This window comes from Gracilinanus agilis, chromosome 6 (assembly GCF_016433145.1).
Source record: "Gracilinanus agilis isolate LMUSP501 chromosome 6, AgileGrace, whole genome shotgun sequence".
NCBI classification, from domain to species: Eukaryota; Metazoa; Chordata; class Mammalia; order Didelphimorphia; family Didelphidae; genus Gracilinanus; species Gracilinanus agilis.
The window spans coordinates 212614932-212759110 of NC_058135.1; the positions used below are offsets into that span (position 1 = coordinate 212614932).

General features: G+C 35.6%; 1 protein-coding gene across 2 annotated transcripts; it reads right to left on the minus strand.

Annotated features, from left to right (window-relative positions):
• Positions 1–10297: 10297 nt before the first annotated feature.
• JAKMIP1 (janus kinase and microtubule interacting protein 1) lies at positions 10298–77569 on the minus strand. 2 transcript variants are annotated; one of them, XM_044680163.1, is made up of 12 exons: positions 77441–77569; positions 61826–62320; positions 50769–50978; positions 49542–49661; positions 37796–37942; positions 36240–36380; positions 34217–34273; positions 20727–20855; positions 19126–19254; positions 15465–15548; positions 13833–13895; positions 10298–10471 (listed from the first exon to the last, which is right to left on the minus strand). In XM_044680163.1, exons 1-12 carry the CDS (start codon positions 77567–77569, stop codon positions 10298–10300), a joined length of 1878 nt encoding a protein of 625 aa, XP_044536098.1. The 2 variants fall into 2 exon arrangements, with proteins under 2 accessions (XP_044536098.1, XP_044536099.1); XM_044680164.1 differs by lacking the exon at positions 61826–62320.
• Between the last annotated feature and the right edge of the window lie 66610 nt (positions 77570–144179).

Consider the following 144179-nt stretch of genomic DNA (forward strand, 5'->3'; position numbering starts at 1 on the left):
ATAAAAAAGGTCTTTGTAAAATTTAAAATGCCATGTAAGTACTAGATGTCATCATCCTCATCCTCATCATGTTGAACTCTGTCCAGTTTGTTTGTTAAAATGAGGACAACAACATTTGCACTTCCTATTTTAGAAGGCTTTGGGGAGAAAATGCTTTGTAAGCCTAAAAGCCACATGACCGTTAAATTATTATCATCCTTGATATATTGTGGCTGCCTCGCTTATAGTTTTGCAAGGAATAGAAGAATCAAGCTGACCATAGTCAGCAAGAATACAAGGCAGGCCAGAAAGAGCCAGGATATGCTCTTCTGCTTATTTTAGAGAACCACATTTTGGATGTGTCTGCAAAAATAAATCCACAGATGTTTATTGTAAGATATGTCCCTTCTCTGGAAAGACTAACAGTCAAGAACTTAATAAACATTAGGTAAATGGGAGTCAACCTTTAGTTATTTCAGCTTCAATTATTTAACGTAGGAGATCTTAATGTAGTAGTGCACTTGAAATTTATTAAAATATATTTTGATGATCATTATTTCAATGCAATTGATTTCTTCTGTAATCCTACGTATTTTGCTTTTGCATTTAAAAAACTCATTTTGATAGGAGTTCATTAAACCTTCATCATAGGCTTCATCAAAGTTCCATAGGAGTCCATAACACAAAAACATTTTTGAACTCCTAGTTTTAAAGATCCATTGATTCCATTGGTTATGGGCATTCTCTACACTTTCCTAGTCCTCAAACTCATTATCAGAATATAATTGCCACCAAAAAAAAAGTCGTCATAGGACCTAGAGCTTGAAAGAACCACAATCATCACCTTGTCCAACTTCCTGTTTTGTAGAAGAAGAGTCTGAGTTCCAGATAAGTGATATGTTCAAACTCATATAGCCAATAATAAGAAGAATATCATCATTTGAACTCAGGTTCTCTGTCTCCAACTCCAATACGTTTTCAACAATATTCTACTGCCTTTTCCTGGTGGCCCACTTTCTGGTGAGGAACCTCTTCACACCTAGCTATACCCATTCCAGGATAAGTAAATAAATTATGTGACTCGTCTTCTATCTATGTTCTTCCAGGCTTGGTAAAGCCTACCCAAAATGGTACTTCACTAACAGAACTTTCAGGAGCCCAGGATCACTTCCATAGTTCAATGAGAGATTAGAGAAGGTATTTAGTGAAGGCATTGCCTCACATCCCTCCCATACTATTTGTTTTCTCAACAAAGGAATGAATAAAGATCTGAAAAACTGAATAATTGTCACTTCTCACCTAGTAGTGACTTCAGATAAAAGACTTACCAATAAAACAAGGTGAAACTGATTTAAATAAGTATTTGTGCACAGTATTTTCTGAAACTTTTTGCCAAAAGAAGGAAGGGAAAGCAAAACAGCACTTTGAAGATCCATTCATTGTTTTGCACATATAAAAATAATCAATTAACTATCACTTATTAAGCCCTTTCTATGCACCTGGCACTGTGCTAAGGCAGGGTATAGAAAGGCAGAAATGAAATGACCCATCCTTCATAATGCAATTCCATTCATTAAAAGATATTTACACTATCTCAATAGATGCTCAAAAAGCCTTTGACAAAATACAGCGTCCATTCCTATTGAAAACACTGAAAAGTATAGGAATAGAAGGACCTTTCCTAAAAATAATAAATAGTATATACCGAAAACCATCAACAAGCATTATATCCAATGGGGATAAATTAGAAGCCTTCCCAATAAGATCAGGAGTAAAACAAGGATGCCCATTATCACCTCTATTATTCAACATAGTACTAGAAACACTAGCAGTAGCACTTAGAGAAGAAAAAGAAATTGAAGGTATCAAAATAGGCAAGGAGGAGACTAAGCTATCACTCCTTGCAGATGATATATGATGGTATACTTAAAAAATCCTAGAGAATCAACTAAGAAGCTTGTAGAAATAATCAACAACTTTAGCAAAGTTGCAGGATACAAAATAAATGCACATAAATCATTAGCATTTCTATACATTTCCAACACATTAGAGCAGCAAGAGGTAGAAAGAGAATCACCATTTAAAATCACCCTAGACAATATAAAATACTTGGGAATCAATCTAACAAAACAAACATAGCAATTATACGAAAACAACTACAAAACATTTTCCAAACAAATAAAACTGGATCTAAATAATTGGAAAGCCATTGATTGCTCATGGGTAGGACGAGCTAACATAATAAAAATGACAATTCTACCCAAATTAATTTACCTATTTAGCACCATACCTATCAAGCTACCAAAAAACTTCTTTACTGAATTAGAAAAAACTATAACAAATTTCATTTGGAATAACAAAAGATCAAGAATATCAAGGGAAATAATGAAAAAAAATGTGAAGGAAGGGGGCCTAGCAGTACCAGATATTAAACTATACTATAAAGCAGCAGTCATCAAAACAATATGGTACTGGCTAAGAGACAGAAGGGAGGATTAGTGGAATAGACTTGGGGTAAATGACATCAGCAAGACAGGGAATGATAAACCCAAAGAGCCCAACTTTTGGGACATGAATGAATCCACTATTTGACAAAAACTGCTGGGAAATTTAGAAAACAATATGGGAGAGATTAGGTTTAGATCAACATCTCATACCCTACACCAAGATAAATTCAGAATGGGTGAACGACTTGAATACAAAGAGGGAAACTATAAATAAGTTAAGTGAACACAGAATAATATACTTGTCAGATCTCTGGGAAAGGAAAGATTTTAAAACCAAGCAAAAGTTAGAGAAAATTACAAAATGTAAATTAAATGGTTTTGATTATATTAAACTAAAAAGCTTTTGTACAAACAAAAACAATGTAGTCAAAATCAGAAAGGAAACAACAGATTGGGAAAAAATCTTTATAACAAAAAACTCTGACAGGGGTCTAATTACTCAAATATACAAGGAGTTAAAGCAATTGTATAAAAAAATCAAGCCATTCCCCAATTGATAAATGGGCAAGAGACATGAATAGGCAATTTTCAGGTAAAGAAATCAAAAATATCAATAAGCACATGAGAAAGTGTTCTAAATCTCTAATAATTAGAGAAATGCAAATCAAAACAAATCTGAGGTATCACCTCACACCTAGCAGATTGGCTAAAATGAAAGAAGGGGAGAGTAATGAATGCTGGAGGGGATGTGGCAAAATTGGGACATTGATGCATTGCTGGTGGAGTTGTGAAATGATCCAACCATTCTGGCTGGCAATTTGGAACTATGCTCAAAGGGTTATAAAAGAATGCCTGCCCTTTGATCCAGCCATACCATTGTTGGGTTTGTACCCCAAAGAGATCATAGATAAACAGCTTTGTATGAAGTATTTATAGTTGCACTTTTTGTGGTGGCAAAAAACTGGAAAATGAGGGGATGTCCTTCAATTGGGGAATGGCTGAACAAATTGTGGTATATGCTGGTGATGGAATACTATTGTGCTCAAAGGAATAATAAACTGGAGGAGTTCCAGGTGAACTGGAAAGACCTCCAGGAACTGATGCAGAGCGAAAGGAGCAGAGCCAGAAGAACAGTACACAGAGACTGATATACTATGGTAAAATCGAATGTAATGGACTTCTGTACCAGCAGCAATGCAATGACACAGGACAGTTCTGAGGGATTTATGGTAAAGAACGCTGCCCACATCCAGAGGAAGGACTGCAGGAGAGGAAACATAGAAGATAAACAACTGCTTGAAAGCATGGGCTGAGGAGGACATGATTGAGGATGTGGACTCGAAACTACCACACCAATGCAACTATCAACAATTTGGAAATAGGTCTTGATCAAGGACACATGATAAAATCAGTGGAAATGTGCGTCGGCATGGTTGGGGGGAGAGCAGGGGATGAAGGGGAAAGTAGGAGCATGAATCATGTAACTATGTTAAAAACGAATATTAATAAATGTTTAAAAAAAGTTATTTACACTGACAAATTGGTAGGAAATATAATTCCCATTTCTCATAAACTTACACTTTACAAAGTACTTTCCTTGCAATTCAATTATGATTATTATTGCATTGTCTTTCAACAAAATGATAAGCAAGAAGATAGGTCATATTTGGAAAGAGGTAATAAAGATCTATAATTGAACATTTACATAAAATGCTTTGTAACAATATGTATCTCTCTACATATGGCATAATTAATCAAGTGCTTTCCTTACTAAAATTTTCCTTACTGAAAAAGCCTAAAAAGGTTTACAGAGGGACATGGGCAGGTAACAAACCCATGGGTATGAGTAGATAGGGATGAGTTATGATCAACATCACTGGATGGGTCAGTGAGATCATGGATCTAGAGCAAGATTTTCATATTATAGCAAATTGGCCAGAGGGATTCTTCATAGGTATTCGTAGAAAGGTACAGATGATATTGTTTTAAAAACTAGTTATGTTTTAATTCTATTCAACAACCATATATTTAGCACCTACTATGTGCAAGGTACTAACACCGATTAACATAGTTTCCATTTTGCAAATCATCCAAAACACTCAGGAAAGAATCCAGTGACATTATGATGAGGACCTGAAACAAGATGGTTTGAAGCTACGTATCACTAAAATCAAAAAAAGAAAATATATGCATGCACATGCCCATAGAGACAGAACAACAGAACTGCATGCTCTCGAAATGAACAAAAATACAAACTCAATGTAGAGTTTCTTGTATGGTACTGTGAAAGCTTGATGGATAGATGGACAAAAATTTGATTGAATTCTACCTTTTCACACAGAGAAAGGACAGTTCCAGCTTGGATTATTGCAACCTGTTCTTCATTTCTCAAATTCTAAAACACAAAAATGGGCAATCACATTTTACACTGGATTCCAGATCCATACGCACACAGTTATTGTTAAACAAGCAAAAAAGGATCTCATCAGGCTGCATCATGAAACATATTTCTCTAAGTATTTTAACAATTCAAAAACTAATTCAGAACAAATTGCTGAAATAGTAGTCCCAAAGTTTTGAATATTTACTTTGTGCTTATCAAGACTCTTACTTAATGAAGCCTCTCTCAAGGCAAATATATATGTTTAATATGTATTTAAAGTGCAAAACAACCAAAACATATACATAAGCAAAAGATATAGTATATTTTGGGACAGATTAGTGGAGCCCAGAAATTCTGTGATTCCTGGGTATTCATTTGTATTTCTAGTTTTCCTATTTCTTTTAAAAAACAAAAGAATGGCAAAGCTGAAACTTATCCTTCCTGAATTTAAGGATGAATGTTGTCATGGCAGGCTATTCAGAGACATGGCCATACAAAAGTCTTACATTGTGTATATTAAACTAGTTCTAATAGGAAAATAAACCACATCAGACACCCTGTTTAAAACAAGAATACAAAACCAAAAAGGGATCATTCATAGTTACCCCATTATCTCCAAGGATATCTAATCTCTTCATAAGATCAGAAATATTCACATCCTAGAAAAGATTTCCAACATACATATTTTGTGAGCTACATAGCATATATCAAGACTAAGTTTATGAGCCATATACTTTCACTTTTCAGTGGAACTCCCAAATGACAAAAAACAAGTCAATTAAGCTTTTATACATGTTATCATGCCTTAGAGATCCCTGCTTGTCGAAAATTTGATATTTACTTCCCCCCCCACAACATCAATCACTTTTTATTGCATGTGTTAGTTTAGATATTCCAATTAATGTTTGAATATGGTATATAGTTAAAAGCTCACAGGCATACATTAAAGAGATGAAAGGGAAATTCAGAGTCATTTAATACAACTCCACTTCATCTGACAAATAAAATATTTAGATGCAAAGAGGCAAAGGGATTTATTAAAGACCACATCAGTAGAGTTTTTGTACCCAACACTGTACCCTCTTCCGCATATCAAATGTAGGTTTAATCATACTTGTGTTTCCCTTTTAGATCATTCTGGAATGATATTGGGTTAGACAGTCCCCAAAGAGGGAAATCTCTCTACCAATGCCCATTGGCAACTGTTCTGCAATTCAGGGACATGGGACACTAAGAAGGTTAGGTGAGAATTTAAGTCCAAGTGGTTCAGGCTCTTGAGACTAGCTCTGTACTACAAATATCTAGAAGAAAACGTACTAAATGATTAAATTATTTCTAAGTCATATGGAGAATCCCAGCTGTATCCTTTATTTAAAAAAGTGAAATGCTATCATTCAAGAGAGTAAGAATGAATAGTCAATCCTATTATTAGAACAAAAATTTAGCATCACATAATAGCTGGAGACCAAGATGTTAAGTATATATAGTAGGAGGAAAAGAAAACCTTTCCTTGGTCCCTGGGATTTTATTTGCCAAGGTGAGCAACCAGGAGTAATGTGCATAGTATACCACTGGTTCATCCACACTGAATTGGTATCATAGAAGAGGTTCATAGGATTTCTAATTAGAAGAGACCACTTCACATGGGACAAGACAGCTAAGGCATGGATAATTTAAGATTTGCCAGGAGCGGAGGCATGTTTGAGAACTCCAAATCCACTGTTCTCTCCACTTCCCCAAACTAGCTGGATTATAAAAGTGAGAGGCACAAGTACATATGGGAAAAAATGATAGATAACTATTTTTTAACCCTTACCTTCTGTCTTTGAATCAGTACTGTATATTGGTTCCAAGGCAGAAAAGTGGTAAGGACTAGGCATTGGGGGTGAAGTGACTTGCCTGGGGTCTCACAATAAAGAAGTATCTGAGGCCACATTTGAACCCATTTCCAGATCTGCCTCTTTCTATCCACTGAAGTCACCTAGCTGCCCTGATACAAGTAACTTCTAATGTAATCCCTGTAGGATTGCATGTTGTCTTCTTGAAAGGCTGAAAATATCATTGTTATTCCAGCATATTAAAATGCACTTCAAATGTTGTTAAATAAGCTAAGTGCATTCTGTTTACATTGGTACCTACATTATAAAGGAAGCATGTAATGATAATAATAACAGTAACAACAGCTAGCATTAGATAACACTTTGAGGGCTGCAAAGCACTTTCCATTTGTTATCTCATTTGATTCTCACAACAACCCTATGAAGTAGGAGTCATCATCTCCTTTTCAGAGATGGAAACTAAGAATAAAAGATTTAGTGACTTGCCAAGAAAGACTTTGTTGGGAAGAGCTGCTCTGTCTAGAGAACCACTACACTGACATCAGAATCATGGCATCAACAAATATTGTAGCATTGGAGGAATGTAAGGTCTTTGGTAAGAGACTCTATACTTTTTTTTTCCTTATAAACGAAAATCAGAAAATTTAAAATGGGAAGGGAAGTTAGAAATCATCTAGTCCAGTCCTCTCACTTTACAAAGGAAGAAATTAAAATCTAAGGAGGGGCAGAACCTTGATTGTGACAACATTAAGGAAAAAAAGTGAGGGAGAAGAAATTTGAATCAGTACTTCCGACTCTTTCTGCTTTATCCCAAAATATAATTTAAGGACTATAACTTTTCCCATTAGAATCCTCCTAGGATCACTAATTCTCTTAAAACCTCAGAGAAGGACTTAATATTTTAACCAATCTCATTGCCTTCATACCATCAGATGAACCAAAAAAGTCACATCTACCTTTATTCCTTCTTGGTGACAGAACAGCTGAAGGGCACTTCCATTGTTTTCCGGGAAGGTGGTTATGTGAAGATTAAATGCCGGCGACCTTCGTTCTCTCTCCTGGGAAAAAGATTTTGTTTAAAAACAACTTTATTTGATTATGGATTGTTTTCCATTTTTTGACATTCACTTAAAATAAAAGCCATGAATTCTAGTCGGTGAAGAGTCTACCAAAAGCAAACACATTCATACTGTTGCATCCTTGTCCCTTAAAAACCATGGTGTTTTCATGCCTCTCCAATCCATTAAATGTTCTTTTGAAAATTTATTCACCTCTCAAGTGCCTCCAGTTTCACCCATTTAACTAGGAAGAAATAGTAATCATAATATTAAATACTAATCATTGATTAAATATTACTCATTGACACTTTAAAATTTGTTGTTATATTGTTTTTAATGTAAGGTCCTTATAGTCAGGGACTGTGTCTTATTTATCTTTGTACTTCTCCCAATGCCTGGTTCATTGCTCAATACATAGTAGGTGCTTTATAAATGGTTGATGAATGAATGGATGGATGATGAAAACATCAGGAAATACTACTCAGTTCACTTTCAATGACATTTTTAACCACACTGCCATAAATAAACCTGTTGCTAACAACACAATAGTGGCATAACTACATTTTGTTAAGTTTGGAAATTCAGAACTTATACCCCAAGAAGTGCTTTTCAATCCTACATACAAGTGGTGGAAGGTAAAAAAACAAAAATAAGCAAACAAAAGGCAGGATCAGATTAGAGCATTAGTTGTTGAGGTTAAATTATGCTATCTGATCACCTCAGGGAAAATACTTGGCACTTTGTATGACTGCATTTGATATCATCATCATAGGTGGATCTGAGGAATGTGATATTAAAGTCAGCATCAACAAAGACAAGTTTTTAAAGTCGCCTTGAAAACAAGTGTTGATTAATGGAAGAATAATATTCTAATGTTAGAATTATTGCTTTTGTCCTCTACATTCGAATCAAGAAATCAGTGGAAAACCTTCAGAAATCTGGCAAATGAATAAATTTATCCAGAACAAATCATACATTTGGAGGTGAAGTTCAAAAACCTGTGATAGCTTAGAAAGAAGCATCATTATTTCATTTTAAAGAAGTCCAAAATGGATCAATCTGAAGTTTAACATCTAACTAAGAGGGGACAAGGAATGTCCCTGTTACCATGAAGAACAAAGACTTTTGACTCTTCCATTCTCATCTGACATCCCACTGAAATGATCAACTATAGAGAAAAACAGTATGACAAAAGAATGAACACATTTTGTACAAACAAACTTAAAAAGTAATTTGGACCAGCTTCCAAAAACTTTAAAAGACAGAAGGGAAAGATAAAAACCTGGATACTCATAGGTTTTATAACCATAGTTATTGAGGTGTATTTTTTAAGCTTGGGAAATAATCTCCAAGTATACCTTTTTATGAATAGTTGCTTAGCAATTGTACAAGTATTAAATGTTATCCTGTTTTGATTTTTCAGTGGAGGTTTTCTTAAATTAAGTGCATAATTTAATCTATGTCCAAAGTAGCCAAGTGACACATTAAAATTTGATACTCAGCAATAAGATTGGGACACATTCCATGGCCACAAAAAATAAAAGATGTTAAAGGATAGAAAAAACCATAATTGCAACAGGAATCAAAGCTATAGAGTGGAAGCAGGAAGAATGATAAGATGACAACCACTAATATGGTAGACAATAGATAGAAAGGAAGGGTTTGATTGAAAGATGTTAGAGAAGAGTCCATGAGACAGCATCACTATGAGTATTTTAGAAAATATGCAGACATATAGAAATGGTACTAGAGATGAAATGGTGTTTTCAGAGAGAAAAAAGGGATCATTCCAGCTAATTTTCGTGAGCATCGATGAAAGCTGGTGAACATGAATGTGCCAATGTACCACAAAGCAACACAGCCTGAGGGAACATCCAGATAGAATTCAACAGAAAGGGCACTTATTGCACTGGATAAAACAAACATTGTTTCTCAAGGCTGTTGGGAAAATCTAGGAGAAACATGGCTTCCATGCTTAAGTATTCTGCACATTCCATCCCTCTCCACTTGTATGAGCACGTGTGTAGCTTTGGATGTAACCAACAATTTTTAATCCATCAAGGTCCCTATTTGCTTGACTAAAGCAGCAGCAATTTGGAAGAACTAACTATGCAAATCAGCCCTTTTTAATGCATCTCTACTTACCTTGCATTAGTGATGACAAAAAGAAAACTGGCTGTAATTGATATTAAACACAGTATAGATTCAGGTGCTGGCTGGTGTCATAGTCTAACACTGCAAAATGTGATATTCGCTGCATGCAAGATCACTTCCAAAAGTGTGTTATTAATTGAAAAAGTAGTACTCTCCAACTCTGTAGTTTGCATACCAGGTGATCATACATGCAGGAAAGGAGTAGTTATGGAAATGAAACACAAATAAAAAAGGCAAAATATTGCAAAAACAAATTATTTTATTAAGTGCAAAACAAGCTATACGCAATAAATAGATTAGCTCTTTTACATCCTCAGATACTTCTATGAGCATTCTCTCCAAAACATATTAAGGCAGTGAAATTATTCTGAACATACAGAGGAAAGAAAAAAAAGTATACCATTTCCCCTTTACACATGCTTTAGACAGCAGAGAATTTTACATGAATTTCAGTTTGGGTTCAAACAGAATTTCTGCTCCGTTTGAGAGTTTACAACAGATAGAATCTCTTACTTCCAGTTCTAGTACTCTGAATTCTAACAGCTCATTCTGGTCTTTTGCATCCTGCATCTCATTCTTCAGCTGACTCGTCTCCATTTCCATCCTGTAAATCTGAAGGAAAATATGAGATGTTAGTTTTAATGAGCATCACGGTCAGTGAAGCACACTGAGTATCTTCTCCCTTGAGATCCATTGAAAGCCCGAGGTAATAATAATTGCTGATAAAATGGGTCCAGGCCACAGATGGGAAGCATTAGTTAGTTCACTACCTTTGTTAAGTTGGGAAATTGGAGATGTAGAGAATCAAATAAGGCAGAAAAGGAAAGTCAACATAACTGAGATGGAAAGCTCCAAGATAAACCATAGGAGTTTAGGGATTCTTCAAGCTTTGATGAGGGAAATTATTGCCACTAAGAAAGCTCAAATGTGCTTCTGCCTAATTTGTGGAAAATAATGTTCGTGTGTATGCGCAAGAAGAGAAGGTAGTATATAGGGAGAGCAACTCACACTGGTTGGACCATAGGATCCAGCCCGAGAAACACCTTTTGGTACAAAGAATACTGAATTTGGAGTCTGGTGACTTGGTTTCAAATCCCATCTCTGTCACTGTTATCTGTTTTGTTTTGGACAAGTCATTGACTTTTGGGGCCATAATTTCATCATTTGTGACATGACGGGGTTAGACTATATAACTTTCCAAATTAAAATGTAAAAAATCTACAATCTTATAATCATCTAAGTCAAAACCCTCAATATAGGGGGCAGCTGGGTAGCTCAGTGGATTGAGAGCCAGACCTAGAGATGGGAGGTCCTAGGTTCAAATCTGGTCTCAGACACTTCCCAGCTGTGTGATCCTGGGCAAGTCACTTGACCCCCATTGCCCACCCTTACCACTCTTCTGCCTTGGAGCCAATGCTCAGTATTGACTCCAAGACGGAAGGTAAGGGTTTTAAAAAAAACCCTCAATATATGCTGAAGAGAAGGAAATAATAAAAAGGAATTAACATTCATCTAATACCTACTATGTGCCAGGGACTTTGTTAAGCAGTTCATAAATATTGTCTCATTTTATCTTCAAAATAAAACTGGGATAAAGGAGTATATTATTATTATTATTATTATTATTATTATTATTATTATTCCCTTATGCCATGTTTTAACCTTTTACCAATGAAAGCAGATGAATAGTTGGTAAAGCCTGTAACTGAAATAGATTTTCCCCTCTATTAGTTTTGAGTAGGATGTGTTCAAAACTATATACTCAAAGACCAACTTACTTAATTCCTAGCTTTCTTTTTTGTTTTATTTATGACTCGTTTTATAATCTGGAATTAAAAAGATGAAGACATTACTATGTGTCCATTGGCCAGGGACTTGTCTAAATGTAGTAAGTCTCATCACCAGAGGGTTGGGCACTTAATGATGACTTTGGCAGGGGAATAGGATGGGGGTAACAACTATTCAAAAATGCTTTTTACTCCAGAGGATCTGAGAATTGTGGTAGTAGAGAAAACACAACAAAATGAAGCCACTGAAATAGAAGCACCCACATATCTACATAAATACAGGAAGATTTGTTATAAATCCTTCATCCTCAATGAAAACCATCTTTTAAAAAATTATTAAATTTCCAAATCATCTTTTCTCTGTATCCTTTAGGGAATCCTAGTCATGTTCATTGTGGCTCTAATTGAGCATCCTGGTTTATTTATGAGATTAAACACTACTCTGTAAAAAGTTGCAAGGTCGTGTTATTTCATATGTGGCATAAAGACTAAAGCTTTCTTTTCTAAAACTTAAGCGATTACCCAAAAATAAGTTAGGAAGGGGCAGCTAGGTGTTTCAGTGGAGAGAGAGCCAGGCCTAGAGATGGGAAGTCTTGGGTTCAATTTGACCCCATCCATTTCCAATTTAAGTCAAGCCTCTTAGTCTTCATTGTCTAGCCCTTATTACTCTTCTTTCTGCCCTAGAACCAATACTTAGTATTGATTATAAGATGGAAAGTAAGGGTTTTTTTAAAGAGTAAATTATAAGCTATAGATACTATATGCTTCTTCAAGGACATTATTGATCTGTATTAAATAGGGTCACCTCAAACAGCTTCTCCACTTCACTCCTTTTCTCACTTCAGGCCACTCCAGAGAAAACTGAGTTTGCCATTTGCAGAAAAAAAATTATTTTTCATCAGTTTAAGGGAGGAAGAAAATACATTTTCAGATGTAGAATGAAGGAGTTGAACTAGAAGATTTTAAGGCAATCCACATCCCTCTCTAAATTGTATCTTTTGCTGGCCTCAATTTCATCCCTGCTTTCTCTATGATTGTAGAACCACAGACCTTCTGAGGTTCACTTAACAACATGTATCTGAATGAAAATCTCTATTACATCATCCCCTACAGGTGACCAATCAGATTATTGGTCTGAGATGATCTTTGATAACATTTGATCAATAACTATGATTCACTGAAGATCCTCAGGCATGGGGTAGCTCCCAAGCCAACACCTTCCAGTTTGGGAAAGTTCTAATTGTTAGAAAAGTTTTCTGTAATTTAAAAGTAAACTCTTCTTTTCTGTAACTTTAATTCATAGTGTCTACTTCTGCCTTCTGGGGTCAAGCAGAATAAGCTTAAATTTTCTCTCATAGTCTTTCACATACTTTAAGACTGATCTATCTTGTTCCCTCTGAGTCTTCTCTTCTCTGTGCTAAACATTTCCATGTTCCTTCAAATGACTGACATACAATGCACATTTTAGTCCCCTTTCAGTCCCCAATTTCACCTGGCTGTTTGCACTCTTTTGGAGGCATTCCAGTTCATCAACAGCTTAAGTATAATTGAGGGGGAAATCATTCCTAAGGAGTAACCAATGATAACTGTAGGACTTAGCATAGTGACAGGCACAGAGTAAGTGTTTAGTAAATGTGAGTTGACTAGGAGCAGAGTTAGCAACAATCTGCCAGATTAAAGAACAAAGAAGGAGCTAAGCAGGCTGGGGGTCTTTGGCTTTGATGTTGTTTGTTTTTAAACCCTTATCTTCTGTTTTAGAATCTGTACTAATCATGACCTCCCATCTCCTCCCAGCTCTCTCCACTGAGCCACCTAGCTGCCCCTGGCTGAGGGTCTTTGGAAAGGAAGACAGGCATAAGTTTATAAACCTGTAGAATTTAGATCTTAGAGATACCATCCTGGTCACCTAACTCTACCCATCATTTTAGAAATGAGGAAACTGTGATCCATAGAGAGGAAATGAATTGACCAACTAGAATAAGGAGCAGAGCCAGAAAACAGCAAGCAGGTATTTTGAATCCCAGCTCAGTACTCCTTTCCCAACTGTAGAATTATGCCCAAGGATTCCTTCCCTCCCTTGCATTTCTCTATACTTCTGTTGTGTTTCCTTAGTTACTATAGATCAGAAATAAACCATTTATAAATAATAGAGCTGATTCAATGGACTTAGGATTCTGAAAATATACCTTTTCTAATAAATCTTGGTTTGTCCTGATTAGCAGTTGCTTTTCTTCAACCCATTTTGAATCCTAAAAGGGAAAAATGATTAAATATATTCACACTTGTTTAAACAAACTATTGAAATGTCATTATATTTTCCAGGGAGAACAGTAAAAGACAATAGGACATAATAGTTTCTGAGATAGCCTCAGTGTAGGGAAGAGTAAAGTTCAAGTGTTAATTCTGATGTAATGATTATGTAACTATGGGCAAGACCACTTAACGTCTCAATGCACCAGAAACATTTTTAAGACAAGAAGTAACAGAGGAGGTGCTAACCTGCTTTTGTAAAGGGAGTTTCCTCTTTCAGGGGTCTATACAATAATGAAATCAAATGTATGCACCAAAATACAAACTGATAAATAGAAGAGCAACTAAAGGGGGTTCAAGTCCCCAAAGTCCTATATAAAGGAAAGTCTACTTTGATGGCCTTTCTTTCCTCTCTTTGCTCATCTCGTAGCTTTGGCACATCTATGATCCAACAGTGTAGGCACTCACTCTTTTGCATATATAAATTGCCACCCATTCATATCTTCTGTCTCATAAGATTATGATCTACAGCCTTTCACTGAAGAACTATCCCAGCTGTGTGAAAGCCTTCTGGCTCACAAACAGCACTCACACTGTCCTTCTAGCATCCCTCATTCTTGCCTTATGACTGGCTCACTACCTTTCCTGTTAAACACTTGTGATTTGTTTTTTCAACCAGTTTGGGTTCCAATAAGCTGTCAGATTATCTAGCCTTCCATCTTGTTCTTAGAACTATATGAGAATTTTTTTTTCAAATTCTTTGCTTTAAAAAATTACACTGCACAAATGCACAGTACCTTTACCATGGTTTGGCCCAGACTATCACTAGACTTTCTCTCAAATGATTTAGAAAGGGGACAAGTTGCAGGTAAATTTGAGCAGGGATTTGGAGTGAGAGGATTAAAAACGGCAAGAACTATGGAAGATAGATGATGATTAGAAGATGGCAAATATGGATAAAGGATGAATTAAAATCTTGGATCACTCATTAGTTGTCCCAGTTTATCCAGACTTGCCTCTTATTCCCTAGTTGCCTACAGCCTATTACAACAAAATCTTTTACCTGAGAACTGAGATTACATTTCCTCTTATCCTACATTTTTCCAAAGGAAAAAAATACTTACCCGACCAATGTCCTATTCCCTCAGGATCCTTTTTTCGTTTAGGTGAAAACTGGATATTAATCCCTACCCATTTCTTGACACATCTCTGATAGCCTGTGTTTTAAAGGTGATCTTTAGGAATAAGCTTTGATCAAAAGCAATAATTTTCAAGATAGCAATTTGAGATATCACATCTGGCCATAGGATGAGCTCTGGAGCACAACCCAACTATCATAGTTCTTAAAATTATTCCACATATTTAGACAGCTATTTATCAAGGATTTGATCAGATAATTGCTATGATCCCTTCCAATTTTCAAATTCTGTGTGATTCTGTATATTAAACTATCAATATCAAACTGCATCAGTGATATTATTCTATCAGGAAGTTATGAGTATTTTTTAGACATAAGAGAAAAATAAAAACAGAGAAAACACACAAACACACACATACACAAATTTTACCTGTCCTTTTTCAATTAATGACTTCTCCAAATCTTCGATTTTGGCTTGGCACCTAATTAGATCAGCTTGTAGCTGCTCACGAGTCTGGAGTAATGAAAGAGATCATGAGTAATTCTATTAACATGAAACAAAGTAAAGTAGGAAGACTGCATACAAAAATAAGAATGCTGTGATGGTTTTTCTAAATGTAGTTATGACTTTAAAAATATTGTTACAAATCGATTCATTAATAGGCTATGTTTATATCTTTGCCAGTATTTAACATTTCCTTTTGTCCTCCATTCTGAATCACTCAACTAAGAGAGTGAAGTTCACATCTTAGGGCATAAAAGAAACCAAATAATTCTTACAAATGAGTGTCATACTTTTGTACTCCCACAATGATGATTAAAGTTCAAATGGTGCTCTTTAATGCCTCCTGGCTCATTTTCTTTTCTGTTTGTTATATATCTATTATTCATCTTCACACATATGTAAGATCATTTTGCTGTGCATTTTTAAATAGCCTCCCACCTGTGGGTCCCCTCATTCTGACAATAACATTTCACCCCTATCTTGAAGGGTGGCTCAAGTCCTTCGCTGAAGTTCCTAGCACGGCTCCATATTCCTACACACATACACACCCACGATAAACCCTCTCTTCTCTCATCCTTGTTCATCCTCCCTTGATGTATATTTTTCTTCTCCTTTTAGAATGTAAACTCTGAGCACAGGGGCACGTATTTAGATTCCTAGGACTTAGCACAGTTTTAGAAAGCACTTAATAATGAGTCTCTATTTAACTTTCAACTTTCTGCTGGGGGTTAATCTCTATGTAGGATGATGGTGACTAATTAACAGAATGTATATGAAATCTGTTCAATCATCTGGTGAAAGCACCCCTTAAATGCACTAATCTTGGAATACTTTAAATGAGAAATGTCTGTTAGTGTCTTCCTCCTGTTACGCTACAAGTTCTATGAGGGCAGAACTGTCCCAAACTTATCAGGAATATTGTAAAAGAGATTCCTAGTCTCATACAGGCTAGACTTGATGATGTTTGGAGGTCTCTATGCTATGAAAATCTTCACATATACTTGATTGAATGAAGCCTGGATTTTCAAGTCATATTAATAAAGACTTCTCTATCGAACCATATGAAAATGGAAAGAGTTCAATATGAATCAGATCCATCTCAAACTCCATTAGAAGAGATTTCATGACCAAGGGGGCAAAATCTTTAAATATATAAGGCTGTGACATAGCAAAGTTTCACATGGCAATGTTAGCCAAAGGCTTACAGGTACATTAAATATGGTTAAAGAACACATGATCTTAAGCAGGAAGAAAATTACCAGTCAGCCTATATATAGATGAATAATTCTTTTCAATTTTTGCCAATTCCAAATGCTTTTTTGCTTTTTAGCTTAAACACCCATGGGCATGGAGACTTTAATTCTATTCTTGACTCTATGGCTTTTGGACACATCACAAACTCTCAGCTTCAATTACCTCATCTCGAAAATGGAGAGGATGCTATCTGCAATATTTATGTACTAAAGACATTTCCAGAAATATGTTTTGTAAAAAAAAGTAAAGTATTACTTTGAAGCATCCCAGATCCTTCATGAAGATAATTCATTAATTACTAGACCATAAATTCCATTAAGAAAGGGACTGCCTCGATGTTGAACTTGGATTCAGGACAACCAAAATTGAAATCCTGCTTAGGACACTTAGTAGTTCTGTGGCCATATGACACTCCCATCCCCCAAAAGTCACTTAAGTTCTCTGAACCTCAGTCTTATTATATAAAAAATGGGGAAAATAATAATAGCTAACATTCATGTGTTTTAAGTTTTCATGAAGCACACTGTATACAACAGAGTTGTAAGAGTCAAATGACTTGTTTTAAATGATTTGCAGACTTTAAGTAGCTATTAAATACCAGATATTATCACTATTATCATAATCTTTTCATCTCATGACTTCTCCTTATTCTTTATAAAATAGGTATATGATAATGATAACAACAACTAACATATATATATATGGCTATGTGCCAGTCACCAAGTTAAGCATTTAACAGATATTATCTCATTTGAACTTCACAACAACTCTAGCATGCGCAGACTATTATTATCTCCATTTTACAGCTGAGAAAACTGAATCAAACAGAAGCTAAGTAACTTTCCTAAGTCATACAGCTATTAAGTGGCTGAGGCAGGATTTGAATTCAGGATGCACTCTATCCATTGATCAAACTTGGTTTTGGGGAAAAAAATACATCTACATTTTCACTAACCTCTAACTGAAATTCAACATTTTTTCAATTATCTTACAAGAGTTCCACAGACTTCCAAAGGGGTCTATTACACATAAGGAATTGTGGTCTGGGTGATCTCTATGTCTTTGGCAGTCTGCTGTATGCAGATTTGGAAAGCCAAGTAATTATTAAAGGCTCCACATTAAAAGGAATGCTGATAAATTAGAATATGTCCAGATAAGGTTCAAGAGGATGAAGAAGGATATGAAAAACAGGGCATATGAAGAACTGAGGCAATTTGTTCTATAAGAAAAAAAGTGTTTGGGGGACATGTGATATCTGATGGCACCTCAGATATATGAAGGATCCATTGGAGGGAGTAGACTTGATTTTGGTTGTTTTTGAGAATAGACCTGGGATTGATGGATGGAAGTGACTTGGAGATTAAGTGGGTACCAATATCAAGAAGAACTTTCAACAATTATACTTAATCATTATTGAAATGAAATGAATCATTGAATAACAGAATGTGCTATGTAGCCAAATCCCATGACTTAAGACACTCAATCAGAGGGTCAATGAACATCTTTCAAGAATATTATAGAAAGCGTTTTTAAATTGGATAGTTTAGACTAGATGTGCTGTAATGTCCCTTTCAACACTAAGATTTCACTTTATTTTCATGTGACCAGGTTTTTTTTTCAATTCTGGACCTTGTTTTTTAACAAATAAACATCATGTGGGGATTCCCACATATAATAAGCATCTAAAAGATCAATTTTTATTTGCCAGTTAGATCCATATAGATTATTTTGTTACTCTCTCTGGTAGGGACATTTTTCAATCTGTTCTGTATATTCTCAATTATTTCTTGGTTAAGTGATGATAGTAAAAAAACAATAGCTAGCATTTATACAATGCTTTAAGATTTGCAAAGCACTTGAGATGAATTATAGGTTAAAGTCTATCTTGTGAAATGGGTCTTCTGGTAGAAGGAATACTAGTTCTGAAGTTTAAATACCTAATGCTGAATACAACATCAATTGCTTTTACAGATCAAGATCTCTTTCAAGTCACTTATCCCTGGACTTTAGTTTCTTCATCTGTAAAATGAGATGATCTTTAAGGGACCCCAGTTTTAAAATGCTAAAACCTTTCATGTCTTCTTTCTAACCACCATCCCAGATAATGAAGTTGTTAGAATTTAAATTCCATTAGAACTGGGTCTATGTTTTATTTAAACGTTACCACCACCCATAATTCAACACAATGCTTTGCACCAAATGTTTTTTTTCAAATACTTGTTGAGTGACTATTGAAAGCCACTGATGGCAGGGCATCCTCCTCATCCCAAATCCCTATTTGCCTTCATGTATTTATTCATGATCCAGCTGTCACAAAACATTTCTCACTTACCCTGGCTTCTCTCTCTGCATCCAGTGTTCCACCCACTTGTTCTTGAAGCAGAGCATAGGCTCTCTGCAAAGCTTGGTATTCTCTAGTCAGCTGACAAAATCTTAAGTCTGCTTCTTCTCTTGTTGTTGTCTTAAAATAAAATAAAAAGGGAAAGGAGGAGGAAAGTGTTATTTGATATTAATGTCTCAGATATGACTCAACAACAACAATAATAATAATAATTGTGGTTGTTGTTATTAAGCTCATAACTCTTTTGTGGATAATGGACTCTCAAATCTTTAAAGCACTGGAGAATGATGAATTATTACTATTTGTCAATGATTGTAGTTATTGTGTCAGAATTGGGGAAGGAGGTGATTATTTTAATGTTAAATACCAAAATAAAAGTGAAAACTGAAAATGAAGAGGAAAATTCAATTTGATCTCCTATAGCTTCTAAAAATTTTGGAAATAAATGTAATTCATGAATCATAAGTCAAAGATATTCCTTTATATTTTCTTTTATAAAGACTAGTCTCTCTATCTCATCCAGGCTAGAAATTAAGTTGATGGTCCTGGGGTCCAGTGATGCTGCTGATCAGCATGAAAGCTTTAACTTGTTACGTCTTTCTGACCTGCACTAGTTCACCCCTCTTTAGGCAGCCTGGCAGATATATATCATAACTGATATTATATTATGTAATGTTATATTCAGTATTATATATTATCGTTATGTTGTATTAATTTTTTTAGACCCTTAACTTCGGTGTATTGTCTTCGGTGGAAGAGTGGTAAGGGTAGGCAATGGGGGTCAAGTGACTTGCCCAGGGTCACACAGCTGGGAAGTGGCTGAGGCCAGGTTTGAACCTAGGACCTCCTGTCTCTAGGCCTGACTCTCACTCCACTGAGCTACCCAGCTGCCCCCTGTTGTATTAATTATACATATTATGATGTTCTATTAGATTATATTTACATCATATTATACTATAAAATATATTAGATATTATATTATATCATATGATATTATATCATATTAAAAAGTGTAAGGGTTATAACATTCATTCCCAGGGATGAAACTGATCCTAGACTAAATGTGGACTACATCTCAGAATTCCCAAAACAGCCTTAGCCTCCTCAACAGCATATATTATTGGCATAAGCTACTACACCAAAATAAATATTCTACACTCTCCAGACATTGCCCTCACTGCAAAAATGATCTGGGTTCTTTAATAGTCCACAATATGGAAATGCTTTATTTTTAAAGTATTAAGTGTTTGGTGTTTTTTTAAATCATCCTCAATAAGCAATGAGAATTTTTCAATAAAGTAAATTGGAAGCTAGCTGTTGCATATTTATTTCAGCAGTAAATGACATCTTCTTTGCAATGCCAACAATAAGAAATGGGAATGAGTCATTCCTCTGCTTGAATAGCATGAATGGGGAGAGGGAGAGAGAGGGGGGTGGATAGGGGGGAAATGGACACAGAGAGAGAGAGAGAGAGAGAGAGAGAGAGAGAGAGAGAGAGAGAGAGAGAGAGAGAAAGAGAGAGAGAGAGAGAGAGAGAGAGAGAGAGAGAGAGAGAGAGAGAGAGAGAAGAGACAGAGATTGAGAATGCTTACATCATCCAAATCTTCTTCTGGTGTTGCTGGGGTCCTATCTGTCCTGTCTGTATTATAGGAGGTTTCAGATAATGTTTCTGAGTCAATAGATTCTTCATCAAATCCAAAAAATGTCTCCACAACATGCTTCTGCAAAATAAAAATTTTACTTCATTATTACAAAGCATTGCACATAAGAGAGGTGGCAAAGATTAGCAGCGCTGGCTTGAGAATCATAAAGCAGGGGTTCAAATGTCATCTCAGACATGGATAAGCTAAAGGATATTGCATATCGCAACGAGGTGCCTTTTGCAAATCTTAAAGTATTATATAAAAGTTTAGCATGCTGGCATTGAGAAAGCTGGCTTGAAATTCTGAAGATCTGTATTCAAGGCTCACCTCCAACACAGGCTGAGTGCATTAGAGAAGGTGCTCACTTTCTCTGAGTTATATCACCAAAGATTTCCTAACACTAAAGCAATCCCAAGCCCAAATGTCTATCTATTTTATCATAAAAGGTCACCGAACACTATGAAGATTTCACTGTAGGATCTAAGGCTGTGATCTCAAGCACTTTAAAAACTAGGTAGGTTCCCTCTTATTTGAAACATTATCTCACTTGATCTTCACAAGGACCTGAAGAGGTAAGTGCAATTAGTAGTATTCCCATTTTATACATGAGGAAACTAAGGCACACAAAGGTTAAGTGACTTTCTGAATTCCTATAACTAATAAGTTATTTGAAGTTAGATTTGAATTCAGGTCTTTTTGATCCCAGGCTCAGTGGACTACTTAGCTGCTGTCTGTATGCAATATTTTTCCTGTTTTCTGACAAGAAAATTTCCAATGTTGAAAAAAAAAAGTTGTTTTAGTTTGCTGAACACATTCTAGTTATCCAATCTCCTCATCTGATTGCTAACCTATCAATGATCCTTCCAGGTCCTGCCATGCCTCTGGTCAACCTTTCTACAGCCTTTCTAGTTGCCTGAGTGTTAGATAGAGAAGATCCTCATTCAAATCCTGCCTCAGACACTTGTTCACTAGGCAAGTCACTTTATCTTTCTGAGTCTCAGATCCCTCATCAGCAAAATGGAGATAATAATAGCAATTGCCTCTCAGGAGTTTAGGGAGGCTCAAACAAGATGATCTATTTAGTGAGTCTGCAAAATTTTAAACATTATATAAATACTGTTAGTATTATTATTAAAACACTTTTGAGACCTCTTGTAGCAATATTTCAAGGCTCTATGACACTTATACTTTCCAACCATTTTACATGTTAGAAGATAGCCTGATGGCTGGCCGAATACAAAGAAAAGCATTTAGATCTAGCGATACTCCCCCCCTCATCCAACAAAAAGTGCATTTCGTCAATGATATTAATGACAAGCATTATTAGCCTGATTTACAGACAATTAAGACATGAGATTTAAGTGACTTCCTCAAAGTCTAAACTATTCAGAAAGTTTGATATAAAGATGCTTTCAGGTAGCTGCTAAGTTCTCAAAGATTATTTTCTTCTGTCTCCAGCTTCATTTAAATCTTCGGTGATTTAAGTACAAGTGACAGAAAGATAAATATTTGATGAATAACATTCATGAAATCACAGAATTTGAATTGGAAGGAACCTCAGAGATCTACTTCTTCCAGAACATGCTGTTCCAGACAAGTAGCCGTCCAGTGTCTGGGTTCTCAGTTCAAATCCTCCTTCTGATGTTTATGTATGTGTGACTTAGACAAATCACTCAATGTCCCTGAACCATAACTTTCTTCTCTGAAAAAACGAAGAGTTTGGACTAGATGGATCAGTTCCTGATGCAACTATGATTGATTGTGACTTTGTCCTATGATATCATGATGAGTGATATCCAGGTTTAAGGATAAGGCTTTTTAAACCTCCTCTGCCATCATCTTTTCTCATTCAGCTTTCTAAATTCCTCGAGTACATCTGACTATCCTTCTAAGTCAATATCTTTTTTATCTCCTTTAAAATCCTCTTCAGCATTCTCAATCTCACTCCTCCTTCCAAGAGGTCCATCTTGAACCATCTGATGTCCCCCCATACCACAAGAAAATAGATCCTTTCTTTTCAAGGACTCTGCATTTCCATCCTTTGTCTTTTGAATTCAAGAATGAAATCCAATATTAGGTTTCATATGGTACGTAGCATTTGCCTAGAATGGAAATGTTTGATAAATAAATTCTGAGTCACGTATAATTCTTTGGAAACATGATTGACTATTCTACAACTCAGGGGGGAAGCTTCTGTTTTTGAAGATATAAGACACTAGATGAAAGTCCAAAAGGTAAAACTGAAAATGCTTGTAAGACCTTATTCAATCACTGCTCCTCTCCAATCTTCATCTTCTTCTGGAAAATGAGAATATCATACCAGATAGCCTCTGATGGCCCTTCCAAGACAATGACTCTTTGTTCCCTGGTCTATACCAGATTTGCCATTCTATGTTGTAAGATTCCTTCTGTTTCTCAAAGATTATGTTACACTCCTCCTCAGCTTTAACATTCTCAGATTTATGTTCCATTCCAAGTGCCATATGCATCATTCAACTCTTCCTCTAACATTCTATGTCCTGATATTTCTTCCAGTATTAACATTATGTAATTTTGGTTTAAGATCAACAGTATTGTGGGAAACACCAGCTCTCTCTCATGCCAAGAAAGTATGATCTATCCACTCCCTACTCATAAAATCTTTGTCTCAAAACAAGCATTATCTTCTATGCAAAGTCCTTCCTACTCCCACAACTGCCAACACCCTCCCTCTCTAAAATGCCTTCTGTTGATTTTGTGTTTATAATTTATATATGAATTTATTTCTCACAAAAGAATGCAGATTCCTTGAGGGCAGAAACTTATTTCATTTTTTCTCTATGTATCTCTAGTACTTAACACAATGTTAGAGGATCACAGATTTAAAGCTAGAAGGGATCATGGAGGCCATCAAGTCCAATGCTTTCATTTTATGGATCAGGCAACTGAGGCTCAGTTATATTAGACAACTTGCTTGGAGTCACACAATAGCAATATGAACAATTCATCATAAGACATAATTTGAACCTATGGATTCAATGTCAAGTATTTTCCATTATAATATGTGCCCTGCCCTGTATCTATATAGTTGGCATTCAATAAATGTATTGTTATCTTAAGACCAAAATTTCATTCCACGTTCACTAAATGTTAAAAAAAAGGCTTTCTTTTGCCTTAAAACAAATAAGTTGTGGAACTACATTTTTGTGGATTTTGGTGTACAAGGTTGAATATTTGAATTGAACAGAAGAGTCACAAATTAAAATAAACTGAATATTTTCCCTACAACAGGAGAGAAAAATTCACACAAAAAATAGAAGCTAGCTGGGGTTGTGTAACCTGTAGATAGCACAGCCTCTAGAATTTTCTGTAGCAACTCCAGGGAAATCAAAGCATTTTAATTTGACTTAAGCCAGTGATGGGCAAACTTTTTAAAGAAGGGGTCAAAGGAAAGGAAATGCTCATCTGTCAGTCTGTTTCTAAGGCAACTCTTTCAAAGTTTCATTGTACTGTATCCTACTCATTGTATTAGTCAGATTAGGAATAATGTTGCACGGCTGGATAGAACATTTCAGGAGGCTGCCTCTGGCCTGGGGACTGTAATTTGCCCATCACTGACTTAGGTTAATGAGTATTTGTGGGCTTGATGTCAAGGTAATTCTTTATCCACAAATATTTTAAGAATTCACTCCCTCCCTCCCCATTTTCAAGATGTAAAATGAATAATAAGAAAAAAGAAGTTCGGTTGATGTGATGATGATTTATATGTTGCAAAATTTTTAATCTTTTAGGCAATTGAAGGAAAAGTTGTGGCTATGAAGGTACACGCAATAAGGTCTATATGAAAATAAGAAAATTAGATGGGCTTCAAATATGTCTAAATGCTGAAAATGTATGAGTTTCATAGGCAAAATAGATTTTTTTAATGAACAGAATTGTATTTATCAACAATTACAAAATAAGAAAAGTATGATCTTTCTCCTGAGGTTTTACCATGTAATAACAAATTGAAAGTGTGAATGAATACAAAATAGTACTATGCTATAGAAGAAAATTGGGAGTTCTGCAATTATATGCTAACAAAAGCAATATTTTTACTCCAAAACTGCATAAGCTTGGAATGCAGAATCATTTTTTTGTGCTGAAGTGCTCTGGGTATTTTATTTCTTGTAAACACCACTAATTGCTTTGTCTCAAAGGACCATTTCCCTGTTTGTTGTTCCTCTGACTGGTTGTCAGGCTGCAGGAAGATGGCTACATTCATTAATGACAACGTTATGAATCATTGTCAAGGAACACACTTTGCAACCCATTATTGCATGTTGGCTCTCCTCATAACCATCAATTACACCTCTATCAACCATGCTGGGTGTTAAAGGGTAAGTACTCAATTACCAAGAAGTAACAGCTACTGTTTTTGACTTCTAGGACGAAGAGGTAGGGATTTATGGATGTGTGTGTGTGTACACACCCATTTAAACATAGACATTTCTATATGGGTATATACATGTGTGTATCTGTAGGTATATGTGTATGTTTATCCATCATCAAAACAACACAACTACAAAATAAAATAAAACAAAATTAAACACAATTACACAGCATAGACTCATATTTTAAAGATCATGTTATGTTAATTAAAAAATAAGTCATATCAAAAGATAAAACCATGGCCTTAACAAAAATGAACTCACTCTCCAAGTACTCTATTAAATCAATGTATGACATATATATATGCAAACTTTTAATAAAAGTTATATATTAATGATCACTTTCATCAATGACATTTGGATATTAGTACAATATGAATATTTTCAATTGTCTCTTTCCATACAGTAAACCTAAAGTCACCAGAAAGCTCCACAAGGTTTTCATAGACTTGTAGGAACAAGAGCTAGAAGGGACCCCCCCCCTCATTTTATAGGAAAGGGAAAAGAACCAAATTTAATTGACTTGGCAATCAACATACTGGTTCATGGCATTTGCATCTTAAAGGAATCTCAGGGACTATCTAGTCCAACATCTTATTTTATAGATGTGGAAAATGAGAATCAGAGAGGCTAAGAAATACACTAAGATCACACAGTTATTAAAAAGCAGAGGCAGGATATGAACTCCTCTCCTCTGACTCCAAAATCAGTGTTCTTCCTGCAAAGAAAGCCGAAATAGAAATCAAGCAATTTCCTTTGGCCACATATGTGAATTAGTATATTAGTATGCCCTCAAATGCAAAGTAACTTTTGCCAACCTTGATTTTCCAAATAAAAATCATGTCTACTTAAGATTTGCAAATAGTGTTTGAAAATAAAGCTCTCCTAGAGGGGAAATTCCTCTTTAAAGGGGAAAACAACTTTGGAGAAGAGACAGTCTTAAAATATGTCGGACAATCCAAGTTATGCTTATATAATTTGAATCTTAGACTCATTCTTGGAACATTCAATAGGTATTTGTCCTCTGACCTTCGTAAACAGACTATTAGATCTTTCCTACAGTATTAAGAATATTATCATTTAAACTTTCATTTCCTCTAAACATTCAAGGTCACAAATCACTAGCTTGTCCTAGATTTGTCCCCATTTTTAAAGATCCATATTATGAGAAAAAAAGGGCTGACAAGGCTATTTTTCCTCACTATCCGTGCCTGACACATGTAAAATTTTTAGCACGTCAAATGGACAAAGAAAAGAGGCTTACAGCACAAGAATAACACAAATTCTTCATCTCCATCAAGCTCATTTGTGTCCCCTCTTCTTTTATGCATCCTGTATCAACCAAGTCTATCTTAATGGGAAAAGCTGCCACATCCAATTAATCCCATTTCACTGAAACACAAAAAGTACTCCCCCAACCCCCAACCATCTATGTATGGCTCCTTACCTTCGTGTTTATAGGTCATTTCTTGGCAACCAGAAAAATACAGACATACCAGGGCACATAGACAAAGGAAAAACGAGAAGTATAATACAAATAGGATATATTCCATAGTGCAAAGATGTTTGCGAAGCACTTGTTAATTTAACATCTGCTCTTCCCTAAAAGCCACCTCACTGGATTGAATCTCCTTTCAATTCTTTCATGGTCAATTTAGAAGAAACCAATTTAAAAACTTCAGTCCCTCTCCCAACTCCTTATCATGATTTCTTTATTATATGATGTGCATCCCTTGCAACATTGCTTCCTTAGTGGTCTGCCTTGAAGTTCTGGGAACCGATGCAAATGGCTGAAGGCACACTGGAATCAGAAAAGATGCTTGCTCATGGAATGTCTGGTATACAGGGAGTCCAGAATGGTATGTAATTAGCCAATTTGCATGGTCTTGCTGCTGGCAGGATTTGTCATAGAGAAGAATCCCCAGGCTCGTCCCTTGTGAAGGTTTTTCCTCTGCTAGGTGCTCTTTCACAGAGAGGTTTCTGAGCTCTTCCCCAGCCTTCATCTCACAAAGACTTCAGCAGGTCGTCAGCAATAATGCTCCATACTCTGAAACCTCCCAGGGGAGACTGCAGATGGGTGCCACAGGGAGTAGCTCTAGCAACGGTAACCTGCTTGGGGTGCTCTGTCTCCGTTAGGTAGAGAAGGAAACATGAGGGGCTTTGTTTGTTTGTACCAGAAGAGAAGAAAGCAAAAGAGTGTGTGTGGAGATTTTCAAAGATTTCAGAATATGCATTTCCATACAAACCTTTTTGAGTCTATGCAGCTGACCTAACTAAGATGGTTTGGGTCCATTTAATTTCAAGCAGGCTCTTAGGCAAATACATCTTAGAAGAGAAATTAAGTATTCTAAAAGTAACCCTAAAAGGCAGTGAGGAGTAATGAATAGGGAGCTGGGTTTGGAGTCACAATAACCTGGGTTCCAGTGCCATCTTTGACATACTCTGTATGTGTGACCCAGGGCAAGTCACAGTCTCTCAGGGACCCAGGCACCTCATTATGAGTTTTAGTGGAAGAACGCCTTGCATTTAAAGAGGGAGTGAGCTCTCCAAGGAATTTTTTACAACAATAAAATTCCAGATCCGGACCACACAAAGCAAAAGAAAACAAAACAAAAAAGACAAACAAAAACCCTTGTGAAGGGAGCCATAGCCAAATTCCATTAAGGAGAAGAGGAGAATTTGAGTTAGAAAGAAACGTAAGGGTCTTAGGAGCATGCTGGAAAGGATCTCAATGCCCATCCCAACAGGCAAAGAAGAGGACACTGAGGTCCAAAGGGGGAAATGACTTGTCTAAGGTCATACAACTAACAAATTGGAATGGTTTGGGATTTGAACCTAGATCTTTTGAGTCCAGAGCCATTCTCTGAAGAGTAGTCTTTAACATGGTTTTTAATTCTTCCAGTTATAGGAAATTAACTATTGCATGAGACAATCAATCTCACTTTCAGACAGTTCTAATTATTAGCAAGTTCTTCCCTAGATGGAGCTGTGTTTTTCTCTTAGGAAATTGTACCTACTGGTCCTAGGTTGCCATTGACTGTCTATGTGAAATTGGACAAATAACTTTGCCTCTCTAGACTTGAGCTTCCTCACCTGCAAAATAAAGGGTTAATTGGACTATCTCCCTCCAGAAGGAGAATTGATGAAATCTGGGTGAAGATTGAATTACCCTTTTTTAACTTTATTTTTCTTGTTTGTGTGTTTTGTTTTACAGCATGACTAATCAGGAAATACATGCTACATGTCTTCACATGCATAATCAATACCATGTTGCATGCTTTCTCAAGGGGTGGGAGAGAATATACAACGCAAAGTTTCTAAAAATGAATGCTAATCCAGATGTCATATAATTAATTTAGAATATAGCAAAATGATCAGACCTCTTGTTCAGGATGTTGTATTTCTATTAATGCAGCCTAAGCATCAACTTTTTTTGACTATTGTGGTATATGTGGTGTGTAGATTCCCCAGCCAGCTCATAAAAGTCTATTATGAATTAGAAATCAGAGAAACTCAAAATGGAACATAGACTTAGACATCATTCTAATTCGTACGTGGACAGGAATCTTCTCCAAACAACATAAGCATGAATTCATATGTCATTAACTCCTTAAATCTTTTTTACATTAACCAATTAAATTAAATTAAATTAAAATGAATTCTAACATTTTTAAAAATCACTTTTAAAATATTTGATGAAATATAACATGTATTAAAATAAATCAAAATATTAAATATGAATTATTAAACAATAACAATTTCTGTTAACAAGAGGACTGGACAGGTCGTCTTCTAAGGTTCCTCCTCTCAGCTCTAAATCCATGACCCAGGTGGAATATTACAATTACTCTATCTAATGAATATTAGAATTCAGAGAAATGAACAAGATTCCTATGACATACTATAAGAATGAACAGAATAAGCATATAAACATTGAGTACCACAACATAATCTGAGCCACCATGGAAGGGCAACAAAGCTGGTCAGACAATCATCAATGTCAGTGCCATACTGCACTGGAAAGGAAGGAGTACAGTGTTGCTTTCTAGTAACCATCAATAAACTATGGGGGTTGCTTTCTCCACAACCTCACTACCCCAATTATTTTTGGCTTACTTTGCATTTATTTTTCCCATGTCAGAATATAAGCACCTCCTGATCAGAAATTAGTTTGTTCTTTAAAAAAAACAAAAAACCTTGCCCTTTTGCCTTAGAATTGATTTTTTTAGTTTATCTTTTTTTTAAAATTTGAAACATTTTATTTAATTAAATGATTTAGAATATTTTCCCATGGTCACATGATTCGTGTTCTTTCCCTCTCCTCCTCCCACCCCCCTTCCCATAGCCAATGAGCAATTCCACTGGGTTTTACATGTGCCATTGATCAAGACCCATTTCCATATTATTAATATTTGCATTAGGGTGTTCATTTAGAGTCTACCATCCCCAATCATATCCCCATCTACCCATGTGTTCAAGCTAGAATTGATATTAAGTATAGATTCCAAAGTAGAAGAGAAGTATAAGGGCTAGGCAAATGGGGTTAAGTGTCTTGCCCAGGGTCACACAATTAGTTAAGTATCTCAGTCCAGGACCTCCCATCTGCAAACCTGGAGCTCTATTTACTGAGCTACCTAGCTGCCCAGATTAATTCATTTTCCCTTTTGTATTCAGAGGCTCAACTTAGTGCCTGGTCCTTAGCAACACTTAATAGAGTCTTGTTGATTTATGAACTGATTTGTAGCCCAGCCCTAGCATAGTATCTGACATACAGTGGATGCATAAGAAATGCTCTTTGAAGTGGTTCAAACGAAAATTCAGAGAGTATGTCTCCAAATATATGTATGTGTGCAATAATGTAAAAGCGGTTTTTTCAGTGTTTTTTTGGAGAAGTGTCTGCTACATCAAAGTGTTTGTTGTATCAGTATTAAAAGAATAAATGAATACATAAATGGATGTTTTGAAAACAATATGATGAGAATGGTGGTGTTTTCATCACTACTTTGCAGGGCTCTGAATATTTAACCAGAGGAAATATGTGTATCATGATTTAAAAAGTGAGTCAGGGAGCCACTAAATGGCTCTGTGGATAGAGAGCCAGGTCTAGAGATGGGAAGTCCTGGATTCAAATTTGACCTTAAACACTTCCTAGCACTATGATCTTGGGCAAGTCACAACCCTAATGGCATCCCTTCCAATTCATGTGCCTTCAAATCATACTTAATGTTGATTCTAAGGCAGAAGGTGAGGGTTAAAAAAAAGTTAGCAGCAGCAATAATAGTATCACTATCTTTCTTATATTCTAAATACTTTAAGTTTGATGGAGATAATTTTTGCAATCTTCAAGAAGCTTAACACAAAACTGGACAGAATGTATGTTCAATAAATATCTGCTGAATTAAAAGAGAAGCATGATTCAGAATTAGATTTCAGCTCAGATTCAACAAGGAAGATGGTTGGCTGCACTGCTGAGTTTCCCAGTTACAGTCTTATCCATAACCTTGGTCTTCTTCAGGGTGTCAGAGAGCAATTCTGAGCTGAAGAATAATATGTTTTGGGTTTTGGTTTGAGGTTTGAGGTGGGGTGGGGGCTTTTCTTAGGGCAAGTGTTGGGTTTTTGAGTTCAAGTGCCCAGATTCAAGCTGTCTGTCGGCACCCCTGCCCCCTCATTATCGGAGAGAGTGAAGGGAAGAAGTTCTTGCTTTGGGTGGCTGGACAGAGGGATGGGACTTACAAAAAATGTCCTTGAGCACTAAGAAGAGCAGGAAAGATGCAGCTCCCCAAGTGCTGGCTGGGCACATGTGTCAATACTTTACCAATGCTGTCTTAGGGAATGCTATAGGTTTAATATATAAATACACATTTATATATTACATTATATAGAAAATATAGCAGCTCTTTTTATAAGTAACAAAAAACTGGAAACTATGAATGCATCTATCTATTGGTAATGCCTAAAAAATTCATGCTATATGAATTCAATTGAATATTACTGCATCATGAGAAATGATGAAATAAAAGGTTTCAGAGAAAACAGAGAGCTAAATGAACTTATAAACAGTGAAATGAATAGAACAGGAGAAAACAATTTATATTATGATGACATTATAAAGCAAAACAGTTTTGAAAACCTTAAGAATTTGGATCAATAAAATTGTAAAACAGTTTCAGGGGGTCCTAGAAAAAACCTATTTATCTCTTGACAAAGAGGTAAAAGAAATATATTCAGAATCAAACATATGTTTTTAGATGTGGCTAATGTTGGAATTTGCTTGGCTTGATAATGTGTATTTGCTAAAATAATATTTTATTTTAAATTGGGGAGACAGGCAGGGTCCTAGGTTGGGGAGAAATTAAAAGTGGAAAAATAGTTCAACAAGAAAGGAAATTATAAAGACCTTTTAATGATCCCCAATACAAATATTTTTGCAAGATCAATAATTCCTGGTGATGCTAAGTGGTTGTCAATCAGAGGATAACACAATTTTTAAAAAAATGAAATTTCTGCATCACCCAAAGAGAATTAAGAGACACATGATGGTATAGTACCCTTCTCTGTTAAGTAGTAACTCCCCCATTAAAATGGGCAAAACTATGTCTTAGCATGTTACTACTAATGATGACATTAACAAAATGACTTTAAGGATATTTATGATCAGAAAAGAATGTGGGTTGATCAATGTAGAAATTTTGAAAGATAATAAATGTCCAATCCAAGGATTACAATGGTCACAAAGTATTCAGAGAACAACAAGCAGATCTCCAATAGAGCAGATAGATATATTCTGAGGAAGACGTATTTGTTTCATCCGTATTCATCAGTGACACATAGTAATCAAATTCATGTTCAACTAAAATGGATCAACTGACTCCAATAAGCAAAACACAGTCCTAGGCTCAGGACTACAGCAATCCTGCATTACAAAAGATAAAAAAGAAATGGAGCCCATGGACAAAAGGAGCTCATGGTTTCAGAGCAACGAAGATGAATTAATGACAAACCTCATCCATAATGGCCAGAGTCTGGCTAGAAAACTAGAAAGCTTACTAGTAGACTGAGAGAGAAGGGTTCGAGGGCAAGGCTGGGGATTTAAGTGGAATATAGAAGAGACAACTTGAAAATATGTCAGAGAGCCAATAAGAGATGACTACAATCAGCATTGTATAGCAATGAGGGTGGTCTGGTTAAGGTTAAATAAGATAAATTTGTATCTGACTCTAACTAAACAGCAGCCTTCAGCTGATTGTCTAATGCTTCATATGATAAGCAAAGAACAACGGTCATAAAAATATTTCTCATACAATTAGAAATACTGCCTTAAGGCAACTTTTTTTTCTTGCCTCTTTGATTTATCTTCATGAAATAGCTTTTTCCATTTTAACATTAATAATGGTATTTCAACATAATTGATTTCCTTTTTTATTTTATACATTTTAAAATGCCACACTATGAAGGGGTCCATAAGCTTCATCAGGCTGACAAAGGTGTCCAGGACAGAAACAATGTTGAGAATTCCTGCTCTAGAAGGATCTCTATTTGGGTGTTCCAAGAACATGAACCAAAAACTTCAATAAGCAACTTTGAAACATCCTATCCAGGAAAAGAGGATAAGGACACAGAGTATATTGTTTGTGTTTCTTTGGAACTCTACCCTAGCATTTTGTTAGCTTAGGAGCTTCAAAGTACTAACTTCAGACTATCAAGAAAGCCCTGTAAGATAAAGAGCCTGGCAGGCAGAATGCCTTGAATACCTCTGTCCCAAGGTGTTCTATCAGTGGAGGATCTGTTGCTAAGAGATAGCTTCAGGAAAATAGAAGGGAGGAATTTTCCAGAAGAATTCTATCTCAATCCAGTCTAAAAATATATATTTTTTTTATTTTCAAGGGAGAGTAAGACTCATTCTAGTCATCCTATTCCATAAAATAAAATCGAATGAATAAAATTGTAATTGCTTTCAAATATCAATAAATTAAGTTTTGAATTTGGACTCAGCTACCTAAGGCTTAAAGGCTTAACATTTAAATAAGATTTTTACCAGCAAATAATAACTGGGTCACATAATATGGCAAAATAATTCTTGCTTGTTTCCGACATCTTGGGAGCTCCAGAATCCTTTAACACAAATTCAGAGATTTTCTTATTTACAATTTTCAGATTACTTCATTTCTTTCTTAGTGTAAAGACACATTCATATTTTTTCTGTTATAAACCCGAAGGCAGCATACGAGTCCCAACATGAGACTAACATATTTAACTTTCTTAAAAAAAATAAAAGACCATGAGGATAACTATGTCTGTAATATTCCCTTAGTGCTGAAAGACAGTAAATTTCAATTCAAAAGCCACGAAGTAGACAAATTACAGTATTTAGTCTCTCATAAAAATCTACGAATCTGGACCTATAGTGGCACAGATATAGCTGAGTGAGGAGGGAGTGTGTATAGAATCACCAACTTCGATACCGCCATTCTCTGAAAACACCTTTTCCCACCCCAACTCTCAAAAGGAAGCAGTCTGATGGCGATTATGTGCCAGGTAGACAATAATCTGAGGACAGAGTGTGAGTCTTCTCTCACCATGTTTCTTTCCTGAACTTAACTCTAGCCAGAATGTTCTCTTCTCTGTCCCCTCCCCATACTATCACTGCTTCACCTCTCTATCCTCCTCCTTTCCCATCCCCTACCCCACCACCCCCAGTTTCAGAGCTGCTGCCCGGAACTTGGTTTTATGGTTCTCTGTGCAACCCCCCATTGTGGCTACCTTAGTGTAATGAACTTTTCTTTGCTCTGATCTTAGAGGAATATTTGGTCTACTCTTTTAGAGAACAGATTCAACCATACTCTAAGCCTTTCTCCTTGTTCTTTTCTGCCCTTCCCACTGACAGAAGTGTCTCTATATACTAATTTCCAATTGCTTTTTGTCTACTGCAATCTGGAGGTGGGACATGAGCACAGCTTCAGCCAGCAGCTAGTGGCTACCATTTTAGGAATGACTCATACTAGATGATAGTCAAGATATGATATATCTTACCTTTGGCAGCTTTGGTAGTCTTTTGTGTCTCTTCAAGCGCAATAAACGTTCTCTTTCCTAGAAGGAAATAAAGATGATGTCATTTTGAGTTTGCATTTAATAATAGAAAAATTAATGCAAAAGAAAAACATGTGATTGATCACATGGTTCAATGGGGATATGATTTTGGTTTTGGCATTAAAAGATCACTGCAAATAATAATAATATGGAAATGGATTTTGAACAATGATACATATATAACACAGTGGAATTGCTTGACAGCTCTGGGAGGAGAGAGAGAAGAGTGGTGGGAAAAATCACGACTCGTGTGACCATGGAAAAATATTCTTAATTAATTAATTAATTTTAAAAGAACCATAAATGAAATTACAAAGTATCAGACAAGACTACAAATAATTGATCAATAACAATGACAGTTTTTTTGTAAGGGAGATTTATACTGTGGTGGGTTGAGGTCATCATTGGGAAGTGATACTAATGTAAAAATAATCAAAAAATGCTTATTTTTTTAATTTTTATTTTAAACCCTTAACTTCTGTGTATTGGCTCCTAGGCAGAAGAGTGGTAAGGGTGGGCAATAGGGGTCAAGTGACTTGCCCAGGGTCACACAGCTGGGAAGTGTCTGAGTCAAAAAATGCTTATTAAAAATAATTAGTGTCAGTACAGAATGTTGGCTATCTATTCTCCCTCTGTCTCATTAAAATCATCAACCTACTTTCTTTTCTAGGACATAATGAATGCAAAATAAATGTTTGTTGATTGGCTAAAAAATCCAGAAAAATCAAGCTGATTTTACCTTGAGGTAACTCTGCCCATGAGGATTTCTAAATGTATCTCGTTTAATATCTTACCAAACAAACAGAAGTGATTTCCTTTTTCTCAGAATAGACAATAAAGTCATACTGAGACTTCACCACATAGGCTTGTCTAAATTTTGGGGAGCTAGTGGATTGCCTATCTTTTCCAAAAAACTCTTCAAAAATTCATTCCTGAAATAACCTCTCATCTAAATTTTGACCCCTAATAGTGAAACAATAATGTTCTAGTAAATAATAACTTGAGGGTAAACATAGATATGTCTTGAAAATGAATGTTCTTCTGTATGGTCTCAGATTTATTTTATGTGAAGCCAGAAATCTTTGCAGCAACAAAGCAAAATAAGACCTTCACACCAACACATGCCTGCTAAATAAATTTCTAGAACTGCCTGAAAAAAAATTAAGATTCAAAATGCTGGGTATCAAGTAGGAGTCTGAAATATCCAAAATTAAAAAGCAATATGAGGGTCTTAGGAGCATATATAACATATTTTAAAAGCTAAGTAAAATATAAATAATAATTTCTGACATTTCTATTTTAACCATAACAACTAGCACTTGGATAGTGCTTTAAGGTTTGATAAACACTTGATATGTATTACTTCTTTTTATGATCAGAACAAGCCTGCAATTTGGGCACTATTATTATCCCCGTTTTATGATTGAAAAAATGAGGTGGAAAGAAGTAATTTGCCTTGAATCACATATAGCATATGTCTGAGGAAGGATTGAATTTAGATCTCCCTAACTCTAAATTCAGCACACTATTAAGCAAATGACAAAGATGGCCAAAATCTTCATGTTTTCAAAGTCACAATGTTTCTATCACTTAGTCATAAAAATTATTCATTATGATACTGAATTTAGTGTTACTTTTATGAAAAAACAAAGAATGTGCACTCAAATGGTGTAATTTCCTAGTTCCTAAGAACAAGATGTAACACTGAGATTAGTTTCTTCTGTCACTTTCTACTAGCATAGCAATTCTCAAAGTGTGGTTCAGGTCATCCTCAAGAGCCTTTTAGGAAATCCAAAAGGTTAAAATTATTTTTAGAAAAATATTAGCACATTTCATTTCCTAATACAGTAAATATCAATGGATATAACCTACATAAACAAAAGATCTAAAACCAAAATATTAAGAATAGCCACATTCCATTCCCAATTCAAAAGCTTTTACAAAGAAAGAGCAATGTGGTTAGTACCATGGAGAGATCATCAATCACTAGCTGTTGTTCCATAACCTGCAGCCTCAAGAATTCAATTTCTTGTTCATCTCGGGTAAGACTAAGGTCAGTCAAGGAAGTGTGACGTTTCAAAGAAGCCTGGGCAGACAACTTTTCTTTCTGCAAAAAAAATAGAGAAACTAGAAATTGAACAAGATTTAATTTTTAGACACAATGGTGCCACCTTTCATTACACAGACTCTGTAGTCACTACTGCAAGTGTTCTTAATTGTTGAGGTTCAGTAAGTTATTATTTGTGTCATAAAAATATATTTTGCATTTGTGGGTTATGGCTTCCTGGAAGCAACATCACCTAAAGTAACCTGCTAGATTAAAGGTAGATGAAGAATGCATAATGATAGCTGACATTTTGTATATTATAGCATGTCAATACATTAAGGATCTGTATTCTATTCAAGTACAAACTCTTTTCACTCAGGACGAAAATAACATGCCTATAAATTACACTCTCCAGAGAACTAGCAGAAGCTCAGAGAAGCATAGAAACTTTACCATGGTTAGACAAATAAAAAAGTAACTATTGAAAATATTAATAATACTTTTGCAAATAGTAATAATATAGAAATAGGTTTTGATCAATGATACATGTAAAATCCAGTGCAACTGCTTGTTGGCTATAGGAGACGGGAGGAAAAGAACATGAATCATGTAACCACAGAAAAATATTCTAAGTTAATTAACTAAATAAATGGATTTTTTAAAGGTAAGGACAATATTTGAACTGAGGACATGACTCCATGTCTATCACTCTATCCATTTTTTTCCTTATATTCTATGCATGGCATCCCGTAGTTTATAAAATTCTATCATAACAACAATCCCTTGAAGCAGGTAGTGTTAAATATTATTTTCTCCATTTTAAATTAAGCAACATGTACATTCCCACAGCTAATGACTATTGGCCACAGAGCTTGAAGCCATGTTCTCCTAATTCAAATTGCTAAATTCTTTCTATCAAATTAGATTACCTCTCTGTAATAATAGCAAATTTACTGACTTTAATATTTGTATAGTCTCTTAATGGGAAACAGTGTTTTGTAAGAAAACACATTTATTTTTATTACATATTTATATATTATGTGCTCTTATTCATGACATATCTTATATGTTCTCAGAACTTGTTTCACCTTCTATATGAGTTCAATTCAGAAAATGACAAAAAGGAAGTAAAATATATGCTTTATACTCAGATGATCTTAAAACTGTGTAGGGATAAAAGTCTTACATGTATGAAAGGATTCGAGAACAATACAGTCATATATAACCAATGGCCAAATTGTACGGAAAAGGGAGTTTATATCCACCACCAGACTTTAGAGAAGGAAGAAGTTCTCATAAGTGAAAAATATTCATGATAGTTTTCAAGAACAAAGAGGAAAGTAGTTTAGGCCCTGAAAGATTCAATATGGGAAGAGAAAGGAACAAAATAATTCCTATGTAGAACACTTAGCACTCTCAACCTGGAAGGTACATAATAAATATTTGTTGAAATGAAACATGTTTTAAAATGTTACCATCTCTACATTTTCCCTTGTGAGATTTTTTATTTTTTCTTCCATCCTTTGTATACTTTGCAACAAGTCATCATTTTTCTTCATCATTCTCTTGTTTTTTTCGACAAGAGGCTTCAGCTGAACTTCTGTTTCACGAGAGCGTTTCAACTAGGGTTTTAAAAATATTGAGAGAAATGACCAAATCAATAAGTGCTAATGATATACACTAAGAAGATTTTTTTAATTTAAAGGAAAATCATACTATTTGATACCTACAAGGAACCTTGAGGAATCTCTTTTTCTACACACTCATTTTATGGGGAATGAAATTGAGGCCAAGAGACAATGAATTACTTAACCCATGACCATGTACAAATCACCCAGACAGTAGCTGAACCAGTGACTTAGGTTCTATTAGCACCATATTGTTAACATTTGAGTTTTGAGTTAACCAGGCAAGAACAACAAATCAAAATTGTTATATGTGGAAAAACAAAGACTGTGAGATTTTGCCACATTCACTTCGTGAATCCTTTATTACAGGGTTTTTTTCCTGATTCCACCAGTGAAGAAAACCTGAAAAATGTTTTTTCCTAAAAGCCCAGGAGTCAATACTTCTGATTACTTTCATTAATTGGCATGTAGTGGGGTAGGGTATCTCTGGCTCCAATATCTAAACCTGTAATTTCCTTAGTACTGGAGATTCTCAGTGCAGAAACTCCCTCCCCCTCTGCAAGAAAAGTAACTCATCTCAAAGTTCTGACCCTTAAAAAAGTTTTATGGGGACATTTAAGGTTAAATGATCAGTTCAAATATCTATTATGCATCACAGATAGGACTTGAACTTAGGTCTCCATGATTCTAAAAGCTAGCCCTTTTATCCACATTATAGCACCCACCTCTATCTGATTATTTAGAAGACATAAATTAGAAAGCAAGTGAAGATGATGAAATGAAATCCACTTTCTATTTTTCACTTGTTATTGAAGAGTATCTATGATCCATTATTATCTATATCTATAGAAACCAATATCTACAGAAACCAATGCAATAATGGTTTGTTATCATCTGTAGAAACCATAAATTATAGTAATATTTCTACTTTCCTATGCCAGCCCATCAATCTCTCATACCCCCATGTTCCTTTTTACCTGCCTCACTCCTAACTTCCTTGACCTAAAGGGGTAGAGATATTTCACCTCCAACTTTGATGGAAACCTGAGGCTATGAACTTGGCTTGAAACAGTTTCCCAGTCTTCTTTTTAGATCAAAGATGCTTAAATCTCAATCTAGAAATAGACTCAGATACTCAGATGTGATCTAGTCAAGAAGAAAGGAAATCATACCTTTACCATTACATTTTGACCTCTATGATCATCTACTATACCCTTTCTTTCCCTCAAAACCTCTCACTTCTGTTTAAAGCAGTCTTTCCCTAAAAAGAGTGTTTTGGTTTCTAGATATTTATTTCCCAATTACAAATTATTAATAATAGTTATTCACAAAAATTTTCTGATGTTTCAAGATCAATCATCATTGCTACAACAAGAGAGTTGTTCATCATACGATATTGCTGCTATGATGTACAATGTTCTACAAATTCCATTTATTTTACACTGCATCACTTCATGTAGGTCTTTCCAGCTCTTTCTGAAATCATTCTTTTCATCATTTCTTACAGTAAAATAGAATTCTATCACATCATATTCCACAATTTGTTCAACCATTCCCCAATTAATGAAGATCCCCTCAATTTCCAGTTCTTTGCTTCCACAAAAAGAGATTTCATAAATATTTTTGCACAAGTAGATCCTTTCTACCCCTTTCAAAAAATCTCTTAGGAAAGCAGTAGTGGTACTGGATCAAAGAATAGCACAATTTTATAATCCTTTGGGCATAGTTCCAAATTGCCCTCTGGAATGGTTGGATCAGTTCACAACTCCACCAACAGTACTTTAGTGTCCCAATTTTGCACATCTTCTCAAATATATATCTCTTTCCTTAACCATCATATTGGCAAATCTGATAGGTGTGAGGTGTTACCTCAACACTGTTTTGATTTATTTTTTGTTTATCCTGGGACTCCATTCTAGGAGCATAGGGCCACAACCAGTAGGCAATGGGTCACTCAGGGTCACCCAGCTGGGAAGTGTCTGAGCCCGGATTTGAACCTAGGACCTTTCGTCTCTAGGCCTGGCTCTCAATCCACTGAGCTAGCCCAGCTGCCCCTACTTTAGGTTGCAGTTTCTTTAGCAGATGTAGTTTTTACAGGGTGGGGTTGCTAGCCCCACGCCCAACCCTCCTCCTTTTTCATCCGGGATAGGGACCGTCCTTAGCCCAGGAGTAGTAAGGGTGGGCAATAGGGGTCAAGTGACTTGCCCAAGGTCACACAGCTGGAAGTGTCCGAGGCCGGACTTGAACCTAGGACCTCCAGTCTCTAGGCCTGGCTCTCAATCCACTGAGCCACCCAGCTGCCCCTGTTTTGATTTACATTTCTCTAATCTAGAGGGATTTTGAACTTTTTCATGTAATTATTGATAGCTTTAATTTCTTCATCTGAAAACTGCTTGTTCATGTCCTTCGATCATTTCTTAATTTGAGAATGACTTATATTTTTATAAATTTGATTTGGTTTTCTATATATTTGAGAAATGAGACCTTTATCAGGGAAATTTGCTATAAGGTTTTCCTCAGTTCCATATTTCCTTACTATTCTGTTACTTTTTGTTTGTACAAAGCCTTTTTAACTTATAGAGTCAAAATTATTCATTTTATATCTTGTAAAGGTTCTTTATCTTCTGTCTAGTGATAAATCTGACTGGTAAACTATTCTGTATTCCCCTAATTTACCTTATTGAAAAGGTTTTTAAGTTATCCCATTGCAGCTGACATTTGTAAATGGTTTTAGACAGATAATAATAACTTTAAGGAATGTCCATTTATTCCTATACATTCTACTGTTTTTAATAGGAATCGGTGTTATATTTTGTCAAAGGCTTTTTCTGCATCTATTGAGGTAATTTTATGATTTTGTTATTTTATTACTGATATAGTCAATTATTGCTGATAGTTTTCCTAATATTAAACCATCTTTTATTCCTGGTATAAATCTCACATGGTATAGCAAATGATCTTTATAATATATTTGTGTAGTCTCTTTGTCTCTTTGCTTGTATGTTAATTAAGATTTTTGTATCAATATTCATTAAGGAAATTGGCCTGTAATTTTCTTTCTGTTTTTGCTCTTCCTGGCTTAAGTATCAGTACCATATTTATGTCATGAAAATAATTTTGTAAACTCCATTTTTGCCAATTTTCCAAATAATTTACATAGTATTGGGATTAACTGTTCTTTAAACATGTGATAGAATTCACTTATGAATCCATATTTCCCTGGGGATTTTTTCTTTGGGAGTTCTTTACTAGCTTGTCCATTTTTTTCCTTGAGATGAGATTATTTAAATATTCTATTTCCTCTTTTGTTAATCTGAGCAATTTATAATTTTGTAAATATTTATCCATTTCACCTTTAAAAGTCTTTTACAGGACTTCCGGGTTAAGATGTCCCGAAAGTAGAGGCAGGGCTCTTCGTCTCCTCTCCACGGACCGAAATAAAGTGCCTCAAAAGGACAAAACCAAAGTCAGATGAGCAAAGGAGCTCCACTATAGGGCACAGCATGGAAGGTAGGCAAAGTTTGGGCATTTCCATGCTAAAAGGGAGCGGAATTACTCCCACCACCAAGGGGCAAACTCATCACCCCTCCCCTATTCCACCTATACTGCCAATATCAGAGCAAGCACAGGACAAGCTCTAGGTTGGTGTGGGGGAAGGAGAGGGGTGGGGTGGGGGGCTGGCTGAGATCACTACAGACTTACTCCTAAGAGCTGTGAGAGTTGGGACCCCAGGAGGCTAAGGAAAACTGGAGAAAGGGCATGGATATTCTGAGAAAGGCTTATACAGCAGACTTCATGTAGATTTGAAAAATAGCCTAAGGACAAAAACCTCTCCAGAGCTATATATAGATACTTCCTAACTTCCACACTTATGCCTCTGCAGGGAAATCTTTAAGTTCTCAGGGGCTGGCTGAGGCCACCACAGAATTGTCCCTAAGAGCAGTAAGACATGAGTCCCCAGGAAGCTGAAGAAAGGGGAGCTTGGGTAAAGAGATGACATAGGGCTGCTCACAGAAAATGCTGCTGCAGAGACTCAAAAATATAGCCTCAGGGGAAAACCCTCTCTGAAGCTCAATTCAAAGATCCTTCCTCACTCAGACTCCTGAGTGGGAAGGAACAAAGCAATGGTCACCAACTCCCAAGAAATACAATCTACAACCATTGAAAAACAAGAAGAAAACCTTAACCCTTGATAATTTTTATGCTGAAAAAATCCAGAGTAAAGAGGAGACAGCAGAAGATGACAAGTACATAAAGACATATAAACCTCCCCCCCCAAAATGGAAATTGGTCACAAGCTCTTAAAAAGCAAATATCTGAGATTATGGGAGAGACAGAAGAGATCTGGCAAGAAAAGTGGGAAATAGTTCAAAAAGAAAATAACAGTTTAAAAGACAGAATCTCCCACTTGGAAAAAGAAGCCCAGAAATCAAATGAAATGATAAGTGAATTGAAGACCAGAAATAAATTGCTAGAAGCCATGAAAAGCAGGATAGATCAAACCAAAAAGGGAAATCAAAAGATCATAGCTGAAAACCCAGTTATTAAAAACTAGAATTGGACTAGTAGAAGCCCATGATCTCACAAGACTGCAAGAATTAATAAAGCAAAGTCAAAAGAATGACAGATTAGAAGGAAACATGAAATATCTCATCAAAAGGATGATTGACTTGGAAAACAGGTTTAGGAGAGACAATTTGAGAATCACAAGCCTATATGAAAACCTGGAAATAAACAGAAATCTTGACATCATACTAAAAGAAATTATCCAAACTGCCCTGATGTTCTTCAACAAGAGGACAAAATAGACAATGAAAGAGTCAATAGATCGCCCTTTACATTAAATCATCAAAAGACAACCCCCAGGATTGCCAAATTCAAGAGCTTCTAAACTAAGGAGAAAATATTACAAGAAGCCAGAAAGAGACAATTCAGATATCAAGGAGCACCAATCAAGATTTCACAGGACTTGACAGCCTCCACACTAAAGGACCATAAGGCTTGGAATATGAAATTCAGAAAAGCAAGAGAATTGGGTCTACAACCAAAGATAATCTCCTCATCAAAATTGACTATATACTTCCAGAGGAAAGTATGGGCATTCAACAAAATAGAAAATTTCCAAATACTTCTAAAGAAAAGACCAGAACTAAATGGAAAATTTGACATCCAAATACAAAAACCAAGAGAAATATGAAAAAGTAAATAAAAGAGAGAGGGAGAAAAGGTTTTTCTTATTTTTTTTTCTTTAAGGGCTTTAATTAGGTCAAATTGTTTATATTCCTATGTGGGAAAATGTTATTTGTAACTCTCAAAAATTATATTCACTATTATAATAGTTAGAAGAATAATTCATAAGTAGAGATTGGGGTACTAAGTGGTTTGAGAGGATATGCAAAAAAAGAAAAGGGAGGGAATAGAAGATGGCACCAAGAGAAACTTGAAAGTATAAAAAACTAGGATAATCTATATCACACAAAGAGGCACATGGGAGGGGGATGAGAAGAATACTATTATGAGAAGGAAAGGAAGAAAGTGCTAATAGGTAATACTCAAACCTTACTCTCAGTGAAATCAATTCTGAGAGGGAAGAGCATCTAGATCCATTGGGGTATCGAATGATATCTTACCCTATAGAGAAGTTGAGAGGGGGAAACTAAAGGGGAGAAAGGGGTGGGGAGTAAAAAAAGGGAGGGAAAGACAGGAGGGAGGGAATTTAATAGTCTCTAAAAATAAGAGGGAAATAAAAAGGGAAGGGACCAGTAGGGAAGTAAAATAAGGGTGGGGGATTAGGGGTACTGATTAAGAGCAAATTGCTGGTGTGAAAGGAAATAGCAAATGAAGAAAGGGCACAAATAAGAGATAAATCAAAATTTTTGGGAACTGACAAGTGGTAATCATAACTCTGAATGTGAATGGGATGAACTCACCCATAAAATGGAAGCAAATAGCAGAGTGGATTAGAAACCAAAATCCTACCATTTGTTATCTACAAGAAACACACATGAGGCAGTTAGACACAGACAGGGTAAAGGTAAAAGGCTGGAGAAAAATCTATTGTACACCAACAGAGAAAAAGAAGGCAGGAGTCTCAGTCATGATATCTGACAAAGCCAAAGTAATAATAGGTCTGATTAAAAGAGATAGGGAAGGTAATCACATCCTGATAAAAGGTAGTACAGACAATGAGGAAATATCAGCACTTAACATGCATGCAAAAAAATGGTATAGTATCCAAATAAAACTAGTGGAGCTTAAGGAGAAAATAATAAAACAATACTAGTGGAGGACCTGAACCTTCCTCTATTAGATCTAAATAAATCAAAACAAAAAAATAAATAAGAAAGAGGGGTAAGAGAGGTGAATGAAATCTTAGAAAAATTAGAGTTAATAGATATGTGAAGAAAAATAAATAGGAAAAAAAAGAAATACACCTTTTCAGCAGCACATGGTACATTCACAAATGTTAACCATGTACTAGGGCATAAAAACATGGCCAACAAGTGCAAAAGAGCAGAAATAATAAATGAAACCATTTTAGATCATAATGCAATGAAAATAATAATTAGTAAGGGTATATGGATAGGCAAATTAAAAATTAATTGGAAATTAAATAATATGATTCTCCAAAATCAGTTAGTTTAAAGAACAAATAGAAAAAATTAATAATTTCATTGAAGAGAAGGAGAATGATAAGATATCCTATCAAAATCAATGGGATGCAGCAAAAGCAGTACTTGTGGAGAAATTTATATCCTTGAGTGCATATATTAACAAATTAGGGAGGGCAGAGGTCAATGAATTGGGCATGCACAATAAAAAAAATACTAGAAAGTGAACAAATTAAAAATCCCCAGATAAAAACTAAATTAGAACTCCTAAAAATTAAGGGAGAAATTAGTAAAATTGAAAGTAAAAGCTGAATTAATAAATAATACTAGAAGCTGGTTCTTTGAAAAATCAAATAAAATAAAGTACTGGACAATCTAATTTTAAAAAGGAAAGAAAAAAATTAACAATATTAAAGATGAAAAGGGAGACCTCACTTTAATGAAGAGGAAATTAAGGAAATCATTAAAAACTGTATTGCGCAATTATAAAGGGAAAAATACAGCAATGTAGATGATATGGATAAATATTTACAAAAATATAAATTGCCTAGATTAACAGAAGAAGAAATAGAATACTTAAATAATCCCATATCAGAAAAAGAAATTGAACAAGCCATCAAAGATCTCCCTAAGAAAAAATCCCCAGGACCAGATGGATTCACAAGTGAATTCTATCAAACATTAAAAGAACAACTAATCCCAATACTACACAAATAACTTGAAAAAATAAGAAAAAGAGTTCTATCAAATTTCTTTTATGACATAAATATGGTACTGATTCCAAAGCCAGACAAATCAAAAACAGAGAAAGAAAACTACAGACCAATCTCCTTAATGAACATAGATGCAAAAATCTTAAATAGAATACTAGCAAAAACACTCCAGCAAGTGATCACAAGGGTTATTCATTATAATCGGGTAGAATTTATATCAGGAATGCAACTATGGTTGAATATTAGGAAAACCATCCATATAATTGACCATATAAACAAACAAACCAACAAAAACCACATGATTATTTCAATAGATTCAGAGAAAAAGCCTTTAACAAAATACAACACTAGGAATAGAAGAACCTTTCCTAAAAATAATAAAACCATCAGCAAGCGCCATCTGTAATGAGGATAAATTAGAAGTCTTTCCAATAAGATCAGGAGTGAAAAAAGGATGCCCATTATCACCTCTATTATTTAACATGGTACTAGAAACACTATCAGTAGGAATTAGAGAAGAAAAAGAAATTTAAGATATTAAAACAGGCAATGAGGAGACAAAGCTATCACTCTTCACAAATAATATGATTGTCTACTTAAAGAATCCTAGAGAATCAACTAAGAAACCAGCAGAAATAATCAACAACTCTAGCAAAGTTGCAGGATATAAAATAAACGCACATAAATCATCAGCATTTCTTATATATTTCCAACACATCCTGCCAGCAAGAGTTAGAAAGAGAAATTCTACTTAAAATCACCCTACACCAGTGATGGGCAAACTATGGCCCAAGGGCGAGATGCGGCCCCCTGAAATGTTCTATCCAGCAGTGCAACGATGAGTAGTATACAATACAATGAACTTTGAAAGAATTGCCTTAGAAACAGACTAACAGATGAGCATTTCCTTTCCTTTGGCCCCCTTTTTAAAAAGTTTGCCCATCACTGCCCTAGACAATATAAAATACTTAGGGGTCTATCTGCCAAGACAAATACAGGAATTATATGAACACAACTATAAAACACTCTTCACACAATTAAAACTAGATCTAAACAACTGGGAAAGCATTAATTGCTCATGGGTAGGATGAGCTAACATTGTAAATATGACAATCTTACCCAAATTAATTTACTTATTCAGTGCCATACCTATCGAACTACCAAGAAACGTTTTTACTGAATTAGAAAAACACTATAACAAAGTTCATTTGAAAGAACTGAAGATCAAGAATATCAAGGGAAATAATGAAAAAAATGTGAAGGTGGCAGGATTAGCAGTACCAGATCTTAAATGGTACTATAAAGCAATGGTCATCAAAACAATATGATACTGGCTAAGTGGCAGAACAGAGGATCAGAGGAATAGACTTGTGGTAAGTGACCTCAGCAAGACAGTGTATGATAAACCCAAAGAGCCCAGCTTTTGGGACAAAAATTCACTATTTGAAAATTTAAAAAGAGAGATTTGGTTTAGATATCACACCCTACATCAAAATCAACTCAGAATGGGGTGAATGACTTGAATATAAGGAAGGAAACTATAAGTAAATTAGGTGAACACAAAATAGCATACCTGTCAGATATTTGGGAAAGGAAAGATTTCAAGACCAAGCAAGAGTTAGAAAAAATTACAAAATGTAAAATAAATAATTTTGATTACATTGAATTAAAAAGGTTTTGTACAAAACAAATGCAATGCAACCAAAACTATAAAGGAAGCAACAAATTGGGAAAAAATCTTTATAACAAAAGCCTCTGACAATGGTGTAATTTCTCAAATGTACAAGGAGCTAAATCAGTTATAAAAAAAATCAAGCCATTCCCCCATTGATAAATGGGCAAGGGACATGAATAGGCAATTTTCAGATAAAGAATTAAAAACTATCAATAAGCACATGAAAAAGTGTTCTAAGTCTCTTATAATTAGAGAAATACAAATCAAAACAACTCTGAGATATGACTTCACACCTAGCAGATTGACTGAAATGACAGCAGAGGAGAGTAATAAATTTTGGAGGGGATGTGGAAAAATAGGGACATTAATGCATTGCTGGTGGAGTTGTGAATTGATCCAGCCATTCTGGAGGGCAATTTGGAACTATGCCCAAAAGGCTTTAAAAGACTGCCTTTCATCCAGCAATACCACTGCTGGGTTTATACTCCAAAGAGATAATAAAGGAAAAGACTTGTACAAAAATATTTATAGCTGCACTCTTTGAGGTGGCAAAAAATTGGAAAATGGAGGATGCCCTTTGATTGGCAAATGGCTAAACAAATTGTGGTATGCTGGTAATTGAATACTATCATGCTAAAAGGAATAATGAACTGGAATAATTCCATGTGAACTGGGATGACCTCCAGGAATTGATGCAGAGTGAAAGGCGTAGAACCAGGAGAACATTGTACACAGAGACAGATACACTATGGCAAATCAAACATAATGGACTTCTCTACTAGCAGCAATGCAATGACTCAGGACATTTCTGGGTGTCTTATGAAAAAGAACACTATCCAAATCCAGAGAAAGAATGTGGGAGCAGAAACACAGAAGAAAAACAGCTGCTTGATCACATGGGTTGATGGGGATATGATTGGGGATGTAGACTCTAAACAATAATCCTAGTTTAAATATCAATAATTTGGAAATAGCTCTTGATCAATGCCATATGTAAAACCCAGTGGAATTGCACATTGTCTATGGGGAGGGGTAGGAGGAGGGGAGGGAAAGAATATGAATCATGTAACAATGGAAAAATTTTCTTAACCAATTTTAAAAATTTGAAAATTTAAAAAATAATAAAATAAAGGTTTTTTTTTGTTTTTTTTAAAAAGAGCCTCAGGAAGCTGCTGACGGAAGAAATGTTCAGAGCATAAGATTTATAAAGCAAGTGTCAGGAGAAGGAGGAAGCAAAGTCTGTTCCCAGTTCTATAACTTAATACAAACTTGGGTAATTCTAAGTTTCAGTTTCTACATCAATGAAAAAGAAAGAGTTTTATACATGCTGTCTTTACATGTCATTATAATATAATCTATTTCATGGTAAAGACTGTCATTCTTTGCCCTGATATTTGAATTCTCAGTACTTGGCTCAGTTTCTGGCCTCTAGCAAATACATAATAAATGTTTTATCTATCTTCTTCATATACAACCATGAAGAAACAAATTTTTCAGACAATTCTGAATCTATAGAAAGTGGATGTTTTTAATTGATTTTCACAAAAATTAATTCTATTATTAAGATGTGTATAAAGCTCCATCCTCACTAGAATACATTTATGAGAAAATTTGTTAACTTTTCTCAGTGAAACAGAGAAGATAAATTAAGTATATGAAGTGGGGGAGTTAAGCATAAGCCATAGATCCTAATACTGGATCTGTTATTAATTCATAGAGATTCCAGAAACTCATCAAACCAATTTCAGTTTTAGCTACCCATATGTATATTTTTAAACTGGAATCTGTAACCTTGTTCTTCTTTTTAAAAATAATATTTCACTAACTACATTTCAATATAGTTTATTTCCTTTGTAATCCTCTATATTTTATTTTATACACTTGAAAACATTATTCAGAGTAGGGGGTCCAAAAGCTTCTCTAGTCTGCCAAAGCAGTTTATGATACAAAAAAAAAAGATTAAGAATCTGTGAAATCGATCATATTTTTAAGTTCATTATCTTATAAACTATTTCCCGAGAATGACTCGGTGATACAGTGGATAGAGTGTTGGGTCTGAAGTTAGGAAACCTCATCTTTCTGAGTTAAAATCTGGCCTCAAACCCTTACTAGGTCTCTAACCTTGGGCAAATCACTTAACCTGTTTTGTCTTAGTTTCCTTATCTCTAAAATGAGCTATAGGAGGAAATGGCAAATCAGTACAGTATCTTTGCCAACAAAACCCTGAACAGGGTCAAGAAGAGTCAGATATCACTGAAATACCTGGACAATAGTATTATGTTCCCAAATTCCTTTTAACTGTAATCTCCTAGGTTCACTGTTCAAAGAATCAGAATCTCAGAGTCGAAATGGTGCTCAGAGTACATTAGTGTACACCCTGTACCAGGATCAAGAATCTCCTTTCCATTATTGCTTAATAAATGGTCATATAGTCATGTTTGATCTTGTTCCAGATCACTTACCATTCTAATAATCTATGGTTCTAAAAATAAACAACTTTCATTGAACTGTTTTCCAGGAAAAGTTGACTACCCCTAAGTACCCTTAATTTCTGCCCAGTAAAATGCCATCTGTGTTGGCAGGGATTGATTTACCAGTTCATTTCTTTCATCTGCTAACAGAGTATTTCTGTCTTCTAGCTTCCGAATTACTGCATTGAGCTCAGCAATTTTTAGTTGAAACCTCCGCACATCTCGTTCATCCATATGCTGCTCCTTGAAAGAAAAAAAAAAGTAACAGATCTTAAAGGGAAAAAAGTACTGAAAAATCCCTAAATTTCAAAGTGACTAAAAGACCCTTTTAATTTAGTCTTCTGATTTCCCTGACTCTAATGCTCCTACTCTAAGCTATTCTATACAGCATTACAATTTTTCCTAAAGCACAACTCCAATGATGCCCTGTGTAAAAACTCTTCAAACCCTAAAGAATAAAATGAAAATTGCTCATTCTGGCATTCAAATTCCTTCCACAATTTGGCTTGCCTTTCCAGGTTCATTTTAGACTTTGCTTCTTCAAAAAAGGACTTTCCTTGATATTATTTCTTCATTTCTTATCTGTGACCTTTTGCTCATTCTTTCCTGTATCCATAAAATAGTCTTCCCTTCTCTACCTGCTGAAATCTTACCCCAATCTTTAAGGTTCAACTCAAGGGAAACTTTCTCCATGAAGCCTTCCTTAATGGTCCCAAATAAAAGGAATCTTTACATCCTCAAATCTTTCATGGAACTTCAGGCTTCTACAATGAAATTATCATAGTCTAATATAAAATTATTGACTATGCCATCCAGCTGCTTGAGAGTAGCTATGAGGATCAAAAGACTTCATTATATCAATAACTTTGTAGAAGTAAAGTGCCATACAACTGTGAGTTGTTACTACCACTACCACACTATTTCTAATCTCTTTTAGAGTTATTTTTATACCTGCCTTATTTCTCCAAATAAATTGTATGATTATTGAGGGCAGGGACCATATCTTCTTCCTCTTATCTTCCTCTTATCTCATATCTTCCCCAGAACCTAGTAGAGTGCTGCCTTGGACTTATTCGGTGCTCGGTAAATATTTGTAGGATGAATGGGGAAATGAGTGAAAGAATTTGAAGACTAACAATAAATGTAATGGACAGTGCCTGGTTCATAGTAGGTGCTATAGAAATGCTTCTACCCTCCCATCTCCCAAAGATGTATTAGTGATTTGCTAAACACACATATAAAGACACACATACATAGAGTGAGAACCTTGCCCATAACGAGTGTCTGACAAAAAATGTTTAGATGAAGCATACAAGTCATCCTTGTATCCTTCATATCACACAACCTTACCGAGAAGCCCATTAACTCAGAAATGTCTCCAATTCCCCCTGGAAGCTCTTTCTTTGGGCTGCTGTGGTAACGCTCAGCTTCTCTGACTTGTACAAGCTGCTCATCTAATGCTTCCTTCTGAAGAAGTAACTTCTGGGTGTGACCTGCCTGCACACCCAGATCTTTTTCCAATGCCAGGATCACTCTATCTTTGCCTTTTATCTCATCCATCTATGGAAGAAAGAAAACCTGATATTAGTTGTTATCATGAAGTTATTTTAAATCTTGGTTGGTGCCTCAGATGTGGGCAAAATTGACTACATTGTACTGAGTAAGCTAATATTTTTGAGCTCTTAGAACATGAAGCCATGGTGTTGCCCTGGTGTACTGAGAAGAACTTGAAGTCTAAGTTTGATTCCTAACTCCTCTACTCAACAATTAAATGGTCTTAGAGAAAAGGAAGTGTTGATTATTATAAATGCATTTAAGGCAGATGATATTAGAATTACAGGACACTATTAATTAGCATTCATGAAAAGTATAAAAATGTAATAGAGTAGTTTAGGAAATCATCTTTTCTGAATCTTGAGATAACAGTGATGATGATAACCATGGTAGCATTTACATGTCACTTTAAGATTTCCAAAGTGCTTTCCAAATATTATCTCATTTTATCCTCAAAATGCCCCATATGAAGGAGGTACTATTATTTTTATTTTATGGATGAATAAACTGAGGTATACAGAAATTAAATGCCTTGTTCAGGGTCACACAACTAGTACCTTAATCCATATTTGAACTCAGATATTCCCGACTCCAGGTCAAGCATCCTAGTCAGTGTGGGGCACAGATTTTTCAAGGGATGCCTGATCATTTAGTAATTCCCTTTTGGTCAAGTTGGAAGGGTTATAGGGCATAAATGTTTCCTGGAAAGGTATACTTATCATCAAATTGAATACAGACCCCACCTAATCTCTTGTTAAGAGTATGCATTGGCATTCTCTCAAGGGTGCCCCATAACTGGGGCTGATAATTGATCACTCAGGAGAACAAAAAGTTGCTAGAAGAACCACCTATGGTCTATATGAAAAGTTGAGAGACCTGGAAGGCAATTTAGAATTATGCCCAAAGACCTTTCAAAGAATGCATACCTTTTGATCCAGTAATATACCACTACTAGGTCTGTATCCAAAGATATTTTTTAAAATGGGAAAGGACTTGCTTGTACAAAAATATTTATAATTGTGCTTTTTTGTGGTGGCAAATAATTGGAAACTAAAGGGATGTTCCTCAGTTGGTGAATGGCTGAAGAAATTGTTGTATGTGATGATGATGATGATGATGATGGAATCCTATTGTGCTATATAATTGAACAGGATGATTTCAGTAAGAACTGGAAAGACCTACATGAACTGATGCAGAGGGAAATGAGCAGAACCAGGAGATCGTTATACACAGTAACTAAAATATTGTGGAATGATCAAATATGATAAGCTTTGTTACTAACAACAATACAATGACCCAGAACAATTCTGAGGGACTTATGAAAAAGAACGCTTCCCACCTCCAGAGAAAGAACTTTTGGAATAGAAATGCAAAAGAAAATATATGATTTATCACTTGTTTATTTGGGGCTTGGGCTTTGTAAGATTATTCTCTTAAAAATGAATAATATGGAAATATGTTTTGAGTGATAATATTATGTATAACCCAGTGCAATTATTTGTCAAGTCATGGAGGGGAGAGGAAAGAAAAGTGGAAGATGCCATAAATCATGTAACTTTGGAAAATATATGTGTAAATTAAAGATAAAAGTTTTAAAAAGGAAAAAGAAAAGTTGAGAGAATGTTAAAGTATCTGTTATTATTCTAGATACTAAACTTCTGAATATGAGCCTCACTTCTCATGGATTGGTCCTTGAACAAGACATATGAAGCCATGCCCACAAGTGAAGAATGGTTATCTTAGCAGGATTGGCAAGACAACATGCCATACAAGTTATTTTTCAGATCCCAGGATCAATGCCAAACACCAAGGAGACATTAGATAAAACATTCCTAAGATTGATTGGTAGGGATTTTGTGGACAAGTCTACTAAACTACCTATAATTATTTTTTAAGAATTTAATAATTGCTAGAAAGTCTAATACATCTAATATTATTATATGCATTATCTATCCCTTCATTGCACCCATTCTTTGTTATTCTTTTGCATGAGAGGCAGTGTAAGGCATAGAGGGCTTGAATTAATGTATTTTACAGTGTGTAACCATTTGGGCAAGTTGTCTCTTCCCTTACCCCAAGGCAACTCTGTAAGACTGTAAAGCACATAGTAACATGATATAAGTGATAGTTATTATTGTTGTTATTATTATTATGAGGTTCTGGTTGGAAATAGTTTTCTCACATGAATGAAATCACAAGGACAGATGGCCCCCGATTTCTTTTTTTTTAAACCCTTATCTTCTGGCTTAGTATCAATATTGTGTATTGGTTCCAAGGCAGAAGGGCAGTAAGGGCTGGGCATTGGGGGTTAAGTGACTTGCCCAGGATTACAAAGCTAGGAAGTGTCTGAGGTCAGATTTGAACCCAGGACCTCTCATCTCTGGGCCTGACTCTCAATCCACTGAACCACCCAGCTGCCTCCCCCTAATTTCTTTTTGCTTACTGTTGAGAGAATGGTACAGAACTGCCATTAATAAATAAGTGACACTGGAATCTCCAGGAGTAGGATGGATTTCTATACTCTCACCACTACCCTCTTGTGGTGAACAATCTGCATATCTACAATTTTCATTTATGCCAACAGTAACTGCCACAGACTTATGGGCCATAAAGTAGCATAAACTAAAAGGCTCATGAAGAGTATGAACCCATAATCTTGGCTTTTTTAACAACAACCCTAAACCATCCGGGTATCTAAACATGAAGGAACAATTCAATCTATTTCATTTACCTTTTAAATATCTTCTACTTTATTTTTAAGTCTATATCTGTGGAAGAAAGAATCTCTATATACTTAGTGAATACTGTCTCATCTGATCCTCAGAATATTCTTGGGATATAGTTATTATCCCCATTTCACAGTTAAGAAAATTGAGGTAGACATAGGGTAAGTGACTTGCCCAGGGTCAAACAGTTGATCTGAGGTCAGATTTGACATCAGATCTTCCTGACTCCAGGCTTAATTCTTTGTCCACTGTGCTTCCTGATATCAAGTTCGGCTTCTGGGTTCAATGAAAAGACTCCTTGGTCTAGGATTTAGGATAATAGGGTTCAAGTGGAACACCTGTCACTAACTAATTGAATGATGTTTATTATAGAGAAATTAAAGTCCAGAGAGATTGAGTAACATGTCCAGGATCAAATGAGTAGTGTCAGAAGTGGAATTTGAACCCAAGTCCTCTGTCTCCCAATCCAATAGTCTTTGCCCCATACCAGACTGCCTCCTATCAAAGCCAGCTCACAAAATATATGAATTTCTAGCTTACTATAGTTTTCATTTCATCATACCTGTTCATTTATCCTTAAATCAGGTGCATTAAATATTGTAAAGGAAGTTTGAACTTTTCCTTGTCTTCCTGATCTAATCCAAACTGTCAGAGAAAGAAAAGAGTGGTCTAGAAACTGAGAATTCGTCTGAGACACCATGTTGCCATGGGCTACCATCTCATCTTGCTATAAAAGAAACTGGCCTTTATTTAAAGGGGATATAATTAGGAAATAAAATTTTATTTTCTTCAGGGGGCATCTTAAGGGAACCAGATTTAGGAACATTTTCATTTTTAACATTCATTAGTGAAACTCATATATATTATATATATATTTATATATATATATATATATATTACCCTCTTCAAAAGTTTCTTCCACAGGAACAAAACTAAAGTCAAGCCTTTGAAAATGATGGAGATAGAGGATCATTTCTTTGTTACATCTAGCTCATCTAGTCTATTATCTATTACATGAAAACAAATCAACTTTCTCAGCTTCAGTTTCTTCATTTGTAATTCTTTGCAGCATATTTTAACTAGGTCATTTTGTGAAAAATACTTTGCAAAGGGACATTGTGATCTTGAGAAAGCATTGCTGGAGTTGGAAGACATGAATTTATGCTCAGGCTTTAATACTTAAAGGCTGTTTAATGGTGCTTAAATGATTTACCCTCCAAGCTTCAGCTTGCTCATCTGTTAAATGGAAATAATTCTAAGACAGATGTAAGTATATCCATTCTAAGGAGATCCAGATGTCCCTGTGGATAGTTGAATGAAATATTTTTTTTCTTTAGTGTGATTTCTGCTTTCTCATGTAGCACTACATAGAGCTGTGATATTAAAATCCAAATGTATTTTTGAAGTTTGCTATCATTGATTCATCTATGAAAATATAGATTTGGTATTCTAAAATTATGTTGAACATTTCTAGATATGGCCAATGTGGGAATTTATTTTGCTTAATTATGCATGTTTTTTACAAAGATTTTATTTTTTCTCCTTTTTTCCAGAAGGAGGAAGAAGGTGGGAGGAAAGGAAAGAAGGAAATCTTGACGATTAAATAAATAAGTACAACTTAAGTTTATAGAAATGCTATTGAACTTTTCTAGGGAAAAGACAATTTTTACATATGCATTTTACAAATATAATCCATTATATAAAATATAAAGTGAAAAATTACAGATATTTGCTAAAAACTCAAGAAAAAGCTAAAGAAAAAGCTACAGAAAAAATGGCACTGAAATTTACTTAAATCATCTAGTGACAGGAATGTGAAACCTAACCATTACTCTCCCTTTAGAACAATGTATGTTTAGAATGGCAACTAATATACTTCTATTGACTCACTGTGTCCCTTTAGGCAATTCATGTCTCTTCTCTAGTCTTTGGTTTTTCCATTTAAGTGATCTCTAAGGTACCTGCTAGTATTTGCATCCTAGGGTTCTTTAGGAATAGAATACACATACAATCAAAGCTCAATGGATATCTCTCATGAGCTTCTAATGAAATAAAACTATAAACCTACTTTTAATTTTTAATTCTCTCCTTCCTCATTTTCCATGTAGCTTGAGAGAATACTGATAAAAAAGTTTCAGTTATAAGTTGGTCATTATTGTTATTATTTGATGAGGTCCTTGGATATTTAAATTAATAATTGTCATTCTACAGTGCTATAAAGTTTATAAAACTTTCATAAAACAGTGAGATAGGTAGCAGTACCAGTATCTTTCTCCTCATCTTACATTGGGAGAGGACTCCAACTACAAAAACCCCCCAAAAAAGGTTTTGAATTGAAGTCTCTTGGTGCAAAGTCTAGTACTTTTTCCATACTATCACACTAGGAATCCATTCTGAAGAGATCCGTAGACTTATTTAAAACCTAATGGTAAAATAACTTCAAGTTGAATAATAAATATTAAAATAAGAAAAATTCAAATTTTATAAAATGACATCACTAGAAAGCCCTCTTAAATTTAATCTATTCTTAAGCAATTTGACTAGGAAACATTGATTTCCTGCAGATACATAATATTATTAGTTAAATTTCAGCTAATATTGTTTTATTGCAAAATTGATCTATTATAAAACGAATAAGATTATTAGATTTTGGTTAATTTTGTTCCTATAAAATTGGAATGTCATTAAATGAAAATAAATGAATAAATAAAATGTAATTTTATTTTTTGTTTTTATTTTTGATGAAGACAATTTTTACTTTACATGTACAGAAAGAAAATTGATAGATATGGTTATTCCTGTCTATAAACTATGTAATTTCTCATTTTAAAAGTCCATGAATTTAAGAATCATCAACAAAGATGAACACATCAATATTTCAAAAAACAAAGAGAATTATATATAAAATTGCCTATAGTATTTATAAAATTTTAGACAAATATTAAATTTTAAATAAAGTAAAAATAAATTTTAATAAAAGGAAGAAGGAAAATTATTCTGTTTTTCCCTTTTATATATATTTATGTGTTTTCTGTGTTTTTAAAATGTTCTTTCTTTTTTTCTTTTCCTTTTCTCTTTCTTTCTCTCTTTATTACAACCCACAAACTTAATCCCCTTGCCTGCCATGTCCAGTGTTCCCTTTCCTATCCACCCCCAAGTAAAAGGCCTCTCTTACAATAAATAATTATAGTCAGGAAAAACGGAGCAGCACATTAGACCCATGGGATGTTATTTTTAAAGGTAGATAAAACAAATTGCCCCCAAAGACTAATAAAACTAGGACTATTTAACATACAACTTCTTATAACACTATCCCTATATATGTCAAAATCTAATGTTATTGCTCAAAAGGTAATGTACTATAAATTGAATCTACGGACACATTTGGAATGAGAAAAATCTAGGTTGAAATCCCACTTCTGACAGTTTACAAATGTATAACCTTGAAATATCTGAGTCTCAGAGTTTTATCAACTAAGTCATAGACAGTAATCAACGTCATATTGTTAGAATGAGGTTGGGGCTTCTTGAATCTTCGCTGTCTCTTCACTACTCAAAATTTATTCAAATCATTCAGCCTAAAATTTATTAAAACGTTATGTTGTTTGAACCCTAGAACTGCCTTCTAGTGAGGACCTTGACAACAGTCATATAAACAAGGGGAAAAAAAGAATCTAAAAAATAAAAATAAAAACCTAGGAAAATTAAAATAATCCATTCATTATTTCTTCTTAGAATGAATGAGATGATATTTGTCATAATTTGGGCACTTAACCTAGAATCTAGCACATAGTAGGTGCTTAATAAATATTTAATCCTTTCCCCTTTCCCGTTTCTATTCACATCAGTTCTGAATTTTCTTTCTTTTAGAATTTAGCCTTCAATGATATTTTTCAAACTCTTTGAAGAAGGCAATTTCCTGAAGGAGAAAATAAATATTTGGAAGTTGCAAACCCCCTCCAATTTTCCATATGTTGTGCTTGTGTAGCTAACTCCCAAAAGCTGTGCCTTCTAGGAGGTTATTGTCTCAGGAATTAGAAAAGCTGTATCAGCAATTACAGAGCCTAATGCTTCTTGGGTCCCTGGCAGTTTCTATAGAGAAAGAGATGAAAGTTTGATTCATTTGTCAAGGATTTATACCCTTTCCTGCTTCCCAAAATGACTTCCAGTGGCAGACAAAAGAATAACAGGCCAATTAAGATGAACAGAACAGAAAGGTTAAAAGGAGCAGAGAAATGGATGGCACTAGGTGCATGGAATGAGCTCATCCCTGCAGTTAAGCTCGGAGTGGCATCTGATGTACAAAGACAAATACTTAAGTTATTTATTTTTACCATTTGATTTTTAAAATTTATTTGATTTCATTTATTATTTGATAAAACCATAATCTAATAAAAGGGAAAGTCTTTTAATATAATTGTTATTAATTCACATATTTTCATTTATATTTCACACTTGGGGGGGGGTAGTTTCTATTATCCAATAACACTGGCCTTGCCATAAGACACTCCATTTCTTGACTCCACATATTCTTTATTGTTCCCATGACTAGAATAACCCCCTACCCTAACTCTGCCTTCTGACTTCCTTCAAATTTCAGCCAAAATCTCACCTTCTGCAGGAAACTGTTCCCAGGCCCTTTTAATGCCAGGACCTTCCTATTATCTCTGATTCATCCCATACATATAACATGTTTGTACATAATTGTTTATATGATGTCTTCCTCATTAGATCATGAACCCCTTGAAGGCAGAGTTTGTTGTTTTTTTGTTTTTTTGTTTTTTTGTTTGTTTTTTTTTTTGCTTTCTTTGTATCCTCAGGACTAACAGTGTCAACCCTAATAAAGACTTGTTGAGTTAACTTGACAAAATGTCACTAGCTTTCCTCAATAGCAAAACTTCTCAAAAATTTCCCCTTTTTCTCTACCTGCTATTTTGACCTGTGCAAGGTGTGAGCAATCTAGAATCCATGCTATCTTGATGTTCCACAACATTCAGCAATTTACATTATTTATATTAATCTTAGAAACAGTCTCTTGGAATGTTGTACACAGAGACTGATACATTATGGTACAATCGAATGTAATGGACGTTTCTATCAGCAGTAAAGAATGCCCCAGGACAATCCAGAGGAATTTTGGAGAAAGAACGTTATCCACATCCAGAGAAAGAACTGTGGGAACAGAAATGCATTAGAAAAATATATGTTCGACCATGTTGTGCGATAGGGATGTGATTAGGTTTTTGATGTTAAAGGATCACTCTACTGCAATATGAACAACATGGAAATAAGCTTTGAGCAATGGTACATGTGTAACCCAATGGAACTGCTTGTCACCTTTGGTGGGGGTGGAGTAGAAGGAGGGATCATGAATCATGTAACCATGGAAAAATATTCTAAATAAAATTTTTAAAAAAGAAAAGAAGAAAAGTAACAGTATCTAGTTTGTAAAATCAAAGAGAGACACTTTATGACCCCTGGATTTCTTCACTTGGGATATCTGAGGCAAAGGAATAACTAGGAATGGCTCCCCAATGAGCTGAGAGAGAAAGGGAACATGGGCAACTAATCTATCAGCTAGAATCGGAGCTTGGCAGAACTCTATATGGAAGAGCAGGAGACCCCTTTTCAAGAAGACCACCACTAACTCCCCTGCCTTCCTCTTTCTCTTTTCTTCTTTTTTTAAAAACCCTTACCTTTTAAGAATCAATATTAAGCATAATTGGCAGAAAATTGGAGTTAAGTAACTTGTCCAGTCACACAGTTAGAAAGTATCTATGAGTCCAGGACCCTCCCGTCTCCAGACCTGGTTCTCTTATCCACTGAGCTACCTGGTTGCCTCTTTCTCCTCCTCCCTGAACCTCAGTTGCTGAGTGAGAATGAGATCTGGTTACTGCCCACTTCCCCCATTCCAACAACAAAGACCCAATCACTTTCTCTCCCCCCTTGTTCATATTCCTTTTCTTCCTCTCTCCAGTGACTTTATGAGATTACACTGTAATGTATCTTATATGCACACATATTTGCATGCTTTCTTCATCATTATACTATAAACTTCTTGAGGGCAGGGACTGTGTTTTTGCCTTTCTTTGAATCTCCACTGCTTAGCACAGTGCCTTGTATGTAATAAATGTTCAGCAAGTGCTTGTAAACTGTTAACTAATGGCTCTATGCAACTCCCTGAGACTGCAAATTGCAGAAAAGTTACTAATCTGCATTGGTAAAAGGGAGTTTGGTGTTTCCTCTCTATTCCAATGAGTTCACATGCCCAATTCCAATTCCTACAAGGCTCTGTTCCAGAAGTATAATAATAATTATGATGCATATATACTTTAGAACTTAAAATTAGAAAATATGGTAGAGTTGTTTCTTAGTGTAATAAGGCTGAGAAATTCACATTTTTGGTAGGGGTTGGATTAGATATCTTCTAATTCAAAAATATATGAATTTTTAGAATGGTGGAATGGTAATAGGAGAATACAGTATTTGCATTGTCATGGAAACCAGCGATTTTCATATATTGTTTGTAGGCTTCAATTTGGAGTATTTTTTTTCTTTCTTTTTCCCCTCAATGAGTCAGTAGCCTAGGATAGAAAGAAGATTTCCAAACTGTTTTAATCTATAAAATGGGGCACAATGATCCAAAAACCTATCTCAAAGACTTTCATAGAGTCAACTTTTGGAGAAGTCATAAAGAATAATACAGAATTTGACTTTGCTTTGCAATTATAAATGAAAAGGTTTAACCATAATTATGGTTATTTGAGGGAGCTAATCACTTCTTTTCATCACTATTTCTTCCCTATTCTCACTTTTCTTTCTCTATAAATCATCTAGAAAAGGGTCCTTGAAGAGAGACAAAGCCATACAGACCAGAGTCAACTGTTTCTACATAGCAGGAGGTGCAACACTTAAAACCAAAGTCAGATGCAAGACTAAAAAGAGTGAATAATGGGTCATCTGAAAAAGGAACATAAGGTCATATTCTGGGCCATTGGGGCAAATTAGAGCAGAGAAAGGACTTAGAATTGTGATCTCAAACCTACAATGAGCTACTCAGCCCTGACAGTATAGCACAGCAGTCTTGTGTCCCCTTGTTCAGATGAATATGTAATTGGATTGAAATATTTTTATACAAATAGTACAACTATATCTGTGCCTTAAACATTAAGTAGAACTCCCTGAGAAGGAGATTTCTATGCCTGATTATTTGGGGAAACATGTTCCTATATGTAAACAAGGTCCTTTGGTTAATAAAGTGCACACAGAAGGGGAATATCTTATGCAAATACATGGAAGTGGAAGACAAGAACACTGAGCCTGGGAAACAGCAAGTGCAAATAGAATTCAGAGTGCGTAATGGGGGGAAATGTATAACAAGTCTAGAAAGGGAAGATTGCAGAAAAAACATACAAGGTTTTAAAAGTCAAACAGGAATTTATATTTTATTCTGGAGGTGGGGATGAGTCACTACTTGACAGAAGAATGACACTGTTGGACTTGTGCTTGAGGATTATCTTGGCAGCTATTTCAAGGATCAATTGGAGAAGAGGGAGAATTGAAATCAAGAATCCAATTAAGAGTCTGTTTGCATAGTCCAAGTAAGAGGTGATGGAAACTTGAACTACTGATAAAATTTATTTTATGCACCTCAGGGAATGCATCCTGACTTGAATGGATAACTCAGTGACATGATGTAAAATGAGTTGGTTGTTTGGTTTTCAGATATTTAAAGAGGAGAGTAAAGACTCTCTGTTGAACAAAAAAAGAGCAAGTTCAAAAATAAAACAAGGGATGGGGTATCACTAAGGAAAATAAAACTGATTCTGGAATTTGGAGTTAGGAAGGAGAATTAATCTAGTATAATTTCTTGTTTTCTATATAAAACTAAGGGTCAGAGTTCACTTACATATGGTCACACAGACACAAGAGAAGGAGAAGTAAGACTTGAACTCAGGTCTTCCAACTTCAAATCCAGTGCTTTCTCCACTACCTGATGCTACCTCTCTGAAGGTCTTCATTCAAATTAATCATTTGGCTACTATGACAGACTTAGAAAAGCAAGTGGTATATTGTGTTAGAATTCCATGAACCTGAAACCAACTCAACTGTCACTAAGTCACTTACCAGCCTGCGGATATCTCGCTCACATTCCCTTTTTATTCGATTAATCTCATCCTGGTGAGACTGATAGGCAATGCGCAGGTCAGCAGCCTTCATCTTATCTGCTTGCATAAAATTGTTCAAAGCCTCTTCCACCTGCTTCTTCCCAGATTTCAGCTCTAATATCTCCTGCTGCAGCTTTAAACGTTCCCCATCGAAGGATTTCCGGGCTTCTTCTCGGACCTCATTCAATAAGGCTGTCTTCACTTTGTCGGCTGCGCCATCTCTCAAAACGTTCACCGTGGTCTGCAGGCGCTGCACCTCCCCATCCTTGATTTTGACCATGCGGGCAACTTCCTGCTCATGCTGTCGGATGAGAGCCTCTCGGAGAGCCTGGAGCTCCTTCATCTTCTCTTCATGAAGTTTGGCCTTCAGCTCAGAGATGTAGGCTGTGTGTTTGTGCTGCTCCTGTTCTCTCTCTTGCTTCACTTCTTGGATTTTTTCCCTCAGCTTTCCCACCTGTAGCAACAAGCAGAGCATGGGTTAATGGATGACCATGGTCAAGACAATGGCCATCAAATGCCTGTGATCCCAAGAAAAAGGTTCAGTACAGCAACTCCTTTCCCCTTTAGCATTAGCTAAACTGCAAGGTATATAATCTTAACTAAAAGAGGTATCCATTGAGATAAGAGTACTTAGGAAGTATTTTTACCCATGTAAACATGCATGTTCTTAGCTTAAAATAGCAAAAATATTGTGGAAAAGAGGTTTTTTTAACTCTATATTTCTCTTAAAATCTATTTTGAATATCATTTCCAAGGCTGAAGATTAGTAAAGGCGAGGCAATTGGGATTAGGGGACTTGCCCAGGATCACAAAGCTAGGAAGTATTTTAAGCCCTATTTGAACCCAGGACCTCCCACATACAGGCCTGGCTCTTATCCCCTAAGCCACCTAGCTGACCAGTGAAAAAGTTTAGTGCATTGTTATCCTATAAGTGAAGTCTTAAGAGTCCAAGAAAGAGATACAAAACAAGTTTCTAAACACTCCACTAAACTTAGAAATAATGAATAGACATACCAACCTTTTTCCCCTCAACCTGAGTCTCCCAACTGTTTTCTAGATTCTCAAATACCCTTTGAAAACTTCTCTCTTCTGTGAAATCTACTAAGAGTGAGAAGACAAATTCATTTAAAACCTCATTTCCACACCCTAAGAAAAAATCCCCAGGGCCAAATGGATTCACAAGTGAATTCTATAAAATATTTAAAGATCAATTAATCCCAATACTCTACAAACTATTTGATAAAACAGGCAAAGAAGGAGTCTTAACAAATTCTTTTTATGACACAAATATGATACTGATTCTCAAGCCAGGAAGACCAAAAATAGAGAAATAAAACTACAGACCAATATACTTAATGAATATAAATGCAAATATGTCAAATAAAATACTAGGTAAAAGGCTATAACAAGTTATCACAAGAATTATCCAGTATGACCAGGTGAGATTTATACCAATGCAAGGATGGTTTAATATTAGGAAAACCATCCATATAATTGATCTTATCAACAACCAAACCAACAGAAATCACATGATTATCTCAATAGATGCGGAAAAGATCTTTGACAAAATACAACACTCTTTCCTATCTATAGTATAGGAATAGAAGAGCCTTTCCTAAAAAATAATAAACAATTCATATATATTTTTTAATATTTTTAAACCCTTAACTTCTGTGTATTAGTTCCTTGGTGGAAGAGCGGTAAGGGTAGGCAATGGGGGTCAAGTGACTTGCCCAAGGTCACATAGCTGGGAAGTGTCTGAGGCCAGATTTGAACCTAGGACCTCCCATCTCTAGGCCTGGCTCTCAATCCACTGAGCTACCCAGCTGCCCCTTAAACAATTTATATTTAAAACCATCTTCAAGTATCATCTGCAATGGGCCAAGTTAGAATCCTTTCCAGTATGTTAGAAGCCTTCCCATTAAGATCAGGAGAGAAGCAAGGATGGCTGTTATCACCTCTATTATTTAATATTGTACTAGAAATGCTAATAGTAGGGGATGGCTGGGTAGCTCAGTGGATTGAGAGCCAGGCCTAGAGATGGGAGGTCCTAGGTTCAAATCTGGCCTCAGATACTTCCCAGCTATGTGACCCTGGGCAAGTCACTTAAGCCCATTGCCTACTCCTTACCAGTTTTCTGCCTTGGAACCAATACATAGTATTGATTCCAAGACGAAAAGTAAGAGTTTAAATTAAAAAGAGAAACACTAACAGAAGCAATTAGAGAAGAAAAAGAAATTGAAGGTATTAAAATAGGCAGTGAGAAGACCAAGCTATCACTCTTTGCAGATGATATGATGGTTTACTTAAAAAATCCTAGAGAATCAACTAATAAGCTGGTGGAAATAATCAACAACTCTAGCAAAGTTGCAGGATACAAAATAAACCCACACAAATCATCAGCATTTCTATATGTTTCTAACAAAACCCAAGAGCAAGAGTTAGAAAGAAAAACTCCATTTAAAATCACTTTAGACAATAGAAAATAGCTGGGAATATACTTGACAAGATAAACTCAGGAATTATATTAACATAACTACAAAACACTCTTCATACAAATAAAAGTAGAACTAAATAATTGGAAAAGCATCAATTGCACATGGGTAGGATGAACTAATATAATAAAAATGACAATCCTACCAAAATTAATTTACTTATTCAGTGCTATACATATCAAACTAACAAAAAACTTTTTTATAGAATTAGAAAAAATTCTTACAAAGTTCATCTGGAAAAACAAAAGAACAAGAATATCAAGGGAATTAATGAAAAAAAAATGTGAATGATGGGGGCCTAGCAGTACCAGATCTCAAACTATACTATAAAGCAGTGATCATCAAAACAATATGGTACTGGTTAAGAGACAGAAGGGAAAATCAGCGGAATGGACTTGAGGCAAATAATCTCAGCACGATAGTGTTCAATAAACCCAAAAATCTGAGCTTTTGGGACAAGAACACAATATTTGACAAAAACTTCTGGGAAAATTAGAAAACAGTATGGAAGGGATTAGGTTTAGATCAATATCTCATACCATACACCAAGATAAATTCAGGAAGGGTAAATGACTTAAATATAAAGAGGGAAATTATGAGTAAATTAGGTGAACATAGTATAATATACCTGTAAGATCTATAGGAAAGGAAAGAATTTAAGACCAAGCAAGAGATAGAGAATATTATTAAAATGTAAAATGAATAATTTTGATTACATTAAATTAAAAAAGGTTTGTACCAACAAAACTAGTGCAACCAAAATTAGAAGGTAAGCAACAAATTGGAAGGAAAAAATAGAACAAAAACTTCTGGCAAAGGTCTAATTTCTCAAATTTATAAGGAGCTAAGTCAGTTGTTCAAAAAAATCAAGCCATTCCCCAATTGATAAATGGGCAAGAGACATGAATAGGCAGTTTTCAAATAAAGAAATCAAAACTATCAATAACCACATGAAAAAAGTGTTCTAAATCCTTCCTTATTAGAGAAATGGAAATCAAAACAACACTGAGGTACCACCTCACACCTACCATATTGGCAATGTGACAGCAAAGGAAAGTGATAAATGTTGGAAGAGATGTAGCAAAATTGGGACACTAATGCATTGCTGGAAGAGTTCTGAATTGATCCAACCATTCTGAAGGGCAATTTGGAATTGTGCCCAAAGAGCTTTAAAAGACTGCCTACCCTTTGATCCAGCCATATCATTGCTGGGTTTATACCCCAAAGAGATAAAGAGGAAAAATACTTGTATAAAAATATTCATAGCCACACTTTTTGTGGTGACAAAAAATTGGAAAATGAGGGGATGTCCATCAATTGCGGAATGGCTGGACAAATTGTGTTATCTGTTGGTGATGGAATACTATTTATTGTGCTGAAAGGAATGATGAACTGGAGGAATTTCATGTGAACTGGAATGACCTCCAAGAATTGATGCAGAGCAAAAGGAGCAGAACCAAAAGAACACTATTCAGAGAGAATGATACACTATGGCACAATCAAACATAATGGACTTCTCTACTGGCAGCAATGTGATAACCCAGGATAATCCTAAGGGACTTTATGAGAAAGAATGCTCTCCACATCCAGAGAAAGAACTGTGGGAATAGAAATGCAGAAGAAAAACATATGATTGTTCTCAAGGTTCAATGGGGATCTGATTGGGGATGTAGACTCTAAAAGATCACTCTATAGCAAATATGAATAATAGGGAAATATGTTTTGAACAATGATACATGTATAACCCAGTGGAATTGCTTGTCAGCTCCAGGAGGGGGGATAGAAGAAGGGAGGGAAAGTACATGAATCATGAAACCAAGGAAAAATATTCCAAATAAATAAATAATTTTTTTAAATTAAAAAATAAAACTTCATTTCCACTCTCATTCCAAATAAGAATGTCTATAAAATTTGATCTACTTTTATATGTTATAGAACAAAAATCCCACAAATAAGGTCATTTTTATCACCTAGATTTTACCCAGTATGTTATAGAAAAGTGTTGGCGAATTGGCGAAGAAACCATGACACACATGCTGGCCCCAGCATGGGGGAGCTGCTAAGTTCCCCCTCTTCCCAGCACTCAAGGACATTTTTTTTATTCCCCACACCTCTCCAGATCTCAAAGAGAGCAGTTCTTCCCTCTGCTCTCTAAAGGAATGTGGGGGGCCTCACAGGCAGCCTGTGGAGAGACTCTTCCCTTGGATTCTGCTTTGACTTGCTGGAAACTATGGAACTTTCACGTGGAGATCAGGACTTGAGGAAGTCCTTGCCAGGGATTGAGCTGGACTTCTCAGCAACCAGAGAAAGGAATCTCCAAGGAAAGAGTAACTTGGAAAGCCAAGGCAACAATGTCTCCAAGCCATTAAAGAGATGGATCCAGGAAGACATAATCTTTTATAGTCCTTTTTCCATGCCACTTCCTGTCTCTCCCCACTTCACTGGAACCAATCACAGCTTCCAAATTGCTTAGCACTGCCCAGGGGGACAGTGTCCTTGGGATCCACCTCTTGTCCTTTGTGAATGTAAACTCTTATCAGAAGGATTCACTAGATTGAGTGAGTAAAAAGGGTGGAGCTCCCTAAGTACTTGATTGAGTTAAGATAAAGAAAATTCCTTTAAATGCTTTAAATGCTACAAAAGCTGCTCCTTGCCACTCAGGCTATAACTTAGATAAGGGTTAAGTCCTGAAGTATGCATGGTCCTCAGAGAAGATAGGATCCCACAGAGAACAGACATTCTGCCCATTTACTCAGGGAAAAGAGAGGGAGGCAGACTGTATGCTTGAACTCCTCACTCCTATATAAGGATATACATGTTGTTCTTAGAGTTTAATCTACAATTGCTTATTAATTACCTACCACATGCCAGTAACTGGAGACACCAAAATAAAAATGATTTTTTTCCTTGCTGAAAAGGAGTTGAGGCTATCAGGACAGCAAATGGTTAATTTTGGGAAGTGAGTGAACTACAATGACTCCATCTTGTGATTTAATTCTGGAGCTAACTTTGTTCCTTTTCTATTCAATTATAGAGCTAAATCCAAATTCTGTCCTGTGAGAAAAGTTTATTTAATTTTGGGAACTGGGAGAAAATGTTATTGCATTATTCGAACCTATCCCTGCATGCCTGGGAAACTGGACCAGCTATATCTGCTCTTTAGATACTTTTAACCAAGGATTTATATTATGTTGATCAGAAACTCAAACAGATTTTTAGATTGATGCAAGGAATTTCTTCATAATTATGTATCTTCAGCAACCTAGATGTCTTATCTGAAAACTGGCCCTATTTTGATCAATCAGTTATATACAGACACTTGTGAGGGGTGAAATACCTCTTTTTCTGAATTCAGGATATTGAACCTGTTTTCTCTCCCCCTTCCAAATTTGAAAGTCCCCAATCTTTCATCCAATTAGAAATTATTGTTTTATTTCCTTTTAATTGATTGGTCTTATTTGGTGGTTTTTTATTTTAATTTTAATTTTATTTTATTAATTTAATTTTAATTTATTTTTACTTAAATTTTAATTATATTAAATTTTAATTAATTGGTCTTATTTGATTAATTGTTTTTACTGTATAAAAAGTCTGTTTTCTCCTATATTCTGGGTCCAACCCTAAACTAAGGAGGCAGGGTGGTCTTGATATGTTAGGACAGTGATGGGCAAACTACACCAGATCTGGCCATGAGACATTATTCCTAATCTAATACAATGAGTAGGAAACAATACAATGAAACCTTGAAAGAGTTGCCTTAGAAACAGACTGACAGATGAGCATTTCCTTTCCTTTGGCCCCCTCTTTAAAAAGTTTGCCCATCACTGTTAGGCAATTGATATGCATTGCTTAATAAATTGATATGATCAAAAAGATGAAACCTTTGTTTTCTCAGTCATTTCATGTTTTGTTCATTACACTACCATCAAGGAGTTAACAGTCTAATAGAGGACAAAATATGCAAACAAATATATATGAAGAAAGCTGCAGATTGGATAAATGAGAAGAAATTAACAGAAAGAAGACACTGGAATTAAGATCATCTGCAGGCAGTTTTATTAGATCAAAATATGTGATGAGGAATTATGTATAATAAACTTAGAAAGACAGATTGGAGCCAACTTGTAGAAGGTTTTAAATGTCAATTAGGAGAACTTGCATTTTTTTCCTCTAATACTAACAGAGAAACACAAACATGTACTGAGCAAGGGAATGACGTCAATGGTCAAATAAGTGACTTTAAGAACTAGCAGAGGGAAGTAGTATGGATTGAAAAGAAGAGAGATTTCAGGTGAGAAGATCATTTAGGATATTACTACAGTATTTTTGCTAAGAGGTAAATAAGGATATTTTTGTCTTTCAATGTATAATATATAAGAAACTTTAAAAATATGTGTTGACTTTTGCCTGACTAAATTACAGTCATGATGGTGGTTGCAGTGGAGGTATAAATGAAGATAAAGGGACAAATGCAAAAATTATTGTGGAAATAGAATAGATAGGACTTCATAACTGATCAAGAGTCAGGGAGTATGAGGAGATGAGCCTGATCCCACCACTGTGAACCTATATAACTGGAAGATTGGTGGTATCCTCAAAAAGAACTAATAAATTTCAAATTATTTTAGGTAAGAGATGAGTTTTGGTTTTGATATGTGGAATTTGTGATATCTTTTGGAATACTCAGTTCAAAATGCCCTAGAGACAGATACAGAAGCAGAGGTTGGAAGAGAAACTAGGGTTATGGAAAATGAATGTGTATATGCTTTTTTATATTATATATGTAATATATTATTTATGTACATATGTTTACTATATATATTTTAAAATTCTTACTTTCTATCTTAGAATCAATACTAAGTATCAGTTCTAAGGCAGAAAAATATTGAAGGCTAGACTATTGGGGTTGAGTAACTTGCCTAGGGTCACATAGCTGGGAAGTGTCTGGGGCTGTATATGAACCCAGAACCTCCTTTCTCTAGGCTTAGCTCACTTTTCCCTAAGCCAACCTAATTGCATATTTATTAAAGCTTAAGGTGAATTAAGAGCTTTGGTATTCCTTGTTTATGAATTAGTGTATACACACACACACACACACACACACAAACATAAATGAATGGGGAGGGAGGGAGGGGGGAGAGAAAAAGGGGGTGATAGAGGGAAGGAGAAGGGAATTATCTGACTAGAAATAATGACTGAGTTGGATAGAAGCTAATGAAGTCACTAAGTGAGATAGTATTTGAAGGAGTTCAAGTCAGAACTTTGTAGCATAAACAGTCAGAGGGAAGATGATCCAATGTGCAAAAGGCAAGACATAAAGTCAGGAAAGCAAATCTTGATTCTGTCACTATCTGTATGACACCAAGAAAGCTAATTACTCTCTGTCTAAAGTTCAGTTTCCTTAGTGGAAGAATGATGAGATTGGACTATATGGCCTCTGAGGACTCTTCCAACTCTAAATATATGATCCTGTGACCTGAATAATGATTTAGCAAAGGAGATTGGAGAATGTTTAAATAAACAGAAGGTGAATTGAAAGAATGTACCATGAAAATCAAGAAAGAGAAAGAATATTTCAGTAAAAGTTGGTCCCTGAAGAAGAGGGATAAAGAAGAATGAAAATAGGCCGTTAGGTTTGGAAATTCTCAAATCTTTAGTAACTTTTCAAAAGAACCATTTTAGATGAGTAATGAAATACTAATCCAGAATTCTAGTTTAGAAGTGAGAAGAGAAGGGGGAGGAGGAGAAGTTAGTACAGATAGCTTTCCCCCAAGATTTTTCTCTATGTAAGAAAACAGCTAGATGCCAGTTTGAGGGGGTGATAGTACTAAGACACAACACAGTTTTTAAAGGATGAGTAAGACCTGAGTGTGTTTGCAGACCTCCAAATAAGAGTCATCAAACAGGAAGTAATTAAAGAATAGAAAGTGAATAATTAGTAATCTGAAGAAAGAAATAGAAGGAGATGAAATCAAAGGTAGAAGTAGAGGGAGGGACTTTGGCAAGATTTAGGGCTTTTTTTTTTAATCCAAACTGGGGTAAAGGAAGAAAATTTCCTTCCAACTCTAAGATTCTATAAAATTTGACTTTGAGGTTTCACTGAGCTACTGAATTACCATTTATCTTTACTTCCTAAGAATTCTTACATTTTGGTTTGTGTCTTCCATGTGCATTTATTTTTTTACATTGTATGTAATTCATATTCATGTCTTAACTCCCAAATAGACTATCAGGACTCTGAAGGCAAAAGTCCTATCTTGCAAATTCATAGTTGCTAATCCTTCAGCACCCGGGACAGAGCACTTAGTCATTTAGTTAACATATTTGCATAGGCTTTAGAGTTGAAAGAAAACCCCAGTGATCATGTAGACCAATAGTTCTTCATCTTTTTAGTGTCAGGGACTCCTTCTTAGACTACTCTTTAAAATAAAATAACAGCAGAAAATGTAAGTTTCAGTTGGAAGTTAGTGAAAATAAAATAAGGACCTGATATCTACTTCAATTTTCTCTTTTTCTGTAGAGGAAGGAACAAAGGCTAAGAAAGGTTAAAAGACTTGTCTCATACAGTAAGTTAGTAGAGTCCCCTAACTAACTTGATACTGGTAGCAGAGGCAGCATTTGCACCCAAATTTTCTGAATTCAGATTCCACAAATGTTTGAATTGGATTTTTACTTTCCTTTCTGTGTCTTAATGTATCCTGCTGCTGAGCATCACATTTCCCAAATGGAATTATCATTACAAACACATGCTGGAAAATGGCAATTACAATATTAAAAGATAAAAGATGCCACAGGCAAGCATATCATGTGACATCATGATCATTATCAATGTAGAAAATAGAATTCAATAAAAATGAGTTTTTTATAACTCCAAAGAAATCGAGTGAATCAGTTTTATCTTTTTTTTTTGTTTTAAAATAAAATAATTCAGTTAAAAATTCAAATTGGCTTCACAGACATACCATATGGACAAAATTTCTGTCCAAAAGAGAATTTTTTCTGTTTTTAACAGAATGCATTAATGTTGCTCAAGTCAAAATGGATTAGAGGATTTAAAATTTTCTTAGTGACCAAAAGTCTACCAGAATTATACTTCCTAAAAGATATAAATCAATTTCATTTTAAGCGCCTATAAGAATTAGGGAAACACAAAATAGTTAGAGGGTACAGTCAAGCCATTAAGGGACTTACAGTATGCCTACATGGTGAATATTCAGAAAACTGTGTACACCTGTTGCCTTTCAGTTGTGGAGCACTCAATTTAAATTTAGAGTCACAGGAGTTTGTTGGAATCCAGGCTTAGCCACATACTAGCTGTGTACTTTGGACAACCCTTAAATAAGTCATTAATTTCGCCCTTATGGGGGCCAGGGGATGGACAGGGCTCAACACCAGAGTGGTATTGAATCTATCAGTTAAGAATGGCTCTAGAAGTTCCTGGAAAAAGTGGAATTCACAAAAAGAATGTATAATTAAATCTCTTTGGGTTCAGTTATGAGTCCCTTCAAAATTCTTTGTTATATGTAATAAACCTCTTCTTCATACCTCAAAGGAACTGAAAGCACTGGAATGAAATGTTAGGATGAGCTAGCTTCAGATAATTCTTCAGAGGATACTGTCTATAGCAGTATAGACCATACAGATATATAAACCTTCAGGACTGAACTTGGGTCTGTTTGAGTCGAACCATTCATTAATAGGTTATAGATGACAATTATCTCTTTCTCTATCTCTCTCTCTCTATCTCTCTCTCTCTCACTCTCTCTATTTTTCTCTCTTTCTTTCTCTTTCTCTCTGTCTCTGTCTCTGTCTCTCTACCTGCCTCACTCTCTGTTTGTCTCTGTCTGTCTGTCTGTCTCTCTCCTTCCCCCACTCCTCCAAAGATGTGGGGCATTGTAATAATATTCTATAAAGAACATTGAGATTTAATGTAGCATAGAGTAACAATATCACTCAAAGATGTCATCGAAGAAGAAAAGTAAGAGGCTGACATCGGACACTAGACTTAGAGTCAAGAAGACTTGGGTTTAAGTGCTGGCTCTGATACTTTCTAGCCTTGTGACACAGGACAAATGACCTGAACTCTTTGTGCTTCCATTTCCACAACTTGTAAAATAAAAGCGGTGGACTCAGTGGCCTCTGAAGTTCCTTCCATGATTAAATCTATATTTCTATGAACACAGTTACATATGATATAAAATAACAAAGTTTCTTATTAAATTACAGACATAAAAGATGGAAATGTCAAAGCACAGAGCATGAAGCAGGGGAAAGACGAACTTAGAGATAAATCTAAGTTTTATGGTTATGCTACAAAATCATGGTTATGCTACATACCACCGAGAGTGTGATTCTAAACAAGTCATTTAACCTCTCAGCATCAGTTTCCTCATCTGATAAACTAAGAGTTTACAAAGATGGTCTCTTCAGTGTTGTCCACATTTAAATCTCACTAGTAAAATTATGTTTTCCTTATCAGTATCACTGATTCTTTATACAAATAGTCTGAAATATGATAGGTGACTCACCAAGTATTTTTACACATATCTTACAATACACATCAATATGTTTGTATCCTAGAAAGACAAGAGAGGGAAATGTTTGTTTGGGTTTTTTTTCCTAAACGCTTTCTCCAAGCCGCAGTAAATAACAGAAAGAAATTGATCAACTGAAATAGAATGACAATTATAATAGTAGAAAGAAAATAAATTATTTCAAGATAATCTTCCCCTGCCAGATCCTCCTAAAGACTCCTTACTGCAAGCTGGGCATAATGGTAGTTTTGGGGGCTACAAAGTAGAGACAAATTTAGAAAAAGCAGTGGGTGCAAAAGAAAATCCAAGACTTGGACTATCAAAGGTATAAAAACTATAGGTGCCCAGTGCTGGTTTTATTCTCCTCCACTCAATTTTGTCCTCTTTGATGGGAGTGGGTTATATATAAACATAACAAGATTCAATGAGAAACAAATGTGGGCTACTTATTGTAAAAGGAAAAGAATATCAGAATGGTATTAGAAAGCAAAATCTAAGAACTTATGGTACACAAGGAAAAAATTTATAGTTCGCATGAGGGGATAGAGTCAAATTTATTCATGCCTAAACTGAATCCAAATAAGTAAGAGTGGTAATTAAGACTCTCAGTCAAGGCAACACTAAAATTAAATTTGCTGAAGAGAAATAAATATTGAAACTACTACTACTACTACTTCAAGCCACCACAGACAATGAAATAATCTTAAATGTTAATAAATATATCCCAAATGGCATAGTATCTAAGTACTTAACATAAAAGCTAATAGGAAGATTAACATGTTAAGACTAATTTCTAAGGAAATAAACTTTCCTCTTCCAAACTTGAACAAATCTAAGAGAATGATAAAAATGAAGGAAATTAAGGATTTGAACAAGATATTTTAAAAAACACACACACAATCAACTTTTAACAACTAGTAAACTCTAGTATTAGGCAGTTTATATACTTTTATTGAATTTATGAGACACCTTTATAAAAACTGGGTTTACATTAGAGATCCAAATCATAAATAACTACAGGAAGTCAGAATATTAAACTCATCACTTAAATACCAGGGATATAAAATTAAAAGTGTCGATAACACTTTTTCAAAGGAACATAGAGAGAGAGGCAGCTAGGTAGCTCAGTGAACTGAGAACCAGGTCTAGAGACAAAATGTCCCTGGGTTCAAATTTGGACTCAGACACTTCCTAGCTACACAATCCTGGGCAAGTCATTTAACTGCCATTGCCTAGCCCATCCCACTTTTCTACCTTTGGAACAATACAAATATTGACCCTGAAATGAAAGGAAGGAAGAAAGAAAGAAAGAAAGAAAGAAAGAAAGAAAGAAAGAAAGAAAGAAAGAAAGAAAGAAAGGTAGGAAGGAAAGAAGGAAGGAAGGAAGGAAGGAAGGAAGGAAGGAAGGAAGGAAGGAAGGAAGGAAGGGAAAAGAAAAAAGGAATATAAATAAAAGGAATACATGTTGGAGAGAATATAAGAAGACAAACATATAAATGAACTATTGGTGTTGTACAGTCCAAACATTCTGGAAAATAATTTGGAACTCTGGTAATATATAAATTTTTAAAAAAAGATTAAAATTAAAAATTAAAATATCTACAGACCAATATATCCTACTGCTAGGCATATGTCCCAAGGAGGTCAAAGATAGGAAAACAGATCTCATATATAGAAAAATATTCAGAACAGGTCTCTAGGGTCACAAAACAAAACAGATGATCCCTTATTAGAGGATGTTTAAATAAACTATAGCATTTGACTGCAGTGTCAATGTTATATTATTGCCATCTATCAAATGATAGAAAGACTTATGAAGTGATGTAGAGTGAACTCTACATCAAAAAAGTGGGACCAGTAAAATAATATAATCACTACAAGGATGTAAAGGGAAAGAACTCTTCAACCCCACTGTATAATTTTGAAACCTGCTTAGTTAAATATGAGAAAATGCATATCCTTCATTGCTTTGTGGGGTTTGGGGAAGAAGAGAATTAAGGTTGTACAGCACTGGATATACCAACAGATTTAATTGATGTGTTGATTAGTTTTGCTGAAATGCTTTTTCTTTTTCTGTTATCCTTTTTTCTAAGGATGGGTTCATTGGCTAAAAGAAGAGAAGTTATATAAAAACAAAATATAACAACAAAACATTTTAATTACTTAAATAAAACTCACGGGTTCTGGAGTCAGAGAACCTTGGCTTAAGCCCTATCTGTTATATTTTACTCTTTTCCTTTGTCATAGTTACTTCATAGCCTTTTGTGACTCTATGTAGCATGTAATTATTCTGGTCTTAGCTTTTTAGAATCATGTGTAACCTCTCAGCTCCATAGCTTAGAAATCACATCTCTAGATATGTTATATTTATAGTTTCACTTTGGTAGTGACTTGTCATGATAACTCTTTGCCTTCTGGCTCTAATACTTCTGGACAATATTCTTTTATGACTTATTTAAACATACTATTCAGAATTTTGGTTTCTTTGGGGAATTACATGATTCTCAAATCATCTCCCTGCACTTTATAAAATTAGAATAGACTAGAAGAGAATTAATGATATCAAAGGGAAACGTCAAGCAGATCGGTTAAACAGAATATACATTAGTACTTCATAGTTTTCTAACTGAAAAATGTGTCATTTTATGGTAAATGATGGCAAACCAGCAGAGGTGCTATTACCATAGTGGGCCTGAAGTATGGCATAGTAGAAAGTCCATCAAAGTTCAGTAGATAAAACATCAAATCAGCTGTCAGAAGACTTATCTTTAAGTAATGACTCTGGTACTTCCCATGTGACCTGTGTCACTTCAAATCCGTAATTCTCAGGTTTCTTTTTCTATGAAGAGAGAATTACATTTCTAATAATCTACCTCAGAAAGTTAAGGAATGGAAAGTACTTTAATAAAATGTTTAGTAAACCCGGGTGATCATTATTAGAATCATTTGCTTCATATCCTCCTACTAGTAGTTTCCTGATCTGAAGCCTCATATCACAGAAGTAACCCTAAATTACTATGAAATTCCAAAGTAATCTACAAACTTTAAGGGCTTTAAACATAGTCCAAGGCTGTTAAAATTTTATGTGCATTATCCAAGGACAATCCGTACTGGGTTCAGCAGCTAGCAAGAGAAGAATACCTACCTAATGATGATTTTTTTTCTGACCATGGCAATACATTAAAATGAAAAATCTTCACCAGTTCAAGGTGATTCCATAGGTATGAAATCACTGGGCCTTGATTATTTTTTATTGCATAATAATATTGTGGTCTACTATCTTACATACAAACGCACTAAAAACTCCAATATATACCTGGAAGCCTCTTTCTCTCCAAATGTATTTGAATTTACATTTATATAAAAGAGTAGTCTACTGCTTACAAGAGTAATTAATTTTCATGACAGACCCCTAAGCCATTCTAAATACAGATAAAATATTTAACTACATTCATTCTTTGGTGCTACAAAATTCAGTCAAGGAGCTAATAATAAAGTAATTGCCATCACCTTGTGTTTATGAGGTCACCAATCAAGTGTGGCTGTTTGAGTTTTACATTAACAAGCAGTAAAATATTATGCGTTAGACTAACCCAGTATTATTAAAGTTTTAAGGAATTAACAGACACATGATTACTAATAAACTGTGATAGTGATAAAGTGATACTTATGTTTTTATTACATGTCAATAAACAAAGGAAATTAGAATTTTCCTACAAGGCCAAGTCTGAACTAATCATTTCATTAAATGGAATCCCTGAGTTATATTCCAAACCTCAACCTATAGAATGAAATGCCAGTATCGCTCATTCAAAGAGAGAGTCCATGAGTTAATAAAAGGTGGCCCAAAATCTTGAATTATGAGATATTTTTAGATTCTTGCTCCTTTCCCTTGGGGATCATTCAACAGATCTTATTAGAGTTTGAGCTTAAGAGAGATAGAATAGAGTTAAAAGAAAGTAGTGTTTAATGCAAGCAGAGTAAGATAAAAAGAATGAAAGAGAATAAGAAAAAACAGTATGATCCAGTACACAGATAACTCAACCTGAAATCATGAGATCCAAATTCACATTTAGATTTAGGACAAGAATGAACCTTGGGTGTCACCTAGAAAAAATTCATCATTTTTGATGTAACTGAGGCCCAGAGAAGTTATTTGCCCAAGGCTATTCAGGTAATAAGAGGCAGAAGTAAGATTTGGACCCTGATTCTCTGATCCCCAAATCCATAATATCACATTGCCTTTCACACATTCCAGCATGGCCACTTTCTTCTTCTCTCAAATCAAGGAATTGGGCTCAATTCCCTCTAAGACCTAGAACCAAAGTCTGGTGATCTATGTTGCTAAGGGAAAGGGAGAATAGGAGGAAAAGGAATAGTTATAGACCAGTCTAGAACAAAACAGAACCCCAAACAACTATACTCCAGAGCTTAGGTCTATGGCATGTGTTCCCCATATCCTGAGAAGAAAATTCATTTTTCACAGGTCATTTAAAGATCAATAAATATATTTTCCCCCTCGAAATGCTTAAGTACCATTCTTACCTTACTCTTCTCCTGCTGAAATTCTATCTGGATGTTAGTCAACTTAGCCCGAAGCTCTTCATTGGCTGCCTGCACTGCTTCTATTTCCATTTCAGGCTTCTCGCCCTTGTTACGATTCTTTTTGGACATGTTTCCTGTAGTGTTGGTGAAAGAAAGGTCCTAATGGTCTGAACTGCACCAAGAGGCACTTTGTTCTTTTTATGCAACATTAACCAAAAAAGCAGTCCTCATCATCGTCCTCCCGACAACCCCTGACCACCATTGCTTCTGTTCCTGGAAAAGAAGAAAGAAGATAGAGATTAGGATATAGCACACTTTCAATTGAGTTCACCAACCTCTCTATTGAGTAAGGCCCTGTACAACCATTTGAAAATCCTTTTGCTGAGAATAGAAAATAATATCCTATTCACAGACACTTCAAAAAGGATAGAAGTGAGGAAAGTAGATAGAGAGAGAAAGGAGAAAGGGAAGGAAAAACATTTATTAAATATCTATGTTCCAGGGATTGTATAAAGTGCTTTACAATTATGATCTCATTTGATCTTCTCAAGAACCCTGGGAGCTAGGTGGTATTATTACCCTCATTTTATTAAGTGACTTGCCCAGGATCACACAGCAAGAGTCTGAAGCTGGATATGAACTCAGGTGCTCCATTCACTGTACCATGCAGTTGCTTCAAAGGAAATTAAAGAAAAAGGAAAAGGCATTTATGTACAAAAATATTTAAAACATCTCTTTCTGTGGCAGCAAAAACCTAGAAAATTAGGGGGTGCCCATCAGCAAAAGGGTTGATTGGACATCAAAGAAGTCAACATCCTTTATCCTGAGCCACCACCAGTCATCTTGTCTGTTGTTTTGAATGAATTTTAGTGGATTTCAATGACTCTGGAAGAGTGAAGACACTGACCTTGTACAACTCTTCCTCACTTAAATACAATTTATGTGAAAGTCAAAAGATATCACCCATACATTTTATGATTTTACATTTTATTATTTATTACCCCATTATTTTATTATTCTAATACTGCTTTCAAAGTCTTATGGCAACAGATAAGTGGTAAAGTAGCAGGTGTGGACACACTGGGAAGTGCACTCACAACTCTGCATTCAGGTGGCCGAGGGAATATAATTATCTTCTAACTAGAAGATACAGTGGAATTTGGCAGTTTCCTGGGTGTCTAAGGAATCATTTTTAAGGAATGTATTGCTCACTTCCCAGAGTGAGGAAAGTGCTAGAAAAGGTACCCTAAAAGGTGTCTGCTTCACCTTACCCTGGCCTGCTTACTGTGGCAGGAGAAGATCCTACCTTGTGGTCAAAACACACACAAAAAATAAAAAAACTTTTGCAAAGATGATTCCACTCACCATTGGTGCATGGAATGTGTGTACACTTATAGAGAATATAAAATCCAGGAGAACTTGAAAAATGAAGAGTTTTTATTATAAGAGAACTCAGCAGGTATGCATTTAAGTAGCAGCCCTAAGCAAAACAAAGCTGGCAAATGAAGGCCAGTTTACCAAAGTCCAAGCTGGATACCCATGTTTCTGGAGGGCTTTCTGTGATGAGGAACTCCATGAAGCTGGCATAGGTTTTTCAATCAAATCTAATATAGTCAACAAAAGCTTGTATACCTCACTAATGAAATGAATGACAGATTCATAACAATGTGATTGCCACTTCCACCATCATTTAGTGTGTATACTCCAACCATCACAAACCCTGATAAAATAAAAAAATGATGATATCTTGGAGACCCTCATTAACAGTGTGCCAAAAGAGTAGAAGCTTGTAATTCTGGGTGTCTTTAACACAAGAGTAGGCACAGATTATTAAATATGTCAGAGAGTCCTTGGAAGGAATGGAATCAGAAACACCAATAGCAATGGCCAATTATTACAGAAGACTTCTGTGTCTCTTGACCTAATCACCAACACTTTTGTCATGGATGCACCCTTAAAACAAACATTGGCATTTAGTATATTATACCATTGTAAATAGAAGAGAGACAGGTTGTGAAAGTGATGAAGAAGATGCGAGGTACAAAGTGCTACACTGATCATAAACTTATCCTTCCCAAGCTAAACATTGACATTCAACAAAATTTGTGGCCCCAAGGCAAGACAACTATCAGAAGACTTAATGTCAACAGATTAGATCACTTCTCAGTGTGAGAACAGTTTGTTGTTGACTTGGAACATACAATTGGCATCTACGGCACAGAAAAGGAATGGATTATTTTCAGAGATTCAGTGTATAGCACTACATTTACTCATCTGGGTGAGAAATCTTGCAAACATCTGGATTAGTTTGGTGAAAATGATGGGGAAATTCAGAAGCTACTAAATAAAAAACAAGAACTCCACATCATTTACAAACAGAATAGCTCATCCATTTCTAAGAAGACAACATTTAACTCCATCAAAAGTAAAGTGCAAAATAGAGCTCAGAGAGCAGATGAAAATCAGTTTTACACTAAAAGTTATAATCTAAAGTATTTCTATGATCCCTTGAAGACTATTTATGAGTCAAAGACCTATGGTGTATCTCAGTTTTTCAACATGGATGTAGCCACACTGATCAATGGTAAGGATATAATCCTGGAGAGATAGGCTGAACACTTTCACAGTGCTTTCAAAAGGTCATCATCAATCAGTGCTGAAGCCACTAACCATATACCTCAGGTTAAAGTCAGTTCTCTCTACCTGAACTTCCAACTGAAGAAAAGGTTCAGAATGCCATTAGGCTCCTCTCATGTGGCCATGTGCCTAGTGCTGATTCTATTCCAGCAGAGATTTAGATGGCAGGGAGTCAACTTCTCATACAAAAGCTGACTTAAATCTTCTGGGTTATATAGCAAGAGAAGGTCCTCTCTCTGGAAATCACAGATGTCTATATCATCCACCTCTATGAAGGAACAGGAAATAGGTTGTCCTGTGTCAATCAAAGGGTCTTTCTCTCTTTGTCATTGCCAGTAAAATTCTTGCCAGAGACCTCATTAATAAGCTGGTCATTCATTTTTGAGTCTGCTTTCTAGGGATGTCCAAGTCACCTCTCTGAGAGCCAGTGTATTTTCAGAAAAAGCCAAAGAACAGTCAATATGGTGTTTGCTACCCCTGACAACTCCAGGAAAAATTCCAGAGCCAGAACAGGTATCTGAACAAATCATTCATCAATCTACCCAAGGATGAAGGCTCATGGAAGACCATGGCAAAATTTGGTTGTCTGGAGAAGTCCATCAGTATTGTATGATAGCTGCATGATAGCATGCTTACAAGCATTCTAGAAAATCAACAATGCTCTCATGCTTTCCCAGTCACCAATGGAGTGAAGCAGGGTTCTATTCTTGTTTTCATGCTTTTTATCATGTTGTTTTCAGCAATGCTCTTGGATTTCTAATGAGGATGAAAATGGCTTCAAGGTCAGCTACTGCACTAATGATAAATTATTTAACTTGAATAGGACAGAAGCCAAAACTTAAGTAGGGACCACTGGTGCACAACTTTGTTCTTGGATGATTTTGCACTCAACGTAGCTTCTGAGATTGAGATGTAACAGAGCATGGAAAATTGGACTGACAATTAACACAAAGAAAATAGGTTCTCCATCAGCCAACACCACATCATCCATATATAGAGCCATCAGTTATAGGAAATGGAGAAATTTTGAATGCTGTGGATAAATTCACTTAATCTATCAGTATACATTTTAGGGATGTCCACAAAGATGATGAGGCTGACTCGAGCATTACCACAGCCACCTCAGGATTTGGGAAGTCCCAAAGGAATGTAAGAGTGAGAAGAGGTATTAGGCTACCTACAAAATTGAAGATCTATACAGCTGTTTTGTTAATCTCATTGTTGTATGCCTGGGAAACCTGGTCAATAATTTCTTAGGAAGATTCTGAAGATCACCTGGAAAGAAAAATACTGGATACTGGGGTCCTTTCTCAAATTGAACTGCTAGCATTCAAACTCTATTGCAGAGAGTACAACTTCAGTGGGCCGGCCACATTGTTTGAAAAACAAACGCACATTTGCCTCAAATAACTGTTTTGTGGAGAACTCGTATCAGGTAAGGACCAATAAAGAGGTCAGAAGAAACAACACAAGGATACTCTCAATGTCTCTATGAAACACTTTAGTATCATGTGAAATCCCATGAGAAACATGGGAAGTAATGGCACAGAACCATTCTGCATGGTGTACTCATATCAAAGAAGGAGCTGGACTTTGTGGGCAAAGCAAAATTGCAGTAACTCAAATGACATATAAGATGCACAAACTTAGAGGTGACTCCATCTCAAATGTTCATAAGGACTATTTGTGTCTGACCTGCAGTAGATCCTTTCAAGTTTGTATTAGTCTGATCAGCCATAGTCAGACACATTGTACAATGACTCCAAAATGGTGATGTCATGTTTGTCCTCTTTAAGTATAATAGACAACAGGCAACCAATCATTTGAATGTGATTTAATATTGTTATAAGAAATGAGGAAATAGTTCATTTCAAAAGAGATGTAAAAACTTATATGAACTGATGTAGAATCAAGTACCTAGAGCTAGGAGAACAATTTATACAACACTTTAAAAATGAACAACTTTGAAAGTGATCAACACAATGTCCATTCAAGCTATGAGAGAATCAATGCTATCCATTGATCCAAGAGGACCAATATGATCCAAATATTCTATCTATCAGTGAAAGGTGATGGATATCTATTTTTCTTGTGCAGAACAACTAAGGGTTTTTTTCTTTACATGCATATTTGCCAAGAAATTTATTTTTCTTTTTTTTTTTGTTCCAAGATAGTGAGAAAAAATAGATTTCTTTAAATTTTTTTAATGGAGGGGGGGCACACTGTACTTCTCAAATGTTTCTTGTATATTATGATATTAGTTCAATTTAACTGTTTTATTTTGTTATAAGAGACTTTTCATGAAATCATAGTGACCTGTAAATATTCGTAATGTGAAACAAAATTCATAAAATTTTTAATTAGTTTTTTCATGGTGAATAAAGTAAAATAAGAGTAAAAAAATCAGGTGGAGATAGATGATAGAACACTTTGAATGCCATGTAAGGAGTACATATTTTAACCAGTCGGCACCAGGGAAATTAAAGACCTTTGTACTGGAGACTGACTAATAAGATTAGCTCTGTGTATTATGAGGTTTATTTTGGCAGCTACATGAAGAATAGAACACATTCATGTACTATTTTAAGACTTACTCAAGGGGGAAGCTGGGTGGCTCAGTGGATTGAGAGTCAGAATCAAAGACAGGACGACCTGGGTTCAAATCTGACCTCAGACACTTTCCAGTTGTTTGACCCTGGGCAAGTCACTTGACCCCCATTGCCCACCCTTACCACTCTTCTGTCTTAGAACTGATACACAGTATTTATTCTAAGACAGAGGGTAAGGGTTTAACAAAATAAGTAATGCTTTCTATACAATAACCCTACAAGATTGATTCCATGGCATTATCATCCCCATTTAACAAATGATGAAAATGATGCTTGACAGATGTTAAAATATTTGCCCGGCACCTCAAACCAGTATAGAAAATTGAGCATCAAAGTTAAACATGCTTTGTTATACTCCCCACTGCATCTAGCAAGATGAACTGCTCAAGGGAGAATACAAACACTGATAAATATAGAATGTAGCACAGATACTGCTGGGTATTTATATTATTAGAAGTAATTATACTATTATTCCTACGTACTATGTACAATTGCTGTATATTATATAGAATTATATGAATAATTGTACTATTACTGGGTAATCTGCTTTTGACCAATAACAGTTTCACAGAAAGTTCACTGGTCACCAAAGAGTATAGTTATGGGACAGATACCAATGATCCTTTTATGCTAACAGGAAACCACACAAACCATCTTGTTACACAGTTAGTGATATGCCTGACCTTGAAATTCTTCCTGCTATAAACTGAAACTTATTGCAACAAATCTCTTTTATCAGCATTTCTCCAAAGTTCCAGAGTTCTTTTCCAACTTTTCATCACTGCATGAAGGTAACCCTGGGTTCCTGAAGCATAAGCCAGGAGAACACGGAAAGTCCTACCAAGTCACTTCTCATAGGCGTATAGATTTAGAGATAGACGATATCATAGAAGTCAGTAAGTACAAACTCTGCATTTTAAATATGAGGAAACTGAGGCATAGAGCAGTTAAGTGATTCCCCAGGACTATACAGCTAGTGCCCAGGTCTTCCTAATTCCAATTCCCATGCCCTATCACATACAAGTATAATATGGCATTGGACAATATGGCTGGCTACTTTTTGAGATCCAGACCAAAATAGCTGTGGAATTTGTTTTTACCCAAAGTAGAACACCTTATAATATGTTGGTTTTTATTTGTTACAAAGCAAGTTAAGAAAACAATCTACAAAAGAATTTTAAAAAGTTATAATTTCCACGAGTGGAACAATCAACCTCAATGATGAAATCACTTATCCTTTAAAGTATTAAAATATAATTACTCCCTCCTACACATATATCATTTGCATTATTCCCCAATTGGATTATAACAATAATTGACATGTATAATGTGCTCCAAGTATTGCAAAGTGTTTTTTATGAATTTTTATCTCATTTAAGCTTTAAAGCAAGCCTCAGGTGGGCACTAGAGTTTTTAATCATACCTTTTTTTTTTCCAAATGAAGGAACTGAAGCTCAGAGTAGTTAAATGACTTGCCCAGAGTCTTTTAGCTAGTTAAGTATCAGAGGCAGGATTTGATTTCAGGTCTTCCTGGTTCCAAGTGCACTCCATCCAAAATGTTATGCTGTCTTTCTGTAAATTTCCAAAAGGATAGAGCCTAGGTCATGTAATCTCCTGAGTATTCCACAATACTTGGAATGTTAGGCACTCAATAAATGTCAATTAATTGGTATAACTATTGCTTCACAGTGGATTAATTTTCTTTTAAGCACTTGACCAATGTCAATGTGGTTGTTGTGTTCAATCAATCAATGTACAAACATTTATTAAGCACATATGTAGGACAGGTACTATACTAGGCAATGCTAGAAACTAAGTGAATAATCTGCTTATTCAAGAATTTACATTCTTAAAGGAGCAGAGCCAGAAGAACTCTGTACCCAGAGACTGATATACTGTGGTAAAATCGAATGTAATGGACCTCTGTACCAGCAACAATGCAATGACACAGGACAGCTCTGAGGGATTTATGGTAAAGATGCTACCCACATTCAGAGGAAGGACTGCAGGAGAGGAAACTTAGAAGATAAACAATTGCTTGAATGCATGGGCTGAGGAGGACATGATTGGGGAAGTGGACTAGAAACAACCACACCAATGCAACTACCAACAATTTGGAAATAGGTCTTGATCAAGGACACATGTTACAAGCAGTGGAAATGTGCGTCAGCCATGGGTGGGGGGAGAGCAGGGGTGGGGGGAAGTAGGGGCATGAAGCATGTAAACAGGTTAAAAATGAATATTAATAAATGTTTAAATTAAAAAAATTTAAAAAAAAGAATTTGCATTCTTTCAGAGTAGAAAATAGGAATGTAAATAATGTATCTGGGGAATCTAGGAAGAGAGAGTAACTAGGGGGGACAAATCAAGAAAGGCCTTATAATAGATGCCATTTATGCTGAGATTTGAAGGAAAACAAGGGTGCCAAGAAGTAGATATGAAGAGAGAATGCATGCCAAAGATGGGGGAACAGTATGTAGAATGGTATAGCAACAGGAGACAGAGCATATTGCATGAGGAACAGTGAACAAGCTAGTATAGCTGGATAGCTGAGGGGGAGAGAGAGACAGAGCGAGAGAGAGAGAGAGAGAGAGAGAGAGAGAGAGAGAGAGAGAGAGAGAGAGAGAGAATAATGTGTAATGAGTCTGGAAAGATAGCCTGGGACCATATAGTATAGAGCCTAATAAAGAAACGTGTATTTGATCTTTTTTTTTTTTACATTTTTTTAAACCCTTAACTTCTGTGTATTGGCTCCTTGGTGGAAGAGTGGTAAGGGTGGGCAATGGGAGTCTTGCCCAGAGTCACACAGCTGGGAAGAGTCTGACGCTGGATTTGAACCTAGGACCTCTAGACCTGATTCTCAATCCACTTAGCTACCCAGCTGCCCCCTGTATTTGATCTTAAAGGTCATAGAAGGCAGGGAAGTGCATTGAGTAGCGGAGTAATATGGTCTGTTCATTTTAGTGTTTATGATTTTGCCATCCATGTGGAATGTGGATTGGAGACATAAAACATTTAAGATTGGAAAACCAATTAGGAGACTACCTCAAAGGTTCAGATTCTGAATTAGTGTGATGGTCTTATGAAAAGAAAAAAGAAGACAGATGCTAGAGATATTATATCCATCAAATTGACAAGATTATACAGGTGATTGGATATGTGGGGTGAAAGAAGAGTGAGCAACCAAGGATGACAGTGAGGTTGTGAAGTGTAAGGATAATGGTAATTCTTGACAAAATGAGAACATTTAAGAGGGTTGATTTTTAGGGAAAAGATAATGAGTTCTGTTTTGGATATATAGAGCTTAAAATGCCAAGGACAATTTGAAATATTCAAAAGGAAGGCAGCGTATTTAGTGGAAAGAGCACTCTTTCTAGAGTCAGAGAATTTAGGTTCAAATTCTGCTTCTGACAAACCCTGAGAAATGACTTCACCTCCCTGGGTCTCAGTTTCCACATCTGTATAATGATGAGATTAGACGGTATGGCTCCTGTGGTCCTTTGAAGGTACAGATTGATGACCCTAGAATGTGGAATCAGAGCTCTAGGGAGAAACTCAGTATGGATTTAGACAATTGGACATTATTGGCTTAGTAATGATAATTAAGCCATGGGAGCTGTTGAGATGAAGGAGGAGGAGGAGGAGGAGGAAAAGGAATATGCAAGACAAAGAGAATCAAGTTTAGAGCCTAAGAGGGGAAAGAAGGAGGAGGAGGAAGAATATGCAGGATTCTATATTTCCAGTTTTATCTCATATTACTCTCCTCAATGTACTCTGTACGTTGGAACACCCATTCAAAGTCATTTATGTTCCTCTGCCTTTCTGGATGATATTCTCTAAGCCTTGTAAGTTTTTCCTTCACTATTCATATCTTCCCTATGCTTTACAGAGCAACTTAGAACATGCTTCCTCTATGTGAGAAGTCCCTCCCATTTCTAAGCTTAAGAAATTGGAGAAGATAAAAGGGAGGAAAAGAAAACCATATGAATAAATTAAACATTATGTCCATTCTGTATTATAGCTTTATACTTTACATGCTTAATAGATTAAATCAAATCCACATGGTGACCTAAAATTAGCTTGGAAAATCAAGTTCCAGACTATAATTTAAGCACGCCTCAATTATATTATAATGATAAATTTTCATTAGAGTAAAGGAGATAATTAAAATGGGTCAGAAACAAACACACACACATACGTACAAACGCATGCATGAACACATACATATGCTTTTTACAGAGTGGAAATCTTCCTGAAGAGACTAAACCAGATCTCTTGAATACAACAAAGTGCCCTAAACAGTGAGGGGCTCCTCACTGGGTTCATATTAAACCTCAGACACATTATTTGTGTGAATCTGAGTACCTGCCTCAGTTTCTTCACCTATAATTATGAGAGGGTTGGATTTGATGGCTTTCAAATTCCTTTTAAGTTCTAAACCATGATCTTATGATTTTGTTCATAAGTCATAAATAGGCATTTAAGTCATTTAAGCACTAACTTACATTCTCACCATATTGCCAGATGCTATAGAGAATAAAACATTAGGAGTCAAGTGCTGTACTTGACTATAATTCTTGTTCTGCTTCTTACTAAATGAACCTGAAAAAGTCATTTGATTGTTCTTGGCCCCAATTTCTCCTCCTATCTAAAATGGACTTGGAAATATTTACACTTTCTCTTTACACAGTTCTGTGATTACCAATGCTTTTTAAAGAATAAGGCACTAAAACAATGGGACAAGACAAAATCAAGAGGGTAGCCCACAGAATGAGGAATGATGGATTTCTATAAGAACTGGAAAGACCTCCATGAACTGATGCAGAGTGAAATAAACAGAACCAGTAGAACATTATACACAGTAACTGAAACATTGTGGGATGATCAAATGTAATTGACTGCTGTTTAAAGCAATAGAATAATTGAGAACAATCCTGAGGAACTTATGAAAAGAATGCCATCCACATCCAGAGAAAGAACTGTGGGAGTGGAAATCCAGGAAAAAAAAAACATATGATTTATCACTTGTTTATATGGGCATATGATCTGGGGTTTTGGTTTTAAAAGATTAATCTTTAAAAAAAATAAAAAATATGGAAATGGGTTTAAGTGATTATATATATATATATGTGTGTGTGTGTGTGTGTGTGTGTGTGTGTGTGTGTGTGTGTATGTGTGTGTGTGTGTGTATCCCAGTAGAATTGCTTAGCAATTCTAGGAGGGGTGTGGAAGAGGGGAGGGAGACAACATGAATCGTGTAACCATGGAAAAATTTTAAAAAGAAAATTAATAAAAGAAAAGAGAAGGTAGCATTCAGAACTCCAGACTGAGAACTGGGAGATCTGAGTTCTAGAAATAAAAACTATGAGGAATTTGGGGAAATGTGGAAAGATATTTATAATATATGCTATCTATCTCTAGCATTATATCATTAGTTGACCTTGGGAAAATCATGACTCCCTCTTAGACTTCCATTTCATCTTCTGTTAAATAAAAATTTATACATAGTTTTATGTCATGATGTAATTGAAGGTAGCAGGGACTCTCATGTTCCATATATAGTATATAGTTGGCACTTTAAAATTCTTATTGACTAATCAATTAATTACATAGTCTCTAAGGCCCATTTCTAGTGCCAACATTCTATAGGTCTATGAATTAAAGGCATTCGGACCTTTTGCTTTTGCTCTAAACACATTAGAAAATATTATGTGAAATTCCAATTATCCAACTAGTATTTATTTAGCACATTGTGTGTGGAAGGCATTGTGTTAGATGCTGAGGTTATAAAGAAAAAAATATAAGCATAAACTTCTCCATTATATAGCCATATCAATATTCAAAAATTATTCTCTGCCTTTAAAACAAATTCTGAGTTGATCTATCTAGTATTGGCAGAAATGGGACTATTTTTACTCAAGTGAGAATCACAGATTGATAGAATTTTAGAATTGGATAGAAGCTTACAAATCACTGAGAATATTCTACCAATAAGGAAATTAAGGATTATAAAAATGTTGTTCAGCGTCACTTAGAGAGTAAGTAGCAAACCTGAGATTTAGGTCAGGTCTTCTAAATTAGGTTAAAGATTAGTATCTTGAATTAAGTGATATATGCTGCCTTTTGAATTGTGCAGCTAAGAAAGTGTTGTGGCTCTTCCCCAATTTCAAAATTCCAGACACCTCATAAAATGCCTGGGGGTTGCCAGAAGAAACATAAAAATAAAATTACACGTGGGAAGTAAAAAAAAAATAATCAGAAATGCATTATGGGACAGCTACATGGCTCAGTATATAGAGTACCAGGCCTGGAAATATGAAATGCTGGGTTCAAATTTGACCTCAGGCACTTCCTAGCTGTGGGACTCTGGGCAAGTTGCTTACTCCCAGTTGCTTGGTCCATACCTCTCTTTTGTCTTGGATTCAATACTCAGCATCAATCTGATTTGATTGAAATTGAATTTAAATCAATTTAATTTGTCTAAGACAGAGGTTAGGAGTTTAAAAAGAAAGATGCATTACCTTATGCTTAGGTACCTAGTGCGCGATTATTTGAAAATAATGACTGGAAATGCTTTACTAGGAGGATTTAACTCAATAAACAGTTCAAGGAAAAGAAAATCAATTTCCCCAAAAGAAGACTATGGAAGGAGAATTAGCAACCTTATAGGAATCTTGTATTTTTAAAATCTTTTTTCTTATATTCAACACTATTATTGATATAAAAATGCAATTTTGTGAAATGAATGTAAATAATTCATCAGATTTCAATGAAAGTGAGAGTATCCTTATCAGTATCACAAAAAGGACCAGGGCATTTCAAAATTTCAGAAGATCATGAATTAACTGCTGGACAGCACCTTAAAGTCCATCCAGGTTAAAGACTTCATTTTAGAGATGAGAAAACTTGGCTGTCCCACCAATTGGTGAATACCAGAATTGGAAGGGACTTCATATAACGTGTAGTCTAACCCATAATTGAACAGAAATGCCCTCTGGCTTATCTCTGAAAAGTGGTTAGTTAGCTTTTTAAACTAATCCCTGTAATTTCATCACTGGTCCTGGGTCAGTCCTCTAAAGAAGTACAGAATGAATCTTTTCCCTCCACCACTTGGTGGCGTTTCAAATATTTGAAGACAGCTTTCATCCACAAACTGGAGCCATAACAATAGCTGACATTTTCACTGTGGTTTAAGGTTTTGCAAAACTATATGCACCTAATTTCATCTGAGCTTCATCCCTGTGAGGGAGGGAATCTAGGCATTATTAGGCCACATGTACAAATAAGGAAACGGAGATATTAGTCGTATTAAGCTAAGAAAAGGTCAGATTTGTTTTTTTCATGATTCTAAGTTCAACCCTTTTCTTCCCCCAAAGCAAAATCCAGATACGTTTTCCCCTAGAGAATCAATTAGACTAGAACACTGGTGACAAGGAGCTTTGCACTGACCAATTGTTTGCCTAATAAAAATGATGATAAAATCACAGGAATTACATATACTAAAGTATAAACTGATTTCCTAGTTCATTGACATAAATGTTCATATTATACCTTTTTTTAAAAATTCAGGCTATTTGTTCATTTGTTCAATATGAAGCAATTAAATGCTTACTATTTGCAAGACTCAGTGCTAGGGATACAAGGATAAGAAATGAAGCCAGCTCTACTCTGGATTTTGTTGCCCAAACTCTATCATATGTTGATTCATTTTGATTGCTGGATGGCATTAAAACTCCCAGACTTGTGTTTTTTTAACACCCTAAAATCTTTTTCTGGCACTATCTTCCTCAACCTTATTCATTTAATTTATTGTTAGAACCATTATTATTATAGACCCTTACATTTATACCTGTTAAATTCCATTTTATCAGATTCAGACAAACATGTCAATTTATCCAGATCTTTCTGAATCCTGATTCTGTCAGACAACATGTTATAAGTGATTATTTCAGCTGTCAGATACTAAATCAGACAACTATTTTTGCTGTCTTTGTTAGCATGATGACTACATAACTTTTGCTTCCTGGATTTGAATCTGGTCTTGCACTCAACACTGCTTTGCTTCTCTTTTATGTATGGGACGGGAAAATGTAAAGGTAAGAGTGATGGATTTGCAGTTAAGAGAACCTGGGTACAAATCCCACCTCTATCACTTCCAGGATGTATGATCTTGGTAATTTGCTTACCCTCTCTAATCTCAACTTTCTTCCTCCACAAAATTAGGAAATTGGACTAGATGATCTCTAAGGCCCAGTCCAGCTATGAGAATCCATTCACAACCTTGGGAAAATCATGACTCCCTTTTGGGCTTTCATTTTGCCCTCTGTTAAATAAAAGTTTGCACATGTTTTATCTCATGATGTAATTGAAGGCAGGCAGGGATCTCAAAGTTTATTCTAGCTTTGACACTCTATTTCTTTTTCATTTGTTAATCTGTTTATTTAAGTACTCATGAGGAGAAAGAAGACATCATAACTTTTGGACAATGAGAAGTTTGTGAACAGGGAATAGGGAACAAAATAAGTTGCTAAAATCTAAAACCAAAGAGGGAAAAAATGTTCCTAGGAATTACTGAAATGTTAGAACTGACAGCAGTTGTTGGGGGAATAACAAAAATAAATTAACCACACCAGTATCTAGAAATTATAAGAGGAAAGATTTAGGTTAAGGAAAACATTATTGGACTTAGTTGTAACTGGAGCAACCATTTCCCAATATGAGAAGGCACACACAGGGCATGGACATACATTTGAGTACTTTTAGTGCCCATATTATATGCCTTTAAGCAGCATGGGCAAAATGGTGGGAGGGAAAGATTTGGCATCTTGATCTTAAGTTTAGTCTTCGTTCTACCATATTGTGCTAGCTCTAGTTCTACTAGTATCCTTTCCCAAAGCAGTCATTAACCAAATGGCCTTAACCTGGTGATTCACTGATTACCTGTTTTCATTCTGTTTTATTGTGCTAAATTGTTGGAGGAGAGGATGAAAGAGCAAAACCTACCATGAGCGAAAATATTTTTATTTGGCCCAAAGTTAGAGTCAACTTCCTATTTATTAAACAGGCATCTTCTGCAAGGTTTTGCCACTGGATTTTTTTTGTCTGATTGTTATTTTGATTTGGGGGAGAGAAAGATTGCCTGATTTGCTTTCTCTGGCTTGGCATGATCTGTTGCTTTGGATAATTAGTGTCAGGCTTTTTTCAGTGATGGCTCTGAATAATCAAGATTTAGGGGGAAGAAGAAGGTAGTGGCAGGAGTTGTTCCCAAATGTGCAGGACCAGAATTCATTGTACATTATTTGAAAACCACCAATAACTCTCTTCTCTCATCTCTTGAAAAGAATTGATTCAGGTTTCAAAGCCTTTTAAAATGTTTTGCTAAGTCAGTCAGCTTTCAGATAAGTTCTTGTACTTCACTTCATCTACGATGATCAAACTGTTCTATTCAGCCCACTATTTATGAGTCATCCACTATATTCAAGAAAAGCACAGTAGCCCTAGTTACCCTTCATTTCTTCCCCTCTTTCTAAAGTTGTAAGCTTTCCACTTACCAAATAAAGAAATATCCCATTTATTAGGAGTCCAATTCCATCCCCTGAATCAAGTTTGGGTAACTAGAAATGAGAAGAGAAAACCTATAAGGAGCAGCTAAAATAATTTTCTGAGGGATAACTTCTAAAATCCAAGTAATTTATTCATCAGTTAAGCCCATTAAGACCTCACTCAGAGCTTAAGGATTCTTATTTTACATAAGTATCTACTAAGCCTGTTTATCTATCTGTCTTGATGCACCAGAAAAAAAAAGAGAGGAGGGAGGTAAGACAGCTAACAGAAATCAGATGTAAGTCAAATTTAATAGTTAACCATTTTTGTTTATCTATGAATGAAGAGATGCCTAGAGAAACTGTAACACCTAGAATGTATATCTCTCTAAGCAACTAGCATAAAATTCTACAGATAGGAGTTTACTAAATGTTTGTTAATGTAAAATGAACCTAACAAACAGTGCTACCTCATTTGAAAAAGCTGTTTTCCAACTTTTTAAAAATCCAGTTAATTATAAGGGCACAGAGTAACATAATATGTGGCAGAATTAGGCTTCCTACATGTCAAAAGTTGACTTGATCTTAAGAAAGATAATTCGACAGTTAGATATATGCTTATAGAATTCTGCTGTTTGAAGCAAATGTCAGTTGAATGAATGTCCAGGTAATTAGCCTGTGATATCTCTGTATTCATTGGTCCATTGGGACAGCAAAATACATGTGATCAAAGAACTCACCCACATGTGACTCAGCTCGTTTTCCTGAAATAAAAACACATCAGCTCATTTGTAAATGCCAGCTTCTATGTGTCCCCTGACCTAAAGAGCCATTGCTATGTTCACTGGAAATGGAAATGATGAAACAAGCAGATAAAGAGCAGAGGAATTCTTTTTGTCTCTAGGAGACAAGATGTTGTTTCCCAGATTTCTCAAAATAAGCATCACAACCAAAACAAAAACAAAACTAATGTACTATTTGTCCCAGGAAATGATAAAGCTTAAAGTGACTTTGTGAACTCCTATAGCAGCCATTTTCTTATGTAAGGAGGAAGACCTATATGTAGATGAGGGATTTGTGATTTATAAAAATAATAATAGAATCATAGGATGCCAAAGCTGGAAGAGACCTTAGAATAGAGAAATTAGAGCTAAAAGAGGCCTTGGAATTTAGCATATCAGCTAGAAAGGACCTTAGTACACAGAATGTCACAGTTTTAAGGGACCTTCTAATATAAAATATAAAATGTCAGAGCAGGAAAGAAATCTTTGAAGATTAACTTTAGCAATAGCTACATGGTACTGGATAGAGCATGGAGTTATGTGGGCCAGAATTCATTCCACTATCCCCTAGCTGTCTTTTCTCCTTACTCTTCAGAAAATTAAAAAGAACATATTAAAGATGGAGAGAAAAGGATTCTGAAAGGTATACAATGAAAGGGAGGGAGGGAGGGAGGGAGAGAGAGAGAGAGAGAGAGAGAGAGAGAGAGAGAGAGAGAGAGAGAGAGAGAGAGAGAGGAAAAAGGAGACAGGGAGACAGACAGACAAAAACAGAGACAGATAGACAGAGAGCCAGAGAGATAGAAACAATAGCCAACCATATGTAGGACAGGTATAGGACAGGTGTGATGCCCACCACAGCTATATAGCACAACAGGAAAAGAGAAATTTGCCCATGACCAGTCAGGAATGCACTGTGTGCAACAGATAAGGTATATTGAACTGGTTTTTAAAATCACAAAGATTCAGATGTAACAGTTCAAATGGAAATTGTAGGAGTTAACAGGTGTGATCCAAAGGGCATCTGAAGAAGTGGTCGGATCCGTATCCCATCTTCTTCAAAGCTGCATTTTTTTGCCATGTTTCCAATTATCAAAGTGATGGAGTGGACAAAGCAATAACAATGACAACTTGAGGAAGTTGATTCTCCTTCTCTGTACACCACACATTAATCAAAGTCATGGGAAGCATGCGCTGTATTCTAGGCTTAGGTATCTGGGATTTCTTCAGTGCAGGGAACCCCTTCACCAATCCAAGCCCTTCTGTAACTTAGGACACACGTTTTATGGTCAATTCAGGCCCTTGTAGCCAAACCCAGTGATGAGTCTCTCCGAACTTGGATAGATTGGTTCTTAGATGATGAATCTAGAGTGCATCAAACTACCCATAATAACAAGAATAGTTGGCATTTATGTAGCGCTTTAAGTTTTGCATAGTACTTTACATATCTCATGTCATTTGAATCTCACAGCAACCCTATAGATAAATATGACAATTACTATCCCCATTTTACAGATGAGGAAACTGAGATTCATAGAGGAGAAGTACCTTGTCCAAATAGAAAGTTTTTGAAATAGAATTCAAACTCTAATCTTCCAGAATCCAAACCGCTTACTCTACTCATTATTCTCTGCTTCCCCTATATGAAACCTTTTTAGTTTGGTTGGATCTGCCAGACTGAATCTTCTGCTGACATAACTCTTGAGAAGCCAGAGTCATCTCCAGGCCACAACAAGGAGATTAAATGATGTCATTACTAGAAATGGGTAGTAAAATGGTCCATTTACTTTTTCAGTTTCCACTTCTTTATTATTTTCTAGTTATTTGATACCATGAATTCAGAGGGGATGGATGCTAATAACTCAGGTTCCTTGCCACTGGTTCTGGCCAAAAAAAGCACTTCTATGGGGGGAGCAGCATAATGCTCTAATTCAACCAGGATCCCTTTTGGTTTTTGTCTTTTTTCTTCAGATCATTTTCTTTAATACACATCAGAAAGATCATTTGTTCTTAAATGCTTCATATGCTCAATATACATATTAATTACCTTGTCTATAATTTTGCTCTTAACCTGTTTACTTACCATGTCTACACATGCTGAGTAACATTAAAGACCTGTCCTATCTTGTCATGGTAATATTTACAGGGTATTCCCCACAGAACTGTGCCCATACCCTATCACCCTTGTTGTATACATTCATATATATCTCTCTATATAAAATCAAAATGACCATATTGTTTTTGTGAAAGGAACTAGATAACCTATATCTTGTCTATCTTCTCTTTCCTTTTGGTTAATTCTTTTGGCAAGTTGGGATGTTAGTGCTGACCGAGACAGGTCATTAGTAACATAGCAGAGGGGAGACAGAGCCAACTTTTGATTCAAGAAGACCTAGGTTCAAATCTTGACACTGACAAATACTGGCTCTATGACTATGGGCAAATTTCTTAACCTCTCAGAGCTCTGGGCAACAATCTAAGTCTCTAAGACTATATATTAAAGAGAAAGTGCCATCCTTCATTGAAAGAAGGGATATCCTCATCTGGGAAGTCTCTATAATAGCGAGATCAGTCAATGCCTATCCCTATTCTACATTTTCCCTAATATGTGTGTGTGTGTGTGTGTGTGTGTGTGTGTGTACAAACTCACAAATATATAAATAAAGAGAAAGAAGAGAGAGACAGGGAGAGACAGAGAGAGAGACAGAGAGAGAGAGAGAGAGAGAGAGAGAGAGAGAGAGAGAGAGAGAGAGAGAGAGAGAGAGAGAGAGAGTCAGAGGGTCTTTTTTAGGAGCCTCAATATTTGAGGCATGTAGACGAGAAAGATTCAAACATTACCTATTTTTAAAATTTTGGGTCATTGTTGTGTCACATTCGTTTCTGAATGCACTCCTAATTCCCCCTACCCTGAAAACCATTCCATATAACAAAGATTTTTTAAAGAAGACCAAAAAAAGCAGCTTAGTAAAACTAATACAACAATCTTCTCTTACAACATATGTAACATTCCACATACATATTTCCCTCCATTTTCAATGAAGGGAAGAGGATGCATTTTTTTCATCTCTTCTTTGTGGCCAAACAGCCATTATAATTACATAGGGAGGGGATAAGTAGGTGGCACAGTATATAGAGTTCTAGGCCTTGAGTCCAGAGGTCCTGGGTTCAAATCTGACCTCAAGTATTACCTAGCTATGTTATCCTTGGCAAGTCATTTAACTCCATTTATTTAGTCCTTGTCTCCCTGTCTTAGAATTGTTGCTAGAACAGAAAGTAAGAGTTTAAATAAATGATTACATAGGGGGTCAGGTTTTTTTAATGGTCTTTCTCTTCACATTTTTATTGTCATTCTGTATCAGAAACTTCTTTTATTTATATGACAATCTATTACCATCTGTTTACTATATCCTATAAAAATGCTGGAACCTCCATTCAAATGAATGGGTCTGTCACTATAACCAGAAATGTTTATTGTTCCTATCCTCCCATTGTAAAGTCCTAACAGGGGTCTGTTGTTATAGATTCCCTTCCAGTTTCAGAAGGATATTTAAAGATGACTTAGTCCAGTGATAATTTACCCTCTCTCCTTTAATACCTCCAGGAATCTGGAATGGGTGAGAGTGGGAATTTTCTTTCCTGAAATAGAGATATAGAAGAAGTCAGCTCCATTTTCTATAAGAAAGCCTTTCAAATATTTAATAGTAATTGTCCATTATCCTAGCAATATTCTCTTAATCAACTCATAATATAGATGAAGTTGGAAGGGATCTCAGAAACCATTTTAGTCCAATAGATTCACTTTTTAGATGTAGAAACTGAAGTCCCAGGAGTCTGTGACTTTTCATTGTCCCACAAGGGAAGTCAATATTTGACTCCAGAACCAGGGTTCTTTCTACTATACCCCAACAAACTTTTCTTTTTCTTTTTTTGAAACCCTTACCTTCTGTCTTAGGATCAATTTTAAGATAGAAGAGTGGTGAGGGCTAGATCATCAGAGTTTCCCAAGTCCCAACACAAGTTAGAAAGGTTTTGAGGTCAAATTCAAACCCAGGTCTCCTCCTGACTCCAAGCCTAGTGCTCTATCCTTTGCTACCTAGCTGCCTGCCAACAAGTTTTTCTTAAGCAATTGCTATATGAAGAACATTATTCTGTGTGAGATGTCTTGAGATTAGAGGCCGTCTAATTTTTCTAGTTGTATTCCTAAGGCAATGGGAATGTGTTTTGTATGTCGTATGTGTTTAAATGGTTTTTAAATTTAAAAAATATTATTCTAAGCACTGGAGCTCTGTAGATAAAACCAATAATTCCCTGCCTCAAGGAACTGACCTTTTACTAGGTGGGTACAAGAGATAAATAAGTAAGGGATGAATACAAGGTAGGGAATAAAGAGAACAAAAGTGATATCAAACAGCTCTAGAAAAATTTAGGGAGAGGAAGGAAGCACTGTGGAGGTCAAGCCTTAACAGGTACAGCACGTGAGAAGAGCCTTTACAGAAATGGAGGTAGTTTATAAAAATGCATGGAGAAAAATATGTCAAATTTGGCAAAGATCTGGTAGCATCATGTGGCTAGAAAGTTGGTAGCATAACAGAGAATAATGTAAAAAAGAGAGGTTAGAACCAGATTGTAGATCTTAAATGCCCAATTAAGGAATTAATATTTTATTTTAGAAGTAACCTGTAGTCATTCTGAAGTTTTTGCTTTGTTTTTGCTTTGGGGGTTTTTGGAAAGAGAGTGAAGTGGCCAGACCTATGCCTTCAGAGTATCTAGTGGGTAGAGGTCAGTTTAAAGAGTTGGTATTTACAAGGTCCAGATTGGTAGCAGGAAGACCAAACCAGGGATTCTTAATAATCCAGAGAAAAGAAGAGTAACAACAAATGTCATGCTACAGAGAAAAGAAGATGGATACCAGAGATGTTTCAGAACTATAATCAACAGGACTGATAAGATGTGTGAGAGAGGGAAACAGAAGAATCAAAATGATTAATGTGTTGAACCTGCCCAACTGGAGGAAGGAGGGGAAGGTGGGAATGGTGCTGCCTCAACAGAAGTCAAGAAGTTGGAAAATTAGGTGGATTTTAAGGGCTGAGTTTAGTTTTGACCATGTTAATTTTGACCTCAAAGGACATCTATTTAGAAAAATCCAGGAAAGATTTGGAGATGCAGGATAAATGATTAGGACTTGTTATATAAATTTGGGAGTCCTAGTTTCCTGATCATAGCTGAACCAATGTGAGTATATATCATCACCAAGGAAGGAATAGAAAGAGAGAAAAAGGCCTGAGATAGGCAGGAGATGGATGATGATGAGTCAAAACAAACCTGAGGAGGGATGGCCAGAGGAAGAGAACCAAGAAAGCAATACCATACCATAAAAGCCAAGACAATAGCCTCTGAGTCCTTCTAACCTAGAGTTTCTCATTAAGGTTCTCAGGAACCTTTAGGAAGCCACTTCATATCTGTGTGCCTCATAAAATGAGAGGCAGATGCTATATAATGAAGAGAATTTGGGATACAGAGTCCTAAGACCTATATTTAAAGCTAATAATTATTAACTATTTGATCTTGGGCAAATTACTTTAAAAATTTGTACTAGCAGTTTCCTCATCTGTAAAATGAGGATCATCATACATGAGGTTGGAAAAAATATATCGCTAATTGGGTTGTTTTGGGGAAAACATTTATCAAAAAACATAGTGAGTCCCAATGATCCCAATATTCCAGGACCGAATTCTATGGTTTTATGAAGTAAGAGTTGACATCCACAAAGTAAATGAGGAAACAAAAGAAAAACAGATATGATAAATCAAAAAGCACATTGTCTGGGGATATTTAGCACAAGGGAAAAAATAGCTCTCTGTGTGTGATAGCGCTGAGTACAAATGCATTACAGTGCAGAAGTATATTGATTCCCAGTCATTAAAAATAGGTTAAATCATGTTTAACACCCTCTGTTTTAAAATTATGGAAATACTAAGTGCATTTTAGAGAGATTCACAAAAAAGATTAAAATGAAGTGTGGTTCTTACAGGAGGAAATCTTCAATTAATAGGACTTAAAGTGAGAGCAAACTGAGAGATCATCTAATCTAACCCTCTCATTTTACAGATAAACCTTAGAGTGATTCTTGATTCTGTTCCCCCAGACTTTGGCACCCAGAATTATGTAGGATATAGGTGGTAGAGCTGAAATTCAAAACCCACGTTTTTCCACTCTAAAATCCACCGCACCTGGTATCTGAAAATCCATTTGCCTTCTAAATGAGGAGTTTGTGTCTTAAATTCTATTTTAATGGGGACAACCGAGGAAGAACCAAAAGAGAGAACCTTTAATTAAACTCTGAACATCATTTTAATTAGCCAAGGGAAAAGAGCTTTTTTGTCCCAAGGAGCTTTTAACAGTATTTACTATCACTGTACTTTGCCTCCTGGTCCATTGCTGACCCACACAATGGGTGGACAAAGCTTCCAGGGCCCAATTGCTATGATGCTTATTTCCTAGGATCACTCCTCTCAACCTTCCTAGAGGTGCAAACAAGATTTGCCCCTCTTTTTACCTGACTAAAACTGGGACCATACCTTCTACCCCACTTTCCTATACATACTACCAACAATTTGTTTTTGCTCCAAGAGAAAAAAAATTATAGTTTTAAGCCTAACTGTGGGCCACTAACATCAACATATAGGACATTCATCCTTCAGGAGGAAATCAATCTAATCATTGAATGGGCTACTTCACACCAGGAAGAAATGAATGAGGATATTGTTTGCTTGAACAAATCTCAGAAAAAAGTCAGTCATGGTGCCTACACTTGGATTAATCCAGGCTTGTTTTCACTTCCACAGAATTTCTCAGACAATATTTTTCCCCGGTAAAAAGTTTATCTGAAGCATACAGTGTAGAGCCCATTATGTTACTGTTAAAACAAACAACTTACTGAACTTAACTTAATTACATTTCTTTGTAACCCTTACTTTCTGTCTTAGTATCAGTTCGAAGACAAAAGAACAGTAGAGGCTAGGCAGTCAGGGTTAAGTGATTTGCCTGTGGTTTCACAGCTAGGAAATGCCTGAGACCATATTTGAACCCAGGTCCCTCTGATTCCAGACCTGGCATTCTATCCAGTGAGCCATCTAACTATCCCCTGTGCTAACTTTAAACACCATGTAAATGCCAAGACTACCACAAATCTTGTGTTAAAATGGTTTATTTTAGTACATTTACACTGGCTTCCCACTCATATCTGTCAAAATTCTCTCCATCCTACAAGACCAGCTAATATATTTCTTCCTTCAGGAAGTCTCCTCTAGTCTCTTAAATGTATAGATATAGTCTCACTTTCCTCTAAATCCCCATAATAAGTTTGTACCTAATTTATGAAGCTGGTTGCATTCTGCCACAGATTAAAGAGTATGTCCTAAAGAAATGGAACCATTCTTATTTGTTCATTTTTTGTTCTTTCAGCAATCTAATTTACTTGTTTATAAAAAGTAGAATATTGAAGTATACTTTTATTTAGAACTTAGGTAATTCATCTTTCAATTATTCATCTTGAACTACATAAGATTTATTATGCTTAAAGACTACACCAAAAGAACACAATCTTTGGAAGGTAATGCCAAGACCGAATGGCTCCATATGATGTAAAAACACCCACAAAATTGCTACCAGTTTTCTTAAAGAAAAGGAACAAATAATTAAGAAAGAGTTCCTGCTCTCAAGACCCTCAATGGTCCAGTGATGCGCTAACCCTAGAGTCTGAGAAACTGGGTGAATTCATTCCCATTTCCAAATTTACCAAACAAGTCTCGATTCATACAAACTGTGTGACTTTGAGTAAGCCATAATATTTCTCTGGGCATCAGTTTGGAGAAATCCTGCCTTTGACACTTATTTTCGAGGTGAGCTTGGTAAAAACAAAACAAAACAAAACAAAACAAAACACAACCTCCCTGAACCTTGGTTTCCTCAACTATAAAAAGGCAGATTGAACAAGACAGCCTCTGAAGTCTCATCTGTTTTTAAAAAGGGAGGATAAATGACATTACATGGTGATGTCCAGAATTGTGCATTAATAATATTTAAGTGAGTCAGAGTTGCACAGAATTCTCTGCCAGAGTCACTGAAGTCCAGTGGCAAAACAAAAGTCAGGGCAATAGGCAATGGCTTGGGATGCAATGGATGATCTTGAGGTCCTCAATTCTAACCAAGTTCTACATGCTCCATAATGACTACTTCAGTCATTTTCATGGCTATTGGAACAAACTGTTTTCATCCACCCATTCCACCAGGGGAAATTTCATATGCTAGGGTAGACACTCCCCTAACTCAATGATGGGTTTGAGGCCTGTGGTTGATCCTCAACTTTGTTCAGTCCTTTTGCTTAGACAGAGATAAGATAGGTACAGCTAGTTATAATACAAAATGGATGATCTGCTACAGAGAATCACACAAAAATCATGTTTCCAGGAATATAAAACCACTTCTGCTAATAAATGACTCTTCCAAGTAACTCAAAAGCTCTGTAACAGGTTTAAAGAAACTATATCAACTAAAGAACTCAAAACACCCAATTAAACTCCTTTGCCTTTGCTGACTTTAGAGAATGAAAAGGCAAAGGGATGCTCAGCACAAAGAAAAATAGCAAATATGATATGAGATCATCTGTTCTTGAATAATTTAAGCTGCTGGTCAAAAGCTAGACCAACATAAGATAATTCAAGATTACATAAAAAGAATTACCTCATATTGAAGCAAAAAAAGATAGAAATCATCTCATTCAACTGCAACATTTGACAGATGAGGAAACTGGGGCACAAAGAAGTGAGGTGAATTGTCCAGTGTTCCAAAGTTAATAAAGTGACAGAGGCAAAAAATGAATTCGTTTTCATAAAACTTCAAATTTAGGGTTCTTTCCACATACCATATGTTTGAATTCTCTCTATAGCCTGAATTTTTTTTAAAGCAGTCCACATTTTGATATCAAGAGGATATTTAGTTTAATGTCTGTAACACAGAAATGATATTACAGAAAATAGAATTTGAAGAATATGACAACTTATTCTAATATGATCTAAAGGAAAGTAATTCATTTCAAGAAACAAGTAGATTGTTCTTTCAGGGTCCAGGGCCCAGCAATGCTAACACTAAAATTAACTTGAAAAAAATGAACTCATTCTGAAGAGATTGTCATTCAATGACTCCTCAATTCAACATTTGGTAAGTACCTAAAAGTATAAGGTCTCAAATTCTTTCCTGGGTATAAAAAGATGAAAAAATAGCAGTCCCTGCCCTCAAGAAGAACTAATAATAATAATAATAATAATCTAATAAGTAGGATATAACACATATACAAGGAATATATGATGAGAGGAATGCATAAGGGCAAAGGGGGAATCTAGGGAAATTGTTCTAAAAATCTGAGGGAGGGAAAGATCAATTTTATTTAGTGGAAGAGGTGATCAGGGTAGACGTGATAAAGAAAGAGGTTTCTGAACTAAGACTTTAAAGAGAAGTCTTTCACCCAGTCAGAGAGAAGGAGGGGCTATATTAGAGGCATGGGAGGTGGTAGGCATGCATGTCTACATGTGAAGTATGTCAGAATCTGTGTCCTTAAATTACCTAGAAATATAGATCACATCTCTTTGTTTTTGTAAAGATAGAGAAGTATGTAAAGTTTGAATGAATTCCTAGAGAAAAACTGTTGAGTATAAAACCTCTTCCATTCTAAGAGTGTGTCACTTTTCTCATGTTCCTCTCGTTGAAATATGCCAGCTACTGCTCTAGTGACCTTGAACAAGACAATGCACTTCCCTTGGTCACCTTCCCCTTCTTTAAAATGAGGCAGTCACACCAGATAATCTTTATAACATGGAGGCAATTATTTTTTAAAGCTGGATGGTCTATCCTCTTCAATTCACAAATAAGGAAACTGAGGCTTAGAGAACTACACCAATTTATCTAAAGTTCAATTATTTAGAGATAGAACTAGGACACAGAATTCCAAAATCATTAGATAGATATTAAGGAGCTATTTAATACAATCTCTTCTTTAAAGAGAATCTCTTCTACAACATGGCAATCCTGTATTACCCTGAAAGTAGGGATCCAGCCTTTGCTTACTATCTCCACAGGAAGTCCATTATCTTTTTGGATAACTCTAATTCTTAGAAATTATTTTACTGACATCAGACCTAAATTTGTCTCTCTACAACTTTCATTCCTCCTTTCTACTTCTGTCCTCTGGACCAAACAGAACAAGTTTAAAAACTTTATTCATGACAATTCTTCAGGAATTTAAAAATAACAATGAACTCAAACTTAAGTCTTCTCTTTTCCAGATGAAATAGTTCCTGTTCCTCATGTGGTATACAAAAGTGACTCTTTTCCATTCTACGATATTTATCAGTATCCTTCATAGAATGTGGCATCCTAAATCAGACTCAGTACTCTGGATGTAATATGGTCATGCACGTGGCTTCTCCCATTGCAGCTCATGACTACATTGACCTTCTTGAAATCCATACTACAAACCCTAATTACAACAGGATGAATTTGCAGTCCATCGAAGTCCTCAGATCTTTTTCATATTTTTCTAAAAATATTTCTCCAGTCTTGTACTTGTATGGTTGATTTCTTGAACCTATGTAATACTTTACATTTATATGACCATAGCTTTCTCCTACAAGCTTCTGTGGCTCCCTATTACCTCTGGTTGTTGTTCAATCATTTCAGTGATATCCAACTCTTCATGACTCCCTTTGGGGTTTTCTTAGCAAAGACAATGGGTGATTTGCCATTTTCTTCTACAGCTCATTTTACACAGAAAGAAACTGAGTCAAACAGGGTTAAGGGGCCTTCCCAGGGTCACATAACTAGAAAGTGTCTGAGATCAGAATTATACTCATGTCTTCCTGACTCCAGACCTGGCTCTCTTTCCAGTGTGCCACCTACCTGCCCTATTACCTCCAGAAACAAATAAAAACTGCCTTTGAGCATTTAAAGCCCTTTACAATGAATGTCCAACCTGTCTTTTTAGGCTTATTATTCATTCCTCTCTTTTATACCCCATATATGGTCTAATCAAACAAGCCTTTTTCTATCTTCACATATAATATTCCATCTCCTATCTATCTCTAGTTTGCTTTAAAACTCAGTCCAAGGGTTATCTCCTCTTTGAAGTTCTTTGGTTGTATTGCTGCTGAAAAGATGAAATGCAAGATTCAATCACTACCATGTTTACACGGAAAATAAAAATATATAATCAGTTTTACCTACACAGAATAAAACCCTTAAGCCAAAAGAGACCTTACAGGCCATATACTCCTTTGCTTTATCTTTTACTCTCAATGTGACCCCAAGTAATTCACTTTCCCTCTGTGACCCTCAGTTGCCTTATGTAATATTTATCCCTTCTACCTCACAATGTTACTGTGAGGATCAAGCAAGGTTAAGGATCAAGAGTGCTTAATTAGACTACTGCAATGTTAGGTGGGAAAATCTGGAAATTGAGGCAATGCCTTAGTCACTTCATTAAGAAATAGTGCTCTACCAATTCCCCATTCAAAGGACTTTCTATCATCATGGAATCATCTAATTATGCCAATGAGGAAAGTAAGGTCTAGAAAGGTTAAGTTACAAATGATCCACGGTCTCACAAGGAATGAATTAGTTGTGTGATTTAAACACCAGAGGTAGGATTTACCCCAAATCCTCTGATTCCAGATGCAGGATTCTTTCCATTCTACAATTCTACCTTGTTATCTGATGGCTCTGTTTTATCATAAAGCAACATTTCTGTCTTAAAAAATATTTTATATTATGGTAGCAGTTTATGTTGATGGGATTACTCACTTGTCCACCATGCAATCACAGTAAGATACAGTAACCAAAAATTCTGAAGGATTCCAATGAATCTATGATCTCATCAGTGTGTGCACTCCTTCCAGTAAATCACAATCCATCCTTTCCTGCCTATCCTTTGAGACTCTATCCCAAAACCTCCCAAAAGCCAACTCAATGTATTAAAGATTATCCTTCGATTTCCTTTGCATAATATATGAAGAAAGCATTTGTGAAGCATTTACTATGCACAAACTGTCCTCCTAAGCCTTAGAAATACAAAGAGAAAAGTAAAACTATCCCTCTTCTCAAGATGTTTAAATTCTGACAGGGCAGATAACAAATACAGAAAGTTTTGGCAGTGAATCAGATGGAAAAGTCCCATGGTCCTTAGAACTCAGCAGCAACATAGATGATAATTATTCTTCTTTAATGTAATTTTCACTGATTAAAAAAAATCTATTAGTTTCTGATGTTGAATCATGTGACAGTGTCAAGGACTTTGGGTGCAAGAATTTTCCTTTCTACATCATCAGTAGTTATGTCGGAAGCATCCATAGGTCTGAAGTAGATAACAATGGAACATATAGGATGTCCATTTTTTATCTAGTCATCTTTTTTTCTGGTCATACATTTCTTTATGGATTTTGTTCCTTTACGCTAGTCAAAATATGTATCACTTAAAAGTCTTTAGTGAGGTTCATCCCTTGACTCAAACACCCTTGGATATCTTTCATTTGCCTTCTAAGAAGCTGTCCCCCAGTAGCCAAGGAACCTCTTCTTTGTTACAAAACAGGTTTGATGTTGCAGATGCATAGAAAAGTGGATTGCTGGTGTAACAACGGACCCAGGGTGCTCACAAAGACAAACTGTAATGGGATGAACAAAATAGAATAGATTGATAGGATCATAAACTTAAATCTGGAAGGAACTTTTAGAATTCATCCCTATAAAGTTTTTAATGTTTATTGAAATCTATTGATTTTACATCACCTTAACTCCTGAATATGTCCCATATCTCCTAGCCATCAAGCTACCCCAGGTAACAATTTTTTTTCCTAAAGCAAGAGAGGGAAAAAAGTACCTTATCAAAAGTAACAATACATTCTTTTTCACACCTATATGTCTCACCTTTGTAAAGAAGGAAAGGTGTAATTTTCCCCTCTTCTTTTGAGACCAAATTTGGTCTTTTCTTATATTGAATTCCGTTTCCTTTCTGCTGTTCCATTTCCATTATTATCGTTGTGTATGGTGGTTTTCCTCTGGATCCCAGATCTATCAGTAGAACCTGGGACTCAGAAAAAGGAAAGGACTTGGCCAAGTTCACAAAGGCTTTAAGTTCCAAAGTCATATTCAAACTCAGGTCTTCTGACTCTAAGTTTGACTCTTGAAGCTCTTTTGCCTGGTTAGAGGCAGAAAGTATTCTTTTTCCCCATCAACATAAACTGAAAAGCACCAGCTAAATGTGATTCCTGATCCCAAGTAGGCATGAGACAATGATGGTAGAGGCCTCAATATTTGTTTTTAAAAAAGAGATAAGGAAACCAAAGCCATCCTATACTGTAAATTGTTATCTAATGTTCATAATTACAGAACAGTCTTCCATTAAGATAACAGTCTGTGCTATACACACATTCAAAGGGTTTCCTTTATTTCATTTGATTTCCACAAGTGAGGAAGAGCTGGTTGAAGAGGATTTTAATCCTCTGCTCTTCTTCCTAATAGCCATGTACATCAGGTGCTCTCTGCTTAGACACAAGGTAACTTAAACTCTTTGCAGCAGAAACTTTCACATAGCTTTTATTCACCCTTCATTTGCAACTTGATTCACTAAGTGCATGCATTCTCCATCTAGCTCAGCTAGTCTGACCCTTTATGTGTCATAAGATACCACCCACAAGCACAAAGATACAGTCTTTTTTCTTCTGCCTATTATCCTCCCACTTTCAGTTATATGAACTTTCTGTTTAAACTTGAATAATAATCTGTTGCCATAGGTGCATAACTAAGCATAGACACATCCCAAAGTAGGAGGCTGTCTTCTCTGAATCTCCAATATTCCTTCTACAAATCCTATGTTAATAATACAAACATAGCAATGACCTAGAAAAGTCCACTACTTTCCTAAAGAATTATTAGTCAAAAGATCATCATGGGTTGAGAGTTGGAAGGAATCTTTAAGGTTTTTTTAGTCCAATCCACTCAGTTTACATGTGAGGCAACTGAGTTTAAGGCATAGAAGGTGATTTGCTTAGGGTTCCTTCCTACCTCAAGCTCTTTCACAATTTTTCCTCCAAACCAACAGTGGACTGGTAGTGTTACGAAGAGCTCTATTCTGCATATTCCACAGTTTTACTATATGCTCCATGAGCCTCAGTGCCCCATCTGGTACATATCTAAGTTTAATATCTCCCTAGGTATCCTTGAAAGCATGCTTCCTTTTAAGCATGCAGTTCTCAGCCAGTGACTATATGCTACCTATCTACTAAATTCCTTATATAACCATTGAAAAACCATGTGTCTGTCTGGTAGATCCACTCTATCTTTGTCCGATCTTAATTGAATCAACTATTTCAAATAAATCTGAAGTGTTTTCCATGCTGTTAACTTGGAATTAGTACAGAGGATGCTCACTCAAAGCTGTGGAGTTTTGTCATGGGAAACATTGATACCAGACCCTGCAAAGAGACATTTGCAAGAAGAGCTGCAGGTCCTGTTTGGGACAGCCTCCAGGAAAGATAATGATATTGGAAGCTATAGCCTCATAGGGGAAGCCCAGTCCTCCACACATTCCTTATTCTCAACTTGCTACCCTTGACACACAAGAGAGTATTTCCCATTGGGTGATATAGGAGTCTTTCTTGATTCAAGCTGATATCTTAGCTCATTCACATCAGAAAAGTTGTTCACTCATATGTTTTCTTGTATATGAAGATCTATAAGAATTCTCCAATTTTTCTTTGCTATTTTGCTTAGATATATAGATTTACATGTATATTCTCTATTTTTGAGTCTGTGTCATGAGTGTTTGGTGGGAAGTGACCAACTCAGGAAGTTTAAACTTAGGGCTACCATCCCCTCTTGAGGGTTGGTGACCATGCAAGTGGCTTTGATTGTGAAAATAATCATGTTATATAATCATAAAATAATCATATCCTAGACCTGCAAATTTGGGGGGACAGATATATATATATATATATATATAAAATCCTGGTTAAATATCCTCATAGACTTGATAAAAAAAAGATATCACAGTCTTGTGGCTCTTCTCTAGTTCCCCTCAGGGTAGGAATTATCTTACTTGAATCACCTGAATTAGGGGTAAGATTTCAGAGAAAATTATCAATGCCTCTTGCAAATTACATATGTGGGTTTAAAAAAAACTGTACCCTGGGGACTACATCCCCCAGCATTCCCTACTCCTCCCAAGGTTCCCTTTTCTTATGTCCTGGCTTGGGTTTGGGCATAAATGGACAGATCCACGCCTGGTAGGGGTCTTTTTGCTGGGGCCCAAGTAGGCAGGCTGCTAGGGCTCTGGCTCTTGTCTCTGCTCACACCCCTTTCTTTCCTTTCTCCCTTACTACACATATATACAACCTATGGGGACATTCATACCCAATAACACCCAATCACAAATTAACAATACATTCTCCACCTTACAGATGAGGAAATAGAACATAACAAGTTAAGCATCTCTACTCAGAGTGACATGGATGGATCTCAAAGCCAGGTTCTTTCTATTACACTACATAGCTCACATTTCCATAGTATTTTAAGGTATACAAATCATTTTCCTGATAATCAATACCATTCAATGGTGAACAGGACAAGTACCATCTTCCTGATATTACAAATTGTAGCACAAAACATTAAATGACTTAGCCAGCAGTCACAAAGCTATTAAGTGGTCCTCCATCCAGGGCTATGATTTTACCTACAGATGTTTAGAGCTATAGGAATGAGTCAATTTAAGAATTTTCATTTTAATGTTCCAAAGAACATCTCTGTAGGTTGCTAGGAGCATGTAGCTCTCTTCCACTCTATCATTCTTTACTAGTTTTAATCAGTCTTCTTTTAGGAGGCAGACTATTCATAACATGATAAATTAGATAATCATCAATAATTCTGGGCTTCTAAGTTATAGAACATTTGCTTTTGCTTGGTATGCAAAGTCATGATGTCTTTATATATGGTTATTCATTCAACTAAGCAATAAACTTCCATCAAGATCCTTTATCCATGATTTTCAAGCCCTCTGTGGAATGCTTACTGGCATCCTCCATAAAATTTCTCACCAGAGGCAGTGAATGGTTAGTAAAGATTTCCTCTTAAATATCAAAGCAAGATACAACAGGGGAATAAAACAGGGGAGCTGGTTATGGAAGGGAGAAGAACCAAATCTCTCTTCCTTAAATACCACAGCATCTCTTGCTGTCAAAATTAAAGCCTGCTATATGTAAGTTCATATTGGTTTTCCTGTTTGGTGCCCCAAAATGATTTTTTCTTTTTTTACATTTTTATAACAAAATACTGTAAAACTATTGAGCTTTACTAACTCAAACATATTTTAGTAAAATATGAATGCATTAATGCTAATGAATGGCTTATATACATCATGAAACAACAAGCATGTTTTCCAGAGGTGACAGTCTTTTCCAATATGGCTGTTTATTTTTTATGCTCTAAACCTAGATGCATGCACACATACACACACACACACACACACACACACACACACACACCACTCAGAACAGATTTTTTAAAAACTCTTCCACACAAATACAGAAAATAACTAAAGCAGTCTTTACCAGAAACAGTGACTCAGTGGATTGAAAGGCAGGCCTAGAAATGGGAGATCCTGGGTTCAAATCTGACCTTAAAAATGTCCTAGCTATGTGAGCCTGGGAAAGTCACTTAACCCCTAACCCCCATTGTCTAGCCCTTACCGTTCTTCTGCTTTGGAACCAATATACAGCACAGATTCTAAGAGAGACAGTAAGGATTTTTAAAAATAGTATCCTTGAAAATAACACTGCTATGCTAGGGAGACAGGTGTTAATGGAAAAATAGTTCTATTACTTACAGTCAGGGAGGGGGAATCATTTAATGATGTGGGATTTATCAAGAATAGGTACACATGAATTTTTTTATTCCCTCTGTACTTTCACATAATGATTATTTTTTTTTTGATTATCCACCTAATTGCTTTTCTTTTTTTTTTTAAACCCTTATCTTCCATCTTGGAGTCAATACTGTATATTGGCTCCAAGGCAGAAGAGTAGTAAGGGTAGGCAATGGGGGTCAAGTGACTTGCCTAGGGTCACACAGCTAGGAAGTGTTTGAGGCCACATTTGAACTAAGGACCTCCTGTCTCTAGGTCTGGCTTTCAATCCACTGAGCTACCCAGCTGCCCCCACCTAATTGCTTTTCCAGAGATTTAATTCTTCAACAAGTACACTTTGTGACTTTGCCCTCTTTTAATGGAAAAAAACCCAGATATCTTGTAAGAAACTTTTCTCCATCTGATCCTCTTTTACACTAATGTCTTCCTTTTAAAATTATCTTCAATTAATTATATTTATATCTTATTTACATTTAGTTATTTGCAGGTGCCAGAGCAGGGACTCTTTTTGCCATATCCCTAGTTCTTAGCCTAGCACAAGTAAGCACTTAATGCTTGTTGACTTGACTCTTTTGTTTGGAATGGCAGAGGATTCCAGGGTTTCTACTTAAAGCATTTTATTACTCTTTTTTTGTCTTACAAAAGACAGTTGGTAGAAAACTTGTACAGATGAAATATTATTTCAATTATTTTCGTGTTAAGCACTTACGTGCATTATTCAATAATCTTTCCAGAAATCCACCTTCCCATGCTTAGATTTGGCATTTCTGAATGGCTTTTCTTTGGTATTTGAAAGGATGTTAGATTATCAACCATCCTACTGACCTAACAGGGGAAAAAAAGGGTTATTTTCTTTTTTCCCCTTGTAGGCATTTTCTGAGCACTCTTTAAAAATCACACAGTACACAGTACCTCGGAGTCAGAAGGGAATATAAGGCTCAGCTCACAAAATATGCCAGCCTTTTCTTCAGTATATGTATGCAAATCAAGACTCCCAGAAATAAAAATCTCCATTTTTGTTCACCAGCTTGCCACTGGATTTGTCTATGTCAAGTATACATCATTCGAGAATTATCAAATGCTAACAAGTCCAATTCCTTTGTTGTTTCACCACTTTGCACTTCATATTACCATTTTCTTAGACACAGAAACAGAACAAAAAGGAATCCCCAAAGGTATTTTTTTCTCTACTACTTAGTCTTATTTAAATGAAGGAATGAAAAAAAAAAGTCTCACCTTTTTCCATCTAAACTCAATCTTTTGGGGAAACTCCATTAAAACCAAAAGGGAGTTCTAATAGATTAGTTGGCAATAGAAACCCCCTTCATTACCAATCCTTTCTTTTTGAAATAGGAACAAAGTAGGAATGACACAGGAGGAAGGGGTTTCATAATAGGTAGAAATACCTTATCTTTTTTGTTGTCTTTTCCAATTTATTTCAGAATATATCTTACTTAAGCCAAGTTACAGAGAGGCAGATTTTAGCAAAAGATCCTGACTGAAAATGAGATCTGTCCCAAAGAGCAATGGACTGACTGGAGAAATGATGAGCTCCCTGCCATTGGAGGTCTTCAAGCAGAACATAGATGAGTCCATGAAAGTTTGTGGAAGGGAATCCAGGCTAGATATACAAATAAGTGGCATGAGGCAGTGGAATGAGTGCTGGATTTAGAGTCAGGGTTACTTGGGTGCAAATCTTAGTCCTTATATTTATTATCTCAGTAGCCTCAGGAAAGTCATTTCTCCACCATTGGCCTCAGTTTCCATAGTTGTAAAATGTAAGAGGCATCCTAAGGTCCTTTCCAGCTCTAACCATGGCCTTGCCAAAATTGTTAAGTCCTTTCTAACTCAGATTTTGGTGAATTCTACTGCTTCAGGATATTCACTTACCTTCTTTTAACTTCTGACCTTTTAGAAAAAGTAGTTTTCATCACCACTTTGCACATTGTAATCTGATTTCCATTTATTTTAATGAAACTTCTCTCTCCCATATATCACTGAAGCTTTCTAATCATCATTCCTAGTACTCCCTTTTAAAAATCATACTCCTCAATGACCTTATGCAGTATTTGGCATTTTTGACTGCTCCATCTTCTTGGTATTTTCTCCTTCTTCATTTCTAATAAAGCATACTCAACTGATTGATCCTCCTCCTAACTCTTTGTACCACCTGTATCCTTTGCTGATTTCTCTTCCTCCCACATCACCATTTAATGTAGGCATTTCCAAGACTCTATCCTCAGCACTCTTCTCTCTTGACACTTTTCTGAGAAATTTCATCCATCTCCTGGCTTCAATAAGATGAGTCCCAAATCCATAGCTCTTGTCTTGAACCCCACTGAGCTCCAGTCTACCACTTTACTAATAATTGCCTGCTTGAGAACTTTTGCCTTGAGACTTCAGCAGCAACTCAAAGTCAATATGTTCAAAACTGAACTCATCATCTCCTCCCCAGTACCTGCTCCACCACCTAACTCCCTAATTTTTCAATAACTGAATTTCCAGCCATTCAAGCCTCCAACTAACTTGCCCTTCTCATCATTCAGTTAACAAACTCTCTAAATTCTACTTTCATAATCTCATATCCATCTATGTGCCATATCTCATAACGTAAAGTTGTTATCTCATTTGATTCTCAAAAAGACCTGGAGAGGTAAGTGATGCTATTATCCACACTTTACATAAGACCTACACAGGTTTATTCTTGCTTTCCCATTCCCACTACCAGCACCCTGGACCAGACCCTTATTTATTACCTTCAACTTGGACTCTTACTACATCATCCTATCTGGTCTCCTCCCTTCTAGTTTCTTCCATATTCAATCTCCTTTATACACTACTAGAAGGTTAATCTTTCTAAATTAAAGCTCTAAACATATTGTTCCTCCCTTCTGATACCTTTCAATCACCTTCTAAATAAAAGATGCAAATTCTCGCACCTAGCACTGAGGCTCTTTCACAATTAAGTTCCATCTGATATCTCCAGCCTTCTCTCCCACTATTGCTTATCAAATCTCCTAAGATCTGGTTAAACTAGATTTCTGAAACTCATCAACTGATTTCTTTATTCATGTGATTTCCCTTTCACTGGAATATGTTCTCCAGGCTCATTACCACCTATTCAAATTTTACTTACCTTCAAGACCAGCTCAAATGCCATCTGATTTGTAGAGACTTCCTTCATCCCCTTGGCCAGGCCTGACTTTCCCTTCTTCTGAACACTAAGAGTATTTTGCACATTTCTTGAATATATATCACATCCTATTTTGTATTGTTGTTTTGGTGGGCAGATAATATAGTAAAAACTTAGTCATTGGTCTTCCATTCTTTCCACTTTTCCTAATATACTCTATGTTTACTGAAGGTAAGGACTATATTTTATCCTGAGGCAGCTTGGTGGTGTAGTAGATAGAATGCTAGACTTGGAGTCATGAAGATCTAAGTTCAAATCTGACCTCAGAAACTTACTAGCTGCTGTGTGACCATGGGCAAGTCAACTGGCCAGCATCTGCCTCAGTTTCCTCAACTATAAAATAGAGATGATAATAGTACCTACTTCCCAGGAATGTTGTGAGGCTCAAATAAGACAATACTTGTTAAGGGTTTAGCCTGGCACATAGTAACTGCTTTCTAAATAGCTGCTTCCTTCTTTCCTTCCTTATTGATCTTTTAGTCTTTGCACATATCAAGTATTTAAATATTTGAACTATCTGAATAAATGTTCAAATGAATGGAATGATTAAGTAAATATTAAAAAAATGCATGCCTCAAGAATTCAGAGAAGGGCATAATGTCTAAGAGATAGGAACAGAAAAGGGCTTCATTGAAGAATAATTTCAAATGGACTTTGAAACTAGGATGCAACTTAGACAAGCAAGAGAAAACTGTAAACAAAAGTAAGAAAATAGAGAAACCAATGCGATCAAATAAGAAATAGCAAAGAACAATGAAAAGGGAAACAGGTACCAAAACCAAGGAGAAGCAAATTACCTCAGATCTTGGTATTTTGCATAAGGAAAAAGATCACCCCTTACTAGCCTCAGAGCAATTTTAATCTTCACACCTGAAATTTATTAATGAATGTGAAATACTAACAGACAAAATACTTGTCCATTGAGCCATTGTAGAAAGAAGAAGAAAAAGCAAAGGATCACCAGAATGACCAGTATAAAAGGAATCGGTGCATTTAATAGAAGAAATTACTAGGCTAAACTTGAAATCAGAAGACTTGAATTCAAATACTAGATAGGTGTGTCATCTTGGTCATGTCACATACCATCTGAGACTCAGTTACTAAAGCATTTACTAAACTCTTTTTATGTGACTCAGTTTCCTCATCTATAAAATGCACCAACATACTGTCACAAAGGGTTATTGTAAGGTAACTACTAACTAAATGTCAAATAACTATACAAATGTAATATATTGCTATTATAAGATACTAAGGCACCTATACTCTTATGTTCACAACTCTCCTCAATTTTGCAAGTCAATCTAAACAGAATCTCTGTGGCCTGATAAAAGGCATTATATACTGGAAATTATCTAAGCACAGAAGGGAATAAAAGCCAGGCCAATTTCCAAGTAGCCATTTCCTGCAGATTCAAATTAAATTGCAAAAATCAGACTATTAGGAGATCATATTCTCTACAGTAAAAACAGCATGATCCAAGGTTTAAGCCTACATCCCTTTCTTGTTTTCCATTTTTGTCCTAGTGTGGGAGGGAAGGTAGGAAGGAGAAGGAGAGAGATGGGATTGCAGAAAAAAAAGATGAGAGACTCCTTTTAAAAAAACTCTCAAACTGAAGATTTCATAACAGTAGGAGAAATTATTGCCTTTAAAATAGAAGTAAGGAAAATTCCAAAGTTTACTAGGTCTTGAAAAATTCACAAAAAGCAAAATAGCAAGATCCCCTCTATGATATGAATGTTCTAGCCAGCACTAAGCACCACTAAAAGAGTACTTTCACTTCTGTTTACTGCCATTATTAGCCCTTTACAGATGATTAAAGCTGACCAGACAATCATTCCAAAGTTTTGAGCTTAAAAATTAGCTACCTTATGACCATCTATCACATATCATCCAAGAAGTCCAGAGACAACATAGTCACAATAATCTTTCCTAAGCCTTCTCCTCCCCTTAATTTTTCTATTTGATTCACAGGACCACTTTGAAGTCATACATCTCAAATCTATCTTTGGATCTTTTCTCTACCTCATCTACTATATCTAATGAGTTACTAGAACAAACAGTTACTATTACCCACATAAGATCCCCTCCTCTTCATTGGCATCACAATGACTCATTCAAACCCTTAGTATCTTCCCTACACTACTATAAGAGCCTAACCAGCTGCTTCCCATCTATCTGTCATGTCCAACCTATCCTTCACATTATTGTCCAAGTTATCTTCCTAAAAACACATCAATATGATCATACTGCCCAATTCAAGGGCCTTTCATGGCTTCCCAATCCCACCATACTAGCAAGCATTTTATACCTTTTCTAGTCTTGGTTCTAACCTATACTTTGAGCCTTGTTTCTTTCTTATATTTATTCTGAAGTAATCAATTTTATTTGTTTGTTACATTAAAGTTCTCAGGTATCTCCTTCATTTCCTCCCTGCACTAGAGAAATCATCCATTTGACCAAAAAAAAAGTATATATAAAACTATGTCTTACTTGTTATCTATTTATCAGTTCTTTCTCTGGAGGTAGATATACATAAAGAATTCAAACAATATTTCAGTTGTATATAATGTTGTCTTGGTTCTGATTTTCACACTTTATAATTTCATGTAGGTCTTCTAATGTTTTCTTTAATTAACCTGCCCATCATTTCTTATAATGCAGTTGTATTCCATCACAATCATATGCCACAACTTACTTATTTAACCATTTTCCAATTGGTGGCCATCCCCTCAATTTCCAGTTCTTTGCCACCACAAAGAGATCTGCTATAAATATCTTAGAATGTAGAGGTTCTTTTCCTTTTTCCCTGTTCACCCTAGGAAACAAACCTAATGGTAGTATTGCTGGGTCAAGTTTTGTTTCATAATAAATCCTCCCATTAACACATCAAACTACATTGTTTATATTCTCCCATTATTTTTTTAAAACCCTTGTACTTCGGTGTATTGTCTCATAGGTGGAAGATTGGTAAGGGTGGGCAATGGGGGTCAAGTGACTTGCCCAGGGTCACACAGCTGGGAAGTGGCTGAGGCCGGGTTTGAACCTAGGACCTCCTGTCTCTAGGCCTCACTCTCACTCCACTGAGCTACCCAGCTGCCCCCTCCCATTATTTTATTTATAGTTTATATATAGTTTATCATATCCCATTATATTATCATGTAGTCTACTGTCATCCCATTTCTATCTACTGATGTCCCACAACTTGGATATAACATTCCATGAAGTATTCCATGATCCTTTCTGCCTCAGCTCTCAGCAAGGCATCAAATTTATAGCACTCAGCCCAGCCTTCTCTTTCTATTTATTCCCTTTTATTGCAATTATTTGTAAGCATTTTCCCTCAAATCCCTACTATTTAACTGTTAACATAATACAAAATAAGTATCACATTCATCTTTCTCTAGCACCTAGCATAACAGAGTAAGAGCTTAAGAAATGTTGCATGAATTGAATTGAATTGACTAAAGCAATAGAAAGAGCACAAAATGGGGAAGAAATAAGATTAGGACTCAAATTTCAGTTCTGTTAACATCTTAGGTAAATGAATGCATAGAAGTCAGATAATTTTCCTGGGTTTGTTTCTTCATATATGAAAAGGAAATCATTCTGGTCCTGTCTAGCTTGCAGGGGTATTGTATTGTGAAACTTAAATTCATGAGGAGCAGGCTAGGTGGCTTAGCAAATTGAGAGCTAGACATAGACATTTGAGGTCCTAGGTTCGAATCTGATTTCAGATACTTCCTACTTGTGTGACCTTTGGCAAGTCACTTACCCCCCATTGCTTAGCCCATACTGCTCTTCTACTTTGGAACTAATACTTAGTATAGATTTCTAAGACAGAAGGTAAGAGTTTTGTAAAATAAATAAATTCATGTATACTTAAGAACTTTATAAAAACACAAAACATATAAGCAAGGATGAGTTGTATATTTTTGTATATCATCTCACCCTGTCCTACAACCAAAGCACATTCCTGACACTCATTTGTACCTCCCTTACTTCATAAAATCTATTTTGAAACAGCTTTAGTGTGCATGTTTACATATATGCATATATATAAAGAGAAACAGAGATAGAGAAAAAAGGAAGGAAGGAAGAAGGAAGGAAGGGAGGAAGGAAGGGAGGAAGGGAGGAAGGAAGGAACGAAGGAAGGAAGGAAGGAAGGAAGGAAGGAAGGAAGGAAGGAAGGAAGGAAGGAAGGAAGGAAGGAAGGAAGGAAGGAAGAAACGAGAGGATATAAAAAAGGAAATTAGATGAGACCTCAGGAGTCCATACTCGTATCTTAATTTGAAAAGATATTAAAAAACAGAATCATCTTTGAATGACATACCCCTCAGTATATTGTTTCATATCTATTTCTAAAAGGGCTGAGTGAAATAACACACAAACTATATTTTCAAGCTGAGTAAATATCAAAGAAAGATCTTAGGCTAATGGATGTTCTTGACTGGATCATTCTAACACTTAAGATTGTGTTAGATGAGCTAAAAGACTTTTTTTAAGTGCAGCAACTCTGCTGTTCTGAAAGAAACTTTCTCTTTAACACAACAAAGGATTCACAAGTGTCTTCAAATTCATACAGCATTACAATGGTAAAATATTATGGCTATAATGATAATTTCAAACTGATTAGCCACCATTTCATTTTTGTGGCCTCTAAATGCACTGGAAGTCAACCATAGTTCCCTGAGAGATGCAAAATTCATATAAATTATTCTGTACAACAAAAGGCTGCACTATCTTGCAGTAGGAACTGAAATCTATCAGACTTACTCAGGGAAGAACGCCCTGCATTCATTTATTTCTTCCTATATTACCTTAGAATCATGCTTTTCTCTCTCTCTCCCTCTCCCTTTTCCCTCCCTCTCCCTCTCTCCCTCTCTCTCTCTGAGGCTGTTTAAAATTATTTTATGCAAATTAAACTCAGTCTCTCACAGACTGTAAGTCAAAAGGGACTTTAGAATCCATCTTATTTTATAAATTAAGGTGAATCCCAGAGGGGTAAAGTGGCTTCTCCAAAGTCTCGTGGCACAGCCTGAAGTCACGTCTCCTATTCTTCCCATCATACATAATATATTCTGTTTCAGTCGGAACAGAAACCAAAAAAGGAAGCATAATTTTGACATAAAATATTGTTATCACATGAAGACACTTCCTTAGATTTGGTCAATTGGAAAGCTTGATTAGAGTTAGAGGGTAAGAGAGGACAAGGTTTTTAGGTCATTTTTTTCTAAGAAAAAATGTCCAATTTCTAAGTTTCTTTTTTCACCAGAGCTCTCTGTGATATTCCCAATTTCATAAACGATTTTATGTTCTAACATAAGCTTTCTACATGGTAAGTACTAAATAAATGTTTTTAAAAGTGATGGATTATTTGGGTTCAAAATATAAACTTCACATGATCTACATATTCCATTGGTATCTTCGGGATGTCCGAAGGAAGCGAGTAAGAGCATTATCGTGTTTGGTGAATCTCCTGTAATTGATTTGTAAAAGAACATGAATAAAAGTCACAGTGAATAATCAGAGATGGATGGTTGTATCCCTGGAAGGAATAACCAAATTGATGAGATAAAAATCCATCGGAGTATAGAAAAGTAATAAGACTTTGGATTCACAAGTCTCATCAAGTACAACAGAAATGCAGTCAATTTTTTTCCCAAAAGTCATTCATTACTGAGGTCAGGCACAGAAGGGGTGAAGAAACCCCAATTCTAGGAATGCCAAGCCTTGCAGAGAAGAAACACATGTCCAGAGAAGCAGCATTAAACAAACAAAAAAAACGCTTCATCATCACAAGAAATAAACTTCAAGTCTTTAGTATTCAAGAGACTACTTCACAAAAGTGCTCGGTCCTCAGCATTGGACTACCAGGGTGCCACACTTTGGGTGATGATAATAATCTAAAAGCTATACACATTCTATATCTGTTTTAAAGTCAATATGATAGACTTCCACTCCAGGGTCCAAAGATGGAAAAAAAGGAAGGCTCGAAGCTCCCCCAATTCCCCTCCAAAATGCCTCAAAATGACTCCTGGAGCAGTAAAACAAACAGAAGACAAGATGAAACAGTGCTCTCACTCAGAACAGCACTAAGCAACAGCAAAAATATCGCTTCTTGCTGAGGTAGGAGAAGAGAACACAATCTAACATGACAGGGTGGAACTCTGATGTGATGTAGCCAAGCACCAGCGGGAGGAACACAGGTAGGTTCAGTCCACCCTCAGCAGGGACAAAGCAGAGATCAATGTGACATAGGGCAGGGGACAATGGGAGGATTATTGTGGCCCAGCACAATCTACCCGGAGCAGAGCCCAGTGCTATGGGCTGCTGTGGAGGGAACTCAGCCCAACAGGGTCAGCCACGATGTGAAAGAACAGAACCCAACCCAATTCAGCCCAAAAGGCATCTGGTTGGAACAGATGGAAGCCTCCCCACAGCAGCCTAGAGAAGACCCCTCTGTACAGTGCTCAGTCTCGGACCCAAGAGGCAGCTGAGCAGACCCCAGGCATTGAAAGAGATCACAATACAAGGTTGGGATGGTAATGCCTCCACCTCAGGAATGGAGATGAGTTTTGACACATAGGTAAAGTCATGAAAAATTCCCCCAAATGAACAAAGAAAAGGCCTGACAATGGAAAACTATTTTAACAATAGAGATGACCAAAGTGCCAGCATAGAAGATGATAGCAATACAAAAGTGAAAATGTGGGAATCCATAAATTAAAATTGAAAGGATGTCAGGCCCAAAATGAACTCCTGGAAGATCTCAAAAAGAGCATCAAAAATGATGAGATATTCAGAAAAAAAATTAGAAAAGAAAATGATGGAAAAAGACAACAGCTTAGAACAAAAATTCACTGAAGAAAACAAGATTCCTAAAAAAGGAAATTTTAAATCTCAAAAAACATGTAACTCCATTTTAAAAAGCACAAAATTTAAAAAAAGAAGATGGTTCCCTAAAAATTAGAACTGGACAAATGGAAACTAATGACTCCATAAGATATCAGGGAACAATAAAGAAAATTCGAAAGAATGCAAAAAGTGGGAGAAAATCTGAAATATTTCACTAGAAAAACAACAGACCTAAACCTGAGCTACTCTGCCCAGTAATAAAGCTTGATGGGAAGCAGAAATCACTATCTTCAATTTTTCTAGATCCTTTTTATCAAATGGCTGTGGAAACCACTGGTAATGTTTGAAGTGAAAGGGTTTGCCTTCTCTTTTCCCTAATAATCACTCTCACTTGGACTCAATATGTTCTAGTGAAAATAATATAAAAATTGGAATCAGAATTCCTGGATTTGAATTTTGATTTTTAGTTGTAGGATCCTAAGCAAATCTCCTTGCCTCTCTCAGTTTATCAGTTTTAATTGGAATTTTTATAGAGGTGTCATATGGAGGAAGAAGATCTTAAATTGCCAACATGATTCCCAACAGATTAAAACGTAATTGGAAAATGTTAGGAAAAGCAAAATCAATATTATAAATTGCTTACCATATAAGGTAGGTGGCAGGGAGGAAAGGGAGAAGAAATAGAATGAAAGAATTCAGGACTAAAAATATTTTTAAATCATTTTACATCTAATTGGGGGGAAATATAATATTATTGAAGTCAATCTAATTATTGAATTCAATCTAGTCACTGAAAAGGAAAGGTATCTCCTCAAAAAAAAGTCTTCACATGACAAATATTGTCAGAATGAAGAGGAGTAATAGTAATCATAATCATTATTTCCCTTTTTGTGAATGTATGCATCATTTTCCCCAAACTAGGCTGTAAGTTCTTTTAGAGAAAAGGAAAACATGTTTCTCTTATATGTCCTAATGCACTTAGAATGGCACCTTTAATAAATGTTTGTTGATTCACTAAATAAATAAAGATAAAACATGGGAGAATTTTTTTGGCCAGGATAGGCTCTAAATACAAGAAGAGAGGAAAATACATAATAATCTTCTCAGACATTTAAAATAATTTTTTAAAAAGCTGATAGCTATCATGTTTTTGCCAAAATGGATTTGAAACAGGAGACCATAAAAACAGATGCAAAACAAATAAAATAGAATCAAGAGAAAAATAGACATGAGTCCATGTTTGTTTGAGAAAACCACATTATAAGACCATTGAACTCAGATTAAATGCAATGTCAACATTGGTTCCAGGGATGAAATTTTTAAAAAAAAAGCAAACCTATCTCCTTGGATGGGGAGGGATGAGAGGGCAAGGAAGTCAGTATTAATTACAGATGCCAAGTATTATATACATGGACAGATGACATCACTGTGTCCAGTTTGGTTTTGCTTAATTTAATTGCATTTCTTTGTTGTAAGTTTGGGGTGGAGGGAGGATACAGGGTGTCTTAGAGCAGTTTAAGCTTTAATAAACTTAAAATACACTAAAACTTTTGAGATACCCTGCATTCAGCAATGACTGTGGTACAAAACAAAAGGCATCAAAAATATATTTTAAAATCCCAGAAAGGTTAGAGCAAGAATACTAGTTGAAAGAGCACTGCACTTGGAGTCAGAAGACCTAGACTTGAATGCTGACCCTTTCACTTATTATCTCTGATCCTTATTAGCTGTGTGATTAGTCAAATCAAGTGTGTCTTAGACAACTTCTTTAGCCTTATATGAGTTGAAATTTCTCAACTGATAGACAGGAGTTCCAACACCCAGTGTTCTTCACAGAGGAAGACAAGAGACTTGCCTATAGCAACACAGCTAATGGATTTCCCAAGTAGGATCTGAACCCAAATGTTCTTTATTCCAAGTTAAGCACTATCCCACTTGCTAAATCTAGAGCCCTGAATAATAAGCCTCCTCCATCTAGCAAATGAATACCTTCCTGATACATGAACAGATATTACATCCTCTAAATCTTTCTTCTTTGGTCCCAGACTTTGTAGAATCTCACAGTTTGAAGGGACTATTCCATTCTGTACTTAGGCAGGAATTTCCTCTATAATATTCCTGACCAATGGCTGCTTGAAGACCTTCAGTGATGGGGAAAACCTACCACTCTCTAAAGAAGAAAATTCTACTTTAAGACACCTCTCATGGTGAGAAAGTTTTTTCTTATTTCCAATGTGTCATTTTATATCAAGGATTAAGGCATATGCATCTCAATAAAATATTTTTGATGCTCCATGTAAATATGATAGTCAGAAATCTTTTTACCTATTACAGCAGAAGTAGTAAACTGGTCCACAGAGAATCCAAATCTGGTTGATTGCTAGTCAAAACATTTTTTCAGACTTATCTCCCATTCTCAAGGCTTGAATAAAATCACACTCAACTTCTCCATTCCTTACCTAACCAGGGATTTAACAGGGGAATAAGAACTGTTTTGGAGCCCTAGAAATACCAAATCTAGTCCAACTCAAAATTCCTGTTCCCTTCTTTGTAAAATGATTATGTTATGACTAATCCTAGGGTAGCATGGAACATAGACACTTACAGTCAGGAAATTCAAAACATGCCTCAAAGACTTACTAACTGTATAACCATGGGCAAAAGTAACTGGCTTTCTCTAAACCACAATTTTCTTATCTGTAAAATGGGGAGAATAGTAGTGCTTTCCTTTTAGGGTTGTTATGATCAAATTAGCTGATGTGTAAATGACTTTTATTGATCAGTCTTAATATCTTTTAAAGTTTTCTTTACAATTGCACTCAAAGGAATAAAGAACTGGAGGAATTCCATGTGAACTGGAATGACTTCCAGGAATTGATGCAGAGTGAAAGGAGCAGAACCAGGGAAACACTATATACAGAGGCTGATACACTGTGGTACAATCGAACATAATGGACTTCTCTACTAGCAGCAATGCAAGAATCCAGAGCAAGGCTGAGGTACTTATGAGAAAGAAAACTAGCCACATTCAGAGGCAGAACTGTGGGAAGAGAAACACAGAGGAAAAACAACTGCTTGAACACATGGGCTGATGGGGATATTATTGGGGATGTAGAAACTAAATGAAAACTCTAGTCCAACTATCAATAATATGGAATTAGATCTTAATGATACTTATAAAACCCAGTGGAATTGTGCATTGGCCATGGGGGAATGGGGGCTTGGGGGAGAGGGAAAGAATATGAAACATGTAACTATGGGAAAATATTCAAAATAAAAAAATAAAATAAAGTTTTCTTTACAATGTTGTCATTGTACATCCTCTTTTGCTAGTTCTCATTTTACTTTGCATCAACTCACAGAGAATCTGCACAGCTTTCTCTGAAATTTTCCATTTCATTCTTTCTCAAAGAACCATAAAATTGCATTCCATTCATAATTTTATTCATTCCCTTAAGTGAGCATGCCCCTGACTTCTAGTTTGTTTGTTTTTGACTACTACAAAAAAAAGCTACTATACATATTTTTGTATATACGGGTCCCTTTTCTCTTTCTTTAATCACTTTTGTTTAACAGAAAGCCCTATTATCACTAGGTCAATGGGTATGCACAGTTTGCTTACTTTGGGGACATAGTTCCAAATTAAAGAATAGTAGATTTAAACATCCCAAATTTGTAATCTAGCAAGGACAATCAGCAGGGTGTGCCCCAGAACTGTTGGACCAGCATTATTCTTGAACTGAGCATGTGCTCTATCCTCTTCCATTAGACCACAGGGTCTGGAACTTTCCTAAAGGAAGTGAGAAACCAGCCACAATTGGGTGGTCCAACTGTGTCCCATTGACTAGCAATTATATTGAAGACAACTGTTAACTGGATCAAAAACAGCCTTCTTTCAGTAGTCCATAGACTACCCATAGAAAAGCTCCACCTCTTCTTTTTAAGTTCAACCTAGATGCATTTCTCCCTTGAATGACCAGCAGGGATGAGGTGGGAGAATTAGGAGGAAGATGAATTAGGGATTTCTCCTCCTTCTTCCTGTCCAGCAGTTACAATGACTATTGGTAAATGGCAGTGAGATCAATCATCTAAACAAGTCTGAGTTAGGACTTCAAGTTCTTGGTTACCTCTTCTCTTTTTTGTTTTTTTTTCCTTTTATATCAGTTAGCCAGCCAAATATATTTAGTAAGCACTTGTTATCTGCTGAGCACTATAACTGATAAGCAATTGAGAAAAATCTGTGCTTTTGGGCCAAGAGGTAACCTTGGAAATTTGAGAAGCTGGGCATTCTTGAGCCAAAGCCCAGTTGTCCAACAAGAAATTATTTTTAATAGCTTTTAAAGAAGAAAAGTACCACCATCAGAAGAATTCTCCATGAAAGAAGCTACAGCTGGCACCATGTTTAGCAAGACAGTAGTCATGGAACTTTGCAAGTTTCTTGGCCTGTGTTGACTTGTTATGAATGTGTAATATCTGTTCAGAAGCCCTTTAAAGTTGTTCTTATCTCTCAAGTCAGTCAAAAAATGATAATTATTGTTCTATGTCTTAAATATTTGCTAATATATAATTATTATTCTTTTGTGCTTTAAGTATTTCTTTTTTTGGTGAAGGAAATAGATATTTTATTCCTGAAACTTTGAATACAAAGCTTTTTCTTTCTCTAGAATGAATGTGTAAAATCACTTTTAGAGATAATCTTACCTACAAGCCACACCTAAAGTTTGTTCAGAGATTTTGGCTTAGAATTCTAGAGTGAGAACATAACTATGGAATATGAAAAAAAATCCTTCTTTTTGGGGTCAGGTTTCCCTAGGATTGAATTCAAGCCTACTTTATCCCAGATCCAGAGCTTATGGTCAGAGTGGACATACTTTGGATCACAAATGGCATTAAGTCAGAGGCATCACCTGGATCTGGCACAATTCTTTATTACTTATCACAATGCTGGGCAGCCAGTAGACTGGCTCAATACCTCTGTTGTTCTGTACCAATACTCTCTCTAAAAAAAGATAATTTACAACTAATCTCAATGCTGCAATTGTACATAGGACTTGACTTTGCTCATGGATGACTCCAGACATCAAACTTTCACCATTTCCCTGTGTCAGGGCTTTCTCAATCTAAGTGATCCCATAAGTAATAGAGATGGTGGGAAACAATTAATTTTCTTTCCAGAAATCTGAAAAATCTGGCTAAAATCCAAATTTCAACCTGAAGGATAAATATCCATCCCAAATTAATTATATCAGGTCCCTCTCAAAGATAGCATCTGAGAAATACAACCCTGTAGACAATAAGCCTTTGAGGTATGAGACATGGAGAGGAAAGTTGGAAGGGAAATGATTTAATATGCAACATCCATTGGCAGAAGGGACCTCAGAGATTACCTAGTCCACCTATTTCATTTTACAGAGAAACTGAGGCCCATGGAAGGAAAAGAGACTTGCACAAAGTCAAATAGATTGAGATTGGTTGGTTTTCTTCATACTTGAAGAGGACCAAAATGACATCACTGTGTCAGAGCTGATGTACAGTGTGTCTGACTGTGGCTGATCAGAATGATAACATAGTAAAATATAAAATGGTAAAATAGTATGGGCAGTATCTTTTGGCTCACTCATAGGTTAGATTTAAATAAAGCAGAATTGCACAAAGTTCTCAGCCTCACTCTCTTTCAGTCATCAGAATCCGGTGGCAAGACAAAAGCCAGGATGACTGATGATGGCTTAGGATGCAGTGAATGATCTTGGTTTCTTCAATATCCAAGCAAGCTTTAAGCACTCCAAAGCATTTGTTTCACTGCCTTAATGGCTATTTGAACAAATTGTTCCAAATGAGGGTAACCAAAAGCCCTCATATCGATTGGTGATTTAGGAGGGTGTCTACCAAGCATGTGAAAACTTCTCCTAGCATGAGAGTAAGTAGAGAGTAAGGAACAGAGGTGGGATTTAAACCTCTTTCCTCAATGTAGATCCAGCTTTTTCCCCTTATGGCATATAGCCTTGAAAAAAGACTACAGTGGGAATGAGATGTCCATTCTAGTCTAGGCTCTGTCTCTAGTTGGTTTTGACCCTAGCCAAGTCCCTTGTGTTCTTGAGTTTCAGATTCCTCGCTTGCAAAATGAAAGATTATTAAGTGATTTCCAAACAACTTCCAGTTTTAAAATTCTAAAGCTTTACATTTTAATGTCTTTTCCAGCTCTAACATTTTATGATTGTGTAGTTTCAGCAACACCACCCCAAATCAACCTTATTTAGGCCAGTTCTCTACTTCTGCCCTATCAACACACAGGTTCCAGTGCTAGCAGCAGGCAGCCACACTCACTCAGCCATTCTTTTTCATGTATTCCTTTCATCAAGAGATCCTTACTTGTCTCCTAAGGTAGTGAGTTTCCCATCACTGAAAGTTTTCAATCAAAAATTGAATGATAACTAACTGTGGACATTAAAGAGCAGGATTTCCCTATTATTTCATGAGTTGCACGAGATGATCTCTGAGGACTCTATATGACTCTGAGACGCTAGGATGTAACTATACATGTTCTACTTTTTTACTGGAGCTTCCTCTAATTGTAGGCTTAACATTTAATCATGGTTCAACATTCTAAAGTACTTTATGGAGAGAAATCTCAAGGCTTTCTTTTTTTAACCTTTACTTCCTTTATTAGAATCAATACCGAATAGCAGTTCCAAAGCAGAAGAGTGGTAAAGCTTAGCGAATTGGGATAAGTGACTTGCTAAGAAAGTATCTGAGGTCCCATTAGAACCAAGGACCTCCCTCTGCACACCTGACTCTCTATCTAATAAGTCACCTAACTGTCCCTCTAGGTCATTTTAACTGCTCTAATATATGCTTTTATTTCTCTTCTCTGAATTTCTACAGTACTTATTTTTTCAAAATAACTGAACACAGGCTTTCAAACCTCATTGTCATATCATTGCATCAAGTTTATGAGTCTTGTCTTTCTTACACTATAAGCCTCTCAAGAGCAGATGTTGGATTCCCTCAGTAGGGACCTTGGCAAAGTGTTAGACAGAGTCAGCATTTGCTGATTCATCAAAATGACTGCTTAAATGAGGTGACCCTCCTCTCCTAATCTTTTAAAATCACCTCTGGAAGACTGTTTGTCATTGCTAGAAGACCCTTTTCCAAAATAATATTTTTCTTATAGTCTTCAAATGGAATTAATACAAAGCATTAGCATTACCAAAAAAATCACTGAGAAGGGATCATGAAAGACATTATATTGGTAATGAGAAAAGAGAGGAAAATAGGTTGTTTTTTTAGAAATAACTGTCCCAATTCTTGCACATTAGGACATTAGATGGTTTTGAATTATTAAAACAAAAATTTTCCCTCTATGGGATAGGATGGTTAATCATGGAACTCCACTCTGCTCATCTACAGTTAGTTGACCTGAACTTGAATGCCAAAGTCTCAGAAAATCAGAATTGCAAATGATCTGAAGGGTAAAGGAGACAAATAGCATCATGTAGGCATACTTCAGCATATTATCAAGGAAGATTTATCCATGAGAAGTGACAAAAAAGATGTCAAAGATAAATTAATGTATGACTGGAAAAGAAGATGAGCTAGTTATAAACCATAAGTTAGGGATACAGATGAGCAGCCCAGATATAATATTGGTATCCATAAAATATTTATTAACTCAGAGGAAGGTCTTGATAGTGGTGGGCAAATATTTTGTGGAAAATTTATAGAAAGATATGGACAGGAATACCATAAGCCAGTGATGGCAAACCTTTTAGAGACCAAGTGCCCAAACTACAACCCTCACACCACATGTGAGCCACCCCTTTACCTCAGACAGGGGAGGGAGAAAGTGGCCCCATTGGGCTGCTGGGCAGAGGGGTGAGTGTTGTGAAAAATGTCCTTTGGCATGGTGGAGAGGGGGAGGGGAACAGCTCCTTCTGGTGCACATGCCATAGGTTTGCCAACATGGCCATAAGCTATGAAGGTATATATAGGGTATGCACCAGGGAAGGGAATTATTATTATTTATAATATCCTTTATTTCCCCAAAACAGGTGTAATATTTTGCTCGCTTTCCCGAAAGAACTGGGAAATTTGTCTTCTTACCAAGACAATTATGAAAGCTCAAGATTCACCATATTTTAAATAACTGAATAAAAATCTCAGGATTCAGACTTGTCAGGAAACTACCTGAAAATCTGATTGTTGTCAGGATCTGTGAGATCATCAGCAGAGAGTGCACATAATAAGAAATTCCAGATTCATTTCAAATCAGCATCATCTCTGAAACTCATGGTCTCAGAGAGTTGTCTGGTGTAGTAAGAGGCTTAGTGCCTAAGGATCATCCAGCCAGTGTGTTATAAAGTGAGAGCATGAATCCAGATCATCCTGACTTCAAGTATGACTTTAAATCCTTAGGCCATGCTGCCTCTTTAAAAACAAAGATTGGATATGGCATTTTCAACATGACCAATGTGTAAACTTTGTTGTATTGGTTTATAATATTCATTTATCAAAAGGAAGGAAATTTTGGGGGAGTAGGAAAACTCAAATAGGGAATATGGAACTGACCTGTTGACTTTACCTGTCGGACATATAGATGAGGGAATAATTTGTGACCAAATGAAAAATAAAGAATATGAGATGTAAAATGAATAATTCTGGATACATTAAATTAAAAGGGTTTTTAGTAAACAAAACCAAAAGACCCCTGCTATATAATTTTCCATACTATATTGTAGAAGATAGTGCTGCTGCCCTACTATGGTTCTGGAAAGATTGTGTCATAAAACTCTCCCTTACATATAAATAAACCCACACAAATCATCAGCATTTCTATCTACTACCAATAATGTCCAACATCAAGACATAGAAATAGAAATCCCATTCAAAATAACTGTAAAGTATATAAAATAACCTGGGAGGTCTACCTGCTAAGACAAACCCAGGAACTATATGAGCACAATTATAAATTATTTTTCATAAATAAAATCAGACCTAAACAATTGAAATTTTTTATTTTCTCATGGGTAGGCTAAGCTATATAAGATAAATTTTCAATTGTTATAAACATATATAATTAAAATGCTAATTCTACCTAAATTAATTTACCTCTTTAGTGCCATACCAATTAAACTACCCAAAAATTATTTCATAGAACTAGAAAAAATAATAATGAAATAAAAAAATAAAATAAAATTCATTTGGAAGAAAAAGAGGTCAAGAATATCAAGAGAATTAATGAAAAATATGAAGGAAAAAGGCCTAGCCATACCAGATTTCAAACAGTATCATAAAATGTTAATCATCTAAATCTTCTGTTACTAGCTACAAAATAGTAATGGAGAAATAGAATAGTTAAGTACTCAACAGACCACAACAAATAACCATAGTAGTCTAGTGTTTGATGAACCCAAAGATCCAAGCTTTTGGGAGAAGAACTCACTAATTGACAAAAATTAAATAGTACGGCAGAAGCTAGGCATAGACCAACATCTCATATCACAAATCAAGATAAAGTCAAAATGGATACATGATTTAGTTTGTTTGTTTAGTTTGTTTAGTTAGTTTGTTTAGTTTGATTGTTTGTTTAGAACAAACAAGTTAGAAGGACATAGTATAATTTACCTATCAGACTTATGGATAAGGGAAGAATTTATGATCAAAGAAAAAATAGAAAAGAATATGAAATGTAAAATGGATAATATTGAATATATTAAGTTTAAAGAAGTTCATTTAGAAACAAAACCAATGCAATCAAGATTAGATGAGAAAAAATGCAGAAAATTTATAGCAAATGTCTCTGAAAAAGATCTCACTTCTCAAATATATAGAGAACTGCTATAAATATTTTGGAACATATAAGTTCGTTTCCTTTTCCCAGATATCCTTGGAAAGTAAAACTAGCAAATGTATTGCTGGGTCTAAGAGTATACACAATTTTATCACTCTGGGTGTAATTCCAAATTCCTCTCCAAAATAGATGGATGGGTTCACCATTCTACCAACAGTGCATTAGAGTCCCCATTATTCCACATCCCCTCCAACATTTGTCATTTTGCTCTTTTATCATTTTAGCAAATATGATAAGTATAAATGATATCTCAGAACAGTTTCTATTTACATTTCTCTAATCAGTAACAATTTATAGCATTTTTTCATTATATAAGGCTTTGATTTCTTCATCTGACAATTGTCTGTCCATATCTTTTGTCCATTTCTCAGTTGGAGGATGGCTCTTCTTCTTATAAATTTAACAAAGTTCTCTCTATATTTTAGATATGAGACCTCTATCTGAGAGGCCATTTATAATATTTTCCCAAATTTTCTGCTTTCCTTCTAATCTTGGCAACATTTAATTTGTGTAAAACCTTTTTTTTTTTTTTAAACCCTTACCTTCCGTCTTGGAGTCAATACTGTGTATTGGCTCCTTGGCGGAAGAGTGGTAAGGGTAGGCAATGGGGGTTAAGTGACTTGCCCAGGGTCACACAGCTGGGAAGTGTCTGAGGTCAGATTTGAACCTAGGACCTCCCATCTCTAGGCCTGGTGTGTAAAATCTTTTTAACTTAATGTACTCAAAATTATTCATTTTATATCTCACACTGTTCTTTCTTAATGATTTATAAATTACTTCCTATCTATAAATGTAAGTAATACATTCTGAGTTCTTCTAATTTACTTATGTCTCCTTTTATATATAGATAATGTATACATTTCGATCATATCTCACTAAATAGTAAATGACATCTATACCTGGTTTCAGCCAAATTACTTTCTAGTTGTCCCAGGAATTTTTACCAAATAGTGATTTATCCAAAAAATCTGGATCTGTGCGTTTGTCAAATACAAGGTTACTATAATCTTTTGTTATATGTATGCCCTGTTCCATGGATCTACCTTTCAATTTCTTAACCAATACCAGATAGCTTGATAATTACTGCTTTATTATATAGTTTAAAATCTGCATAGTTTAAAATTATATAGACTTCCTTCACTTACATTTTTTAATAAATTATTTTGATAAACCTAATCTTTTGCTCATCCAAATGAATTTTGGTACCATTTTTTTCTAGGTCAATAAAATAATTTTTGGTACTTTAATTGGGATGGCACTGAATAATTAGATGAGCTTTTAGATAGGAATGTCATTTTAATTATGTTAGCTCTCTCCATTAACAATATTTCTCCAATTTTTTAGTTCTGCCTTTATTTGTGTAAAAAGTATTTCATAATTATTTTCATGTAATTCCTGGGTTTGTTTTGGCAAGTATTTTATCCTATATCTGGTTATTTTAAATAGAGTATCTCTTTTTTATCTCTTCTTGCAAGACTTTGTTAGTAATATGTAAAAATGTTGATTTATGTCATTTTATTTTATATCTTTCTACTTTGCTAAAATTGTTGTGTATACTCTTTGACCCAGCAATATCACTTCTAGATTTCTATCCCAAAGAGATAAAAAAAAGGAAAAAAGGACCTACTTGTATGAAAAAAAAATAATTGCGGATCTTTTCATGGTGACAAAAAATTGGAAACTAAGAGGATATCCATCCCAGGAGAATGGCTAAACAGGTTACTGTGCCATAAAAGATGGCAAATAGGATAATTTCAGAAAAACTCTGGAAAGACTTGAGACTTGTATGAATCAATGCAGAGAGAGGTAAGTAGAATCAAAAAAAACATTGCACACAATACTTTTTTTCAATATTGTACTCTGATTGTGAATGACAACTACTATAAACAATGCAAGGATCCAAGACAACTCCAAGGAATTTGCTATGAACAATTCTATCACCACTATAAAAGGAACTGATAAGAGTCTGAATTGAGATTGAAGCATGTCTTTTTCATTTTATCTCCTTCCTGAGGATTTTCTTATATATGTGCTATGTGTCTTCTTTCACAACATAATGAATATGGAAATATTTATTGCATGATAATAAATGCAAAACCTAAATCATCTTGCTTGCCACAATAGAGACGGGAGAGGAAAAGGAAGGAAGGAAGAATTTGGATCAAAAAATGTCAGAAAATGAATGCTAAAAATGGTTTCTTCAGGCAATTGTTAAAAAAACAATGAAGTGCGTTTTTTGGAGGGGAAGGAATACTACCTTGCCTTTCTGCAACCCTGGCCTAGGACAGGAAACTGGGACTAAGATTTTCCTTCTGCCTCTAACTCTTGGTGGCACAACGTGCATTCTGCCATCAGCCATCTATATTCTCTTGCACAATCATCTCTGAAAATTGTTTTTGTATATTGGGGTAACTCTGACAGTGGCTGAATAGGTACTGGGAATTCTAATAGCCTTAGGGCCCAACATGTGAATTTTGGATGTCTCCTTAGTTTTTATCTTCTCTGTCAGTCACATATAATTAGAATCAGTTTTGCTCCTGCTATGCCTTCAGCAGGCGAAGATCTAGATCACATTGCCTTCAGAACCTATCTACAGAAATCAAGCTGATTTTAGAACTGCTTGGAGGGACTCTGACAAAAAGGCTCAGAGGCTTCTGAAAGTTTTTATTAGCTTTGGATGAATAGAGAGCTTTAGTGATTCTTTTTTGTTTGTTTTATTGAATCTTTGTTTCACTTGACACCCATTTTCATCTTTGCTCTAATATTTTTCAACTCTTTACTTGACTGGAGCCTTTCATGCTGATATTCTTGACAAAAGCCCTATCTTATAGGTGAGAGAGCCGAGGTCCAACGAGATGTAATTATTTGCCCTTGGTCCTGCAGGGAATCAGAGAGGTAGAGTTTGTACCCAGATTCTCTAGTATTAGCAAGATCCATGGAAAGAGACTGTTGTCCAAGTTTAATTGAGCCTCATAAGAAAGATTCCGTGTAAGCTAGGGAAGATCAACATTATGGAATGGAAAGAGTCCTGATTTGGGTATGACCTCTGTCAATAAGTACTTGCAAGACTATTAAATAATCAGTCAATTTAACATCTTGATTCAACTTTCCCATCTCAAAGAAATGGACTTTGAAACTGAAAAGGTCTTAAAGACACCCCCCAATTCAACTTTTTTGTTTTACAGATTTGGAAGCTGAGGTTTAGAAAGATCCAGCTGATTTCACAACTACTTGGAGGAACTCTGAAAAAATTTTGTTCAAGGTTATAGGGTTAGTTATTTTGTTTAAATTTATGCAGTTAGAAATCATAGAAACAATCAACAATTTCATTGAAGAGAATGACAATGATGAGACATCCTACCAAACTCTGTGGGATGCAGTCAAGGCAGTATTCAGGGGGAAATTTATATCCTTGGGTGCATATATTAATAAATTAGGGAGGGCAGAGATTAATGAATTGGATATGCAAATTAAAAAATCAGAAAGCAAGCAAATTAAAAATCCCCAGATGAAAACTAAACTAGAAATACTAAAAATCAAGGGAGAAATTAGTAAAATCGAGAGTAAAAAAACTATTGAATTAATAAATAAGACTAGAAGCTGGTATTTTGAAAAAAACAAATAAAATAGACAAAGTACTGGTCAATCTAATAAAAAAAAGAAAAGAAGAAAACCAAATGGACAGTATCAAAGATGAAAAGGGAAACCTCTCCTCTAATGAAGGTGAAATTAAGGCAATCATTAAAAAACATTTTGCCCAATTATATAGCAATAAATATAGCAATCTAGGAGATATGGATGAATATTTACAAAAATATAAATTGCCTAGATAAACAGCAGAAGAAATAGAATACCTAAATAATCCCATATCAGAAATAGAAATTGAACAAGCCATCAAAGAACTCCCGAAGAAAAAATCGCCAGGGCCTGATGGATTCACAAGTAAATTCTGTCAGACATTCAAAGAGCAACTAATCCCAATACATACAAATTATTTGTTATAATAAGCAAAGAAGGAGTCCTACCAAATTTCTTTTATGAAACAAATATGGTACTGATTCCAAAGTCAGGTAGATCAAAAACAGAGAAAGAAATCTATAGACCAATCTCCCTAATGAACATAGATACAAAAATCTTAAATAGAATACTAGCAAAGAGACTTCAGCAAGTGATCAAGAGGATCATCCACCATGATCAGGTGGGATTTATACCAGGAAAGCAAGGATGGTTCAACATTAGGAAAACCATACACATAATTGAACATATCAACAATCTAAGAAACAAAAATCACATAATTATCTCAATAGATGCTGAAAAAGCCTTTGACAAAATACAGCACCCATTCCTATTGAAAACCCTGGAAAGCATAGGAATAGAAGGACCTTTCCTAAAAATAATAAACAGTATATATCTAAAGCCATCAACAAGCATCATATGCAATGAATTAAAAGCCTTCCCAAAAGATCAGGAGTGAAACAAGGATACCCATTATCACCTCTATTATTTAACATTGTACTGGAAACACTAGCTGTAGCAATTAGAGAAAGAAATTGAAGGTATCAAAATAGGCAATGAGGAGGCTAAACTATCACTCTTTGCAGATAATATGATGGTCTACTTAAAAATCCTAGAGAATCAACTAAGAAGCTTGTAGAAATAATCAACAACTTTGGCAAAGTTGCAGGATACAAAATAAATGCACATAAATCATCAGCATTTCTATATATTTCCAACACATTGCAGCAGCAAGAATTAGAAAGAGAAACACCATTTAAAATCACCCTAGACAACATAAAATACTTAGGAATCTATCTACCAAAACAAACACAGGAATTATACGAAAACAACTACAAAACACTTTCCAAACAATTAAAACTAGATCTAAACAATTGGAAAAGCATTGATTGCTCATGGGTAGGACGAGCTAACATAATAAAAATGAACATTCTACCCAAATTAATTTACCTATTTAGCAGCATACCTATCAAACTACCAAACAACTTTTTTACTAAATTAGAAAAAACTATAACAAAGTTCATTTGGAATAATAAAAGATCAAGAATATCAAGAGAAATAATGAAAAAAATGTGAAGGAAGGGGGCCTAGCAGTACCAGATATTAACCTATACTATAAAGCAGCAGCCATCAAAACAACATGGTACTGGCTAAGAGACAGAAGGAGGATCAGTGGAATAGACTTGGGGTAAGTGATATCAGCAAGACAGTGTATGATAAATCCAAAGAGCCCAACCTTTGGGACAAGAATCCACTGTTTGACAAAAACTGCTGGGAAATTTGGAAAACAATATGGGAGAGATTAGGTTTAGATCAACATCTCACACCCTACACCAAGATAAATTCAGAATGGGTGAATGATTTGAATACGAAGAGGGAAACTATAAATAAGTTAAGTGAACACATACTTGTCAGATCTCTGGGAAAGGAAAGATTTTAAAACCAAGCAAGACTTAGGGAAAATTACAAAAGGTAAAATAAATTATTTTGATTATATCAAACTAAAATGCTTTTGTACAAACAAAAACAATGCGGCCAAAATCAGAAGGGAAACAACAAATTGGGAAAAAAATCTTTATAACAAAAAACTCTGACAGGGGTCTAATTACTCAAATATACAAGGAGTTAAATCAATTGTATAAAAAATCAAGCCATTCCCCAATTGATAAATGGGCAAGGGACATGAATAGGCAATTTTCAGATAAAGAAATCAAAAGTATCAACAAGCACATGAGAAAGTGTTCTAAATTTCTAATAACTGGAGAAATGCAAATCAAAACAACTCTGAGATATCACCTCACACCTAGCAGATTGGCTAAAATGATAGAAGGGGAGAGTAATGAATGTTGGAGGGGATGTGGCAAAATTGGGACATTAATGCATTGCTGGTGGAGTTGTGAACTGATCCAACCATTCTGGATGGCAATTTGGAACTATGCTCAAAGGGCAATAAAAGAATGCCTGCCCTTTGATCCAGCCATACCATTGTTGAGATAATAGATAAACAGATTTGTACAAAAATATTTATAGCCGTGCTTTTTGTGGTGGCAAAAAACTGGAAAATGAGGGTATGTCCTTCAATTGGGGAATGGCTGAACAAATTGTGGTATATGCTGGTGATGGAATACTATTGCGCTCAAAGGAATAATAAACTGGAGGAATTCCATGTGAACTGGAAAGACCTCCAGGAATTGATGCAGAGTGAAAGGAGCAGAGCCAGAACATTGTACACATAGACTGATACACTGTGGTAAAATAGAATGTAATGGATTTCTGTACCAGCAGCAATGCAGTGACCCAGGACAATTCTGAGGGATTTATTGAAAAGAACACTACCCACATTCACAGGAAGAACTGCAGGAATGGAAGCACAGAGGAAAGGCAACTGCTTGAACACATGGGTTGAGGCGGACACGATTGGGGATGTAGACTCGAAACTACCATACCAATGCAACAATCAACAATTTGGAAATAGGTCTTGATCAATGACACATGTTAAAACCAGTGGAAATGCGCATTGGCTATTGGAGGGGATTGGAGGGTGAAAGGTAAGGTGGGAGCATGAATCATGAAAACATGTTAACTTTTCTAAAAAATAAATATTATTAAATGTTAAAATAAATAAATAAATTTATGCAGTTATGTTAGTTATATTGTTTAAGGTTATACAGTTAGTAAATAGTCAGAATGGGATATGAGGCAAGCTCCTCTAGGATTGACACTGTTATTTTCTATCTCTGCATGTTCGGTTCAGGGCACACTGTAACTCCTTTGAACATGCTGAAATGGATTGAATTAAATCATATACATAGCAATCTGTATGGCTTCTAGTACATGACAGCACTTCCCTTTTCAGTGCCATAAGGAAGCTTGGCTGGCACTTGCAAAAGCCAGCTTTGAAGAACACCCTGACAGAGCACTGCATGAGTCAAAGTCATCAATCAGCTGTCAGTCTGTTCCCTGCTTAGTTTGCTTTTCCTTGGCTTCCTTAACCCCTTGGCTACTCCAGAGAATATCAAACTTGGCTTCTGCTACTGGCTTCTGCTCCTATGTGTTGTTGATCCAGTCTGCTTTTTTGATGTTCCAACTACTGCTCTATCTCTTGGCATGATGCCCCCCCCACTTTCAAGCTTTTGTTTTATTGGATTCAAAATCCTGCCCCTATCATGGCTTTACCTCTTCCTATTACAGATTTAGTGGCCCCATAAGTTCCTAAATTTGGAAATGTATTTTGATATCACCTAATCCAACCCCTTTGTTTCAAAGATGAGGACATTTAGTCCCAGAGGGGTGAAGAGATTTGCCGAAACTTATACAGCCAGTTATTGACAGTATCAGGATTCAAATCTATAAATCAATTAGTCCCATGCACTTTCCACCACAACCCATACTGCCTCCTAACTCCATCCTCATGAAATGCCTCAAACATCATGGCCATATTAATTAAGCAACTAATTATAATAACAATAAAAACAACTCAAAATTCTATAGCATTTAGTTTCAAAAAGGACTTTATACACACACACACACATATACATTCAATTGTTCATACTCAACAGAGATGTTATTAGGAATTCTAGTATCTTGCATAAATTCAGATAGGACAAGGGCCAGCCACTTAAGCCATGATTTCTCCTCTGAGAGCTAAGATAAGAAGCAGACAAAGCTCATGGGCAATGGGAAGATTTAGGAACTAACAAGCTGTAGTATTGAAAGTGGGGGGGGGGAGTAGAGAAGAAGACTATAAGTTCGATATCAAACAATGGAAAGGAGAATGATCAGGAGAGTCATAGATGACAAAAATGAGAATTTCAAAAGTATAAAAGAAAAGTAGGAAAAGTAATGGCTGGGTGATGACACCAGAGGGAGTTTCTGAATGTGGCAGGAAGTAAGAAGCAGAAAGTCCAATTCTTTCTTCTGGCTTTGTATTTCAGGGATATAAAAAAGAAGCAGCCAGTCACTGAGAGGATGCCAAGAGATAAAATATCTTCAAGAGAAAATATAGGTTTCCAGGAGCAGCAGATGAGGATAAGAATGTGAAAAGAAGAAACTTAGGGTGCATATGAGTTTGTTAACAATAGAAGAATATTCCAGAGGGCACAGGGAAGAGCTGAGTTTTTCAACTGAAGGAAATAAGGCAGTCTACTCTCATAAGAAAGCTACCCTGTTCAGTCAATCAAAATGGATTCTTAAGCATTTATTACTAAGTACAGGAGATAAAGGGGTTAAAAATAGCCCTTACCTTCAATGAGATCAGATCTTATAGTAGTGAGAACATGTAAATAAATAGTTTATGCAAGCACACAATACATAAGATTCTTGCCCCAAGACAGGGACATGATGACCAACACTAAAAACTGTTCTTCATATCTGAAAGAAAAATGAAAGTACTAAAGGTCTTTTCATTCTCTTTTTATGTAGATGATGCAACAAAAAGAAATTAGATTTACCATAAAAGAATAGCTTCTTATCCCATAAAACTTGCTACTGATGCACTAGCCTACCTATTTTTTAGTCTGGCCTTCCACAGTGACAATACATAAAGAAAAAGAACTCACATGCATTTAGTCTTTAAAATAGTCAATGGGCTGTCACCAAAACAAGCCAGTTATAAAAACTGAGTCTCAGATCATAAATTTATCAGGGGGTGGTGGTAATAAGAATAGCAGTATATATTTTGTTTTTTGTCTTTTTTTTTAAATTTAATTTTTTCATTTATGTTGTCATGCAAAACACAATTCCATATTGGTCATTGTAGTAAGAACAAGCGCATATATAACCAAAACCCCAAATTAAAACTAAATACACTGATGTGAAAGACAACTCCAACAGTTCTTTCTCTGGAGGTGGATAGCATTTCCCTGTCATAAGTCTTTCAGAACTATCCTAGTCAGATCATAAATTTAGAACTGGTAGGCACCTCAGAGATCCTTTAGCACAGAGCCTTTATTTTACAAATGAGAAAACTGAATCACAGTAATGTTAAGTCAGGGTCAGGTCTCATGATTTCAAAATCCAGGTCTCTTTCTAGTATGCTATGCTTCCTCCCAAGTTCAACAGGTAAAAGACTTGCCTAGAGTTACAAGGCAGGTAAGTTAAGTTCAGGTCTTACCTCAAGTCAGAGTCCACTATAGCATACCACCAGAAGAAAGTTGGTACTGCTGTTATTTACTACTTGTGTGACCTTGAGTAAACCACCTCCTTTCTCTAGCCCTCACCTTCCACCTTCCTGCTGTGATCCATGAAGGATATAAAGCATAAGATTTATAAGTTGATTTTAAGCTCTGATTCTGTGATATCTCAGGGGAGAGGGGGCTTACAAACTATCCATCTATAGCCAAGGTAATGCTGATGAGCAAAATTAATACTTGGCTGTGATAATTCAGATCAGATGCTGACACAGCTTTAGCAGACTGTTCTACATTCCCTTTCCTGACTAAGATTTGCAAAAATAAGCCAAATGCCTTCTGTTCGAAACATTTCCCTTCTGATACCAGCAGCCCTGATTAGTAAAATCTTCCTTTTTTAGTATAACCATTGTATATGGAAAACGGGGTTGTATTTTTATTTTAGAAACTCTTAACAATGTAAAACTTCCCTTTTTACAGAGTGTCTGTACACATAACCCCCACAAGACACTTGGGCATCCTGGAATGTCTAATGTTCAACCCAGGAAGAGAAGTAGAATAGAATCAGTTCACCCTCAATCATTAGGCTTACTACAGGAAGAAAAAATACATGATATAGATATAGATATTACACTCAAACATTTTATTTATATCTAACTTTACGTACATTTATTCAGAACCTTAACTTCACTGAGCTATGGATGAGACAAAGGTTTTACAGTGGACTTGTGGGAAAGAAGACTGGACAACCATGTCTGATATATTTTAGAGATTCTTGTTGTATGCTGTTTTGTGGAGGTTGTAGGAAACTATGATGGAGGATTCCTGTTCATGCAAACATGAGGTTCTGAAATTAGATTTTGTTAACTCCCTCCTACAAGAAGCTTTTCCTAACTTCTCTGAGTTTGCTTTCCATAAGTTGATTATTTTTATTTATTATGTATATAGTTTGAATGTGTATATCTTTTGCTTGTTTTCTCCCTCCTAGGATTAGCTTTTGGCTCAGTATCTGACACATGGTAAGAACTGAATAAATGTTAATTGACAGACAAATTTTTTTCTGGAAATCCATGATAACCTGTGAACTTGATACTTTCCATTAGTGCTATTTTTTCCAACTTGGGTAAAAATGAGTTTGTTTAGTGGAGTTCTTTTAATATGAAATTAGAAAATCCTATTAGATTGTGAATTCCTTGAGGATAGGCACTGTCTTTTGCCTTTTTCTGTATCCTTAGCACTTAGCAAAGTACCTGGCACATTGCAGGTATTTAAAACATGTTTGTTGATTTATTGATGCTCTGTCTGTCTATCAATGTGGAGAGTGTTCCTTAAAGTTCTGTCCTAAGCTCTCTTGTCTTCACCCTCTGTATTGTCTTTTATTGAGAGTAACCTCACTAGCTTCCATGGGTTTAATTTTCATCACTACACAGAATACATGAAGACTTTGGAACCCTATGTATATGTGTGTATACATGTTTGTGTACTAATCTATGGCCTTAGCCTGCTCTCCCAAACTTCCCTACTTCTATCAATCACTTTCGTAGTCCCCCAGGTTCTATATATTCTATCAATTGCCAAATCTTGTATTTTAATGTTCATAATATATCTATATTCTATCAATTGCCAAATCTTGTATTTTAACGTTCATAATATATCTCACATCATATCGCTTTCTCTCTAATCACATAGTTACCACCTAAATACAAGCCCTCATTATCTCTTGCCTAAATTATTATATCAGTCTTCATATTTGGCTCTCTGCATCAAGTCTCTCCTCTACTCTAATGCTTCCTACACACTGTTGCAAAAGCAACTTTCCTTAAGCACAAATTTGAGAGCATTCTCTCTATATATAATCCACTGGAACTATCTTTTTCTCCATCTTTTACACATGTTACTCTATTCTCCATTTCCCTGCCTTTGAAATGGTCATCCTACATTCCTGGAACATACTCCCTCCTCCCCTCTTTTCTTTTCCCATGAAGTTCAAACACCATCTTAGGCATGAATAGGCATATAGTTGGTTAACAAATGCTTGTTGATTGATTATTCATCCAATATCTTTCATTGTGACTGTGAACAGCCTATTTCATCTTCTAGTTGGAACTGTCTTAAAGTATGATGACGCCATTTCTCTATCAATCCATAAAGTAGCAGAAAAAAGTATGTCTGTGCTCTCTTTAGTTACAGGAATTGGACACTTCCTTTAGATGGAGATTTCAGAATCTGGACAGCTCCCAGGTATAAGATAAGGGAGAAAAGAAAGGCAAGAAGAAGAATGCTAGTAGGTAGATACTGTTCTGGCAAAACCCATAGCAAAGGGTATAAGTGGTAGGAAAGGGGTTCTCAAGAAAGAAAATAAGAGGTATCAAAGAGGGGAATTTAAGAGTTCCTGAATTAGGAGTTCCCTGAACAATATTGATTTGGTATTCTCTTACTATCAAGTGCTTGCCTCAAGGAAAGACAATATTCAATAGTACTGACCAACTACACTAAGCTAGAGTCTTAATTTCACTAATAAAGAATAAAAAATACATTATATGTATCTGCATAGACCAAAATAAGTGAAATATTCTATCAATATAAGAAAAACAAATTTTCAAAATATTTGATGTAAAGGAAAGGGAGGCTGTTTTAGTGAAATGATGAGTTACTGTAGTCAAAGATTTTACACTTTTCAGAGTGCCACGTAAATGCTACCAAAGATTCTCTATTATCCTATGATTCAACTGGAAGCTCATTGATGGCAGCCATCATGGCTTAGACATTTTTCTATATTCTTGCCCCATCACTTAACAACATCCCAAACACAAAATAAGTGCTCAGATAGGATTGGAGGGTGGGAGAAGATACAATTGATGAGCACTGAATGAAAAATCGGAAGAGAAGTCAAAAAAATTTGGCCAGACTGTACCAAGAAAACTGCTAATGATTTTATCAGAGCTGAGAATTATTTCTTACACCCTCCTGCCTCAAAATTAATTTCATATATTCCATTTCTTCTACATAAAGTTAAAATCCCTTCCTCCATTACTTAAAAATAAGAGTCAGGTAACTAACTATACTGTGATCATAGAATTATACTGTCAAATCAATAGAAGTCTGTAAAACTTGCACTTTAAAAATTAACATTATGTATCAATAGTAAAGCTAGAGTGTTGACCCCAACTGGGGCCAGGAAAACTTGACTTAAAGTCCAACCCCCTATTGTATACTGGCTATGTGATAACTTTTTGGTCTTCTGGGCCATATTCTAAAACTATATGTAAGTAAGTGTCTCAGAAGGAGTCACCGTGAATTAGTAGAGGGAATTCCCTAGTATCAGAGTTCCATTAATTAATGAATTGACAGGTCTAGTTCCTATCCCCATTTTAAACATATAAATGAGATATATTATTTGGTGTATATAAATCATTTAGAAGCAATACGTAAATGTTTATATACATATATTCTAATATGTGGTAATATGTGTATAAAAGGTGGGTATGTATATCTGTGTGCATCCCTTTGTGTATACGCACAAACGCATCAGGGCACACACGTACACATATGTATAACACATGTCTTCAAACATATATATGCATATCTTCATGTGAGTATCCATTTTGCTTATAGACTTTCACCTGTAACAAATCTGAGTTATAATTTTTATAGGCTTATATGTGAAATTCTAATTGCCAGGAGGAAAATTGCAGTGGAAGCTATATGTGTATGATTTAATATATTTGCATATATTATATAGATCTGTGAAGATTTTTATATACATATAGATAATAGTTAACACTAATCAAATCTGGATTCCAGCTCAGCATTATCTAAAGCAAACACTAAATGGATAGTTATCCTGACAGAAGTAACACTTATTTATCTCTATGTAATTGAATTATAGCCAAAGGGCTGCTTATTAAAAGAAGCATTGAGGAAATATTTAGTAAGATTTGGTCTAGAACATTTACTAAGGATTTTGCTAAAGATGTTAAGTGATTTGCTTCAATTAAAACAATTTTGAGGTACTACTACTTCATGCTTATCAGATTGACTAGGATGACAGAAAATGAAAATGATAAATGCTGAAGGGGATGTGGGAAAATAGATATAGTAATGCACTGTTAGCAGAGCTATGAACTAGTCTAAACTTTCTGGAGAACAATTTGGAATTAGGCCCCAAAGGCTATGAAACTGTTCATATCCTCTGACTCAACAATGCCACTATTAGGTCTATACCTCAAGGAGAACCAAAAACAGAGGAAAAAAAAGGAAAGGAAAAGAATCCCTTTTGTTCAAAAATATTTATAGCAAGTCTTTTTGTGATGACAAAAAACCACAGACTGAAGTGATCCTCATCATTTGGGAAATGGTTGACCAAATTATGGCATAAGATTGTAATGAGATAGTATTGTGCTATATATAAGAAATAATGAAGGAGAAGGTTTCATAAAAAATCAGAGAAGACATATGAGTGGATACAAAATGAAGTAAGCAAAACCAAGAGAATAATCTCCACAGTAACATCAATACTATAGAGATAATCAATTGTGTAAGACTTAGTAATTTATCAATACAATCATCCATCCACTAAAACTCCAAAGAACTCATGATGTGAAATGATTTCTACCTTCAGATAAGAGACTTAAAAGGTTCAGAGTGCAGATTAAAGCCTATTTTGTCTCTTTATTTTTCTTACTCTTTTTCAGAACATAGGTAATGGGAAAATACATTTTATAAAACAATATATGGCATATATATAATGGATATATTACATTTTTGCCTTCTTTGTAGGTGAAAGAGACTCTAGAGGGAGAGAATTTTGGAACTGATAATAAAAATTAAATGAAAGAAATAAATGAAAGAAATAATCTCTACTTGTAAAGAGGTAGGATTTAAAGGTAAAAAAGACCTTTTAAGATCATCATACACAAGAGCCATTATTAAGTGCCTTCTGTATATTGAACTCTATATGAAGCTCTAGGGAGATTCAAAGTTTGCATAAAGGTCAAGTTTTTACCTAGATGAAACTTACAGCATAAGAAGGAGAAAAGACACTAACATTAACAAATTATAAATGTATTAAAGATAAGTCAAGAGATAGAAAGTGATTGACATCACAACCTGAGTCTACAATTCAATTATATTTGTAAATAGTTCAGCACAATCTGGAACATTCTTTTGTC

What these genes read in the sequence shown, in the direction of transcription:
- JAKMIP1 (XM_044680163.1), bottom strand. Translation starts at nt 77,569, where the DNA reads ATGTCCAAAAAGAATCGTAACAAGGGCGAGAAGCCTGAAATGGAAATA. An exon ending in AGCGAGATATCCGCAGGCTG is followed by an intron (nt 50,979 to 61,825) that starts GTAAGTGACTTA and finishes TTTCTTCCATAG; the next exon opens with ATGGATGAGATAAAAGGCAA. An exon ending in TGATTGATGATCTCTCCATG is followed by an intron (nt 34,274 to 36,239) that starts GTACTAACCACA and finishes ATTTCCTTCTAG; the next exon opens with GAAAGAGAACGTTTATTGCG.